Source organism: Marmota flaviventris, chromosome 10 (genome assembly GCF_047511675.1).
Source record: "Marmota flaviventris isolate mMarFla1 chromosome 10, mMarFla1.hap1, whole genome shotgun sequence".
Lineage (NCBI taxonomy): Eukaryota > Metazoa > Chordata > Mammalia > Rodentia > Sciuridae > Marmota > Marmota flaviventris.
Genome location: NC_092507.1, coordinates 12650381 through 12789329, shown reverse-complemented (window position 1 = coordinate 12789329; position 138949 = coordinate 12650381). Strand labels below are relative to the sequence as shown.

The window sequence follows — 138949 nt, the reverse complement described above, 5'->3', positions numbered from 1 at the left end:
CCTTCAACATTCATTACAAAATAACAGCAGTGACAAGAGCACTGGAAAAGGGGTACTTTCATCCCTGCCCTACAGATGAGGAAACTGAGGCACAACAACACTCTGTCCCAGCCTCCAAAGTGCATCGAAAACCCTCCCACAGAGCTCCCTCCACTTGGACTCACTGGGTGTATTTTTTTGGTGGGGAGGGGTACCGAGGATTGAACTCCGGGGCTCTCGAACACTGAGCCCCATCCCCAGCCCTATTTTGTACTTAATTTAGAGACAGGGTCTCGCTGAGTTGCTTAGTGCCTCACTGTTGCTGAGGCTGGCTTTGAACTTGAGATCCTCCTGCCTCGGCCTCCTGAGCTGCTGGGATTATAGGCGTGCACCACTGCGCCCTGCCTGGGTGTATTTTTGATCCTTGAAAGCAAAGTAGCCCAGGACAAAGGAGGGTTAACTTACAGGTGGGGCCACTGTCCCTGGCTACAGGTATCCCAGCATCCTGCTTTAACTTCCTGTGCCTCCTAAATGAAAAGCTGCAAGGGATCTAGGGGAGGCTCCGGGTAGGGGTACGCGCGGGGCAGGGGCACCAAAAGCAGCTGCAAACACACACAGCCCCTCTGCCCACCGCCCAGACCCACGGCCTCCAGCCTCCCCTGCAGCTGAGTATCTGCAGCCCTGGGGGTGCGCCAGCAAGGCGCCTGGGGCTGTCTACTGAGCAGATGGGGCTTGGATTTCTCAGCCTGGGTCCCAGCCAGGAGCCTGACAGGACAGCGAGAGAGGTCTTCTCCGGGCGTCAGGTTACTGGCCAGCCCAGGCCTCAGAGCGCAGAGCAACTCCCAGGCCTGAGCGTGGCTGGTCAGCTGACGGCAGGCAGCACCCAGGGCCTGTTCTAGAAGCTGCCACATGGATGAAAGGGAAGGAGGAGCAGGGCAGCAGCCCAGGGGACGCTGGGAGCCTCCAACCTCGCCCAGCAGACCAGGCAGGCCCTGGGGCTGGAGGGCGGGCAGGGCCTGGGCCTGGGGAGGGAGAGGCCCTACACCGCCAGCCCAGAGGCTGCAGTGCCCCATGGAGGGGTTCGGCCCCCACAGCCTGCAGGGGCTGTGGCAGGAGGGCCTGGTCATGCCTGTGACCTGGCACCCGCCCCAGAAACCTCCTCTTTCCTGGTTTCACCACCCAGGGCCGGGAGGCTCCCGAAGCCCCGGTTCCCCAGAGGAGAGCTGCTTTCCAAGAGCCATAAAACCGTCCCCACCCGGAACAATGGGCCCTTATCCGGCTGTGTCCTTCACATAAACTCCCATTAGCAATGCACCAGAAGCTGCAGGCAGGACTTTTATAGACTGGCTTTTTGGATCAACCCCAACACTCATTACCATCCACTCCCTCGGCCTCTGCTGAGGCTGCACCACAGCCCTCCCATTGACAGAGGCCTACTGTGCACCAAGCCCCCGGCAGCCCTGCAAGGAAGGTGGCTTTGTCTTGCTTTATGAATAAAGAAAGCGCAGCCCAGAGAGGTTCAGTGACTTTCTCAAGGTCACACAGCTGGATTGCTGGGGTTGAAATCCAGAGTCTGTGCTCCTGTCCCCACCGAGCATGTGGCCTCATTAGGTTAGGATGAATCAATTCCTTGCCTAGGGCTCTGGAAAAGGAGCCTTTTCTGAGACCCTTATAGGCCTCTACCAGAGTGTCCTGTTGACCTGCCCACAGGCCAGCAGAGGCATGGTGGGGTGGTCACTTCAGGCAGGGACCAGCCCATAGAGTGCCAGGGGTGGAAGCCCCACTGGTTCCAGAGCCACTGCTCCTTGCAGTAAGCGGCATGAGTCAGACTCCCCACTAGAAACTGGCATGCAGCCAACAAGTGCTCCCCAAGTGCACAGGAGCTGGGAGGGCCAGGGCAACAAGACTCCCAGAGCCTGCCCCCTCGGTCCCAAGGGGACCACCAGGAACCCTGGACTCTTTTTTTTTTTTTTGGTACCAGGGATTGAACCCAGGAGCACACATCTCCAGCCTTTTTAAATTTGAGAGAGGGTCTTGCTGAGTTGCTTAGGCCCTCGCTAAGTTGCTGAGGCTGGTTTTGAACTTGCGATCCTCCTGCCTCAGCCTCCCCAGCTCCCCGGCCCCTGATCATTTGTGTTTCGCCCTAGAGCTCCATCTAGAGCCGTGTCCCTGACCCTGCACCGCCAAGCCTCCTGAGCTGCTGGGAATTTTCCGGGCGCCTGCCCTGTGCCTGCAGAGAGTCCGCGCCTCATCTCACCCCGAGACGCTCCAGCTCCTAACTGGGCAAACCAGACAGACGGCAGCAGCGGCCCAGGCTCCCCTGCAGAACCCGGGACCCACACGCCCAGGGCCACTCGCAGGGCCCCTTTGTGCAAGATTGGCTCATGGCTGCCCCACCCAGAGAAGCTGGCGCTGGGGCCTGCCCTGCGTCACCATTCCCTGTTACCTTCTTTGCTTTCCTCCGCTCCCCCCCAAGCACTGGGAGTTGAACCCAGGGTGCTCACCCCTGAGCAATGTCCCAGGTCCTTTTATTTTTTCTTTTGAGACAGGGCCTTGCTAGATTGCCCAGGCTGGCCTCAAAGTTGCTATCCTCCTGCCTCAGCCTCCCGAGTTGCTGAATTGCAGGCATGAGCCACTGCGCTTGGCTCCCGTGTTGCCACAGCCTGCCCTGAGCAACTCATGGGTGTGACTGTTACACCCCATGTTGGGTGGTCTCCTCCTCCTCCTCCTTCCCACCATTCTCCTAGCTCACACCTAGAAAGCACTTGCTAGGTGCCAGGTGCTGGGCCAGCCCTTTACCTGTGTCATCTCATCAAATCACAATAACCCCACGCGCAGGCGCTACCTGTCATCCTCGCTGGGGTACCTGCCTAGTGCGTGGGAGGCTCTGGGTTCAGCCCTAGCACCACATAAAAGTAAATAAAATAAAGGTATTGTGTCCATCTACAACTGAAAAATAAATCTTAAAAAAAAGAAAAGAAAAAGAAAGGGGTGTGGGCCACGGCTCTGGGTGCTGGTGCTGGTGCTTATTAAATCACCTGCTTGGAGGAGAAAGTCTGGGGTAGCGGCCTCAGGCGCCATGTCTGGCCGCAAAGGTGGCAAGAAGCCCCTGACCCAGCCTAAGAAGCAGGCCAAGGAGACGGTGAGGAAGAGGAGGCCTTCGGACAGAGACGGACAGAGGAGCCGAGGCCCAGCCACAGGCGGGAGGAAGAGATCTGGCAAAAGTGAGCCTTCTCTTGTGCCTAAAATGACGCTGGCCAGTGACCCCGCTCCTAGTCAGACGTCAGGACCCGCGGCACATCTTCCGCCCCTACAGCTGCGGCGAAGTGCTGTGTGGCGTCTAATGTGAATTTAAGAATGAACTTTGGTAAAAATTAAAAATAAATAAATAAATAAATTGCCTGCTTGCTAATTGCCCGTCACCACTGATGGCAGGACCGTGCCTGCTTTCACAGAGTTTCATCTCCAGAATCCAGTGCTAGCCCAGGACGGCACCTGAGGAACAGTTTCCCCGGGTGGATGGAGGGCCTGGGGGGGCTGGGGGAGGGAGGGGAATAGAAGAGTAAATGGTGGGGGGTGGATGGATGGGTGGGTGGATGGATGGATGGATGATGGATGGATGATGGATGATGGATGATGGATGGACAGATGGATGGATGGGTGGATGGATGGATGGGTGGATGGATGGATGGACAGATGGATGGATGGACAGATGGATGGATGGACAGATGGATGGATGATGGATGATGGATGATGGATGGACAGATGGATGGATGGATGGATGGACGGATGATGGATGGGTGGATGGACAGATGGATGGATACATAGATGGATGGATGATGGATGGACGGATGGATGGATGATGGATGAATGGAACTGGGGGGTGGAAGTATGATAAATGAATGGATTTAAGTGAAAAAATAAGAGCAGGACTAGCAGGCAACAGCTCCTCTACCCCCAACCACCCCCTCAGCAAAGAGGAGGGAGCTGGAGGTAGTTTCTGTGTAACTGGGAAGTTCCCTGGCAAGGTCCCCAAGCCAACAGAGAGGAGTCTGTCAGTCTTTGGGGGCAGGGAGGGAAGGAGCGCGGGGGTCCCATGAGCTCTGCGGTAGTTTGACGAGAGCGGCGGTGTGAGCTGACATCTCTCTCCCGGAGCCACCACCTTCTAGGGGATTCCCTCTGCTGGGCCCTTGCTCTGTGTCTCCAAGTGAGGTGGGGGGGGCACATAACCGGTACCCCCCCCTTGCTGACGCTCCCTCCAGGGAGGGGCCTGGGAGCAGAGCGGAGCTTTGAATGGCGTGGACCCCTCCCCCACTCCCTGCAGGAGACTTCTGGAGCCCCCCCCCCCCCGGGGGGCTTTCAAGTTTGTTCCCCAGTATATTTTGGAGACCTCCGGCTGACCACAAGTCCTCCTCCCTTGTGAACTTTGAACAGTGGCTTCAGCCACGGGATTCTGGGGTGAGATCAATGGGAAGAGTGCTCCCCCGCTACTCCCTGGGCAGAGCTGGGCTTCCCAGTTTCCTGTGGGGGAGGCAAGACTCAGGGATGAAATAGCCCTGCAGTCCCAGGAGATAAGGCCTAGACGTGTGAGGCCCAGTTTCATAGTTTACAGAACAACTGTAAGAAGGAGAAGAGCAGCCAGGTGCGGTGGTGCACACCTGCAGTCCCAGCGACTCGGGAGGCTGAGGCAGGAGGATCACAAGTTCGAGGCCAGCCTCAGCAATTTAGTGAGACTCTGTTTCAGAAACAAAAAGTTGGGGGAGGCTGGGGATGTAGCTCAGGGGGTTCAACCCCAGTACCCCCCACACACACACACACAATTAGGGGCAGAGAGAGAGGAAGGACCAAAGACTGGGAAGAACCCTGTGGTCCCTGACCCTCTTAGAGACAGCCACCTGTCTGAATGGGACTGTCACTGTGTTCCAGGACAGCACACTGAGGCATCCTGCCATTCTGGAGCCTGTCCATTTGCCAGACACAGAGCACCAGGACGGCTCTGGTGCACGGCAACGCTCTTCCCTTTACTGAGCACTTACTATGCACCAGGTTTAGTGACCATCCCAGAAGAACTCCCTCAACCCTCGGTGACTCAGGACCGTCCCCCTTTGCAGGTGTGCAGATAAAGACAGTGACACCCAAGCTCTCCCCCCAGGGGGCACAGAGTATCTGACCCTGAAGTCCATCCTTGTCCAGGTAGGGGAGACCTGGAGGCCTCTGTCCCCACAGATGGCGAGCGCAGCCATCCTGGGTCTACTCCAAAGATGCCCCCCTCACACCCGGAGCAGAAGCAGGATCTGGAGGCGATCGCTCTAGTCTCTGCCAACCCCAACAGAAGCCAAATTCCCCTACTTCCTGGGCTTTGTGGCCAGGCAGGGAGGGAGAGAGAGGGGAGGGGAGCGGGCAGGAAGCCCACGGGGCCCGGGGTGGCAGGGGACCCGCAGGAGCAATCCAGAGATTTTCAGAGCTGAATGACTGAAGCCAGCCCTCTCCACTCCAGGAGGGGGGAGCAGGCCCAGAGAGGGCAAGGGTTTGCTCAAGGTTGCAAAGGGCATGATGGATGGAGTGGGGAGGAGGGGCCGCCTCCGGCTCCAGGCTCCAGGCCCAGGTCCCTCCCCCACGGGCGGGCGGCTGGGCCCCAACCAGCCCCGACTTTGGAACCTCTTTTATCAGATGGAAAAAGAATGCTTATCAGATTTACTTGCTCAGGGGGAAAGAGCAGGGGAGAGAGAAGGAGCCTGCTGCTCCCTCCCGCCGCTGGGGCATCACGTGTCCCCGCAGGGCTGTGGCCGAGCTGGGCTTGGCTGGGCCAGGAGGAGGGACCAGGGATCCCTGTGGAGCAGGTTGCAGTGTGGGCTGGAGAGCTGGTCCCTGTGCTCCTGGTCCCCTGGAACAAGGAATGCCTCTGTTCCCCAGACAAGGAAGGTCCGGGAGGGGGTTCTCCCGACTCTGCTGGGGGCAAGTTGGGAGGAGGCCTGGTTGGATCTGAGGACTCCTCTGGGCCGCACCTGGCCGCCTGCCACAGGTGCACCTGCCACACTCCCGGGGCTGTCCCCGGAGCCTGGCCCTCCTGCAATCCAGGGGTCTGGGCCTCTAGGCCCGCTCACCGCTGGCACCTGGGAACCCCGGGGAGCCCTGGGACACCCCCATTCCCGGGGGGAGTGCTGGCCGTGGTGGGGGTGCTCACTGTGCAGATGGCCTCAGACCCCTGCTCCCACCTGCTGCCCTGTGGCCTCGGGGGGCTCCGTCTCAGCCTCCCCGCCTCGGCCTGGCTGACTCTGCCTGTCAGGGTGACCTGAGGGGTAAAGTCAAGGCTCCCGCAGGCACAGAAGGACTTGGGGACACTGTCGGGCGATTCCTTCTCTCTGCATGTGTGGGGTTTAAATGGGGTTCCCAGCCATGACCGGGCGTGGGCCTGGGTGAGTCGCAGGGACTCAGTGAGCAGCCCCTGCACCCAGCAGGATGACCAGGCCCCGCGTGGCCCAGCGGCTTGCTGAGGTCCCAAGTTAGAGGCTGAAACAAGACCAGAAACCCACTGCAGCCCATTCCCACCCAGGGGCAAGAGACGAAATCAGAGGTCCACCAAGTGGCCCCGGCAGTGACCACACTGAGAACATAACGTGTAACCGTGGACGGTGACTCGGGTGAGACCTCAGGCCTACTGATGACTTCAGTGCCACTCACCAGCTGTGCAATCCTGGGGGAGAGACTTCACCTCTCTGAGCCTCAGCTGCTTCATCTGTGAGACGGGGCTTGTCAAGAGACTAGAGAAGCCATGGCCTGCAGGATGCCGGGCACCACGCTGGGCACTTGGTGGTGCCCAACAGGGGGAACTGTGGCTACAGTGGCAGTGCTGTAGCTGACATCATCGTTATTATAGCATTGTCACTAATAGAGGGGGACAACAGGGTCACCTCAGCAACCACCTGTCCTCATGACTGTTCTAGAGAGGAAGTCGTGGCAGGAGACAGAGCGGACCCTTCTCTCATCTTCCAGCTGAGAGGGATGAGAACAGGTCTAGACCTGTCCCATCCACAGGGCCCTGTCAGCCAGCTCTCCGTTACTATGACAAACTACCAGAGATCATCCATATAAAAAAATGAAAGGTTTATTTTGGCTCATAGTTTGAGGTTTTGGTCCATGGTTGGTTGGGCCCAGCTGGAAGGACCCCACTCAGAGGAACATAGCCCTCAGGGGACAGAGAGAACTGGTGGCCCGCAGTAGAGCCTCAGGAGACCCTGATTTAGGGGCTGAATGCTGGGCCCCTCTCTCTTTCCTCCAGTATCTCTGTTCCAGAATTCTCTGGAGGAAAAAAGCACAGAAAGGAGGTGCCAACCTGGGTGTGGACACACTCTGGAGGGAGGGTCTGATGCTGCCACCTCTCCACTGTGTGACCTCAGGCAGGTCACCTGACCTCTCTGAGCCTCTGCCACTCAACAGTGGGGACAGGCATTATGGGGATGGCCATTCGTGGTGCTCTGCCCGGCTCCCTGGGCTGTGGTGAGCACCCTCAGGACAAGGGACGTGGGCTGGCTTTGTAAACTGTGACATGCCTTAGGACAAGGCTCGCCCTTGTTGATCACCAAGATGAGCCAGGCAGGTGGAGATGAAGGGCATCAGAGGTCACTCCAGATGTGACAGAAGAGGCTCAGGCCCCAGGTCCCCCTGTGTCCCTCTGCCACGCTCACCCTCACCCGCCACCTCCTTTGCCCGGGGACTCAGTGGAAACCACTGTCAGTGTGTGTGAGACCCTGGGCCAGCTGCTCTCACCCTCCCTGGCTCTCGACACCCCCGACCTGGGAGTCGCTGGCCATCTGCCCTGGACTCTGGCAGCCGGGGCTCTGTGAGGGATGGGATGATCTGCCGAGGAGGAATGAAGCAGGGGAAGGGACAAAGACAGTCACATGGTCACCTAAGTGTCGACCCTGCGGACAGCCTCACCATGCTCAGCAGGACCCTGTCCCCGTCCCTGTGGAGCCTCATCCCCTCGCGGCCTCAGCCAGCTCCGTTGGACCCAGATTTGCCTGGGTTCAAATCCTAGCTCCCCTCTTTTCGATCTGTGTGATCTTGAGTAAGTTACCCAACCTCTCTGTGCCTGGTTTCTCAACCATAAAATAAGAGTGACAAGAATAATACTCATCTGAAGAGGGTGTCAAAGGGTTACCCGAGTTCATAAACACACCAAGCTTGATAACAAAATACCTGGCACAAAGCAAAACGCAGCAAGTTCTGGATCATGGGTCCCTGGACCTTGACCACCAAGCAGAAGAGGCTGCCCTCAGAGCAGCGAGCTCTCCATCCCTGGGGATAGTCAAGCTGTGGCTGATCAACCACCTGTCAGGGATCTGTGGCCAGGACAGCCTGGTGACCTTTAGCATGGCTCCCAACTGTGAGCCGTAACCTCTGCCTGGGAAATCACTCAGGCCGCCAGGAGGGGAGGGGGCTGCAGGGGGAGAGTGGGGAACAGCCGGCATGGAGGGGGGCCAGGCGCCGCTGGCTTCCACCACCAGCTCAGCCCGTGACCCTGACCTCCTCCCAGGGCTCAGAGCCTCGTCCTGCGGTGCACCCTGTTGACCTGGTGTGCTGTCCTGAGCTGTCACCCGCAGCTCAGTGGCCCTAAGCAGGGAGTGAGCGGGGATTTTCCCAGCAGGCTCCCTGGGCATCCCTCCCCCCAGGCCGCCACCATCTGCCCGCTAGCCACAGAGTCAGGGTCATGGCCACCGAGGCCACCAGCGCGGTTTTCTCCAAGCCCATCCCAAGGCGACCCCAAACCCCACTGCCACCTGGCAGGGAGCACGGTGTCCCTGGGCCCGGAGCACACGGATGTCAATGCGGCAGAGACCCCAGTACCCCACCACGAAGTGGTCCTCTTCCCACTTGGCAACCGTGGGGGAAGCTGACCTGGTCCTAGTCGTCCAGATGCGGACCTCGGAGAAGGCAGGCCGTGAGCGGGAGGACGCAGCTCAGGGAAGGGACCCGCGGGGCGAAGCAGCAGCTGGCACAGCGGGCAAGGCCCAGGGTGGCTGCACTGACTCGCGGCCTCGGCGGGCGCAGACCAGGTGTGTGAGTCACTCACCGGCTAGACCTGCCGGGCGGGCGGGCGGAGAGGGAGGGAGAGCCCAAGCCAGGTGGTGGCCTGGCCCACGAGGACGGGCCAGACTGAGTCAGGCCGAGCCCGGCTGGGCTGGGCCAGGTGGGGCGTCCATCGGCCTGACCTGGGAGGCCCAGGAAGTTGGCCGGATGAGGCGGAGCTCGGAAGGGGGGGGGCCTTCAGGGGGTGCTGAGCAGCAGGACTGAGCTCTGCCTGCTGTCCCAGGAAAGGGCGTAGGACACAGGCTCAGGGGAGAGTCTGAGGTCCACCGTGGGCCCGGACACGTTTAACCAGAGAACGTGGAAGGGGACACACATGGGTTGAACTTGGAAAGACCCAGGTTTGCATCCCAGCCCTTGCTGTGTGACCTCGAGTAAGTGGTCTTGTCTCTCTGAGCCTCAGTTACCTCTGGGATAGTAATAATGACGGTTCTCAGCTGAACGGTTGTCGTGGGAGTGGAGTAAGACTGTGTAAAGAAAGGGTTCCTAGCTCCCCGGGAACCGGCAGTAATGGTGGCTCTGGTGACAAGGCTCCTCTTCAGGACAGCAGGGTCAGCCCCCCAGGGGTCCGGCCGGGTCTACATTCCTGTGGTCCATCGACCCTAAAATTTTACCAACATCTGAGCTGCTTAACAGCAATGGTGTCTGGACATCAGGAAAAATGTCATTTAATAGAAATACACAGCCCATCCCAAGCCAGGACAGGGACACAAATATAGAGCAGACCAGGCACTCAAAATACCTCAGGCCTGGCACAGGGCACTGTGACTCCAGCTACTTGGGAAGCGGAGGCAGGAGGATGAAGTCAAGTTGGAGGCCAGCCTCGGCAACTTCGCAAAACCCGTCTCAAAAACTAAGGGGGGCATGGGAGGCAGGTCAGGGTAGAGCCCCTTCCTAGCAGGCGGGCAGGCACGGGGCCTGGGCGCCATCCCCAGCACGGCCACACAACACAATAAATAAAAAGCACCCACCGCCCAGCCGTTGGGGCCAGGCTTCACACTCCGCTAGGGCACCCACAGTCAAAGCCTCAGGAACTTGGGTCAAGGTCAAGGTCAGAGAGCACCAAGCCTGGGGCCAACCCTGGCCGGTCCCTGTTTTCATAAGCAGGTTCACATTTGATAGTTTCTTCCCACAGCGGCTGCTTTGGGGATACACAGTGCAGCCAGCAGTGATGGTGACCTCGGGGCCTGCCAGGCCTCTGGATTTAGATGACGGTGACGGTGATCCTGGTCACTGTCTACACAAGGAGCCTCTCCCTGGGCGACTCCATCGAGACGGCACAACAAAGGCTCCTGAGACAACAGCTTGCCCAAGTTCCCACAGAGTGTCTGTGATGACAGGTGCTTTCTTTATTTCATTATTGATTGATTGATTGATTGATTTGTACTACGGATTGAACCCAGGGGTGCTCTACCGCTGAGCTACATCTCCGGCCCTTCTGATGTTTGATTTTGAGACAGGGTCTCCCTAAGTGTCTCAGGCTGACCTTGAGCTGTGATCCTCCTGCCTTGGCCTCCAAGTCCCTGCGGTGCAGGTATGTGTCACCACTAGTCACCCCAGTGAGCAAGTCCTTGCTGGACTGAAAAGGTCCAAAGCCTGGAAGAGGAAGTGTCAGCCTGACTGACCGGCTGTCCTCCCGGGAGGCCGCGCACCTGCAGACGGAGTCACGTTGCCTGGGTTTGGGTCCGGCTCCATCTGTGGCATGGGAACCCCAGAGAAGGTGCAGGAGGTTAAGGACTTGGTCAGCGTAAGGCATCGGGAATTTCACTGGGCAGCCAACCCTCCGCTGTCACCAGGGTGTACTGTGATTGTCATTGTTATTATTGCCGGGAGTGTGACCAAGCGGGCAGGAAGGAGGAAATGTGGCCACTCTACCTGAAGAAGCCACAGGGAGGGCTCTCCTCTTGAGAGGTCCTGGACAGAGGGGAGGCATGGCCCTTGGTTCCCCGGTTCTGGGCCTTGCAAGGAGGGAGCCCCCCTCACCCCTGCTGCTCCTGCCCTTAACCCCAGGGAGGGCGGCCCTGCCCGGTCACTCTTATTTCCAGCCACGCCCTGGGGCCACCGCTCTTCCCATCTCGGCCAACCTGCAGGGCAGCTGGGCTTCTGCCCCAGCAGCAGCAGCACCAATGGTCAGGGTCCGGAGCAGCGAGCAGGAGGGCCCAGGGTCGCCCTTTGTGTCTTCCTTTGGAAACCTGGACCAGACCCCGTCGTGTGAAGGCTGGAAAGACCTCTGGACTCTCCTCTACTGCCCTCTGGGGACAGGGGTCTTCTCTTGTCCCTCTTTCCTCCACCCCAACCCCAAGGCCAGGCGGCCAGGCGGCCAGGAGGGGCTGAATATAGCAGAACCAGTAAATCCACCTCCACACCTTGACTTTTTTTCTTTTTAAGAAAGGGGGTCTCCGTACATTGCCTAAGCTGGCCTCAAACGCTATCCTCCTGCCTCAGCCTCCCGAGTAGCTGGGATCACAGGTGTGGACCACGGCGTCTGCCCACCTCCCCTTCTTTCTCTTCCCTGTGGGTCACTCCGAGAGCTGTGGGGAGACTCGCTTTCTCAGCTGTGGCGCTTCTAAGCAACGCTGCGCCTGGCGAGGTGGCTAGAGAACGCTTTGGGGTGCAGGTTCACCAACAGAAGCCACGTGCACCCCCAGCTGCTCCTTCATGCATCGAGACAGCACCCAGAGCCCCACTCACCCAGCCCGCACCGGCCAGGTCTTCTGGGCCATCTGGACAGGGCCTCAGAGCTGGAGGCCACACTTGATGTACAGCAATAGTGTCCAAGTGCCCGTGGTGTGCCAGACCCTCTGCGCCTCCCCAGGACAAGGAGAGGCTGAGTCCCTCCCACCCTGTGTCCTTACCATCCCCCTCCCCCACAGCCAGCACCAAGCGAGGCTCAGTAAGTGCCAGCTAAGAGTGTGGTGTCTGTCCTGTCCCCCTGTCCCCCATCGGTCGAACTTGCACCGCAGATAAGCTGCAGCAGAAAAGTCTGTGCCGACAGAGTTGTCCTGTGTCCTGGAAGATGCTCAACAGCACCCCGGGCCTCTGTCAGGTCGGTGGCGGTGTCTTAGGAACAAAGCACCAAGCAGCTCTCCCGCGCAAAGAAACACCCATCAGGCACCGGGGGAACCGCCTGTCAAGCAGCAGGGTCTCGGCCAGCCCTGGATCTCAGCCAGCTCCCCCCAACTCCACTGGGACAAGGGACTCTAAATATCCCTTTTCCTGTCCCAAGCCCTTCCCTTCCTGCTGAGAGCCCCATAAAATCCCAGGCCGGTGGTCAGCCCCCACGGTCTCTCCTTGACCCTCCTCCTGTCCCCTCCGTGGGTCTGAGTGAGTCTCAACACAGCCTCCTTCAGCGGCCTTTTAAAATCTGCCTCCTCTTGGTTGCCGCCTTGCCTGACCTTACAGCCTCGGCCCCCAGATGCCAGGAGGATCCCCTGAATGTCTAGAGACACTAGCTCCGGGGACAGAGGGGTGGGGTGAGCTGCCCACCGCGGAGACCCCTGCTCACCACGGTCCCTTCCGCACAATTCCTGCCTCCTCTTCCTGAGAAGCGCCATGGGGGTCATTAGCTGTTTTGTGAATGAGAAAACCAGGGCTTGGTGATATCAAGAGGCGCGTCCCCTCCCCTGTGTTGAACAGTCAGTGGCTCATGTCACCAACTTCAAGTCGCTCTGCCGAGGGAGGGTGCTGGGCAGCGGTGGGCTGGACAGGGCCACTGCTCCCAGGAGGGGGCTCAGGAGCAGCTGGCAGGACTCCCTCCTCCCACCCCAGCCAGCCCCATGCTGGGCAGGTCTCCAGGCCAAGTCCAGAGGTGACCCAAGAGGCCGAGGAAGGAGGATTACAAACTGAAGGCCAGCCTCAGCAATTTAGAGAGACCCTGTCTCAAAACGATATAAAAAGGGCTGGGGATGTAGCTCTGGGGTAGAGGGTCCCTGGGATCCATCCTCTGTGCAAAAATAAAAAGAGGGGGAGGGGCTAACCAGAGCCTCCCCCAATATGACCTCAAAAATCAGCCAGAAACACAAAACCTGCAGGAACGATAACATTAAAATAGCATCTTTCTGAATCTTCAGGCTGAAAATGTTAAACAGCTTCATCAAAGCAGAAATGTCTCCATATGGGGGTGTCCCCCACCCTACTTTCTTTTTCCTTTTTTAATACCTGAAATGGAACCCAAGTGCATGTCACTGAGCCACATCTCTAGCCCTTACTTTTTCTTTTTTTTTAATTTTTTTAGTTGTAGATGGACACAAGACCTTTATTTATTTATTTTTATGTGGTGCTGAGGATCCAACCCAGTGCCTTGCGGGTGCGAAGCAATCACTCTGCCACTGAGCCACCACTCCAGCCCCCACCCCACCCCCGCCTTTTTTTCTCATTAAGTTGCTTAGGGCAGAGGCTGGCCTTGAACTTGCAATCCTCCTGCCTCAGCCTCCCCCGCTGCTGGGATGACAGGTGTACGTCCCTGTGCCCGGCCCCACCTTATTTCTTATTGTTGGGGCGTTGCCCGATTCTATTTCCTCCCCCAAAATAAAATCCTCTTTCACCCCCACTATCAAGGATGGATCCCAGGTCCCATGTTGACACCGTATGGCCACCCGTGCCGCACACGTGACAGTCACCTTCCCGCCTCAGAAACCTAGAACTGGGCCTCTGCTCCTCATGGGACCTGAGCACTTGAAACCTAGAAGCAGCAAGGTGACCACCCTCTGCCACGGGCTCGAGAGGCGGGAAGTCCAGCTCCCGGCCAAGAGCGGAGGTGAGCTAGTGCCGCGTGCCCGTCCCTGAGGGCCTAAAGCTGGACGGAACACAGCACCCACCCGTGGACAGTTAACAGAACCCCTGCAGCCATCCTGACGTGTGTGGCAACGTGGGCGGGCCTTGAAAACATACATGGACTAAGCCAGACCCAGAGGGTCACACGTACAGGATTCCACCCCTGAGAAGGACCCAGAGGTCAAAATCCCAGAGGCAGAAGCCGGGTGTGGTGCAGCCTGTTGTTCTGCTCGAGTTTGGGACCCCCAAAAGACCCCCAGAGACCAAGATCGATGTAAGCAGCAAAGAGGTGTTTATTGCGAGCTAGCTCGGTCCTCCGCGTGCACACAGCAACTGGTGTCGCTGAGAGGCCCCGAGCCCAGGGTTTGCAGCAGTTTTATACACTCTTTGGGGAAGGCAGGGACCCCACATACATCATAGCATCTCTTAGCAAATCATCACACACCGTGGGAAAATCAAACAACAACTCTAAAACATGATTAGCACATTCACTGGCGGGAACTAGTTGGGTAGGGGTGATTGGTTACTACAAGAGGGGGATTCATTTGAACTGATTGGTTTAAGCCAAGAGGGGTGTTCATGCTGAACTACATGGTTTCCCAACACCATAAACTACTGGGAGGGTCATCTGGCATCCCAGGTATTTCCCTGTCTCATGCTGATTGCTGGCTGCTAGAGGGTTGCTATGGGTCCCCACCTAGCCTGACTGAGTCAGGGACACCTGGCACAGCAGATCTCTCCTGTTATTTGTAGATAAACAACTTAGCAGGGTGGGTATGTGCCTAGGAGTGCTCTGTGGGTCTTTCCAAGGACAAAGGTCATGTCCCTTCCTTGGACAGGCTTTGCTCTGAGGTAGAGGCTGGTTTTTCACTGTAATCCCAGCACCTCGGGAGGCTGAGGCAGGAGGATGCAAGTTTGAAGCCAGCCTGGGCACCTTAGCAAAACCCTATCTCAAAATTTAAAAAATAAAAAAAAACTTGAGGGGGCTATAGTGGATTGAACCCAGGGGCGCTTAACCACAGAGTCACACCCCCAGCCCTCTTTTGAGTATATTTTATTTAAAGACAGGATCCTGCTGAGTTGCTTTGGCCTCACTAAGTTGCTGAGGCTGGCTATCCTCCTGCTTCAGCCTCCCTACCAAGGGGGCTTCTAGGCATGAACTAATGTGTCCAGCTCAAAATAAAAATTTAAAAAGGGGTTGGGGTGTGGCTCACAAATAAAATGCTCCTGGGTTCAATTACCTGTACAAAGCAAAACAACAACAACAACACCAAACAACCTTGATGTGACCTCTGGGGACAATTGTTTCTGGGAACACATCACCTTCTGCCCAGGTCAGCCCCCTAAGGGCCAGGTACTTTGATACCCCAAGTGTCTCTTCCCAACCCTGAACAGCACCATCCTCTACACATTTATTTTAAAAATGCTTAAAGCACAGGGCTGGGGATGTGGCTCAAGCGGTAGCACGCTCGCCTGGCATGCACAGGGTGCTAGGTTCGATCCTCAACACCACATAAAATAAAATAAAATAAAGATGTTGTGTCCACCGAAAACTAAAAAATAAATATTAAAAAATTTTCTCTCTCTCTCTCTCAAAAAAAAAAATGCTTAAAGCACAGCCGGGACCTTTCGTGGGAGGGAACGTCTGTCCACCCTCACCGCGTGTTTCATTCCCTTTTTTCCTTATCAGTATTTCTCAGCGTGAACCCACAATCCGCAGTCTGGGGTCCAGACCCAGCCTTAGAGAATGGATGTCCTCCGGGCTTTGGAGATACTTCCAAGATCAACGTTCCCAGAAGTGTCAGGGTCCAGGGTGTCTCTGGGTGGGGCAGAGCTTCCCGAGGTGACTCTCTGAAGGGGACGATAGTCCCTTGCATGGATAAGCACCATGCGGTTAGGCAGAGTCACAGACCAGTTATGGGTCACACCCTGTTTTGAAGCCCGTCCACATCAGGAGGGAGATGCTGCCAAAACTCCAAGTTCCTGGAAGAATCCCATCGACTTTACAGTCATCGGCTGGGGCTGTACCATCATCCAGGAACCGGGCAGAGCACCACACAGAAATCATTTTATATAAATCTCCCAACAAGCTGGGCACCATGCTGCAAGCCTGTGACCCCAGCTTCCCGGAGGGTAAGGCAGGAGCATCACAAGCTGGAGGCCAGCCTCCACACCCTAATGAGATCCGATCTCAAAAATAAAAAAGGCTGGTGATGTAGCCCAATGGTAGAGCAGCCCTGGGTTCAGTCTCCAGATGAGGAAACAGAGACTCAGAAAGGTCAAGTAACTTGCCCAAAACCACACAGCTAATAAATGGGAGGGCTGTATTTGAACCTAGGTCCTCGGAGCTAGGCCTCCACTTGGGGAACAGGATTGAGGCTGCTAATGGCGGGTGGACTAGAGGTGGGGTGTCCAGCTTCTGGGCTTGGGGTTCTTTTGATTTTGTACTGGTAACTGAACCCAGGAGCATTTTATTTGTGAGCCACACCCCAACCCCTTTTTAAATTTTTATTTTGAGCTGGACACATGACTTCACGCCTGGGAGCCCCCTTGGTAGGGAGGCTGAGACAGGAGGATAGCCAGCCTCAGCAACTTAGTGAGGCCAAAGCAACTCCAACCTTCTGGGTCACCTTGCAGCCTTGAGAGCAGAGACAGCCTAGGCTGTGAGACACGCTGGGCGGAGCGGGGGTGTGGGGGGGGTGGGGCGTGGACATAGGGACTCCCACCCCCCATCACCCCCTTCTGCTTTTGCAAACAAGGTTGAGGCCAGAGGCCCCCTTGCAAATGACATGGACCCCATTTGCTCCCATTTGCCCTGTGACAAGCCACTGGGCGGGGCCAGCCCAGGGCTGATGGCCCTTGGTGCCCTCTTGCTGCTCAGACGGGGCACAGGGCCACTCTGTCTCCAGGCCTCCAGCCACGCAGCTCTGAGAGCACCCAGCCCAGGGTGAGGCTCAACCATCATGCTGCACCAGGCGCCTGAGGGACAAGGTCTGTAATTAGGGGACAGATCAAACAAAGCCAAGTTTGAATCCAGCTTCAGAGCCAGCCTGTGACCTCAGGCAAGCCACTTGACCCCGGGACCTCTGCAGCTCACCTGCAAGAGAATAGGCTCCTTCCTGGGAAGCACTGGGTGCGGCCTCATCACACGGGCTTCTAGGGGTTATTATGATTGTGTTGTTGTTTTATTATCCTAGGAAAAGCTTCAGATGTCGTGGATAGACTCAGACTCACTTTTGTGTCAAGTCTCCATAAGCAATTAATTGGTCTCCTCCAAAGCCTTCATTGCAGTTTCACACAACGCAGTGGACCTGTGTGCTGCTTGGATCTCCATCTGGGCCCTCACCTGTTGGCGCTCCCTGCAGGGCTCACCTGGGTCCCCACCGTCTGACCCAGGGCCCCCCACACAGCAGGAGGTTACTGAAGATTCACTGAACAAAGGAGTGTCATAAATTGAAGAAAGAAAAGGTGAGCCCCACCTGAAGGCCCAGGTACACAAAAAATGGCGAGGCTAATGGCAAAAGATTCCTATCTGTCATTTAGAGGGACCCACTGAAACCCTCTGCGGGGCCAAGTCAATTCAAAGTGAGTGGGAGAGCCAGGTGCGGTGGCGCACCCCGTAATCCCAGCAGTTGGGGAGGCTGAGGCAGGAGGATGGCAGGTTCAAAACCAGCCTCAGCAACTTAGTGAGGCTCTAAGCAACTGAGCAAGACCCTGTGTGAAAATAAAAAATAAAAAGGGCTGGGGGTGTGGTTCAGTGGTCAAGCACCCCTGGGTTCAATCCCTGGCACCAAAAGAAAAAAAAAGAAGAAAGGGTTGTCATGTGGGGCCCCTTGAGAGTCTGCCCTTCACTCTCCAGATGGATGTCACCAGCCAAAGATGCCCACAGAAGCTTTGGCTCCCTGGGGCTGGGGCCAGGCAGGGCTGGAGGGGGAGTCTGAGGTGGCCACGGCGTTGGCCCTGCAGAGGAAGGAAGGAGGCAGGTGTCGTGGGGCCTGGAGGGGACACGAGGCCTGGGGTCTCAGAGCACATGTGTGCAGAGCCGTGGGAAGGGCACAGGGGGCCAGGAGAGTGGTGCCACCTTGGCTTGCTCACCCCAAGGGGTTGCAGGGTCACTGGGACGATTCCGTGGCCCTGAGGTGTGGGCACACCTGGGCCAGGAGGGGCTGCTGTCCTTGTTCCTGTGCTGAGTAGCTGACCTGTCCCTGGGCTCACAGCGCCCCTTTGCCCCTGGGCCAGGGGAGGAGGGAACAGCCACTCTTGAAGCTGCCTCCAGGGGCTCCTGGGAGTGTCCCCTGCAAAACAAAAGCAAGAGGCTGTCCTTGACCACCTACTAAGCCCAGCCCAGCAGCTTCCCAGAGGAGGAAGGGGGCACTCCCGACCCTCCTGGCGGCTGAGGCAGGAGGATGGCAGGTTCAAGGCCAGCCTCAGCAACTTAGTGGGATTGGAGCCGTGGACTTCCAAGTGGACCTTTCAGTTGCCAGTGCCTGCCCTGCCCAGTCTCTCCTCCCTGGCACAGTGACCAGGCAAAGTGCCAAGGTGGGGACTTCTCCAGCAAGGGAGGCTACATGGCCACAGTGACCACAGCTCCTGGCCATCTGCTGTGGACAAGCAGAAAGAGCAAGATATAAGGGCTAGGGACAAAATGAATCAATCAAGAATTAGAACTTGGTGGCTTCAATATGTCATTAAGATTTTTTTGTGCATGTGATGCTGGGGATTTGAACCCAGGTCCTCTCACATGCTAAGCAGGCGCTCTGCCACTGACTCGAACCCCGTCACTGAGACCTTAAGATTTGGCGGTACAATGACACAGGCACATGTCAGGCACAGTGCTCAGTACTTCACATGCTCAGTACTTCATTGCTCAGTACTTCAATGCTCAGTACTTCACGTGCTCAGTACTTCACATGCTCAGTACTTCACATGCTCAGTACTTCACGTGTATTTCATTTACAACTTGAGTGACTTCTCAGAGACAGATCATTATCGTGCCTGTCGGATAGAAAGACACTGAGCCAGGCGTGGTGGCACATGCCTGAAATCCCAGTGACTCAGGAGGCTGAGGCAGGAGGATCGCAAGTTCAAAGCCAGCCTCAACAACTTAGCAAAAGCAACTTCATGAGATCCTGTTTCAAAATAAAAAATAAAACAGGCGCCCCTGGGTTTTATCCCCAGTACCAGAGAGAGAGAGAGAGAGAGAGAGAGATTGAGGTTGAGAGAGGGTGGGCAATTGCACCATGATCCTAACTGTGAGTGCCCTCCTCTGTGAACTATGGCTGCATAATGAACCAACCCAGACTCACCAGCTGGCAGGACATGCGCATCTGCTGTGCTCAGGGACCTGCAGGTCAGCGGAGTGACTTCCTTTCCCGGCTGCTGCGAGGCAGTGAGGCTGACCTCCAGGGAACCTGCCTGCATGGTTCTGCTGCCAGCTGGCTGGCCTGGTGGCCTTGCTGGGGACACTCTCTCAGGCAAGCTCTCTGGTGCCCCAGCTCTCCAACCCAGGATCGTGCCCCTCAGTGGTCGCAAAGTCCAGCAGAGAGAACAGGAAGTGGGCAGGGCCTCCAGAGACCCTGCCTGCAAGTCACATGTCCTCACCACCTTCAGCTGGTCACAGTGAGGAGTAGAGAGCCGCCTCCACAGCACTGCGAGAAAGGAAACGTGGTGGCCACTTTGGATCACAAGGTGACCAGGCCAGGACTGCAGCGCAGACCCGTCACTTTGCTCCGATGCCGTCCTCTCTCTGGTCACCGCTAAGGCACCAACAGGCTCTGGGCTGGGCACACAGCTCTTGACCCCTTCCAGCTGGGCACAGGCCTGCAAGCGTTCTTCAGAGAGCGGGTCCCCCCCACCCCCAGCTGGGAGGCTCCGCCCACCCATAGCTCTGCTTGGCCACCCGTGCATTTATTAGATTCCTACTGTGTCTGCTGTGTCAAGCTCAGGGCCACCCTGGGAACTCAAGTCACGGCACAAACAGCTGGGACACCCACACGACATCGGAGGGGGCACTGGGGCCAGTGGCTTGGCCACACCCAAGAGGCCAGAGATGAGTCTCATGATCATCACCAGCTGATCACCCTGCAGGGTGCGAACTATCTTCATAGAAGTCAGTGTCATGGCTCAGAGGGACAGTCCTGGGGGCCAGGACCACAAAGAGGACCATGCCGTGCATGGGGCAGCCTGGAGCTGTGCACTGAGCAGCACTGTCCCGGCCGCGGGCACTGTGTGGACAGCGGCACTGGCCACAGTCTCGTGTGCCCCTCCAGCACCCAGAAGTAGCTGCTGGGCCATTGGCCTTGCAGGTGTGGCTTTTTCCCAGGACCACACAGAGCAGGCGAGTCCCCTGCCACTGAGCCGCACCCCCAGCCCTTTACATTTTTTATTCTAAGACAGGGTCTTGCTAAGTTGCTGAGGCTGGCCTCGAACTTGCGATCCTCCTTCCTCAGCCTCTCGAGTGTCTGGGATTGCAGGCGTGAGCCACTGTGACCAGCTTGTACATGACATTTTCAACCCTCCCAGCATCCCTGCAAGGAAACTGAGCTCCAGAGAAGCCTTTACGCCACTTGCTCCATGTCACGTAGCCAGTAGGAAGGCAAGTCAGGATCCCAAGCAAACTGACCCGCACACCCGCTACTGCAGGCAGCGGCTTCTCTACTGGCCCAGGGGAAAGAAAGCAGCTCAGGCCACCCCCATGCCGGTGCCCAGAGGCGAACCCAGGCCTTGGTCTGCCAGGCTGGGGCTCTGCCACTGAACTCAATCCCAGCCCCACGAGACCAGGCTTATCGTCCCTGTAATGTGGATGGAGAAAGTAAGGCAGCTGTCCTCCATCCCCCACCCGGCCCCCTCCCCTCCCCTCCCCTCCCCCTCCCCCTGGCCCCTTCCCCTCCCCTCCCCCTCCCCTCCCCTCCCCTCCCCCTCCCCCTCCCCCTGGCCCCTTCCCCTCCCCTCCCACTCCCCCTCCCCTCCCCCTCCCCTCCTCTTCCCCTCCCCCTCCCCCTCCTCTCCCCCTCCCCCTCCTGGTTGGGCTGTAGGGCGGGCCCACCACCAGCCTCCCTGCCACCTCCCCTCCCCTCCCACGCCCGAGAGGAAACTCCCCAGAGGGCAGGCTGCTCAGAGAGGCACGAGAAGCCTCAGGGGAGCCAATTTCCAGTGTCCCCCAGCTCAGGCCGAGAGCCTCCACCAGTGTGTCCAAGGAGAAGCTGGCCGCTGCTGACCCTGCCCTACCAGTAGCAGGAGACCCAAGAGCCAAGCTGGACCCACCCTACCCTGGACCTGCCATCCGCTGTGATAGGACAGGTGGAAATGGGAGCTTGGTCGTGAGCATCGGTCACCAACCAGAAAGATAATGACAAAGGGCAAAAGCAACAGCCCGGCCCCGTGCCCAGCGCCGACCTCGGTGTTTGTCTGAGAACGCGTTTTCACTACTGCCCACGACGAGGTGGAACTTATCCTCACTTTACAGATGAGGAAACTGAGACCCCGAGAAGTGCAATCATTAGTCCACGGTTACCTGGCCGGCGGTAGGCACTTCACACGATCATTTTATTAAAACCTTGTCTCCCAGAGGTGACATAGGCAATTGATAGAAGATAAAAGGGAGGGTCAGATGGAAAGGGACAAAACCCGAGGTCACAGAACTAGGAATGTCTGACCTCAAGTCCTGGGCACTCAACCAGCAGGTGCCTGATTCTCAAAAGAGCCACCTTTGTCCAGAGCCTCCTGGGGACCAGGTTGGCCTCCAGGGGGGAAGCATGGTGCTCTAGCTCCCTCTGCTGGTGGGAGTGAGACTAACCAAGAGGGCTCCACTTTCTTCTAGCCGGCCATCTCCTGAGGGCTTCACCAGACAAGGGGGACACTGAAATCAATAAGGCATCCATTCCTGAAGGGCTCACCTTCCCCTTGGAGGAAATGGAGTGTTTATAAAAGGGTCCCAGGCCTGGGCAAGCCTGAGTAATCCCAGAAGACTTCCTGGAGGCGGTGATGCATTGGGTGATGGGCAGCCCAGCTCAGGAGCTCAATTCTCGGAGGTCAAAATGACCTAGGTCTAACTGACCAGAGCAACTGGCACAGGTCACCTTCAGTGATGCTAAGAAAGGCCAAGCTAGGCACTGGCAGAGTATTTGCCTACATCCACGAGGATTTCTCCCCAGTACCAGTGCTGCAAAAAAAAGAAAAGAAAAACCAAGAACGTTGTCTGAGCTGCACCTTAAAGGACATGGACCAGAAGGGAGAGAAGAGGCACAGGTGTGAAGGTCGACTCAGCCGAGGCCCTGGGTGTGATCCCCAGCACAACCAAAAACCAACAGCAGCAACAGTCAGTGCTGAATGGCATTTAAAACCAGGAATCAATAAATGGGATGGAATCATACTAAAAAGCTTCTTCTCAGCCAAAGAAACAATCAGTGAGGTGAAGAGAGAGCCTACAGATGGGAGCAAATCTTTACCACACGCACATCAGATAGAGCACTGATCTTGTAAGGGTAAAAGAAATTGAAGTTAAAGGGTAAAAGACCGGGTGTTGTAAAAGTTTCTAAGCTGCAAGGTCTGAGTTAAATTTCTGTAGCTGTTAAGACAATGCTTAGAACCGCCCAGTAAACATTTCCCCTGATTGTCTGGTTGTTTAATAACTGAAGGGCTCTGTGTGGTCGAACGTAGGCATTTCAGGGCCTGGACCAATCAGTTTAAATGTAACCCCCTCCTTAGGAATGACCTATCACTCCAGCCTGACCTGTTCCCGCCAATGAATGAACTAATCATGTTTAGGAGTTGTTATTCAATTTTCCCGCGCCTAATGATGATTTGTTCTGATGTATACAAAGCTCTCCGCCCTCCCCAAAAAGTGTACTTAAGCAGTGCTCAGCCCCTGCTCGGGGCTCTGGGCTGCTTTCCCTTCTTGAGTGGGCATGGAGCCCCAGCATGCTGGTTCAATAAATCCCCCTTCTGCCAATTGCATGAGTGGTCACTTGGTGGTCTCTTTCTCCGACATTCCGCGGGATCCTTACAATCTCTAGGATATATAAAGCACTCCAAAACCTTAACACCCCCCCCAAAAAAAAACCCCAAATAATCCAATAATCCAATCAATAAATGGGCCAAGGAACTGAACAGACACTGCTCAGAAGAGGATATACAATCAATCAACAAACATATAAAAAAAAAAAAGTTCAACATCTCTAGCAATTAGAGAAATGCAAATCAAAACTACTCTAAGATTTCATCTCACTCCAGACAGAATGGCAGCTATGATGAAGACAAACAACAATAAGTGTTGGTGAAGATGTGGGGAAAAGGCATACTCATACGCTGCTGGTGGGACTCAAGATGGTGCAGCCAATCTGGAAAGCAGTATGGAGATTCCTTGGAAAACTGGGGATAGAACCACCCTTTGACCCAGCTGTCCCACTCCTCAGTCTATACCCAAAGGACTTTAAAACAGCATCCTACAGGGACACAGCCACATCAATGTTTATCGCAGCACAGTTCACAATGGCTAAACTGTGGAGCCATCCCAGATGCCCTTCAGTAGATGAATGGATAGGGAAACTGTGGCATATCTACACAATGGAACATTACTCAGCATTGAAAGAGAAGAAAACCATGGCATTTGCAGGTGAATGGATGGAGTTGGAGAAGAAAATGCTAAGCAAAATTAGACAATCCCAAAAAACCACAGGCTGATTGTTTTCTTTGACATGAGGATGTTAACTCATAATGGCTATGGGGGGGGGGGCTGGGAGGCCAGAGCTAGTTCCTCAGTTTTCTTTCTCTGCCCGAGAGCACCTCCTCCGAAGAGCATTTACATCTGAAAGGGGCTCTGTTTCAAGAAGAGGAAATCCCAGGTCAGACCCTGGTGGTGGCGGAGGGAGTGGCTGGGCTGAGCAGGTGGGAGGGTAGCCAGATCCCAGAGACTAAACCAAGGTGGAGAGGGAGTAAAGCGGTACAGCCCCAGGCCAGGAGCCCGGGGCCACCCTCATCAGCTGGGAACCTGGTAGAAATGCAGGCGGTGAAGCAAGGCCCACGGAAGCTAACATCCATCACTGCTGTTCCAAGCAATTGTCCAGGGTCCCGTTCTCTCCTTCAGAATCCTTCAGTAATCCCAGTGGCTGGGGAGACTGAGGCAGGAGGATCTCGAGTTCAAAGCCAGCCTCAGCCACTTAGAAAGGCCCTATGCAACTTAGGGAGACCTTGTCTCTGAGCAAAAACATAAAAAAGGGCTGGGGATGTGGGTAAGAGGTTAAGCACCGTGGGTTCAGTCCCCAGTACCAAGAAGAAAAAAGTCAATTTCCCGCCGGAGGCTCTCATCCCCTTCCAAGCCCACTAGAGAGCGCAGAATTCTGAAGGTCCTGAACAGACTTTCAGAATGGACGAGGCCCAAGGTCATGCTTTTCTTTTATGGGTTCCTAATGACCAGGTGGGCGGGCGTCGGCCGTGTGGTGCCGCTGTGTGGGGCAATGAGCTCCGTCCTTGACCCCACCCTAAAGATGGGGAGACTGGGGCTCAGAAGGGGAAGAAACTTCCTCGAAGGCTCCAGAACACCTCCCTTTTTCTGCTGTCAGTTTTCTGGCCTTTAAGCAAAGCAAAAAGATCTTGAGCCCACTTCAATGGTCATGTGCACTGGGGGCAGACAGGGGCCCAGGGCCCAAAGGAATGTGGAGATAATGGAAAGTGAGTCAGGAGGAAGACGCCTGCCCCGCGTGGGCTGGGGATCAAGGAACCCAGAGGCTCACACACTAGGGCAGCGCCCGGCCCCTGAGCCGCACCCCTGCCCCCTGCCTCTGTGTCTCCAGGAAGCTGGCAGCTCTGTTCACGGAGGAACTCGGATAGCAGTGCAAGTCTTTTTTACATAAAATGTAGCTCGGTCCGGGATTGCAACTGATTTGAAGGTCTGTCTGCATACAAAAGGCTCATCGGCACTCAGCGAGACTCTGTTTCAAAAGTAAAAAAATAAGGGGCTGGGGCTCAGCGGCAGAGCGCCTGCCTAGCATGGGTGAGGCACTGGGTTCGATCCTCAGCATCACATACAAATAAACAAAATAAATGCATTCTGTCATTCACAACTACAAAAAAAAAAAGTTTAAATAAAAAGGGCTGGTGGCTCTGCAGTAGAGCACTTACACCATGCCGGAGGCCTGGGTTTAATCTCAGCACCAAAAATACACTAATAAATAAATACATAAATCTGTCCTGAGTGGCCACGTAGTCCTTAAACCCGGCTTCCTCCTCTCAGTCAATATCAGTCCCCGCTGGAGATACAGGCTGGGCGGCCGCTCAGGGGGTGAGTGCTCTGGGTTCCAGAGGATCTAACCTCTCACTCTCTGTTCAGTGTTCAGAGCAATGTCCACCATCCACCGTCCAGCCTAGCCTCGGGGTCTCTGGGTTTCAGGAGTCCTAGGCCAGAGGCCTGACTCCAGGGTCCCAACGAACTCCGCCACTCTCCCCCGCAAAAAAAAAAAAAAAAAAAAAACAAGCAGGAAAGGAGACTTTCACTGGTATTTGGAAGACAAAGTGAGAGTCAGCATCTCAGCCCTTTCTCTGGGGGACCGGTTGCCCAAAGCTTGGTCCTTGTCCTCGATGTCAATCCAATAATGAGGACCTGGTTTTGAGATAAGGGAAAAAGGCTTATCATTTTGCTAGCAAAGGAGAAAGGGGGGGGGGCAGCCAGGGGTGGGGGTGGCTCCTGTCCCAAAGGCTGTGATTCTGCCCATCAGCAGGAACCAGAGTGTTTAAAGAGGTGACTCAGAGAAAGTGAGATTAGGGAGGAGAAACCTGGAAGGAGATCAGGGAGGAGAAGGTCAGGGAGGAGAAGGTCAGGGAGGAGATTTGGGGAAAAGAAAAAAAAAATGTGTAAATTTCAAAGAGACCAGGGATGTAGTTACAGACTGACCAAGGACTTTTTGTTCATTTTTGGTTGGGGGACTGGGGATTGAACCCGGGGGTGCTCTACCACTGAGCTGACCCCAGCCCTTTCTATTTTTTTTTTCTTTAATTTGAGAAATGATCTCAGTGGCCTTGAACTTGCAATCCTCCTGCCTCAGCCTCCTGAGTCGCTGGGACGAAGGTGTGCACACGGAGTGGCTGGACTTTCCAGCTTTATAGAAACGGGACAGAGGGTGAGGGCTGAGGACCTGAATGGCTGGACGTTTTGCACAGCTGCCAGAGCAGGTGACCTTGGTTGGCCAGTGGTCTGGTTGGGCAGTAGCCCAGGATTGGTCAGGTGGGGCCTCATCACCTTGAGAAAGTTGCTGCCTGAGGGGAAAATCCATTCCTTCCTTCCTTCCTTCTGCCAATACTGGGGATGGACCCTCCCCTATGCTAGGAAGAGCTCTGTCATGGCTACCCTAAGTTGTCCCTGAACTTGCCATCCTCCTGCCTCGGCCTCCCAAGTGGCTGGGGTCACAGGCTGTGCCACCGTGCCCAGTGGCCAGGGAAGCAGTTGAGACTGATCCCAAGATGTTTATCCACCAGAACTTGTGTTCCTAGAATCCAAGGTGACCCAGAGCACAAGGGGCCCATGCCAACTTTCCAACCCCTTGGTGACCTCGGAGGTTTACAGGCCTGCTGGGAGGTCTTGAGGGTAGGTACAACGGCACCATGTGCAAGTCGGGGGCGGGTGCTCCCTGTTCCCCGTTCCAACACGCGTAGGTGAGATTGGAAGGGTCAGGTAGGAGTTTGGGGTCACCAAGATGTTGGGGGCAGGGTAGAAGAAAAGTGCCCCTGGAGGACAAGCTGTGGAGGGGTCACCCAGTCCCCCGTTATGATAAGTCCCGTTGCCATGACAACTCCCGCCATGGAGGACCTAGGGCCCATGACAGATAACTCCTGCCATAGGCTAAAATGACCAGTGGGACAGTGTTCTCATTGAGCATCATTAGGTACCCAGTGGGAGCAGATGGGACAAGGTCTTCACTCAGGTCCATGTAGGGAGGGGACCGCCTCCCAGCCAGCACAGGACACTGATTTCCAGACCTTGGGGCCTTGAGCCTCTCTTGCACCACTCTGCCTTCACCTTCACAGATCCGGACTTTGCCTGTTATGTCTGTGTCTTGCTCCATTCTTTGTTCTGGACCCCAAGGGCCTGGACCCCAACTGGACACCCCAACAATAACACAAGGGGTTCGCTTGTCCTGAGCCACGGTGCATCTCTGTAAACCCAGTGACTCAGGAGGCCGAGGCAGGAGGATCACAAGCTCCAGAGCCTCAGCAGTTCAGTGAGACCCTATCTCAAAATAAAAACACAAGAAGGGCTGGGGATGGCAGTGGGTCCCCGGGACAGGGTGGTGCCTGGCAGACTCCCAGCACCTCAAAAAATATAGAATGGGCTGGGGATGGAGCTCAGGGGTGGAGCACCCCTGGGTTCAATCCCCAGTACTGAGAGGGGGGGGGGGAGATGGCCAGACGGGGAAATTCAGTTATTGCTCTAAAGCGGATTTCTCAGAAGTCCAGAGAGATGGCTTAGTTTCAGTGACATGACGTTGATGTCGCCGGTTACCAGTCACCTTGAAGGCTGACCAGAGAGTGACCAGGTGAGCACAGAGTAGAAAGTAAGAAGCTTTATTTAAAGGCTGGGACAGACTTCTCCGGGAGGAAGACGGGACCGAGGTGGGATGGTGGGATGAGGACGACCCTTCCCTTTATACCTCGGCAACTGTCTTTCACATTCTCCCCTCATCCCGTCTGCGTGTGTGGCTGGGAGATGCCCTGGGAAAGCCAAGAGGTGAGAGGCAGATGGCCAGGGGCCAAGGTGGCAGAAGGGGGCCTAATTAACAGCCCTCTGTAGGAGGGACGACCTGGGGCAGTTACCTTAGCAGGGCAGGTCATCTTGATAGGGTGGAGGGAGGGCTCTGGAGGCATTCGCCTTTCAACCCTCTCCGACTTCCTGGACTCAACTCACTTAAACGTCCCCCTTGATCCAACCTGAAGTCTATACTGCCTGCCTGTCTGATTCTGGCTTCTGACTCTATTTTGATTCCCCGCGTGGTCTGTTGGGGCCCTGGGCGGGAGCTCAGACCAAGACAATGAACTGTAATTTTTTCTTGTTGTTGTTCTTTTTTCTTTTCTTTTTTGGGACTGGGGATTGAACCCAGGGGCTCTTGGCCACTGAGCCCCAGCCCCAGCCCTATTTTGTGTTTTATTTAGAGGCAGGGTCTCGCTGAGTCGCTTAGCGCCTCTCCATTGCTGAGGCTGGCTTTGAACTCCGGATCCTACCGCCTCAGCCTCCCAAGCCTCTGGGGTGACAGGCGTGCGCCACGGCGCCAGGCTGTAATTTTTATTTGAGGGCAGTTCAGCCTCCTTTCTGTAAAAGCCACCATGAGAGCGTGCGCACGCGCATCCCTCCACTCTCCCAGACGTTGTTAAGAAAACATCAAACTTTCTGAGGACATTTGCACAGTTCAGAGCACACAGCCATCCAGGGACCTCCCAGGCTCCCTTCCAACATCTGATTCTGTCCTTTCTATAAGGAGGCACCATGGCCCTGGGTGCTGTGGCAAAGTGTCGTCACCTGGGGTGAACTCAGGGTGTCTCCCCGGGTGGGCCGTCCCCCCATGGGCTTGGTTTTCTAGAAAGCTCCACCTCACGAGGCTGTTGGGGAACTGAGCAGCCGTCCAGCCCAGCGTCCTCACGGTGGGGGGGGGTGGAGAACCCGCCTTCCCTGGGAGCCCCCATCCCCGCGGGCATCTGATCTCCCAACCCAGGAGTCACGTGGCCATCTGAGCTGGCCGGATCCCGTCCCACGGTCACCTTTCTTTGTCTCCCCTTCGTAGAATCAGATCTTCCTTCATTAACCAAGATATCACCGGCCTGCGGTCACCTCCGCTGTACCTGAAGGAGCCAGGTAATTCCCTCCTCAGCTCCTCCCCGTCCCCAGGACCGCGGTGACTTCATGACCGTGGGAAAGAGAAGGGCACACCTGAGGCCCCTCTGGTCGCCCAGGCTGCAGGACCTCGGGGATCCCAGCTCCCCACTGGCTCCTGCCGCCTCCCTGGCTCAGGCCCGCTGCATCCCCGCTCCTGCCGCCGCAGCCGGAAACAACTTTCTCCAGGAACTCCGTGGTTCTCTGCTGGGAAGGGTCGGGCGAGTTTGCTCCCCGGGAACATCTGTCAATGCCAGATTTTTTTGGTGGCCTCAATTGGAGAAAGGGGCGCTGCCGGCCTCTGGCATGGAAAGGTCGGGGTGCTGCAGACCACCCTGCCTACACAGGACAGCCGCCACCGGGACCAATGGACCCTAGGCCCGTGGCATCTGAGCAGTCCCGCGTTGGCCCAGGAACAGCAGCAGAGGCCGCCTGCAGACCTGGGGAGGAGCAAGAGGCCTCTACCATCCTCCATGACAGGCAAAATCCCTGGTCCTCACCCTGACGCGGCCTTAGGGATGGGGAAGGTCACAGACTCCCTGACCCGTTGACCTGGATGTGTTGTTGACACAGGGGACAGAGCCACCGGCCCTCACCTTCTGAATCTTCACTGGAAGGTTCTAGGCTAGACCTGGTGCAGCCTGCACTCCTGCAAAGCCCCAGGGAGGTGACTCCGGAGGTGAGGTCACAGACACCCACGCCCCTCCTACAGGGCGGCTCCTCGGGAGTTCTGGGCTGTGGGACCCAAGGCAGCAGAGACCCAGGCACAGGGTTCCCAGAGCCCAAGTTCGATGAGAGGGCGCAGAGGACAGAGGAGGCCCAGGGAGGGTCCAGGCACGAGAGCCCGGAAGGCTTCCTGGAGGAGGCAGCACAGATGGGGGCTGGAGGGCGAGAGCACCAGCCCAAGAGTCAGAACTCCTGAGCCCCAAGCCCTCAGCGACCCTGTGACTGCAGGGTGTCCTCTCACTGGTGACCTCGTGGACCTGCCCTGCTGGTCAAATGACAGAGTTCACCTGCAGGAGCCTTATTGGTTATTAAAATAGCATTCCAGGTGTAGCTCAGCTGCAGGGCACTGGCCTGGCAGGCGTGAGGCCCGGGTCCCCTCCCCGCAGCACGACAATAAATAAATAAATAAACAAATGGGCGCCGCGTGGAGAGTGCCGATCTTGGAAACTGGGGAATTGGGTCGCACCCTGACTTTGCCATCAGCTGGCTCTGTGACGTTAGACCAGCGACCTAGCCAGCCAGGGCAACTGTAACACAACGCCACAAACAACAGAAATGTCTCACTCCCTCACTGTCTGGGTGTTGGGAAGTCCAAGATGGAGATAAATTTTTAAAAGATAAAAATGGCTGGAATGTGGCTTTTTAGGTGGTGCTGAGGATTGAACCCAGGAATACTTTACCACTGAGCTACATCTCCAGCCCTTTTTATTTTTGAGACAGTGTCTTGCTAAGTTACTGAGGCTGGCCTCAAACTTGTGATCCTCCTGCCTCAGCCTCCCGAATAGCTGGGATTACAGGTGTGCACCATCGTGTCTTTTTTTTTTTTTAATATTTATTTTTTAGTTCTTGGCGGACACAACATCTTTGTTTGTATGTGGTGCTGAGGATCGAACCCGGGCCGCACTCATGCCAGGCGAGCGCGCTACCGCTTGAGCCACATCCCCAGCCCCAGCCATTGTGTCTTGCATGGGGTCTCAACTTTTGTCTGTGCAGTGAGAGTCTGGGTCCAAGGGCCACCAGGGACTTTCCGGTGCTGTGGCCCTTCTGTTCCCTTGAAGACCCTGGGCAGCTTTGACTCTTCAAATAGTTTCTCTTCACTCTTCACAAGGAGATGACTCACACATTTGCCTCTCCAGGCCAGCTCTCCTGCCTTGGGCGGCCATCTGCCTGCTGGACACCTCCACCTGCATGTCCCACGGCAGCTCAGGTCCGCCAGTCCCAGGCTGCGGGCCCAGGTGCCTCATTCCCCCATCACACCTGTTCTTCCTAGCCTTGGTCAGATTTCCTGTGTCCACTGATGGCCCAGACTCCAGGCTCTCAGTTACTGTGGCTAAAAACTATAAGTCACCCTTTTGCTTTTTCCCTGCACCCCACACCCCGAGAATCCCAATGGCTCCGCCTTCAAGAGACCCGACACCCCCCCACCCGCCCCCAGCCTCCCCTGCAGGCGTCCTGACCGTGCTCACTTCTGACTTGGACTCTCACTGGTTTCCTAATGTGATCCTCCTGCTCCCCCCTGCCCCCCCCTTGCCCCCTTCTCCCCAAAGGAAACACAATTTTCTTTTAAAAACTGAGGACAGGGGCTGGGTTGTGGCTCAGTGGTAGAGCGCTCGCCTAGCATGTGCAAGGCCCTGGGTTGGATCCTCAGCACCACATAAATAAAATAAAGACATTGTGTCCAACTACAACTAAAAAAAAATAAATTAATTAAAAAAAAAAAAAACTGAGGACAGGGAGGGACACAGTGGTACACATCCGTAATCCCAGCAGCTTGGGAGGCTCAGGCAGGAGGATGGCAAGTTCAAGGCCAGCCTTAGCAACTTAGCAGGACCCTGTGTCAAAATAAAAGATAAAAATGGCTGGAATGTGGCTCAGTGAGGAGCAGCCCCGTATGGAGAAGGAGAAGGAGCAAAAAAAAAAAAAAAAAAAAAAGAAAGGAAAGAGAGAGAGAGGGAGGGAGGAGGATAGGAAACCAAAAAAGACTTCACAGTTACCCGAAGGAACTAGAAGGAAGGAAAACTATTTCCAAAAGGAGTTAAAACCTCCCTTAATGAGAGCGCAGGCAGAAAATCCACATATGGGGGCCTGTTTTCCGCCAGTCCGTAGAGAGATTGTGTCCAAACTTGCAAGGACTTGTGAACGGGACGCGCTCAGGCGCAAACTCTCCCAGGCGCTGCCGGCAGCTGACGCAGGCCCAGGCCTGGCTGCTGGGGGGAGGGGGCAGGCCTGGGGGGTCCTGGGCTCCCTGGGTCTGCATCGGGGTCCTGCGAGCTTGGATGTCTTCAGGGATGGAAGCAAAACCCCGAAGTGCCCTTCTCTGCCGCTGCCCGTGGGTCCATCTCACAATTCAGACCCCAAGTTCACATGTAATAAAAAGGCCACCGACGGCCAGGGACAGAGCGGCCGAGAAGAGGGGGAACCAGTCAGCCAGAGGACAGGGTCAGGCTGGGCCTGAAAGCTACCCCTGTGTGACAGGAGCACCTGGGATCACATCCCAGCCCCCACCCCCCCACCCCCACTACCTGGGCCACTGAAGGAGGCACTCGGCCTCCCTGGCTCCGTCTAGTCATCTCTAGACGGGGACCACGATGACGGAGTATTGCCCATCTCGCAGCATCCTGAGGAGCATGGGGCAAAGTTGATAGAGCTTTCTAATTTTTTATATTTATTTTTTAGTTGTGGTTAGACACGATACCTTTTTTTCATTTATTTGTGTTTACGTGGTGCTGAGGATCGAACCCAGGGCCTCACGCATGCTAGGCAAGCGCGCTACAACTTGAGCCACATCCCCAGCCCCTTTAATTTTATTTTTGAGACAAGGTCTCGCTAAGTTATTTAGGGTCACACTAAATTACTGAGGCTGGCCTCAAACTTGTGATCCTCCTGCCTCAGCCTCCCAAATCACTGGGATTACAGGGCTGCACCACCACACCTCCATTTGGAGTGTAAGTGCTGAGACAGATGACTCTATACCTTGTTTATACAAATAAACAATGACCATCTGCCAAGCACAACCACGAGGCATAAACTGATAAATTAATTGTGCTAATAAAAATGACCACCTGTGAACTTACTGAATTAATTAGAGGCACATGGATGCAGTCCCCATATCAGAAAAACCAGACCCAGGAGCTTATGGAACGCACCAGACCATCCAGTGAAGGGACCCCCGAAACCTATAAAAAGAGGAGCTGGACATCGCAACTCCTGACCCTGTCACCTGGCCACTCGCCACCACAGCAGCTCTGTCCCCAGGCTTCCACACAGTGCGGTTTCTCCCGCCCTGACAACCACGCCCCGCCCACTCTAAACTGAAGTCTCAGGCTGGGGCTCTTGTCTCAATCTCCATCCCTCCCCACCCAGGCCTTGAGTAAATTCTGCTCAGACAGCTCCATAGTTCTGAGCCCAGAACAAGTTCTTCCTCTTATCTGACCACCTACAGTGACTCTTTGCATTCTGTCTGCTCTTAGCTTTTGCTCCCAGTTCAGCCTCCCGCCCCATGGCCCACTTTAACCCTTTCTTAGCTTCTCTGTAATTTATACACACGCACACACACAGACACACACACACACACGTATAATTTGCAAGGTGTAGCGTAGGACTTACGTGTAACAGGTATTAGGAGTTAAGACTGAAATAAAACACCCTGTGAGGGCCCGGCTTATTACTGTCAGGTGACCCTCGAGTAGTTGAGGGGTTGCAGCTGCTGAACGTGGTGTCGTGGTGAATTCATTGCCTTGTGACCAATTCTGACAGTGTGTGGAGTGGTCTATGCTAATGGCACAGCTTGTCACGACACGGACAAACTGGGGTGTACTGTACCCAGGAGGCAGGTGCTGTAGGAGGGTAGAACATACCACCCCAAAACACATGTCGTTGGCATAAAGGTTATTTTAAGCTGTTTTTTGGGGGGGAGGCGCTGAGCCCTCAATCTAGAATTTTCCTCACTCTATCACTGAGCAAAGCCCCGCCATGATTTTTTTTTTTTTTTTTGAGATGGAGGCTTGCCGAGTTGACCAGGCCAGCCTTTAACTCAAGTCCCTTCTGCTCAGCCTTGGGGCAGCTGGGCCACAGGTACACGTGCCCCGTGGCCCATGTAAACTGATTATTTTGGAAAAACTGCAGACATAGGAGAAGTTTTGGAAACAGAGTAGAAGTGACCGTGTTGGAAGGGAAATTCACGTCTACCAAGGAATTCTGGGACTAGGCGTGGAGTTCCATGGTAGACGCTGGCCCAATCCCTTCATCCCAGGGAATCTCCACTTGTAAGGGCGACAGGCCAAGGGGGTCTCTAAATCACTAGGGGCTTGTCAGTGGAGAAAGGACCCACTGAATTCCGCACGACAAGCCCGGCCTTTGCTACTGTTTCCTGGTCTCCCTATCGGCCGCCATATACCTTGCTTTCTTTTCTTTTTCTTTATTTTATTTTGAGACAAGGTCTCCATGAATTTCGGAGGCTGGCCTTGAACTTGAAATCCTCCTGCCTCAGCCTCCCCAGTAGCTGGGATTGCAGGTGTGCGCCTCTGCACCTCTGTGCCAGTGGAGGATGGTGAAGCCAGAATTCAAAGCCACCTCTAAGGATTCATCCATCTCTCTGGGCATCCCCCACATATGTGTGAGGCAGAGAGACCTGGGGTAGTCAGCGCTGTCCATTTTCCTTTTGTTAATCTGCCTTTTTGTTCTGGGAGGGGGGGGGCAGCTTCCTCCTCTACACTCAGTACAGTGAGAAACTGCTCAGCAATAAAAAGGAATAAAAGCCTGGAGCGGGGGCACAGGCCTGTAACCCCAGCAGCTTGGGAGGCCGAGACAGGAGGACCGCGAGTTCAAAGCCAGCCTCAGAAAAAGCAGGGGCCTAAGCCACTCAGCGAGACCCTGTCTCTAAATAAAATACAAAATAGGGGCTGGGGATGGGGCTCAGTGGTTGAGGGCCCCTGAGTTCAATCCCCGGTACCCCCCACCCCCCAAAAAAAGAAATGAACTGCAAACACCCAGAACTTCACCTTTGAGACCTAAAAACTTCTCACCAAGGAAAAGAAGCCAGATGCAGAAGAACGTGCCGTGCAGGATCTTAGATGCGTGTGTAGGTGCGTGTTTTAGACCAGGCAAAACTGGGCTGAGGGATGGGACCCAGACTGGAGGCCACCTGGTTTGGAGGAGGGTGGAGATGAGTGACAGACGGGATTGATTGAAGGGACCATCTTTTTTTTTTTTTTAATTCTTAATTTTTTGGTTTTGTGGTTTATGGACCTTTGTTTTACTTAGTTAAATTTGGTGCTGAGGATCAAACCCAGTGCCTCACCTGCTAGGCAAGTGCTCCGCCACTGAGCTACAGCCTCCCACGAAGGGGACCATCTCGAGGTCCGAATATTGGTTGAGTTGTCTTGTCTGTGAGGTCACATTTCTTTTTCTTTCTTTTTCTTTTTTTTTTTTTTGGTACCAGGGATTGAACTCAGGGGCCCTCGACCACTGAGCCCCACCCCCAGCCCTATTTTGTATTTTATTAGAGACAGGGTCTCACTGAGAACCTTAGCACCTTTCTTTTGCTGAGGCTGGCTTGCGATCCTCCTGTCTCAGCCTCCTGAGCCGCTGGGATTATAGGCACGGGCCACTGTGCCTGGCACACATTTCTTTAAAGTCATGGACCCCACTCTTGAAACGCGTGCATTTTACTATGCGTAAATCAGACCTCAATAAAGTTTAAAAGAACGGAGCCCTGTGACAGCTGCATGCTCCAAGGCAGAGGCACTGTATCCACGTTTTACACAACAGAGGGCCATCAGAAGTGCAGGGAACTGGACATCGGCTTCTGGGGGCCAGCTTGGCCATTCCCACGGGTTCGCAGAGCTACTCCTGGACCTGATGTTGGCTGACTGAAAGGCCCTCGTGTGTGGGCACGCGGCAGGTGAGTGCTTTACAGATAGCATCTCATTTAATACTTACAAGACGCCTTTAAGGTCGGGAATTTATGATCCTCATTTGACAGAAGAGGGAAGGGAGGCGTCACAGATGTGTCCTTCTTTGTTAGAGGCTTGCCTCTGCCTGAGCGCTGGCCGTCCACCCTTGGAGTTGCTCATGTGCAAACCTGGACTTGATCTGTCTTTCCTTGGTCTATTTTTTCAGGGTCCCAGCCAATGAGTCTGAGCTGGGCATGAGGGTTCCTTCGCCCATCTCTGCGGCCTAAATCCTCACAGGAACCTGACCACGGGTCCCCGGAGCCCACTCTGAGACCCCCTTCCTTGGGGGAGCCTTCCACCCCTGTACTATGGGCCCTCACTTGGGGGCGGGAGGGTTTCAAGAGAATCCACTTCCTGGAATCACCACGAGGCGCGTGTGCATCAGCTGTGCCAAGGGAGGAGATCTTCACAGGGAACATGCCACACATCTCCCCTTTGTGAGCTCAGTACAGACCCTTGAGTGCAGCGTTACGTGGGTGTGTGGCGTGAGGGATTTTAACCACAATGGCCGATGCTAGCAACCTGGGGAGCGTCCTTTAAGGCAGGGCACCCACTCCCTGTTCTTTGGTGTGCAATTCGCATCAAGAGCCTTAAAGAGCCAGGCTTGGAGGCACAAGCCTGCAATTCAGAGACTTGGGGAGGCTGAGGCAGGAGGATCACAAATTCAAGGCCAGCCTCAGCAACTTAGTGAGGACCTAAACAACTTAGGGAGACTCTGTCTCAAAATAAAAAATAATCAGCTGGTGCGGGGGCACACACCTCTAATCCCAGTGACTTGGGAGGGAGGCACGAGGATCTCAAGCTCAAAGCTGGCCTCAGCAATTTAGCAAGGCCCTGGGCAAGGGTTTCAAGATAATAAATAAAAAGGGCTGGGGATGTGGCTCAGTGGGTAGGCACCCCTGGGTTGAATCCCTGGGACACACACACAAAAAAAAAATTAAAGCAATAAAAAGGCTTAAAGAGCCAGGCACAACGGTACACACCCATCATCTCAGCTACTCAGGAGCCTGAGGCCGGAAGATGGAAGCTATGAGGCCGGCCTGGACAATTTAGCAAGACCCTGTCTCAAAATAAATAGGAAGGGCTGGGACTGCAGCCCAGTGCCCCTGGGTTCAACTCCCAGGACTGCAAAGCAGCCACATGGTCAAGTCCCGTATCCCAGAAATCCAACTTTTGAGAAGAAGCCTGAATACAGAGCAGGGCCAGGAGCTGTTTCCGGCACATTCCTGGATGCGCCCAGGCAAGGTGTGGTGGCCACGGTGGCCAGGCTGGCCAGGTCGGGGCCTGAGGTCGAGGCGTGTGTTTTGGGGTGGTCCCAGGGGCAGAGGGGCTGGCTTGAGGAGCTCCCAGGTCCACAGACCTCGGTGGGCACCTGGCACCTGCCACCCTGGCGGAACCCCGAGATGCTATCTTTTGCATGTGGGTGTTTTGCCTGAAAGGTCCTCTTGGGCCCCTGAGGATCTGAGGGCAGAAGACTGTAGGGAGCAAATCACACCCAGAATCGCACTCAGAGCTTTTAAAATTTTTTTATTTTTGCAGTATTGGGGTTCGAACCCAGGACCATGCTAGTAGGAAGGAACTCCACCGCTAGCCACATCCCTGGTCCATTTTATACTGTATTTTACTCTGAAACGGTCTCCCTGAGTTGCTGAGGCTGGCCTCCAACTTCCCATCCTCCTGCCTCAGCCACTGGGGTTGCAGGTGTGCGCCACCAGGACAGGGCACTTCGCAGCCTCTTACTGACTGAGCTAGGACCTTCCATGTGTATTATTTTTAGCTGCCCCTTTTTTTGTTTTAAACAAGAGACGTCGACAAGCGACCTCTGGGACTCCCCACAGTTGGTAGGGGCGGCGGAGGGTGGAGAGGAGAGTCAGCCAGTGGAGGCACCCGGGCGGCTTCTGACAAGAGCTTACCCAGGTGCGTTCTGCGGCCCTCGGGGGCTCCGTCAGCCCTCCACGGCTTCTGCATCAACTGGGCTTCCAGAGAAAGAACTCTGTCTTGGCATCAAGACAGCCCAAGGAGCCCACTGGGCGGAGGCGACTATGTAAATTCCCATTTGGAAGCTGCATTTCCAACCCCCAGGGCCTTCTCCCTGCGGGTGCCCTTGATCTTCGGCCCCTCATCCTAGTCCAAGCTGCGGGCTAGTAATCGCTTCTCACCAGGGGGCTGCCCGCTCTCCACAGGCCCGTGGCCTTGGCCAGGGGTGTCATTTGTAGCACTAATGAGCCCCCTTCAGAGGACCCTGCCTCAGCCAGAGGTCTAATCTGGGGTGGAGGCTCCAGAGGAGAGGGCCAGGGCGTCTGGAGGGGCCTGGCTGGCGCTGGCTCTGCGGGGATGCCCTCCCTGCGTGCTGGGGGTGGGGGCAAGCTGTGGTTGAACTTCGTGCATGGCCCGAGGCCTTAGAAAGAAGGCCCGTGGAAAGCTGCCCCCTTCCTAGAGTGCAAGTTTCCCACTGTCTTAGCAGTTGAAGGCATTTTCTTGGAACACCTGGAACACAGAGGTGGCGGGAGGAAGGGACGACACCCAAACGGGGAACTTGACCTCGGCATGGACCAGGGGCTTGAAGGTGCAACACAAAGGGTGACACTGTTGGATGAAACCCGAGGAGAGGGTCTCTGGGATCTGGGGCTTTAGACACCAACTCAAAAGCATGATCCATAAGAGAGAAAAAGTTTGACAGCTTGGATGCATCAAAATGTAAAGGTTTTGTTCTATGAAAATCCCCCGTAAGAGGACGGAGACACAAACGCCACACTGGGAGACAATGCTGCAAAGCGACACCTGGGGCGCCGTAGTGCAGGCCTACGATCCCGGCTACTGGGGAGGCTGAGGCAGGAGGATCACAATTCTAGGTCATCCTGGGTGACTTAAAAATAAGAAGGGTCGGGGGGCTGGGGATGTGGCTCAGCAGTGGAGCGCTTCCTTGAAGGATGTCAACCTCAGCACTGAAAAAAAAATTAAGGAAGGGTTAAAGCAGCCGTGGCATGTCCACATCATGGAACGCCAATCAGTGAAATAAAGGAACAAGCTACTGATGTACACAACCATCTGCTGGTTGCACTGAGAAAGCCAGTCCTAGGGGGTCACCTGCTGTAAGATTCCATTTACATCAGATTCTTTTTTATTTTTGTCTTTTTTTGAGGCTGAGTCGTGTTGCTCAGGCTGGCTTTGAACTCCTGGCCTCAAAGAGCCTCCTGCCTTGGCCTCCTGAGTTGCAGGATGGTAGGTGTGCACCTCTGTGCCCTGCCCAGCCTTGTTTATAAAAGATTCTTGAGATGATAAAATTGTAGAGATGAAGGACACAGGGATGGTTGCCAGGGCTTAGGGACAATGGGTGGAGCCTCGGGTGTGCTCTTGGAGGGGGCACAGAGGGTGACTACAATGACCAGTCACTACTGTGGTGCTTGCACGGATCCACCTGTGGGTTTTTTTTTTGTTGTTTGTTTTTTGTGTGTGTGTTTGTTTTGGTTTTTGCTTTGACAGCGCTGGGGATCAAATCCAGGGCCTTGCACAACCTAAGCCTGTACCTCTGAGCTATATCCTTGTCCTTATATGTGATATAAAATTGCGCAGAACTGGGACCTGAGGGTGTAGCTCAGTGGTAGAGCCTGTGCTAGGCTGGTTTCAATCCCCATCACCACAAAATAAATGAATAGGTAAATAAAGCTGTAATTTCCATCATTTGCACTTACAGAGGAAGGAGGAGAGTCACAGAGAGGCAATTGAACTTGCCTGAGCTCACACAGCAAAAGGCAGTCTGAATCTGGGCTCTCCGCATCCCAGGCACACCGTCTAGCTCAAGGCCTTGCGGAAGGGCCCGGCTATGGTCTTGGGGTCACCTGTGCTCAGGCTGGTGGTTTCGAGTCCTCTGGAAACCCCTCCCTGTTGAGCCAGTGGCAGGGCTGTCCCGGCACCCTGTGGAGGACACAGCGCTGGGTGGTGATGTGTGGGAGGGGAGCGCCCTGCACCCGGCCCAAACCCTTCCTGCCTCCAAGGCAGGGAGGGGAAGGAGCCCAGGTTTCCAGCAGTTTAATGAGGTTTGGTAATGAACACACTGTCCTGAAAAATGTGTGCATAATGACAGTGATTTAAACTACCCAGAAGATAAAAGGCCATGAGGGGTTTAGATGTCAGAATGGCTCCTGGCCGGCGGTGGGACCAAGCCACAGGCTCAAGGGAGTTGCCCCAATGTCCTTCATTCAGTTCAGGCTTGGAGACAGCCCCGCGTCCCTGAAGAGACTTTCTTATTCCTTAGAGGGGGGATTGGATTCCAGGGAAGAAAAGATACTTCCCAGGGCAGCCCGGTGGTCGGGGACTGTCCATGACCACCGGGGTTTCCTGCAACATGCTGCAGGCCAAGGTCAGGTTCATCTGCCGACTGCTGGCTTCCTACTTCCGGGGCCTGCGTCACGCTGCAGAGGGATGGGTGCTGCAGGTCACGCACTCAAAGCCAACAGGGTGCTGCAACACGCACTCAAAGCACTCTGTGGCTCAGGCCCAGATCCGCTGGGACATTCCAGTGTCCATTCAAAGATGCTTGCTTTCCTGCCTCCTCCCCCACCTCGCCTCAAGGTCGGGTTTTCTAGACAGTCTACAGCAGGCGGGGGAACATCAGAGCTGGGGAACCCTTGAGAAGGCGTCAGGTCCCTGATCCTCAAGCCGAGGCTGTTGGTTTTGAGACAGGGTCTCCCTAAGTTGCTGAGGCTGGCTTTGAACTTGCCATCCTCCTGCCTCAGCCTCCTGAGTAGCTGGAATTACAGGCGGGCACCACTCAAATATCTTTCTTTAATTCAAATGAACACTTTTTTTTTTTTTGGTGTCATTGATCCTTAAACAACACAGTATAACAACAATTGCATGGACATTGTATTGAGTGCATGAATATCTGGGGCTGGTTTAAGGCATCTGGGGTGTAAGGGTAAAAGAAATTGAAGTTAAAGCGTAAAAGTTAAAGGGTAAAAGACCGGGTGTTGTAAAGTTTCTAAGCTGCAAGGTCTGAGTTAAAATGTAAAGGATTAGGTATTGTTAGGTTTCTATGCTACCTGCGAAACCTGAAATTTCTGTAGCTGTTAAGACAATGCTTGGAACTGCCCAGTAAATATTTCCCCTGACTATTTGGTTGTTTAATAAGGGCTCTGTGTGGTCGCACGTAGGCATTGCAGGGCCTGGACCAATCAGTTTAAATGTAACCCCCTCCTTAGGAATGACCTATCACTCCAGCCTGACCTGTTCCCGCCAATGAATGAACCAATCATGTTTCGGAGTTGTTGTTCAATTTTCCCGTGCTTCATGATGATTTGTTCTGATGTATACAAAGCCCTCCGCCCTCCCCAAAAAGTATACTTAAGCAGTGCTCAGCCCCTGCTCGGGGCTCTGGGCTGCTTTCCCTTCTTGAGTGGGCACGGAGCCCCAGCATGCTGGTTCAATAAATCCCCCCTTCTGCCAATTGCATGAGTGGTCACTTGGTGGTCTCTTTCTCCGACGTTTCGCGGGACCCTTACAGGGGGACAGGGCAGGTTATATGAATGCATTATGCCATTTTATATAAGGCACTTGAGCACCTGTGGGTTTTGGTATCCATGGGGGTCCTGGAACCAAATGCTGAGAGACATCTGCGTTTGGAAATAGTCTTTCAAGAGGTAATTAAGTTAAAATGAGGTCACATGTGCGTGTCCTGATCCAGTCTACCCAGCGCTCTCATAAGGAGAGATTAGGACACAGAGGTACAGCGTGGGAAGACCAGGGAGGACAGGGGGAGGCAGCCGCGAGAGGAGCCAGCCCTGCCCACTCCCTGGACCTCTAACCTCCAGAACAGGGAGAAAGGGAATTTCTGTTCTTTCAGCTGCACCATCCACGGCATCTTCCATTTGTGTGCGTGGGGCTGGGGGTGGAGCCGGGGCTTGGAGCGGGCAGAGTCTGGGCTATTACTTCTGAGATACACCCTCAGCCCAGGTGGGCTTCCTAGGTCTGGCACCTGGTTAGAGCTCAATAAAGGGCGACACATCTTGGTTCTGTCTAAGAAACCCAGGGCTGGGCTGTAGCTCAGGGGTGGAGCGCTTGCCTCGCAGGCATGAGGCACTGGGTTCAATCCTCAGCACTTGTGTACCACCACATAAAAAATAAATAAAGATACTGTGTCTATCTACAATTAAAAAGAAATTACAACAACAACAAACACTGACAGTCCAGGCATTCCCCACTGCGGGGAGTCCCCATGGGACTGATTTTGTTTTTGTTTTTGTTTTAAAGGAGAAGAGTTTTGCATGGCATGACGTGGCCTGATTGCAATGGTTCCCAGTCACGGGGCCACCTGCTGCACTGAACAGTCTGTACTCCTTGCCTTGACTCGAAGCTTCCAGGCAAATGACACAATTCTGTGCTAGACCCAAAGCCGTGCGCGCGCATGTGTGTGTGTGTGTGTGTGTGTGTGTGTGTGTGTGTGTGTGTGGTTTTTGTCGATGCTTTCTTGGTTTTTTGTTTGTTTTTGGTACCAGAAATTGAACTCAGGGGCACTTCACCACCGAGCACATCCCCAGCCCTTTTTATTTTTTTATCTTGAGTTAGGATCTCACTGAGTTGCTTTGGGCCTTGCTAAATTGCAAAAAGCTGGTCTTGAACTTGTGATCCTCTTGCCCCAGCTTCCTGAGTACCCAGGATTACAGGCCACTGTCACTGCCCTGATGTTGTCTGTCTGTCTGTCTGTCTGTTTGGTTTTGGCTTTTAAATTCTCAAGGATCTCGACTTCTCCAGAAAGTCACCTGGCAGCTTGGGCTCCTTTCACAGTCAAGGCTGGGTGAAACGGGTCACACCTGGAACTTGTTCGTGCCCCTCTGGTCTCCAGCTCTAGTCTCCCAACTGCCCATCCATCCCTCCCACTGCCAGGGAAAAATGGGATCTCTGCAGAAGGTGGCCTGCTTGTACTTGCAGGCCCCGATGAGGACAGTCTTAGAACATGACTGGCCAGCGAGTGATCAGAGACCCATTCTACAAACTGAGCTTCTGTCCTAAGTCAGGAGAGGCCAACACGAGTGCAGAGTTGGAAGTGACAGGTGGTTACAAAGAACACACAGATGTTGATGAAATTGATTTTCATCTTGTTTTTCCTGGGTCTGAAAAATTACACTGAACTCCCAAGTCCTGCCTGTTTTCATTTTGGATTTCTTCTGGCCTCTCATGTGTAAGGAGGAACCATGGGACCAACGGAGGACCAAATCGTGCATTTGGTTGCTTGCTCCCTGAGGAGCAGGTGACAAGATCTGCAGAATCCCAGGCTCTCAGGAGAGGAGCGCATTGGCTGCAGGCACGTGTGGGGCAGAGCTCAGCCAATGCTTCCTGAATTCCCTTAAATCTTAGTCTCCACTGGGCCAGCTTCAAATGGTGCACCCTGCACCGCTTCACCGAGGAGGAGGCGGTGAGCAGCCCCCACAGGGAGTGGACAGCAAGGCCGTCCTTGAGGAAAGTGGTCTGACCAAGTAGCACTTCTCATACTTTCAGTTTTGGAGCTGCGGCTCAGTGGTAGAGTGTGCGCTTAGCATGCACGCGAGGCCCAGAGTTCAATCCCCAGCATCACAAAAAATAAATTTAAAAAATGCAGTTACTGATTCAGAGGTCTGGACCCAGCCTGAGAGCCTCTGTTTTTCTTTTTCTAAATTTCTGTAGTATTGGGGATTGAACCCGGGAGTGTTCTACCACTGAACTACATCCCCAGCCCTTTCTAAATTTTATTTATTTATTTTTTGGTGCTGGGGATTGAACCCAGGGTCTTGTGCCAAGTGAGCTATATCCCGCTTTTTATTTTATTTTGAGACAGAGTTTTGCTAAGTTGCTGAGATCGGTCTTAAACTTGGGATCCTCCTGCCTCGGCCTCCTGAGTAGTTGACATGAAAGGCATGTGGCACCACCCCAGCTCTTGTTTATTTGTTTTGTACAATTTGTGTTTTTAATTCAGGCCTGCCTCAAACTTCTGGGCTTAAGTGATTGTTCTATCTCACTTTCCTGAGTAACTGGGACTATACTTGTGTGCCACTATGCTGGGCTTAATATAATACAATTATTAATGAGGGGGTACTGGGGATTGAACTCAGGGGCACTCCCCCATTGAGCCACACCCCCAGCTCTATTTATTTTATTTAGAGACAGGGTCTCACTGAATTGCTTAGCGCCTCACTGTTGCTGAGGCTGGCTTTGAACTCCCGATGATCCTCCTGTCTCAGCCTCCCGAGCCACCGTGATGACAGCCATTGGCCCTTGCATCCTGTTTTGGTTGTGCTTAGTTTTTGAAATGGAGCATGTGCCCTCAGCCACCTTTCAAGTGCTCCATAGCTACACACGGCAGTGTCCACCAGGAAGGTACACACAGGTCTAAGGTGTGTTACCCTATCCCAACCCAAATTGCATACAGATCATAAGAATCAAGTTTCCATTCATCAGTGTCATTCCTATGTCCAAGAACTTCAATTTTTTTTTTTTTTAAATCTCAGGACTGTCTTTTTTTTAATTTTTTATTTGTCAGCAGACACGACGTCTTTGTATGTGGTGCTGAGGATTGAACCCAGGTCGCATGCATGCCAAGTAAGCACGCTACCGCTTGAGCCACATCCCCAGCCCCAAGAACTTCAATTTTATTTTTATTTTTTACAGTACTTGGGTGCTGGGGACTGAACCCAGGCAAGTGCTCTTCCACCGAGCTGCACCCCCAGCCCTCTTTATTTTCTTGGAGACAGGGTCTCACTATATTGACTAGACTGCTCTGGAACTTTCCATCCTCCTGCCTCTGCCTCCAGAGCTCTGGGATCATAGGTGTGCGCCACCACACCCGGCCCTTTTCATACACACAGGGCAGAAAATTAATCTTCTGAGGACAAGTGTGGCTTTCTGTGGCTACTCTTCTTAGACGGACAGAGCGTAGCTGACCCTAACCGGACACATGCCCTTGCTGAAGACAGAAGGCAAACAGCAGCAGGTTGGCCCGTGGGACCCCACATTTCCACAGCTGTGCGCGGGAAACCCTGAGCCCATAGCCTGGAAATCTCAGTCCCCTGCTTTAGCTTCTTTCCAGATTTTGCACCAAACCATACTGTCCCTGGAGAAGTTGCTCAATTAATGTGAAGTAAGATTCCAAGCACATTTTGGAGGAGGAGATGTCACTCCCAGCTTCTCGGGTAGGTGCGCTTGGCTTGGTACCATTTGTTACATAAGCAGCGGCGGCAGGACACGCCTCACCGATGTCTGTCTGCAGCACACCCTCGGCCCCAGCGGGAGTCACACGGGCTTTCCCTGGGAGGGCACCGTGTGGAATTGAGGCTTGGACTCGGGAAATTACTTTTGTCCTCTGACAAGTAGGGCCAGTTCGCGGGTGTTATACTCCTCCTGCTCCACCTCAAGAAAAACCAGTTTTGGGAGCACCACACCTAGGGTCAGATGACGCAACGTGATATTAGCGTCCCATTGCATCAGTGTTCCTGACGCATGCGGGGCTTTTATGCTGGAAAAAAAAAAAAAGCATTATAATGGGGCAGGAGGAAAAAAAGAAAAAGTCTCTCCAAAGGCACCCTCGGTAGTGTTCCTAATTGGCCACACAGGGTGTTTGGAGAATAAACACTCCACCAACCACCTCGGCCTGACAAGCATCAGCGTGCCATTTCCTGAAGGAGCAGGATGGCATATTTAGGCGAAATTCTTCTCTGGCTGGTTCTATTTATGTTTTATATCAAAGCAGAAGGTTTACACTCTCAAATCCTTTTTTTAATGCAAGGTCTATTACGAAGAGGCTTTCAAAGGGTGCTTCTATTCTGTCTTGACCTTTCTGAAAATCTCTGAAATGTACCAGTTGATTGCTCATTTCCAAAGTTCTTCTACATAAGGCATAAGTGCTCTTGGCTCCCTGGACTTATGGACTGTTGACTTTGATCAAATACTTTAGATCAGAGTCTCTTAAAGTCTCTGTCTTCCTTTAGACATTTGCTGTCGGCCCCCCCATGCCCCCCCCCCCCCCCCCCCCCCCCCGCCCAATCCTGTTTCTTGTTAGAACGATTAATGAAGGAATTACAAACATCCCAGCACTCTCTTCATCTGCAGGAAGTCGCTTAAAGAAGGAACTTCCTGGTGCAGTATGCCCAAAGAAGAGGGGAGTCAGGGAAAACCTCTGGCAGGAGAGAAACTGATATGGTTGATTTTATTGTGGGGCAGGGGGAGACAAATAGGAAGAAAAAAAGCTTTTTTTTTTTTTCTTTCTCCCAGACCCCTAGGATGAGGCAAGATCTTCCAGCAATAATCAACCTTTGGTGGCTTACCAGGCTCTGGCTAAGCTAGCCCCTACTCGTTTCTCCAGTCCTGGCTTTACTCTTCTCCCCCAGGCCCATGGGACATTTCCCCTACCAGATCCATGGACTCTGTGTGCCCTGCTCTTTCCACTTGTCTAGGAATGATCTTATCCCCACTCTGGGGTCTGATTCTTCCTTTAAGTTGCTTAGCTTAATTTTCCACTAGAATGCCTTTCCCAACCCTGGAAGAAGGCTAATTCCCTCACCATAATGCTCCTACACAAGTTGCAATTACTAGCTCAACTACTGTTTTTCCTTACTGTGCATTCCACTAGGGCAGAAATCTTGCAAACCAGGTCTTTTGGGGTGGGCAGCATCTAGTACGTCGAGTCTTGCATGTACGAGGGACTCAAAATATGTCAAAAACTGAAAAATTCCCATCAAAACGAGTTTAAAGTGCACCTATGGCTCTCAAATTAATTACTAATTTATTCACTAATATATCACACCTTTATGTAACTTGACCACGTAACAGTGTAACAGCTTCTTGATACATAGTGGGGACAGTTCCGTACGAAAATAAAAATCCAGCCTCTCTACATAGGAAAGTTATTCAAATTGAATTCATCTTTCATTCCAATCACTCAATTAGGGCACGTCCCTTGTTGGCTGCTGCGTGAGCAAAGTAACTATTTTACAGCGAGTGTCCTCAGGTGACCTGTCTAGACGTACAGGGGAAAAACAATCCAACACTCTCCTAAGCCCCAAAGACGTCTCTGATGCGCAGGACGCGTTGCGTGGAAGGCCCCAGGCGCGCTCGCAGGCTTGCGAACCGCGCAGGAGCGGGGAGGGCCAGGTTTGCAGCGTGGCGCCCGGCGCCGGCTCTGGTGGGCGGACGCGCGGGTGGGGGCTCAGGTCCGCCGGCCCGCAGGGGGCGCGCGCGCCCCAAGCCCCGCGCCGCCCGCCCCTCCGCGCGCTCGCTTGCCGCCCGGCCGCACATGTGTTTCTGTTTTGTGTTGTAGCATTTGTTCTGGAAGCTCGTATTTACATTTTAAGTGTATCTGGTGAGTGGGCTGGAGCCCTCGTCTGGGCCGGAAAAAAAAAAAAAAAAAGAAGCCCTCCGGTCCGTCTTTTAGTTGGTCTTCTTCCTTTTTCTCTTCGGTTTCACATCACTCCAACCAGGTAGGGGCTGAAAATCGACAGCTATCAGTTTGCGGGGTCTGGGAAAGTTTTTTTTTTCCCCCTTCTGATTTTTTTCTTTTTCTTTCTTTTTTTTTTTGAACAGAGAAAAGGTAAAAAAAAAAAAAAAAAAAAGCAAAAAAAAAAAAAAAAAACGGGGGAAGGGGGGTGGGGGGATTGAATGAATAAGAAGGGGAAGGAAGGCGGATCCACGTGGTTTAATCGGAGACAGACAGAGATCCCATTGTTCAAAATCAATAAAAAAAAAAAAAAAAAAAAAAAGCAGCAGCAAAAGCAGACCGGGCGAGCGCGCAGGGCGCCGGGGGCCGGCGGCGAGCGGGCCGGGGAGCCCGGCGGCCACACGGCCGGCAAAGTTGGCCCCATTAAAGTTTTATTTTCTGTCTGTGTGAGCAGGTGTTTGGGACTGGGGGCCAGTTAATTCCGAATACTCCCTTCGCGGGGCAGCCCACCCCAAGGAACCCGGTTAATCGAGAGCCCAAGGTCCGGACGCCCGAGCTGGGGCGGATTTGGGGTCTCGGGCCGGCGGGAAGGGGAAAGCTTTGCATTACACCGAGTGGGTTTGGGGAGGGGGCACGGGGACAAAAGCAGCAGGTTAGGTGGCCGGGGAAGAGGGGGCTTCTTCGCCGCCGGGGGTGCCAGGGCATCTTTAAAGTGTCCCGAAGCCTTGCGCAATGAAAATCCAGCGGATGGGGGACCCTTTCCCCTCCCCTGTACTTTTCTGGGTCGGGGTGCAATTGCGATGCTTCGTGGACAAGCCTGCCTGGGGTGGGCCGGGGTCGCCCGGCTTCCCCGGAGCCCACCACATGCGGGATTCCCCAGAGGAGCCGGCCTGGCCGGGAGGGGCGCGATTTCCTCTCGCGGCGCACCCCTCCGCCCACCCCGCGGCCGCCACTTTGGGGAGGGCAGGGGAGGAAGTGGAGGCCGGGTGGCTCGTCTCCTCCCCTCCCCCCGCGCAGTTTATAACCCGTCCATTGTGCGCCGCTGCCCCGTGTCTCCCTCCAGCCGCGACCATGCCCAGGAAGAAGGCGGCGGCGGCCTGGGAGGAGCCGAGCTCGGGCAACGGCACGGCCCGCGCGGCGCCCAGGAAGCGCGGCGGCCCGGCGGGCAGGAAGCGCGAGCGGCCCGAGCGCTGCAGCAGCAGCAGTGGCGGCGGCAGCAGCGGCGACGAAGACGGCCTGGAGCTCGACGGGGCCCCCGGCGGTGGCAAGCGCGCGGCGCGGCCGGCGGCGGGCAAGGCGGGCGGCGCAGCGGTCGTCATCACCGAGCCCGAGCACACCAAGGAGCGCGTCGTGAGTGGGCCCGCGGGCGGGCGGGGGCGCGGGCCAGGCGTCGCGGCGCTGGCGGGGCGCGGGCGGGCGCAGGCCGTGGGCTGAATCATCGCCGCCGCCGCGCAACAAAAGGGCAGGCGGGCGGGCTGCGGCCTACGGACCCCACGGCCGCGCGGGCCGTTGGCCGTTGGGGCGCGCGCCCGGGCCGCGGGGAGGGGCGGCCGAGCCCGCGCCCGCCGCCCGCGCGGGGGTCACGCCCCGCCCCCGGCGCCGCGCGGGCTCTCTCTCCCGCCCCTCCCCCGCCCAGAGCCGGGACTTGGGCAACTTCGTTGGGACCGGGACGGCGGCATGGGACCCCGTGCTCCCGAGTCCAGCCCCCGTCCCCGCGCCCGCTTGTGGACCCGGGCGCGGCGGGGAGGGCGGCCGGCGCCCTGCGGGGAGCGGTGGTTCGCGCCGGGGCTTTGAGGTTCCCGCCGCCTCGGCTCCGGCGCCCCGGGGGGGCGGGGCCTGCCGGCCACCGCGCATGCCCATTGCGGCCTTGCGCGGTCCACGCGCGGAGAAGGCGGGGCGGCTGGCGCCGGCGGGTGTGAAGACGCATGCGCAGAGTCCCTCCCGGGCAGTGCGCGCCCCCCACCCCCCACCCCGGGGGGAGAGGGGCTTGAGCTTTGTTTGCGGCTGGTGGTCCCTGCTGCTGGCCCCGGGCTCCGTGGTCGCCCCCAGTCAAGAAGCACCTCTCATGGGGTGAGTGGGCTTCGCTTCTCCCAGTGGCAGCCATGGCCTACCCACCTTAGGTCCCTGCATGGCTGCAGAGCCGAACCGGCGCGCTATCCCCAGTAGAACTTTTGCAAGTTTGCTGCAAGGTTTCTTTTTGGGGAGGGGATCTGCACCCTCTCAGATGACCACAGGAAAGAGTACGAACTTCCCTTTTGGACTGGGAGTCTGAATACTCTTCAGAGGACCCTTACTCTCACAGGTGCTTTTTGCATAGGTCAGGTGAGGGCTAAGGAGAGGATGGAGTGCTTCCCCAGCTCAGGCAGGGTAGGCAGTAGTGCACTTTCTACACCCATCTCAGGTAAGATGAAAGGGCAGGACAGTAGGTGTCCAAAGGAAGGCACCTTTAACAACCCTGCAACTTGAATGTGTGAAAGCGCTTTGTTACTGCTCTCCCAGTGGAAGGGTTAAGGCTGGGTTGTGTTTGAGATCCTGGGCCTGGCTCACACCAGGGTGGTATAGTGTATCAAGAAAGGGACCCAGGAACTGCTTTCCTTTGACAGATCTAATACAGACACTGCCCCCATCACAGTGTGTTAGGACAAACTCAGAAGCAAGGCCCAGCAGTTATTCCAGTTTGGATTCCTGTTTATGTACGTAGATAAGTCATATGTAAGTATGCATAGAAACAGGAATTCAAAAGATACATTTCTCTTTAGTCCATTCCCTTAAAATAAAAGGGGGACTGTTGAGCAGATTCTTTTGGTTGGTCAGCATTGCCTAGGCTCAGAGAATCCAGGAAGACTGAGACTTCAACAAAGGATGCTCTTTTACACCTTATGGAAAATACACCTCGAGTCTCCATTTCCGTTTCCGATGGCATCTGTTGAGTTCTGCTCAGGATCAGCGCTGGGCTCCTATGGCTCCATTCTGTTCCCACAGGCCTAGGCTGGCACCCTGCTTCTTGTTCTTCTGCCCAGTGTCCCTGGCCTTTCTGTTAGGCAGTTTTGGGGACCTGGCTGCTGCCATGACCACAGCAGTCCCTGCCTCACTTCCCTGCTCTGCTGCTTGGAGGGGCTGTGAGAACACGACTCAGACCTGGCGGGACCTGCTGTGTCTGCCTCACCTCCGGGCGCAGAGGGCGGCTTGGGAAAGATGGGTTCCGAGTTCAGACTGCTCAGGTGCAGAGTTGCCTTCCGTGAAGGATGGGTAGTTTTACAAACATTCTTATGATTTCAGTCCTGGAAAATGCCCTGTAGGGCCAGGGGCTTTAGTGTAGTTTGTCACATGAGCATTTTGTTCCCCGAGGGTCGTTTCAGCCCTGATTATCATGAACCATGTAGACGGCTGAGTACTGTGGAACAGATGAGTGGAGAAGGTGTCCACGTCTTCATACTTTTTCCAGTTTCTGGTTGCTAAGGTTTTGTGGACCCTGAGACAAATCTGTCTGGTCTGGAAGGTCTGAATAAATACCTGAAAGCTGAACTTGAAGTGTTTTAGTTGATATTCATTGTTGGTGGCCTTCCTCCTTCAAGAACGCCAGCCTTCTAGGTGGATGAGTGTGATTAAAACATAGAATTCAGCCTTGCCAACGGGCCTCCTGCATGTGGGCAATGACTCAGAAATTGCTTTGGATCAGAAATCCCATTCTGTTGATTGAAGAGGCTCTGTGCCTGACCAGTCGTCAGGAAGTAGCTCATCCTGGGGGGACACCAGCAGAGTCCACCAAGTTTATCTGAGCTGCCAGGTGTGGCCCGTCAGAGTGGCCTGGGTATAACCCAGGGGAACAACCTTTCTGACTGACCTGCTCTCTTCCCTTCTGACCCTTCCTTCCTTCTCTCCTTCACGAGGCTCCCACTTGCTAAGCATGTGCTGTACTGCTGAGCCCCCCACCCCAGCCCTCCTGATTTGGCATCTGCCTGCTCCTCTGGTAGAGCCAGCAGGCACCCGGGGTCTTTATCCCACATGGTAGGCTCTTTTGAGTCCAGAACCAGGAGTGACCTTGACTGTGATTTAAGGCTGTTTTGATTAACGTTTCTTATTTAAAATGTTTTTGTTTTTTTTTCATACAAGGTGGAGGGAAGAATTAACTTAGAGAAGGTGAGGGGCTTGTAACAAGTAATAGTGTAGCCCATAGGGAAGGCAGTCCCTGTACCTGGGCTGTGAGGACCTAGGCCTGGGAGCCTGGCTGGCAGTTCCCACCCTCCACAGGAAGCTACCACTGTCACCAGGATAGACTTGCTTTCCCACAAACACCTTTTATCAGAAAGGCTGGGGTTTTGCGTAAGTGCTGAGCTGGCTTCAAGGGCTTCACTAGCCCTTGACCAAGTGTCCAGGTCACTTGGGAAGTCCCCTTCTGCCCCGAGCAATGGCAGCAGGTTCTGGCCACCTGCTCACAGCTTAAGCCCTCTGGTTGGACAGAGCAGAGTGTGCTGGGGTGGCCACAGCACTGAAGTCTGGCCCTGGTGACTGCGTCTCAGTGTTGGGTGGTTCAACCTCTGGTGCATGCTGAGCGTGGTGCCCGTGAACCTCTGCCTGCCTGCAGTGGGGGGCATCCTGGCACCCTCCTCCCGGCCGTCTCCAGGGCCTCAGCCCCTCCTGTGTCCTGCCCGCTGCCTTGAAGAGTAGTAGAGAAAGAATCAGTGACTTAGGCAGAGAACCCAGGGCCTCTCCTACGGCACCTTGACAGAACCAGACAGAACCACGGACTGCAGGCCTGAAGAACCTCCAGCCGCCAGCTGCACCTGTCTTTAGACAAAGGAGGGAGGTTCTAGGGGAAACTAGGCTTCCACTCAGGTAACCTGAGACTGGTGACTGGCGGGTGACCAGCCTCTGCCTCTGCCACAGGGCGATTTCTGAATAATTGAGAGGACTGGCTGCCCCATTCCTGGGCTCAGCCCCGCTGCTGTGCTGGCTGGGGATGGTCTATAGATGGCGCTTTTCTCCTGTCACAATTGTGACTGAGCACGTGGGGCCCATCCTGTGGGGATGGTTACCTGTGACACCAGGTTCCTTAAGAAATAGAATTCAGCCTGTAATCCCAGCGGCTCAGGAGGCTGAGGCAGGAGGATCAAAGCCAGCCTCAGCAACAGTGAGGCTAAGCAACTCAGTGAGACCCTGTCTCTAAATAAATACAAAAAATAGGGCTGGGATGTGGCTCAGTGGCCAAGTGCCCCTGAGTCACTCCCCAGTCCCCCGCCCAAAAAAAAAAAAAAAAAGGAGTGAACTCCACCTGGAGACGTAACCTTTGAAGACATGTGGGGTGCACTGCCGGGACCTCCATCCTGGAGGTCTCTGAGTTGAGCTGGATGACTGGGCTCTGGAGTGCCTGTGCTGCCCCCGGCCTTCCCGTGTCAGTTGTGAAAACCGAGGGCTCTCCTCCTGGTGTGCGGGACAGCTGGTGTGCAGAGTGAGGGGCTGCGTGGACTGAGCACGCTGTGCAGGGCTGAGTCTTTGACTACAGTCTCTTTCTCCTGTGCTGGGAGTGGAACCCGGGGCATGTGCGTGCTGGGCAAGTGCTCTGCCACTGAGCGAACCCGGCTTCACCCTGAGTCCCTTCCTCAGCCCTTTTTATTTTTTGAGACAAGAGTCTCACTAAGTTGCTGAGGCTGGCTTTGAACTTGCGATCCTCCCGTCTCAGCCTCCTGAGTTGCTGGGATTATAGTGTCCGGTTCAATCCCCTCCAATTTTATTCAGTAAAAGGTACCATAACCCTGCTTTTTTTTTTTTTTTGGTACCAGGAGTTAAACCCAGGGCCTTTACCACTGCGCCACATCCCCAGCCCTTTTTATTTTTCATTTTGAGAAAGGGTCTCACTAAGTAGCTTAGGGCCTTGTTAAGTTGCTGAGGCTGGCTTTGAACTTGGCGATCCTCGTGCCTCAACCTCCTGCGTTGCTGGGATCATGGGTGTGCGCCATCGCGTCCAACTCGAATCACTTTTAAGGGTGCATTTTGACATTTAAGAGAGAAAAGTGCTGGGGGTGTTACGAGTGTGGCCCAGAATTGGGCCGTGACCTTTGGGCACCTTTTCTCTTTGGTGCTGGGGTTGAACCCAGGACCTTGCCACCTTTCTTTGCTGAAGCTCGTGGAGGTGAGAATTGAGGTGACGAGCAGGAGGTGACTGTCTCTCCAAGACCCCCTGAGCAGGGCCCTGCCTCATGCAGCAGAGAGGGAGCCTGTAAAAGCCACCTGTGTCAGACCCTGCTGCCAGTACTAACACTGTGTCTTCCCTGGCCTTACTCTCCTGGAGAAGTTGAAGGCTTATCCCCAACGTCCCCAGCTCAACGTCCCCACGAAAAAGCTCCTGGCATGGAGGACAGCAGACGGGGATGATGATGTGATGAACATGTGGAAGTGGCGTGGGAACAGTGCCTCAGGCCCTGAGGACCACAGTGCTTTTGTGGGAAGATGCAGACGTGGTCCCCAGGATGTGCCAGTTGTGATTCCCTTGGGTGACCTGTGGCCCTCCTGGTGCACATCTCTCTCTGTACACCATTTTGCAGAGTGGAGGTGGGGAACACCATCTGGCTGAGTGTTTTGCAAAAGTTATTTAAAAACCAGGCCAGGCAGAGCCAGCGAGTGGCCATGGTGGGTCTGGGGTGACGCACCTTGGAGCGTAGGGGTGCGGGGTGACAGGTGGAGCTGGGACCTCGAGCCCCTGTGTGAAAGGGCCGACACAGAAATGCTGCTTTGTTTCCTGCTGTGGCGGGGCAGCCTTGGGGAGCTGGAAGCATCCGTAACCGGCTAATTTTTCCTTCTTTCTGTCTCTAGAAACTTGAAGGGTCTAAGTGCAAAGGGCAGCTTCTGATTTTTGGGGCAACCAACTGGGACTTGATTGGTCGAAAAGAAGTGCCTAAACAACAAGGTATGAGAAGCGGTGCCTCAGATGGCTTGTGCCTCCTGGCTGTAGATGTCCAGCGGTCCACTGCGGGGCAGTTCTGGGGACTGTGAAAGGCTGGATGGGGCCGGGACGACCAGGTGTTTGTTGAGTGTCAGGTGCTGAGACGTCGGACGCTCAGTCCCCAGCGCTCTGCCAGCTGCCAGCCTGTTGCGAGAACTGGGTTGACAGAAACAACAGTCGCTGGAGAGGGGAACAGAGAAGTCACAAGAAGTAAATATTTGGTCCCCAGTTGACTTTAGAAAATTGGCGTCCAGCCGGGCCCGGTGATGCATACCTGTGATCCCAGCGACTTGGGAGGCGGAGGCAAGAGGATCACAAGTTTGAGGCCAGCTTGGGCCATTTAGCCAGATTCTGTTGGGGACGTGGCCCTGTGGTAGAGTGCTCCTGGGTTCCATGTGCAGTGCCAAAAAATAGAGAAGAAAAGACGGTGTCTTTCTCCAGAAGAAACAGCCCCAGGAGCAGGCTGGCAGGGTGCCGCGCTTTATGGCTTCTTGGTCTCATTTGGAAAGGTGCCCACTGTGCTTCCCAACGTTGCTTTGCCCATAAACAAATATTTGCACATTGACACACCCAAGTGCCAAAAAACTGGGGCGTTGGAGGCTGTCTTGTCCCATGAGGGTGGCAGGAATCCCAGCAGCGCTCGCAGGTAGTGGCGCACCTCTCGGGGAAATGCCTGACTCTCAGCCCCACAGCCTGTGTCCCCAGAACCCCCCCGGTCTGTGACACCTAGCCCGGTGCTGGCAGCTCCTTTGCCGGTCTTGCTTTTTGCTGAGTGGCCCCTGTTAGGACCTTGGAGGACAGAGAAGAGCCTGACCCTGACCCAGCAGTGTCCTCTGAAGTGCTCTCAGGGGCTCCGGACAACACGGCCACGTCCCATCCTTAACGGGGTGGTGGGATCTTGAGGGCGACGCTGCCTCCTCCCCATCTCCTGCTAGTGACGTGCCTGGCACCCAGAGGCCTCGGGCTGCTACCGCAGCAGGGCCAGGCGAGGGGCGCAGCAGGAGTGGAGGGCTGGCTGCGCTGGGTGCTGGGGTGCAGCCTGGGGGCAGTTTCTGAGCCAGTTGTGGGGTCGGGGTGGGAAAGGGCATTGTGGGGGAGTTAGTGCGTGGGCAGAGGCCGGGGTCCTGAATGGGTTTAGGTGCTGAGGTGCCTGAGACATGATGAAGCGCGGTTTGGCGGCGTGGGGACATGTGGGGCCACGACTCTGAAGGGGAGAGTGTGAGGACTAGGCTGCCTCGGCAGGGAGGCGGCCCCTGGTGCTCCCCCCTGGCAGGCAGGCTGCGGACAGGCCAGCCCGGCCCTGGGAGGGCAGGAACCAGCTCCCGGGCACCAGCCCGAGGTGGGCTCAGTCACAGTGGCCTGTGGTCTGCCTTTGCAGATGTCAGGGTCAGTGGGGGCAGGTGGGGTTGACAGGAGGGCCACACCGGCTCCCAGGCAGTTTGATTCTGGGGCCCTTGGCTACTACAGAGACTCCAGGTGCCCACATTGTCCTCACGTGGCCTCCTTTGCCAGGCCAGTGCAGTGCCCTTGGAGCGCCTGGTGGCTCCTGCTGTGTGCAGGGCTCTCTCCCGGCCGCCGGCCTGTGACCAGCCTTCTCCCTCTCTTTGCAGCTGCTTACCGCAATCTTGGTCAGAATTTGTGGGGACCCCACAGGTATGGGTGCCTGTCGGGGGTACGGGTACGAACCGTGGTTTCGGGGTCGTGTGCCGCCCACAGCCTCCTCATCACCACGGAAGGGAAGCTGTGGAGCTGGGGTGAGTACCGTGCGTGGCGGGGCGCGGGCCACTTGCTCCTGGTCACGTGCCTGTCCCTTCCCGAGGCCCACTCCTCTCTGCAGCCACCCTTCCTCTTCCTGATTCCCAGCCGGCCTCCCTGAACCCCACGACCCCTCGCCCCAGTGGCCGTCTGGTGGCCCCGTTCCTGGAGCCCTGAACTCTGCACTGAAGCCAGCCGAGGCCTGTGTCAGGCGTGCTGTCCCTCCAGCACGCCGAGTGGCACAGGGCCTGTGTCCTCACGCTTGGAGGGCCACTGGTGCTTGTCACCAGACACTGCGTCTGGCTCTGGCTTGTGCACATCTTGGGCTGGGGCTCGTCGCCTCTTCTGAAGATGTCCTCGTGGTTGTCCCTGTGTGGTGCTCTGGGCCCTCGGGCTGCCCTGTCTGCCCTCCTCCCACTGCCTGTCCCCCGGGGCTGCCTCTCCTTCTTCCAGATCCTTAGTGAAGTGGTCACCAAGGCTACTTTGGCCCCCAAGCCCTTCCAGCTCCTGGGCTCTGCTTCCAGCTGGCTGTGTTGGCGTTTGTCCCCACCCTTTGCTCTGGCCTCGTGGCCACTCGTAGTCCGTGTGATGCGTTTTTATTTTGGTGTTTGAACCGGTATTGTGTTTTTTTTTTTTTTTGATTTCATGAGCTGCTGAACCAAAGTCCAAATATATTAACATCTGTCGTCTCCCTGCTCTGGGCTAATTTTGTAATTCTGTTGGAAAAAAACTAACAAGTGTCTAGCCCAGATTTATCCTTCACAGGCTCTTGATGACATGCCGACATTTGCCCCGATTTTGGTTTCTCCCTGGCACTGGGGCGTGTCCCCTGCTTCCTGCTTCATGCTCTGACACTGAGCACGGGCTTTCATGTCAGTGTTCCCAACTTAAAATAGCCCCTCCCGATCTCCTTGCTGAGCGTCACTTACGCTGTGGTTCCAGAAGCGTCTCTGTGCTGACCCTGTGGGCAGGAGCACCACGTCAGCATCACCTCATTGATGAGTCCCAGCTCAAGGGCGAGTGGCCTGGGTCGGGCAGTAGTGCCAGGGGACGTGCTGGGGGTGCCCCGTGTCTACTCGCTGGTGGTCACTTAGAACTGGAGGGCTGCAGTACAGTGGCCATAAGCACTGGCCCCCAGGGGAGGGGTCATCCCCGCCACCCTTGGGCCTTGTGTGTGCGCGGCAGAGCCCACCGCACGGGTGCTGTGCCGCTCCCGCCAGGGCGCTGGTCCTTAAGCCACCTCTCTTCTGCTGGGGCGTGTGGGGAGGGTCTCCTTCCTGAATCCACCCCTCCTGCCCCTCGGTAGTCCTCGACTTTTCAGCCCTTCCAAACCTCCCGTCTCCCCAGGGTGAGGCGAGGCAGGCGAGGCTTGTGGTTCTTTGGAGGCCACTGGGCAGAGCCGACTTGCTTCTAGCTGTCCCTGAGGTCCACCTGTGTCCATCTCTGGGTGCAAGTGGTTTTCCCAGAGGCCTGTGCACTGCCGTGGTCCCCTCAGGCCTGTGTGAGTGCAGGGGCAGTGCCGTGGCCAAGGCCGCGGGAGCAGTGCGGGGTGGCTTCGCTGGCAGGAGGGCACGTGTGTGGAGCAGACCTTTCCCTTGGCACCAGGGCTCATCCACGGACTTGGGGTCCTGTGAGGGGTGGTCTGGGGGGCTGCTGGGAAAAGTGGAGGAACGATGGGCCAAAACCAGATGATCCAAGGTCGATCCCCAGACGCTGGGGCGGTGCCCCTTGGAGCCGGGTGACAGCGTGGTCACTGTTGAACTCTGCCCTAAAAAGAATGACAGGGCATCAGTGCCTCGCAGACCAGGGCTCGTGTGGCCAGAGTGTGTCTGTGGGTGGCACTGGGCTGCATGGAGCCCTTCTCGCATTTTCTGGGGTACCAGAGAATTGGCGGTGTGCACTGAGTGGGTCCTTGTCACCGTGGCAGAAAGGGGGACCCGAGGGCTGGGGACGGTGCAGCAGGTGCCTGCAGCTGGCCACCACTAGAGGACGGCTTCAGGGGTGCACCAGGTCTCACCCTGGACTCAGAAGCTGCCGCTTTCTCTCCTGGCTGTTGGCTGTGGGTCGGAGGCTCCTTCTGGGGTGCATGGTGGGTCCCAGGGTCATGTGGGGCACCCCTGCTGTGCTGCCTGCCACCCCGCTCCCCCCCAACCAGCTGTGATCTGCAGGTCGAAATGAGAAGGGGCAGCTGGGCCATGGCGACACCAAGAGAGTTGAGGCCCCCAGACTCATCGAGTCCCTCAGCCACGAGGCCATCGTATCGGCTGCGTGTGGGCGCAACCACACCCTGGCCTTGACGGGTAAGGGGCGGCCCTTCTCACTGTGGCAGAAGGCCCAGTGGGTCACCTTGGGGGTTGGGTGGAGTTGCTGCTGTGACTTGGCCTCTGGGTGCCGAGAGCCCCGGTGCTGGGTGGGTTTTGGGGCAGGGAGCCCATCTGAGACTGGGACAGGTGGCATGGCCTTTCTAAACTGCACCCACAGCTTTTGATGCCAAGTGGGGTTCACGCTGGCCTCCTGCTCCAAGCTCTTTTGGACACTGTTTCACATTCCGCCTGGAAATGAGCTGTTTGTATTATTTTGATGCCTTTGATTCCAAATCTAGTTTAAAACATTCAGCGTTACTTTCCCTTTTGTGATGTCTTTCTCTCTTTGCAGAAACGGGCTCTGTGTTTGCTTTTGGAGAGAACAAAATGGGGCAGCTGGGGCTGGGCAACCAGACAGACGCTGTCCCCAGCCCCGCGCAGGTATGTGGGGCGGGTTCACAGGCGGGAGTGTTTTAAACGGGTTCAGCTTGTGGTCTTGAAAGCCCTTTTCCTTCCAAAGGAAACGAGTGTCAAGACCTTGCGTTGAGTCTGTTCTGTGCTAAAGAAAGTGAGATGTCATATGGAGGAAGTTTGTCTTCATCTGCAAATGCTTTTATTTTGACCTTGAGTGCAGTCACCTGCCAGCTGCTCAGAACGCAGTTTCTCTTTGCTAAGACACCTAAGATCAAGTTCGAGGGGTGGGATTCCTACCTGAGAAATGAAGCAGGATGCCGGCCACTAGTCCACCCACCCTCAGTGGTGGAGGTGGGACCCGGCTTTCCTGATCTTGGACAGGTGCAAGCTCGCTGCAGCCTGGGAGTTCAAGTGCTCCTGTTTTGCTCGCCACAGCTCTGAAGCACAGTCGCATGGTGGCAGAGTGGGTCAGGGCTGTCGTGACAAGGTCTGAGGTCTGGTTCCCGCTCGGCCTCTGTCTCCTGTGCGGGGTGGCAGGTCTGCGGCTTCCTGCCCTCTGTTCCCTTCCTGTCCCTGTCCTTCCAGCCTGACTGGCTGCAGCAGCCACTGTTTCGATGTCCTCATTGGTTTTCAAATCCCAGGTTAGGTGACAGCCATCGCTACCGTTTTCTGAACCATCTTAACCTCTATTTATGCCTCTAGTGAAGACTCGGTGGCTTGAGGAGCAAATGAGAATATTTTTAAGTGGTTCTTTTTATTAAAGAGTTTCTTTGTTATTTTTAAAGTTGGAGCTGCTCCTGGAGTTGGTGGCTCCAGTGAGGCTTGGAGGTGACAGGGCAAGGTGTGCTCTCTGACCTTGTTCTCGTGCTTGTTGATTTTGGGATTCGTCAAGCAGCAGGATGTGTGAGGCACACTGCTGGGCGCTTTTGGGGTGCAGATTCCCAGAATTTGAGTCCCACGTCTGTGGCTACTCTCTTGGTGGGGTGGGGGGTCGTGAGGGTGTTTCTTACCCAGATTACAGTCTTTGCATTTTCCCTGTGCTCTGGGCTTTGGCCTTCAGAATGGGGGCGTCATTAACTCTCTTTGAAGCCTGGTAATCTTGTGTCACAGCGTCATGCAGAGAGGGAGAGACTTTTTATCAGTCTTTCGAAAAATGCCTGAAAGTCTACTGTCTTTTCTTTTCAGATAATGTACAACGGCCAGCCAATTACCAAAATGGCCTGTGGGGCCGAATTCAGCATGATAATGGACTGCAAAGGAAACCTCTATTCCTTTGGGTGCCCTGAGTACGGCCAGCTGGGTATGGAAGTGTGTTTTTAAAAGCTCTGTAATCTAACTGTATATTTAGAACCAGAAGCCAGTGGGGGCCGCACACATGTGTTAGGAACGTGGTGATTGATCTCAGGATAATAGCTTCTCCCACTAAGTGGGCCTGGCGGAGCGGGGAGCCGCCGCTCGCAGGGTTCCAGCGGGTTAGCGGTTTGCCTCCGTGAAGTCGGGGTGCAGTCTGACGAAAGATGCTGTTTTCTGATTTGAAGATCCATTTATGCAAGAATCTCAAAGTTATAGAAAAAGGAAAAGAAATAGATACTTTTCTCTGGTTTTTCACATGAGGGGCTCCCGCAGTGTGAGATGGTGCTGAGCCCAGGCCGGGCCGTGCTCCCGGTGTGTGCCATGGAGCAGGGAGCCTCCCGCTCCACCCTTGGCAGGATGTGCTTGTTCAAAAGCCGGTCACTGCGCTCCTGCATGTCTCATAGCCTGCAAGTCTCAGGAGGCGTGGGAACCCTCCCTCCTTATGTGGCCAGCTCTCCATTCTCTCTTCCCTGCCTCCTGCCTGCGGCTCCAGCCCCCTCCCAGGAGCTGGAGCAGGCGGTGAGGCGCGGGCGCCCCCTGCTGGCCCCACGGGCTGCCTGCACCCGGTGCAGCACCCTCCGAAGCAGAGGGCAGGTGGAGAGGCGTGAAATGGAAGGCAGAGCGCTGTGTTGGCCTTAGACTTCAGGGGATGGTGACTCTGAAACTAAATATAGCTCCAGTCAGAAGTGCGTGAGAAGGAACAGCCCCCCCGTGCCCAGCCGTGCAGGTTGAGGCTCTGTTGGGGGAGCGTTGCCATGGCCACCGCCTCGTGCTGCACCCAGCCCCGGGCTCCACGCGGAAGTGCGCATCTGTGCTTCCTGCTACGTGGGCCGCTCCCCTGCTGCCTTGGTTTTGCGGGGTGGCGAAGGCAGAGCAGTTGCTGTGTGCGGGCCCCACTTAGGACGGTGCTGCTTGGTTTGCACCCAGAGCATCTTCTCAGCCGAGCAGCTTGCTTCACGGCATCCCCCATCTCGCCTAATCCGGACGGGTCCCTTTAGAGAGTCACGTGGCAGCCTGGGGTCTGTCACCAGCAGGCGCTTCCTGGGTCGCGCTATAGGCGCTGCATTTCCCCACCACAGGCCATCACCTCTCTGGAGGTCTGCGTGGCCTGGAGGGGTTGCTGGCCTGTCCCTGGGAAAGGCAGGGTGTGCTGCTCCTTCAAAGGAGGTGGGGGAAGAGCAATTCAAAGGTGCTTCCCCGCCCTCTGGGACCGCCCGGCTCAGCACCAGCGCTGTGAGGGCAGGTGGCGTGGCCCTGGCTCCTGGACGGAGACCCCTCAGCAGGGTGCAGGCGGGGTGGGGGCTGCTGCGCAGTGTCCGGACTGGGCCCAGGGGCGCTTTGCCACTGGATGTTGCCACTGAGCAACATCCCCAGCTTTTTTTTTTTTTTTTCCTTTCTAATATTTTAAAGTTCTTGGTTTGGGTTGTAGATGGACATTTTTATTTTTGATGTGGTGCTGAGGATCGAACCCAGGGCCTCACAAGTGCTAGGCAAGCACTGAGCCACAACCCCATCCCCCTGGCATATTTCGTGTTATTTTGAGACAGGGTCTTGCTGATTTGCCCAGGCTGGCCTTGAACTTGGGATCCTCCTGCCTCAGCCTCGTGTCACTGGATTACAGGTGTGCGCCACTGCGCCTGGCAGTAGTGTTTAGGATGCCGTTCCTTTTGGTGAGAGGCAGTGGCCATGGCAATGCTCCTCCAACATCGGGACCCGGACACCACCTACCGCCCCCATGTCCCGCAGGAAGTGTCTGAGCAGTTGTCTAAGAGCTGCACGTCCTGAAGTGTCCACCCTGCACCATAATGGCTTCACAAATGTCTGAGCCACAAAACGGGCAGAATTCTCAGTGGACAGGCACGTGGCAGCGGCAAGAGATTGGCAGTGTGTCAGGGACCCGCTCCTGTCGCACTACCTGCTCACCAGAAGCTGGTCTTAGAACAGTGCACTGTCACCCACCTGGACACTGTGGTGCTCATTTGACTGTGTGTCAAGGTACTTCAGACAGCGGCGAAGGCTGCATGTGCAACAAGCGTGTCACACGGCCATCACCGTGGGTTGACACAGAGCGCTGTAGCCGATAGGCCGACAGCCGAGTGTGGGCTCAGGGTCACTTTAAGAGCCTGGGGCTCCGGGCGCTGGCCTCCTCCCCTCAGGACTGCGTGGCAGCCAGGCTCCTGCTAGTGGCGAGTCCTCTCTGAGTGTAGAAGCACGTGACAGGTGTCGTAGCAGTTGTGCTGCTGTCAGTTCGTCCCTGTGGTCACTCCCTCTGTTCTAGTACCCACCCACCAGCTCAGTTTCGTGGGCCCCAGGGGGGTTGTGGCTCCCGCTGGAGGACCTGCTGGGCCGGGGCTGGGGACAAGGGGACCCGTGGTAGTGAATGAGCTCAGCACCGGGTCCCCTGCCTCCTGTGCTGCTCCTGACAACAGGCTCTGGTCACCACAGGACACAACTCGGACGGGAAGTTCATTGCCCGGGCTCAGCGGATAGAGTACGACTGTGAGCTGGTGCCCCGGAGGGTGGCCATCTTCATCGAGAAGACGAAAGACGGGCAGATCTTGCCTGTCCCAAACGTGGTGGTGCGTGACGTGGCCTGTGGCGCCAACCACACGGTGAGTGGGGCTGGTTTTCCTGTGTCCTGAGCTTTGCGCTGGTGCAGAGGGGTAACGATGCTCTGGCCAGGACCGGGTCCAGGTGGACGCCCTGCCTTCCCTGAGGGGCCTGGCCAAGCTCCTGTCCCTGCCTCCATTAGCCTCTGCAGGCTGCCGCCTGAAGGGGCCCGACACAGGTGGACAGGGACACCGCCCTCCCGCAGGACGTGTTTCTGAGCTGCTGATGGAGAGCCTCAGTCGGGGCAGCTGTTTCCTGGAGGTCCGCTCACAGACTGACGCAGGGTGGCGCTCTGCATCGCTCTCCTGTTTGTGGCACTAGGCGGGGTGGCATCTCGAGGGCTCCCCCACTGAGCCACCTCTCCAGCACCCCCCCCCTTTTTTTTTTTTTAAGGATTTAGATCTTTTTTTTTCCAATGTCTGTATTTTGTTTGTTTATTTTTATGTGGTGTTGAGGATTGAACCCAGGGCCTCACATGTGCAAGGCAAGTGCCCTGCCACTGAGCCACAGCCCCAGTCCCTCTAGCCCTTTTTATTTAATTTTTAGTTTTTTATTTTGGTTACTGGGAATTGAACCCAGGGGTGCTATACCATTGGGCAACATCTACAGCAAACACCGCCCCCCTTTTTATTGAAACAGGGTCTTAGTAAGTTGCTTAGGGCTTCACTAAATTGCTGAGGCTGGCCTGGAACTTGCGTTCCTCCTGCCTCAGCCTCCTGAGTTGCTGGGGCTGCAGGTGTGCCCTGGCCTGTGAGTGTGTGTTAGTGTCTGGAGGCCACTTCCTTCCCTCTGGATGCTCTTCCCCATGGTAGGACATGGATTAGGTTAGGATCTGACAAGGAGTGGGTTTAGTTCTTGCAAATCCAGAAACTGAGGTTCTATTTTGTATAGTGTAGTCTGGGAAATGAGGTTAGATTTTGTTATTTTTTTTGTCATTGTTGTTACTGAGGATTGGAACCCAGGGGTGCTTAACTACTGGGCCACATCCTCAGGGCTCGCCCCATTTTTTATATTAGAGACAGGGTCTCGCTGAGTGCTGCTTAGGGCCTTGCTGAGTTGCTGAGGCTGTCTTTGAACTCATGATCCTCTTGCTTCAGCCTCCCAAGCTGCCGGGAATATAGGCATGCGCCACCGCACCGTCTGTTAAACTTGACCTAAAAGGCTCTTATCTGTTGTTTACTTAGAGTTTATCGTGCTGGGCTGGGCAGTGGACCAGGCCTTGGCACCCTGGGCAGGTGCCGCTCCCCGAGCACACCCTAGCCCTGTGCTGCTGAGCCGGAAAGGAGAGATCGCACTCAGTGGTGATTGCTCCCGTCACCAGGGCCCAGGTGCGGGGAGCGCAAGGACGGTCCAGGACAGGCAGCCTTCCCTCCTGCTCTTCCTGCAGCGTAGCTGTTGTTTTAAAAGGAAATGGGATGTGCTGGCCTATGGTCTGCAGATGGAGCCCTCTTGCTTCTGATGAGGGGAGATCTGCAATAAAAATAGGGTCCCTGGCAGAGCAGGCTGGCCTGAGCCCGCGTGCCGCCCCTGGCCTGCTCCAGGCGCCACCTCCCTGTGGCTGCAGGCAGGTGTGGACGGTCCCTCTGCCCTTTGCTGTAACTGCTGCTGCAGGCTCTCCTACAGACACGGCGACCCCATCACCTCCTGGGAAGGCCTGGTGGCTCAGCCCGTGTCCCTCTCCTTGCAGCTGGTTTTGGACTCCCAGAAGCGTGTCTTCTCCTGGGGCTTCGGTGGCTATGGCCGGTTGGGCCACGCGGAGCAGAAGGACGAGATGGTGCCGCGCCTGGTGAAGCTCTTCGACTTCCCTGGGCGAGGGGCCTCCCAGATCTATGCTGGCTACACCTGCTCCTTTGCTGTCAGCGAAGTGGGTTAGTGGTGTCCTCCGCTGCCTGTCCCTAGGGTGGCGGTGTCCAGAGCCGGGGTTTGGTTTTCCCCTCCTTGTAGATCACTGCTCCTGTGGGCACCATGTAGCCACTGTCCTGTGCCAAGACCCGCACTTCACTCTGTCCCCGGTGTGGTCTGGTGGGCTGTGTCGGCTCCTGAGACACTTGCTCACGGTGACATCTTTTGTCTGCCTCCAGGTGGCCTGTTTTTCTGGGGGGCCACCAACACCTCCCGTGAGTCCACCATGTACCCGAAAGCAGTGCAGGATCTCTGTGGCTGGAGGATCCGGAGCCTGGCGTGTGGGTAGGTGGCAGTGTCTCCCGCACGTGTCACATGTTCCTTCCCTCCCCAGGGTATCTGACACAGCCTGTGGGTGCTGTTGACCATCGGTCACCCTGTCTAGGCATGAGGTACAGCCGGGGTGATGATGAGTGAGGGCTTGGGGTGCCAGGACAGATGCCCCCTTTATTGTCTTCACGGGAAGAAAAGTCATTTTAAAGGTTTTCGTTCTCAGAAAAAGCACGAGAGGTTGTTGCGCTCTCAGTGAGAAAGGGCAGTTGAGTTCTCAACACGTGGAAAGGGGACTCACCCTTAGGTGTGGTTCTCGTGCTCCCAGACCCTGCCGTCCTCTTCCTGGCTGGACTGTTAGTGGGCGGGTGGTGTGTGGATAGGGGTCCGTGTGGACTGGTCTGTGGAGGTGCAGACCCCCCCCCCCATGGGTTCCCGTGGGTGGAGGTCTGTCCCTTGGGAGTGGGCCACCACCTCATCCCACTGTGGCCTCCTCTGCCCAGGGTGTGCTTCCCACAGTGACCTTCCTCTGAGCCCCCACACCCAGTCAGAGTGGGCCACAAGGCCCCCCGACTTTGGCTCCTGGCCCTGTGAGGGGCTCTGGGGCCTTGCTGAGGCACAGGTGTCCTGTGCAGGGTGATCTCTGGGCTCAGGAGGAGCCCTCTGCTCCCTGGCGTGCAGTGCGGGGTGGGCATGCCGCGGGGGCACCGGGCGAGGCCCCGACGTTGATGCTGGCCCTCTGCCCGGTTGGGACTCGGCTGAGGGTGGGTGGTGATGGCCTCTGCCTTTTTTCAGGAAGAGTAGCATCATCGTGGCGGCGGACGAGAGCACCATCAGCTGGGGCCCATCGCCGACCTTTGGGGAACTGGTGAGTCAGCGCCCCTGGGGAGAGGTGGCCCCCAGGCTGGGCGAGCACCTCCTGCACGGGGGCAGAGAAAGTGGGTGCTGTGGTCTTCCGAGACCTCTGGGTCCCGTTAAGCTTCAGAGACGGTTCCATGCCGATGAGGGCTGTGAGTGGCTGTGGTCCCCGGGCGCGGCCTGGAGGCAGCGGGTCAGGGCACCTCCCTGCGGCGGAAGGTTCACGTCCACAGGAGGATGAGCCTCTGGGTCTGGTCTAGCTTGGCCGTGTGCATGGTCCAGAGGGCAGTGTGCCCTCAGCCTGCCGTGGAGGTGATTTAGGTCACTTTCTTATTGTGTTCCTGCTAGTTAATCTCAGTGGCTGGAAGAGGTCAGAACAAGTGGCCCTCAGTTTCCCATGCCCTCGGCCTTTCCCGTCCCCTGGCCTTGGTCTGAGGCCCTGGTGCTTGGCGAACTCTCTGCTGCAGGTTTCTGGTTGAGCTCCCGCTGCGGGCGGTGGCCTGATGGCTGGGCTGCTACAGGCGGGTCTTGCCGCGCTCGCTGGGCCTTCGCGGTTCGTCTTGGTTCATCTCCCCATTTCCTGCTGTCGTGGGGGTGGAGACAGTCAGGAGGGCTGGCCCTGGTCCCTTGCACAGCCTCTGGAATGGCTGACCTTGCTGCTCCTGCGCTTCGGGGGTTCACGTGGGGTGGGCGGAACACGGGGAGCAAGCCACCGAGAGCTGCCTGCTTTCTTGTGACCGGTCTGAGGCGGCGGAAGGGTTTCTTGAGGCCCATCAGGAATAGACGTTTTCCCTGTAAATATGAGTTTTAAAGCGGGGGAGCAAGGAGGGGGCTTTTGGGGGAAACCTCTAGGGTTGAGAAGGCGCGAGGCTCCTGGAGCCCTGCATGTGGGGAGGTGTGAGCCAGGGCCTGGGGGCCGGAGGTCCTGCCTCACCCTGCAGCCCTGTCCCAGCTGCACCCAGGGCTCTGCCTGTGGCCCGGCTCCAGCATGGCCCTCCACAGGCTCTTCCACGCCTGGCCGGGGCCCTGGGGCGCTGGAGTCCTCCCTGGCAACGGCGTCTGTCTTTACCCCATCTGTTCCATGCTGGTCCTCGGCCGTCTGGCACAGGCCACCAGCTGTGGTCCTGACAGCTGCGGTTCCCATTTCCCCCCCCTCGGGTTTCATCTGCTGTTGCCACGTGAGGCTCCCGGAAGGTTCCCTCCTCCCGTGGGCCCAGGTCAGGATCTAGCATCCTGGGCTTCCTCCAGGGCTAGTCTCTGGCCCCGTGGACCTGAGGGGCCCTCCTCGCCCGTGCTGAGAGTGGCCGGGGTGCTGGCTCCGGGCTGCTGGGGTGCAGATGGCCGTGGCACTCCCCTTTCTGGAGTGTGCCGCGTGGGTCCCTGTGGTGAGCGTCTCCTCTACTTGCGTCTCCAGGGCTACGGGGACCATAAGCCCAAGTCTTCCACTGCGGCCCAAGAGGTGAGGACTCTGGACGGCATCTTCTCAGAACAGGTGAGCTCAGGAGGACGGTGCCGGTGGGCCTGCTGTGGCCCTGGGTCTGCGGCGTGCTGAGCCACGGCTCCCTGGCCAGGTGTCCTGCCCTCACCCTGGCACGGCTGACGGCCCGTGGCCGTTGGCAGGAGAGAAGTGCAGAAGAGTGCTGGTCAGAAGGCCGGCGGCTGTCCTTTTCCTTGTGATACGCATACCTGCAGCCACGTGACTCTGTCCCCAGGATGGGTGTGTGGCTCAGGCGACAGGCGCTGCTAGGCCAGGGTGGTGGGCAGATGGCAGCGCCAGGCCCGGCCTGTGGAGAGACATGGTGGGCGTGTGCCTCGCTCATGGTGGCATCGTGATCCAGGGAGGCGGGTGGAACAGGGAGCTGGGTCTCCGTGTCCCTGCCAGTCCCTGCCAGCAGGGCTCAGCGGGCCTCCTTCCATCTGGGCCTCCCCTGGCAGCCTGGAGGCTCTGGCTGGGAGGGCACAGCGGCCCACCCTGCAGGGACGCTGTCTTCAGGGTAGGAGGGGTCCTCCCCCATGCTGACCTCCTGGGCAGCCCACAGACCAGCGTGCTGCTGTCCCTCGCCCCGCGCGTGTCTGCCCTGGCACGGCCAACCCGGCTTTGTCCCTGCAGGTGGCCATGGGCTACTCACACTCCCTGGTGATCGCACGGGACGAGAGCGAGACCGAGAAGGAGAAGCTGAAGCGGCTCCCGGAGTACAACCCGCGCACGCTCTGAGGCCCCGCGGCCCGTGGCAGCCGTCACTCCACCTGCACTGGGACGGGAAGTCGGACGAGGAATCAAAAGCAAAGTTGACCGAAGGTGCATTTTTGTTAGACTCCCCGAGGTTCCGTTTTCTACGTGATTCAACGTTAACTACCTTTGTTTGCTTTCCAAAGTGTTTTTTTCTCCCTTCGATGTTTAATTAAAATATTTGCTCATAGTTGACCTACCATTCCTACAAGAGAGGCAGAAACTTGAGCAATCTAGGTTTTTTAAGTTGTATTTCTTGTCCCTCCTAAACACAGCCCAGGCCCCCACTCCAACTGTCCTTAGCCTTGTGATCCGCGGGGGCGCTGCCTGTCCAGGCAGCGCCACTTATTTACTCAGACAAAAAAACGTCCCTCCTGGGAACCAGCAGCATCTAGACCAAGCCGTCCCGGAGACGGGCCACCTCCCTCCAAACCATGCTCTCGTGCTTTGGATGCATCCGGGTCACTTGCCTGCTTTTTTTGCGCAGACTGGCCCAGGCCGGTGTGTGTTCCCCTCTGCTGCTTGTAGCCACAGCCTCACTGCAGAATTTGCCACCCCCCACCCTCCCAGCGGGGGCCTGGGGTCTGTGTTTAGGCATTTATACCTACTCTAGCTGTTAAAAAAAAAAAAAAAAAAAAAAAAAAGTCCAAATGCAAGTCAGGTGATCGTGGAACCGCGGGGATGTGGGGGGCAGAGGTGGGGACCGGCTGTGTTTGTTGAAGGGTCCAGCCTCATGGCTCCCGGGGGAGCCCAGGCCTGGTGTCACTAGCGCTCACCAATCAGAGGTCCTCAGCCGGCAGGGGAAGAGCAGTCTCCGGTCCCTGCAGAGGAAGAGTGGCCGCGCTGCGCCGCCCGTGGCCTGGCACTCCGGCCCTGTCCTGGCTGCGCCCTGCCCAGGACGGGCCGGCTGGTTCCCAGACGCGGTTCTTCGGTTCCCCGTGCTCTTCAGTCACAGTTGCTTGGCTCTGGTACCAAATAGTCGGATTCCTGAAGAAGCCCCTGCCCCGAGGGTCAGCCCGGGTGCCGGGACTGCCGCCCGCCTCCCCGTCAAGTGCCCTCTGCCGAGCCCGTCCCTGGTGGTGACTGCCGCGGGAGTTCCAAGGTGCCTTCCTGGACCCCTCCTCTCACTGGGACCCAAGCGAGGCGACAGCTCTGGCTGGCTCTTGGTTTCCAGAGGGTCTGGACTGGTTTGGGTGCTTTAAATAGATTTTTAGTCAGTGGTGCTCATGGGGTGAGGGGATGGGGGGCCCGGAGCTGGTCGCAGCCTTTGTTTTTGCTTCTTCTGTTGTCACCACTTGTCATCGTCTCGATGTTAAAATGCCAAAAATGATCTAGTTGTCGTTGATCTTCTTCCTGTCCTCCTACCCCAGTCGCTCCAGAAGTGACTTCTGCTCTTGTTGGGCATGTAAAATGTCTGTCCCAGCCAGTCCTGTGGCCTCGTGGGACATAAGCTTGTGTCGAAGACACGGGTCTGAGTTCACGCTCGTCCCTGCTGATCTGTGCTGGCCTGAGGTCCAGGGGACGGGCTCTGCTGACTGGCCTGATGTGTCCAAGTCACCCCCAGACGCCTTCCACTTGAGCCCTCTGTGCGTGGACCTAATCATTTCCCTGGACAGGTCTCTTTCCTGGTGTGTGGCTTGGGTATCTGTGCTCCTTGTACCCTGGAGGTCTTCCCCAAGTTGTGTGGTCACCAAGAGGGACAAGGACACAGTAGGCTGGGACCTGCCCTGTGCTGAGCTGGGCTCAGATCTTCAGGAACAAATCCAAAATCAGCAGCCCACCACCCTGTCCAGGGCCCCTTGCTGGGAGCCGGGCAGGAAAGGGGCCTTGCCGGGGAGGATGGTCCTGTGCCCTCTTGCACCCCTTCTCCTGATGTAGAATTGTCACATGAATTTCCTGGAGGGGGACACCCCTTAGAGCAGGAGTTGGGGGCATCCTGCATGTCCAGAAGAGGGTGTAGAGTGGCCTGGGTGGGGACGCGCTTTGTGCTCAGTGGTCCTGAGAGCTTCCAGTGTCTCCTGTCGGGAAGGAGGGTTCTCGAGAAGAGGCGCAGGGTGAAGGGGACCAGAGGACCGTGTGGTTTGGTCGAAGGTGCCTGGTTTAGTGCTGTAACTGTCTTATTTTTTTTTATATATATATTTCTTGGAGTAAGCATTTTAAATAAACGGCGTCGTGTTGACTCCGGCTTGGCGTTGGCGTTTCTTTTTCGGGCAGAGGTGCTGCCCGTCCCTCCTCCCTCAGCTCCGTGTCTGCGGAACCCACCAGAGGCCGGGTCGGGAGGGGATGGGACGGTCCCTTGGGAGAGGTCGTTTATCTTGCTGGGATTGGGTATGTGCTGCAGGTCGCGTGGCTGGCGTGTCCCTCGCACCAGGAGACGCGCAGACGGCCGCAGCTTGGTCTGCCGCTCCTTCACTGTGGGCACAGTTCTCGCAGTTGCAGAATGGGTCCCTTACTGTGACATGGGCTTTCCAGCCATCTCGCCCAGCTGTGGGGTGACGAGTGTCTGGGCAAGGTGGAGGGGGCAGGCTGGGCGTGCGAGGTGGGCTAATGGGCAGGTGTGGGAGTGCCAGGGGCTCGTCAGGAGCACGGCCTCACTGGACACCAAGGAGCAGACTCTAGCCCGCAGCGACAGTGGCCATTGCCCCCTGGGGGGACCCAGGGTCAGCCCTGTGTTCCTCACCTCTGCTCTTCCCAGCTGCTCGGGGCCACGTGGGAAGGGACGCAGGCCACCCCTCGGCCGCGCTGGAACCAGTGAGCAGGGGCTGCCAGACACTGGCCGTGTCAGGCACCGTGACGCTTCCTGTGACCCACACTAAGAGTCCCGAGGTCCAGCCGTTACCTTCCCCCCTTTCATAGAGGAAGGGGAGGTATGGAGTCTGCACAGCCTTGGCCCCCCGGGGGACCCTGCCAGCAGGCCCAGTGACACCCCTCCCCACCAGGGAGGCTGGCCCAGCTGACGTGGGGGTGGAGGACAGGGCCTGGGGCTCCTGGCCACAGAGCTGGTGTCTTGCCACCCGCCAGGCCGGCAGCCTCACACCCGTGCCCTCGCTGCTCCTTAGGGCCCTGGGGGGGACATGCAGTTGGGGGGACTTCCTGGCCCTGTCCAGTACTGCCCTTGGCCTGGGGCCTTTGAGTACATTGGGAGGGTGGGGACCTAAGAGAGGGTCACTCAGGACCCTTGTCACCATAGAGTGACAGTGCTGGACCAACCTCAGGAGCTGCCTCATGCGTTCACTTGGCGCTCGAGCCCAGGGGGCTGGGGTGGGGGTAACAGCCCCACGGCACTGGGGACGGAACCCAGGGCCTCAGGCATGCCGGGCAGCTGCACCCCAGTTTTTCTTTAAATGTTTTAAAGGCAAAATGGAGGGCCAGGTGAGGCTCAGCGGTACAGCGCTTGCGCAGTGCTTGCCCCACGTGCTCGAGGCCCTGGGTTTCGCCCCCAGCCCTGCAGCAACAACAAAGTGGGGGTGCTGTGGAGTCCCTGAGAGGGACAGCTTGGGACACAAAAACTAGAAGATGCCCGTCTTGGGGGGATGTGTGCTGGAGGTTTGGGACCTCCAACCCTCACCCTGCTGGGCCCCAGGGACCTCCATCAGCGCGCACTGGTGGAGCCCAGAGATGGCAGCTCCCTGGGGCCAGGGGGGCAGGAGTGCAGCTGGCGCTGGGGAGGTCTTCCTGCTCCAAGTTCAAGACTGAGCAGCGAGGGACGTGTGCACCAGGCTCCGCCCTTGGGCTTCTACAGGTGACCAGTCCTCACGATAGTCCTGGGACAGCTGCTGCCCTGGCCCCTGGCCCCTCACACGAGCGGAACGGCCTGAGCTTGTCCTGCCTACCCTCTCGGATGGCTGAGGGCCTCTTCCCTGGGACAGAAGTGGAGGCCTGGCACCAGGCTGCTGTGGCTTGGCAGGTAGGACACTGGAGGCAAGGACTGGGCCAGAGCCTGTGGGGCCCATCCCCCTGAGGCCTGCGCCTGGTGGACCAGGCTGAGGAGCCGGGAAGCTGGACTTTGGGTTAATGGTTGGTGCCTAGGTTAGAGCTTGAGTGTCACCTAGGCCCCATGAGGTCAGCCCTTTCCTCCGTGGGCAGGTGCCCTGGGGCCATGGTGTCTGGGGCCATGGTGTCTGGGACCTGGGAGCAGTGGGTGAGAAGGGTTAGGCCTGCTGGGGTCTCCCAGGGGACTCTTGCCAGGGGCAGGAGGGGGCTCAGGGCTGGCCTGAAAAGGATCTCGTCAGGTCCTGGGGACACACACTCTGCACTCGGGTGGACCTCCGTGGAAGTGAGTGGGCAGGTTCCTCAGGAAAAGAGCCTCACAGGGGTGTCCTATTCCGCTCTGGCCCCTGGGCTCCGCTCTCCCCAGATGGACCAGAGTCCTTCACTTTTCCAGACCACCTGGAGCTGTAGATTTGCCCCCGTGCACCCATAACCCCTATTGCTGATCTGTTCCTAGTCGGCCGCGTCACAGCCCCAGGCCAGTGCGGGGGCCACAGCCATGAATAAAACAAAGTTCTTGGTAGACCATAAGCCCTGGTGTCCGCCACAGGGCCAAGGCCAGAGAGCAGCGCCCCGCCCGTCCTCTGCTGCCTCCGCAGGCTTCAGACCTCAGATGCTATGAGCACTGTGGCAGGCCAAGCCATCCCTGTCACACACTGATGCAGGTGGCAGCTGTCCCTCACCCAGGGTTGCACATGCCCACTCACATGAGCCCCATGGAGCTGAATTTCTGTTGCACAGGCTGGGCACTGAGGCAGCGGGTGGCTGGCCCTCCGTGGGCGTTGATGCTCAAGGGAACTCTGCAGGGGCTTCTGCAGAGATGGCTGCTGTGTAGGGGGACAGCCCAGGACCTGGGCCCGTTCCCATCACCCCAGCAGATGGCAACTAAGGGACCTGCCTGATGCCCACGGCCCCAGGGTCTAAGATCAGGGCTGGTTCTAGGCCCAGCCCTGCCTCTTGCTCAGCAGGACACGGTCCAGTTGGCTGCTTTCTAGGGACTGCTGAGGGTGTCCTGGAGAAACCACGGGAGGGGCAGGGTGGGAGCCACTGTGGTTTGTCCTCAGCAAGTCCCTTGCTTTGACAGTGGTCACTGCAGGTTTAGTGAGAGCCATTCCAGCCCTGCCCAGGTGTACTGTGTGCCCTGTGTACAGGCCACACCTACAGACCAAGGAGACTAGAGAGCCCAACTGCCCAGCAGGCAGTGCCACCACCCAGGGGACCCTTTCCTTCCTCCAGCCACTATCCAGGGGACCCTTTCTTTCCTCCAGCCTGGAATCTAGACCCAACGTGGCGGGGGGCAGGGGCTGGAAGGGGGAAATCAGCCCAACCTCTTCCCAAAGATTAGAGAGCAGCAGGGCTTGGCCTTAGCCACATCCTGCCCCCCAGGAGTGGTCTTCGGTGGGGGGGGGGCTCCCCCCACCTGCCCTTCCCCACAGCATCAGGGCCGCCAGTGCACTCGACAGCTAGGGCTTTATTGGCGCGGTCAACACTTGGCTGAGGTGGTTTTCCACCTTCCTCTCCAAGGGGTTTGGGGCTGGTGGCATTTGCCACCCTAGTGGGTCTGAGGGACAAGGGGAAGGGGCAGGGAAGGGGCATCGCTGGACCCTCCAGCCAGCCCCACGCTGGGCCAGGCCTGGGGCTAAGGCACCATCTTCCACCACTTGAAGTCAAAAGGCACCCGGCGGACGTTGGCGCACGGGCAGAAGTCCCCGACCTCGGTGAGGTAACAGTCGAAGTCGTCGATGAAGGTGCACGCGAGGCCCAGGGGCTCCAGCAGCTGGCGCACCTTCTCCTGCAGGCAGCAGATGCCCTTGATTTGGGGCCCAAAGGGCTTGGGGATCCCCAGGTTCATGTCCATCACGATCATGCACAGCTGTTGGAAAGGCGGGTCAGCAGGATGAGCGCCTCGGAGAAGGGCCCCGCCCCCAGGCAGGGATGGGGCAGGACTATGCCCTGCTCCCAGGCCTGTGCCCACGGAGCCTTCGCCTGTCAACCTCAGGGACACCTCCCCCTTTCCACTTGGGCTTCCAGGGGCCCCGCCGTGTTTCTCAGCAGCAAGACCCGAGTTCTGCCTGGCCAGCATCAGCCGGGCCAGCTCCCCGCTCTCCTGCATTCCGACTCCAACCTTTTATTTAGTCTGGGCTGTGCCCGGTTCCTGCTGCCCCTGCTAGAACTCTCCCCACGCCCAGCCTGTCCACATCTGTCCACATCTGTCCACCTCTCCCACCTCAGCCCGCTCCTAGGGTTACATCAGACCCCGTTTCAGACGCTACCAAGTGTGGGGACTGCATCCCCGTGGCACAGGCTGGATGGAGCAGGAGCCTCCAGTGACCGTCCCCACCCCTGACGCCTCACCGCAGTTGGACTCCAGGAACAGAACGTTCCGATACCTCCAGGTGGCTACTGCTCTGGACCCTGGGGACCCAGGACAGGAAGACCCTGCCCTAGCGCATCTTGCCCTAGGGCTGACTGTCAAGGGGCCTTCTAGGGTTTGTCACTTCAGGTTGGGGAGGAAGCAGCTGAGGCCCAGGCAGCTCGTAGCCCAGAGCGTGACTGCTCACACATGCCACAGCCTTCAGGCCCAGGTCACCGTCCTGGGACCGGGTTTCTGCCCCATCTCGCCTCATGGACACCACTGTCCGCTGTGCCCCGACCCCTGCAGCCCCTGCAGCCCAGCACCGTGTCTGGTAAGGCACCACAACACGGGCCAGACAGGCCCTCGGTGACAGGATGCCCAGGTGCCCCCGTGGCCCTCACCATGTTGGGGAAATAAGCCCTGGCAAGGAGTTTCGGGGTCTGCTGGTCAGAGGGGATGTTTGTCAGCCGCTCCAGGCAGAAGAGCTGGGGGACGTCGATGATGTCCTTCTCCCCCAGGCCCAGCTCCCTCTTCAGGATGGCTCTGTTCAGGTTGATGCACCTCTGGGGGGAGGGCCGAGACGTGAGCACCCCAGGACCCGGATGCCCACCTCCTCCTGTGCCAGAGCAGGAGCACGGCCTGAGGCACTGCTGTCTTCTGTCCCTTACTGTGCCAGCCTTCTGATCAAGGAGGGGCAGGGCTCAGAAAAGGCCTGGGCTCAAGAGGCCAGGCTTGCAGAGCTGGGACAGCTACTTGTGCTCCACCATGTCACACGGCACCCTTGTCACTCAGCCCTGCCCAGAGGGGGGGACTTGGGCAATGCAGAGGGCAAGCAGGGGGACCCCAGGAGCTCTGCTCTTCCTGCTTCAGGAAGGGCCCTGAGCAGCCGTCCCCACCTGGGCACTTCCCTGCTTGAACCAGCTGAAGCCTGGGCATGGCCCAGGTCACCGTCCTGGGATGGTGACATAGGGCTCAGCTTCCCTCCTAGAAATGGGATAACCTCCTCAGGGACTGGGTATCTGGTAGCCAGTAGTTCATACTCCTGACAGCCGAGGCCACGCAGAGGAGTGGGCGCAACCTCCGCCTGCTCCCTGGGAAACAGCAGCGGCTTGGGAGGTCCCTGGGGTCAGACCTGGGTGCAGCTTGTCTCTGGCTAGTGCCCTTACTGAGCCCCGTCCTCATGGAGGATGGGTTCTGCTTTCTACGCCCACCCCCAGGATCTTAGGCTCCGCCCACAATGCTTGGGCCACCCAAGGTGCTCAGTGGGAGCCGTCTGGATTGTCAGGGCCTACCCAGCCCAGAGCCCTGACACTGCTGCAGAGTAAGCAGACTGTCACCTGTCCCCACCCGCCATCTTCCCATCCCATCCACCTCCATCCCATCCCTGGGGTCTGAATCTGGGCCATAGCAGGACCTGGAGAGGAGAGGGGCTGGCCACTGGCCCCAGCAGGAGTTGGTCAGGGCCAGTCCCTCTTCGGGAGGGCCCCGCACCTACCTCCACATAGTCATTCTGCCTCCTCAGGCTCTTGTCTGCCAGGAGCTGATTGATGGTCCTGGCCTTCCTTCCTGTGGGAGAGGAGACAGGAAGGCCGGGAGGTGGGCACAGCCAAGGGGGACATTCTCAGAACAGACTTTGGTGAGTGGCCTGGGTCCTCCCCAGGGACCACCTGAGGGCTGGCCAGAGTCCATGGGCAGGAAGACCCAGGCAGGACTTCATTGCAACAGAAGCCATCCCTGGCTCGAGGGAGGGAGCCCAGCACACACAAGTGGCTAGCTTCCAGGGGACACCTGTGTGCTCCGAGGCCAGTACAGCCGGCTGCCCTCCACCTGTGACCTTGACCAGGTCTAACTTCAGTCCTCAGTTGTCTAAACTGATGCCCACCCAACCCAGGCATCAGCTCTGAGGTGACAAGGCTTTTGTCATGTGATATGTGGTCATGTGCTATAAATGCCACCTCCTATGTGACTGCGGCCAGGGAAGCCAGTGTTTCTGGTCTTCCCGTGTGGGCCCCATGCCAGCAGCATGCCCATGGTGCGAGGTGTCCTAACGGCAATCCCACCAGCTTGGGCTTCCCTGCGTCCTTTCTATCTGAGATGACCAGGTAAAGGCTGATCACCTCAAAAGGGCACCTGGTGAGGCTCAGCATGGCTCTCTTACCATTGGCGAGAAGCTGGTCTGCTCTGATGTCCTCAAACAGGGTCGCTTCCCCGTAACCCTCCTCCTGTTTCTCCTGGAACAGCTTGTAGCAGGAGCTGGGGCTGGCTATGAGCAACCGGAAGCCCTGGGACCAAGAACGGGGTCAGAAGCTAGCGCTGGCCTCCAGAAGGTGTGGGACCTGGGCTCAGGTGCACATTCTGAGCCCCCCAACACTTTGGGTACTAGAGATCTAACCCAGGGGTGCTCAACCACTGAGCCACAATCCCAGTCCGTTTAATTTTTTTTTTTTTTTTTTTTTTGGTACTGGGGAAACTCGGGGGGCACTCGACCACTAGCCACATCCCCAGCCCTGTTTTGTATTTTATTTAGAGATAGGCACTAAGCAAATTGGACCCTCGCTTTTGCTGAGGCTGGCTTTGAACTCATGATCCTCCCCCGTCTCAGCCTCCCAGCCACCGGAATCATCGGTGTGCGCCACCACGTCTGGCTCCGTTTTTTATTTTGAGACGGGGTTTCACTAAGTTGATTAGGGCCTTGCTAGGTTGCCGAGACTGGCCTCAGACTTGCGATCCTCCTGCCTCAGCCTCTTGAGGGGCTGGGGTTATGGTGTGTGCCACCGTGCCTGGACCAACACACCTTTTTGTCACTCTTGGTATCTATGGGGACGAAGCCCATGAACTCATCCACGTGGCCAGTCATGAGCCAGTCGGAGAAGAGCTCTACCGGTGCCTGGACCTGCTGGGCACAGAGGAAGTCTTGGAGAGTCTTACTCATGGCCCGGCCCTGTGCGCTAGAAGAGAAATGAGACAACAGTCCTTAAGTGGCATGGCCCAGGGTGGCCGACCCCTGCTCGCCGACAATCGGGCTGCTTTGACCATCTGGTGGTGGTGGCCTGTCCGTAGGGGACGGGCTGGTTAAGAACCCTCTGGTTTGACCACCTCAGTACTGAGCCAGCCGATTCTACATGGGGACCTCCCAAGTTTAGACTAGTGGCCACCAAGAAGCCCAACCACGTTCTGTGGAAGAACTTCCTGCCGAGCCGATGGGCTGAGCGAACTTGATTTGCTCCAACTTAAACCCTGGAATTGTAGAACGAACAGTTGCTTTTCTAGTCTTCTCCATGAACCAGCTACCCTGACACCCCGACACCCTCACCGCAGGTTAGGAGACAGGCCAGAGCAGTCAGCCTGCCCAGCGTGTGAATAGTGGGGGGGCCCAGTGAACCCCAGGGCCTCCCCTGGTTTTGAGGCATCTGGCCACCTTCCTGCCTCTTGGCTCACCTGGGGTAAAAGCTGCTGCCAATGAGGACCCTGCCTAAGGGGTACTCCTTCCCGTGGGCTTTGACTGGTGGGGACACCATCAGGTTCCCAATGGAATCCAGGCTGGCTACCCTGTGGTCCTCAGTGCGTCGGATCATATAGCCAATACCAGGGCTCTAGGAGGGGACCGAGCAGGGGACATCAGGAGGGACTGGCCACAAGCCCTCGCCTTAACCTAGACCAACAGGTAGACTCCCACGTACCCTCCCCCAGAGGCCACCTGCACCCCCCCTTGGCGCCCCATTACGCCAGGACAGGGGCCAGGCCTGAGAGGTGGGACTGTGATCAGCTGAACCAAGCCCCTCACCAGCGAGTATTTCATGGGGAAGTCTTCGAGATTGATGGCCCGGGGGGTGTCAAGGATGAAGGAGACCGTCCTGTGGGGACCCTGGGTGTAGCAGAAGGCCATCTCATCCTGGAAGAGACAAAGAGGTCCGGGAATCATTTCATCCTATCAGTCTCTCTCCTGCCCGTGTCCAGCTGGACGGCCACAGCCCCCTGGGTATGGGCCACCTCCGGAGGCGCACAGGAGAACCCCCTTCCTCCCGCTAACTTCTGCTCGACACCAGCTCAGTGCCTTCTGGAGGCTTTCCCTGCCACGTTCTGCTCTTCCAGTTCAGAGCGCAGCCGTCGGATTCCTCATCTCTGCCCCCAGTGTCTCCTCCCAGCCCTCGGCAGTGCCTTCCAGCCCCCTCCTCCCGAAACCCGTCCTACACCTCAGCCAGCGTGCTTCCCCCCACCCCAAAGTTCTGGGGACTGAACCCAGCGGTGCTCTGCACTGAGCCACACCCCCAGCCCTTACTCATATTGAGATGGGGGCCTCGCCTTGGACTTGACCCTGCTACCTCAGCCTCCCAAGTCACTGGGAGCACGGGTACGTGCTCCTGCGCCTGGCTTGACTGGGGTCTGAGACACAATCAGCCTTTCACCCCATTCAGACCTTCCAACGCCCCCGTCTTACTCTGCATTTGGTTCTGTTCTCTACCCAAGTCCCTGGTGCAGAGCAGAGCCAGAGGTCAGCAAGAGCTCCGCCAGGTGGTGACCACCCAGCCCCACAAGTACACCCCCAGTCAGGCTGCACCTCAGCCCCTCCTCTGCCCGCAGGGCCAGCTCCTTGACTCTGAGCTTCATTGGAGGGTCTCCCGACTACCTAAGCTGGCCGATTTGAGCTAGGAACTGACTCGTTCCCAGCTTTAGTGTTCAAGCCTTGCTGGAGCAGGGTGGTGGCGGGGTCGGTCCCCTCACGTCCCATCTCTGGACTTGGGGTGGTTCACCCAGCACGTGGCGGTTCCTGGAGTGTGTGGAGCGGAATGATGTCCAGAACCAAAGCCAAGCCGGCCCTGGCCCTGCTGCTGTGCCAGGTCGGGTCCACCTGGACCCAGGCCCTGAGCGGAGGGCACCAGAACCCTCAGGCACCTGGGGGTCGGGTGGCCTGTGCTCCGCAGTGAGAGAGGAGGCGGGATGCCAGCTCCACCCCTTAGCAGCTCTGGCTTGGGCACAGTGGGCACAGCCCTCCCCCCCAGCGCTGCTGAGGCACTACCCGCTTCCCCAGGCGGGGCGTACCTGGAGCCATCTGCCTAGGCGGTTGGGGTCCTCGTAGACAGGGGCCACCTGGCTGTCACTCTTCTCACTCAGCTCCGTCACGGTGTTCACAAAGCCCTGCAGCTGCAGCTCTCTGCCACAGGAGAGAAGCTGGTTCTGGAAGTCCTTTGAGGCTCTGACCCAGGGAGGGGGAGAGGGCCTCCTGCCCATGAAGCCAACAGGACCAGCAACACAGGCTGCTAAGCTCAGGGCCACCCCTGCCCAGGACACGCCAGTGGCAGCTGCTGCCCCATGTCTGCCCCGAGGTCATACTCCACACGTGCCCTCCCGTCCCCGCCTGGGGCTTCCCAGCTCAGTCCACACAAAGTATCGGCCCACGCCGCTTTCCCTACGGCGGCTGCACGTTTCCCCAAGAAGCTGGGTGGTGGCCTTGATGGCCAGTGAGGTCGTCCTGTGTGTGGGAATTCAACCCTGGGATCTCGGCGCCATCGAGCCCAGCACCAGGCTCATGGGTCCACGGCAGACACCCTTCCTTGGGGGACAGTGACGGCCGAGGTTGGCATCAAGACCGTCTTATACACAACAGTTAGAGCATCTGCAAAGTCACAAATTCCAGTGACAAGAGGCAAGCAGGCCACCCCCCTTCATGGCGTCCAGTGAGAGAAAGCCGGTTTTCAGCAGCTGTGTTGGGGTCTGGTGCACCCCAAGGCTCTGCCGGCTGTCCCCGTCCTTCCCCTTACCTGTTCTCTCCTGGCTCCTGGGACCACTTCACTGTCCCTAGAACATGTTTGTCCCTACCTGTCCTTTCCTTGACAGCATTCAACAGCACCTGAAATCACGTTGCCTGGCCCGTCCCCCAAATCAGGGGGGCGGACTCCCTTGTACACTGCTGTGCCCTAACCTTGGGGACGGATACCCACGGTGACCATCTGTAGGACGAGCGCTCACGTACAAGGGGTCACTCCAGCAGAGCCGTCTTGCCATCTTTACCCTGCGTACACAGGGGCTCTGGTTATAAGGGTGCCAGCCAGGCAGCCCTGGGCCCTTACCTGCACAGGTAGACCTCCAGGGGCATCTGGGTGCTGGGGGTGAAGATGCAGGGAGCCACCCGGAACACGACGGTGTCTTTGTATATCGGGATCTCAGGAATCAACTGCAACACAAGATGGGGGTCCAGGTGCCCGCCAGGTTCCAGGTCTCGGCCTTCCCCTCCCAGTCTGACCCCTAGCTTGTCACAGGGCCCCCGCCTCCCACTTTCCCCAGGGGCCCCAGCTCTACTGCCACGCCACGGCGCCTCCTGGGTCTTCTGTCTCCACGTGGCCCAGCCCAGGGGCTCCTGTCTACCGGCAGCGTACCAGGTCTTGGGACTCTTCCACCAGGGAGACAGAGAAGGAAATGAGGCCCGAGAAGCTGGCAGACGGGAACTCTGTGGCTTCTACGTAGAAGGTCTCCTTCTGGAAATTCTCCAGGGGGCCCAGGGCATGGCAGTGCCAGCCAAGCCCCAGCACCAGCTGATAGGCACAGGAGTCTTCTGAGAGAGACAAGGGGTGGCCATCATTGGAGTAGCCTGGCGCTGTCACATCTGAGAGCCTAGGGTACCTGCTCACTCCAGGAGGGCGGTGGCGGGGGGGCAGCAGGCTTGTCCATCCCCTCTTTAGGGCTTCAGGTCAGGGACAGCCCGTGTTCTTAGACAGGACGGTTATCCATGCCCTTGGGAGACCTCGGATGTGGCAGGAACTGGGGACTCGGGTGAAGATACCTGCCCTCAAGATATTCAGTTCAGGGGCAAAGACTCAGCAGGTGCACCCACACTTGGACCCAGGGATCCAACTTCAGCTAGAACATCACCCAAAGTCCCCGGGGCCTGCTGTCACGTGCACCGATAACGCAGTAGTAAGGATCTTATTCGCAGGAGACTGGGTGCAAGTGTAGGTGGCAGCCGCACGGAGGGTCAGACGGCAACGTGGGAGGGTCAGCGAGCAGCACCTCTGGGTGGGGTGGACTGCATCTCCAGGTTCTGGCGGCCACCCACGCAAAGCCCGCTTCCTTCTAGTTTAAGGTCGTTAAGAGTGAAACCACAGCGGAGACCCAAAGGCAGGGGACAACACGCTGGGGTTGCTTCGAGTCAGCTGGATGCCAACGTCTTTGTCCTCTAGCAGATGACCCCGAGCCAAGGCCCCTTTGCTCCCCCACCTGACTCCTCTCGGGCTCACTGTAACCCACTGTCATGTGGCAGATGTGGTCCCGTTGATGACCGTTCCCGGGTCAAGCCCCTGGGTGTATCTCTCTAGGGGATCCCACCTGGACTTACCTTGGCCATGGTGCCCTCCTGGGGTCTCCTGCACCCCCATACCAGCTGCCCTGGTCTCTGGCTCCTTCAGAGCGTGTGTTAGCGGCCGCTGCTAGGCCTGGCATCCCAGGTCAGGTGCTGCCCTGGTTCCCTGGCCTCCTGTCTGGTAGCGGCCACCGTGCCTTTCAACAGGCCCTGTAGGTCTGCGGCAGGACCCTCCCAGCAGCCAGGTGCCATCGGGAGGCCCAGCCTCAAGCCTCCTGCTGCTGGCCTCGAGGGCGCTGGGCAGCCCTCCTGTGCAGATTCCTGCTTCTAGTCTGTCCGGCTTGACCAGCACTGGGCAAGCTGGACAAGGGAGCCATCCCCCAGGAGCCCCACAACCCCCCGACATAGCCTCAGCCCTCATGGCTGCCACAGAGCCTGCTGCAGAGTCCCCAATGCCACCACTCAGCCAACTACTGCTGCAGGGCCGAGGCCTTCTCCTGCCAAGGACCCGGGTTCCCTGTGGCTGTGCCTCCGGGGGTGCAATTTGCTACAAGATAGGGAGATGAGGGGGCCACCCCTTGCCACACAGCCCCTACGGGAGGCGTCAGTCCTGTGCCTGGCTCACCCGGGGCCTTCTGTCACCTCCAGCCGTTTAAGCAGAGTTAACATTCCAAGCAGGCTGGGGGGGCAACTCAACATTAGAGGGTTTGCTTAACATGCAGGGGGCCTGGGGTCCAGCCCCAGCATCACAAAACACTGCCCACATGCCAAGAGTGTGACCAGTTGCTGGCCGACAGGCTCCTTGGTGGCCTCACCGTCCTTTGGGGCAGGTGTTCATCATCCCTCTTTAGCAGGCCCAGCAGAGCCACACTCCTTGTGGGCCAGACACCTGTCATCTCATCTAGAAGCCCTTCCTGCCCTCAGCTCTTGCAGCATGGTGCTCAGCTCCCCGTCTCCCTGTCACCCTAGATCCCAGCTGGCTTCATTCCGGCCCTTCCCCCATCCCTGGCTGTCCCTCTGCCCAACCGGCTTTCGGAGCTGGATCTCAGGGCACAGGTGGTCTCAGCTCCCCAGCACCCATGCAGCACTGGTGATTGGACCGTGGGTGCTCTTCCCACTGAGCCACACCACCAGCCTTCCCCCACCTGAGATAGGGGGTCACTAAGTTGCTGAGGCTGGACTCGGACTTGCAATCCTCCTGCCTCAGCCTGAATTGCTGGGATCACAGGTGTGCGCTATGGGGCCTGTTCTGTTGACCGGCCACGGACTGCCAGGCCTGGAGCTGGGTGGGTAGCCTCTTCCCTTGGGCACGTCTAGCCATTTCTCGTTCAAGGTTTCAGTACCTTGAAGCACAGCTAGCAGGCGATGCCACCCACCCACTACAGTTTACCACCTTGGTACTGGACACCATAGACTGGGCCATCCAGACATCTTGGTCTCTTTTTGACCTAATTTCAATGGTCTTGACCTCTACCACCTGAGGTGCCCATGTCAGTGGGCATAGCCCAGGCTGCATGCCACCTGCAAGACGATGTGACACCTCGTCTTTTCAGTCAGTCCACTCTCCCCGCCCAGCTCCACACCTTCTCCTGCTGATGCCCACCTTCCACCCTGGCTCCCCCAGAGCCCAGGCGCCCCCCTTCTCTCCTCTCACTGCCAACTCCCACGCTTTTAGGGGACTTTTCTGGAAAGGGAAGTAGTGGCCCTGGCTGAGCTCACTCTAGTATCTGTGCAGCTGGAGAAGTCACTACACCGAGAAGTCTCATTTTAGGAGGGGACCAAGCCTCAGGAGCAGCCTTGACGCTACCAGGCCACACCCCCCCACTCCTGCCGTTGCCTCTCCTGCTCCCGAGGCCCGAGCATCACGGCTCCCGGAGTCCTCTGCTCCCAGGGGACTCCCACCCGCCCACTGTGCCGACCTCAGGGCTTCAGACGACCCTCTCTGAACGAGCCCCTCCCCAGTTACTCCACGACATCGCTCTCCAAGGAAAGCCCCTCCAGGGGCCATAGTCACCGCCTGCCTGCTCCCACCTGGCTTGCACCCCACCATTTTTATGTTTTGCAGTGTTGGGGACGGAACCCAGGGCCTCCCACGTGCCAGGCACGGGCTCTGCCCGAGAGCTACATCCTCAGTCCTCAGGGTCCCTCGAGGCCACTAATGCTCTACGATTGGCTCTGGCCTCTTAGTCCAGTTGATCATTACCTTCCTCAAAGTCTGGAAGCTGGATCCTCAGCCCTTTTTATCTTGAGATGGGGTCTCACGGAGTTACCAAGGCTAACCTTCTGCAGAGCCAAGGCCCCTTTGCTCCCCCAAAGCAAAGTCGAGGACAGACTAAACCGACCCAGTGAGGACAGTCAGAACTGGTACTTCTCCCACTAAGCCTCGGAGTCACGGGGGTTACAGGCAGGCACCTCCACAGCCGCTCCCTGTCTAGATTCTCCAATTAGCATTTTGAGCAAGAAGAAATAGGCGGCTCCGACCCATGGGATAAGCAGGCTACACGAGTCAGGGTCCCCCGAGTGGCCTCTACTTGGCATGGCCTAGTCATCTCCCAGCTGTGCATAGTTGGTGGCCTCACAGGGCCTGTGTAGCCCCCGTGGCTGGAACCAGACCCACACTTTCAGGTTTCTGAGGCTCACTGTAGCCAAGGCGCAGAGGGGCCCCCCCAGCCCGGGCTGCTTTTCTAGCGGGTCCCAGGTCACCGAGTCCAGCTGTGCACTCCGGCCTGCGGAGGCACTGGAGCCCAGGCCCCAGGGAAGAGGTGAGGCTGCTCTCCAACGCCAGCCAGAGCTGGTCCCCTCCGAGGATGACCAGGTCACATACCACAGGGACCCACCTGCCTGCTGAAGCTAACCGTGGCTTTAAAGGAAGGTGCATGTGGCCTGCACCTCCAGAGCCACAGCTCCATCTCCATTGGAGAACAGACCAACCAACCCAGTAAGCAGAGTCAGACCCAGTCGAGGGTCTCTTGCTGGAGCTGGACGTGTCCAGCAGCTAAGCCAGCAGCCCCCAGCCCCTTCTCCACAGGATGGGGCATGCTACCCGCCTCCCAGGGAGGGGACAGCGGACGGCATGTTGGTTGGGATGTGGGTGCCTTGTAACTACCACTCTGGCTTCTTGGCCTCTGAATTCTGCAACTGTGATACAGTGGGGTCTGGGTTAAGGATTCTGGCAGGAGTCACGGGGGGAGATGTTCTCCAGCCCGTGTAAGGCGATGGCCCTCCCACCAGCTGAGCCGCATTTCTTCTCTCCTGGCTATGAGGATCCTGCACAATAGGTGGCGTCACCCCATTTTACAGGTGGGACAAGTAGCTCGGGGCTGCCTAACTCATCCAGGTGAGTCAACTTGTTCTGTTGTGAACATGGCACCCGGAGAATCCCAGGGACACCAGCTAGACCAAGCAGCCCCAGTCTGCCACTCTAGGTCTCCGTCCGGCAGGGCTCTCCAGGGACCGGGCTGGAGGCGTGTGCACGGCTCACCCCAGCACGCACAGAGAGTGGCAGAGTAAGATCCCATGCAAGACACTCACTCTGGGGCCTGTAGACCCTCGTCTTCTCCGCCTCTTCCTTGGAGGTGTGGAGGACCAGCTTGTAGTTCTTCAAGATGCAGCTGGGGCCTTGGACGGTCAGACTCATCTGTGACAGCTTCCTTATTTCTGGACAAGAGACAAGACGAAGGTTCAGGCCAGCACTACAGGGATGGAGAAGCAGGGATGGGGGCTTGTGTGGAGGAGCCCTGGGGACCCGCTGCCTCCTGCCGGGCAGCAGGCCACCCGAGCCGGTACCCTGACTATGCTGCTTGCTTCCTCTGCCTGGCCATCAGCAGGTAACCAACCCCTGGCACACTATTAAGAATTGCGTTTACCCCACATGGTCCCCAAACCTGGGGAATGGGGCCCGGCATGGTCAGTCGGGCAAGGACTCGTGTCCAGCTTCCGTGTGAACCACGGTGTCCGTTTCCACCTCTGATCTGGAAGCCTGGTCCCAACAAGGCAGGATGAGACCCGAGTCTGCCTTTGCCTCCGACGGGCGGTGCTCCGGGCCCAGGCTCTAGGAGGCCTGTGAGCAAGAAGCTTCCGCACCCCTTTTACGCCTTAAATCTTCCTGGCCACCTTGTGAGGCCAGCTGGACATCCCCACGCCACAGATGGCTAAACAAGATCAAGGAAGTGGCATCGACACCTGTGTCCTCCCCAGGGGATCCCAAGGCCTCCTCCTGCTCAACCCAGATTCTAGGTTCTCTGCGTTTGGTGCTGGGATGGAGCAGGCCAGACGACGCTCCCCCAGAGCCGCGCCCCAGCCATGGCAAAGACCACCCAGAGCGGGGACATCAGCACAGAATCTCCATTTGTTAAGGGACAGCAGGGCCAGAGGATGATGATGGTGGCGGTGGCAGTCATACCATCTGAGAACACCTTGGACTTGTCCGTGATCTGGCTCACGTCGGCGGGGCCGCAGTTCACGAGCAGGATGGCTCCCCATCCGTTGGGGCCCCAGACCCATTTTTTCTGGGAACACAGAAATGCCAGCTCAGGAGGCCGCCTCGTAAGACCCTCTGCTTCTCAGAGGCCCCCGGCCATCAGTGGGCAGAGCCAGGCCTTCCTCCAGGGTCCTGGGGACCTCTGGGGCAGTGCGAGGAAGAGCACCTGCCGGAGCAGAGAGGCAACAGGACAAGTGGACCCAGAGGGAGGGACAAGTGGACCCAGAGGGAGGCGCTAGCTAGTGACAGGTATTGGTCACAAGTCCCCTCTTTTCAGTTTCAGGGGAAGGAGGCACAGAGGCAAATTGATGGTGGCAGCTAGCCCTGGTCTAGTTGACCACGCAACCTGGCTGGGCAGCAAGCCTCAGGGTGGAGGACATTTTTTTGGGGGCAGGTACCAGGGATTTAACTTGGGGGCACTAACCACGGAGCCCCAGCCCCAGCCCCAGCCCTTGGTTTTGAATAGACTAGAAACTATCAGTTCTGACTTTAGTGGGGCCATCTGACTCTTTGTGCATGTTCAAGGTCACATAAAGTGGCCCTGGAGGCCAGACCTGGCTCAGGGGCCCTTGTCCCAACCAGCCTCACCTTAGCCTGCTTGTCACTCGGCACTTCGAGCTGTCCGTCACGATAGATGTCCGCCTCCAGGTTCACCTCTGCAAGGCAAGGGAGGGGTCTCGGCTCAGGGCTGGTTCTGGGGCTGTCCAGCCCCCCCACAGCATGCAGGAGCAGAAAGGTCCTCCGTGGAGGGCCGCTTCTCAGGAGCCCAAGCCCTCACGCGTCTCCCCTGCTCCTGGGAACTCTCAAAGCCAGCCCACCAGTCAAGGTACCTTGTCGTCCCTCTCGGCTCCTACCCAGGGGATTCCCACTTGGAAGGCACATGGAACCTCCCTCCCCTTCTGGAAAGATCTCTGCACTCTAACAGAGCTCAGTGCACAATCCTAAGCCCCTTGAGAACTTCAGATCTGCCTCTCACCCCTTCCCACACTGCTGGCCACCCTGTGGTTTTACCAGCTCTGTCCCTATATTTTGTACTCCGAAATGCTGTTTCTCAGCTGGAGCGTCAGGGCCACAGGCAGGGGGCTTGCTGCGGCTCCGTCCTCTGCCCACACGTGCTAGAGGACTAAATGCCTGCGCCAAACTCGACTGTCCTGGGGACACAGCATGCAGGACAGAGGCCTGTCTTCTTGGAACTTGGTGTACAGCTGGCGCAGAGCACAGACACCTCCTAAATCCAATGGTGACACGTGCCATGGGAACAGCAGGGGGCAGGGACAAGAGAAGCTCAGTTTGGGGTGTCAGGGGACACTTCTGACTTTAGGAGACCAGAAGGAGGCGAGAAAAGGATCCTGTTATCTGGGGTAAAGCCATTAGAGGGAATAGGAAGTAAGTTCAAGGTGGCAAGTGCAAGGGTCAAGGACGCCAATGTGCCTACCACAGGTTGGGCAGGGGAAGAGTGAGAAGCCACAGGGTCAGAGGTGGCGTCGGGCCACCCACGGAGGTTTTTGGGCCCTAACAGCCTTTGATCCGAGTAGCACGGAACCATCTTGAAGCCTGGAACTGAGAGGACATCGTCCGACATCCCCTTAAAGATGTGCCGCTCTGTCTAGATTAAGACTAGACCCAAAGAAGGGCAAGAGTGAAAGCAGGAAGCCCACTGGAGACCCGGGCAGGGGGCCGGGTCAGAGAGGAGGGTGGCCTGGGCCAGCGTGAGAACTCGGGAAGGGGCGAGTTGCTGGCTTCCAGCCACACTTAGGGGACACCACCGAGACTCAGATTGACTCAGGCGAGGAAGGGTAAGGGTTACCGGCCTGAACAGCCGGAAGGGGCAGCTACCACCCACTGCGGGGTGCACTAGGAACAGATTTGGGGAATAGAGGAAGGAAGAAAAATCCGTTTAGTTCGGGCTCCATTAAGTTAGACACCCAAGAAGCTGTTGGGTAGATCACCTCCAAGCGGAGTTTGGGAGAAGCCAGGCTCGAGCCAGTGTTGACAGTGGTCTACGCGTTGGAGCCCAGGGCTCTCCAGTGGGCAGCTGGAGGGGTGAGGGGCTGAGCCAAGGGGCCCAAGAAGGAACCGGTAGGGGGAGACCAGGGGTGGGGTCGCCGAGAGGGGTCAGGAGGAGGATAAGCTGCTGTATTGACTGCGGCCACCAGGTCAGGGCAGAGGAAGGTGGACCTGACCAGATGGAGCGAAGTTGTTAGTCTCACTTGGGCAGCGGTAGAGGCCTGGTTTTGAACAGATTCAAGAAAAAGGGAGGAGAAATTAAGGACCCGTTGACGGTTCCCAAGGAGCCCAATGCTGGCGGGGTGGAGTGGCAAGTTACCAGAACCCAATCTGAGAGCATAGAGGGAGAGTTTGCCCCTGGGCTGATGGGGACGAACACCCCGGAGGGAGAGGCACCCTCCAGTTCAGTGAGGATTGCTGATGGAATGTTCTGGAATGGAGGAAGGGACCCAGTGAGACAAGATAGATCAACTCTGGGCCAGACACGTCAATGGTAGCAGGGGAAGAAAGCAGGAGCCAGACGCGAGTAGGTGGGCAGACGACAGTAGCACGTAGCAATTCTGGTTGCTTCTATTCTCGGAAGACTTGGTCATCAGTGAGGGAAGACGGGGAGAGCTGAATCCCTTCCCGACCGACCCCAGGGCATCTCCCTGCGGGAGGCCCCTCTCGGCTCTGCCCACACCTGCTTTCTGGGGGTGGGCTGGGCCCGGGGCTCCCGTGGGAGGAACTCACCGATGCCAGTGAGGTACAACAGAGCTGTGGCCATGGGGACCTCTTCGTTGGGATGACAGTAAGAGACCAGCACCTGGGGAGACAGCACCCAGGAGCCATGGGAGCACTGGGGACAGGAGCCGAGCCCTCGCCACGGACCAGACCCAGTCAAGGATTCGACCTTGGCCCCAGGGCTGGGATTCTCAGCCTCCAGCACCTGGCTGTGAGCTGGCCCAGGGCCAGAGCCCCTCCAGCCGTTTCTGCACCCAGGCTCACGTCCACCCCCCAGGTGGGCCCCAAACCCACGGACAGCGGGATGAGACCTACTGTAGTGCTGGGCAGAGGGAACAGCGGAGGTCCAGGCTGCCCGGCACAGAGCCCAACACTAGGCCCCGCCCCCAGGGTCCCTCCCGTTATGCCATGAGGTGGGCAGCAGCCAGCATTGACTGCAGTGGCTCAGCTGACCACTCGAGAGGCCGCGGAGACCCCGGGCCACGGTGGGAATCAGAACTCCATGTGTCCCGTGTCTCGTAGCCTCTGCTTCCAGAGGGACATTTACACTTTAGACACCAGCCCTCTAACCCCAGAAGTGAGCCAACCATCAGAGCCACGTGACCCACTCCTGTCCCCCAACGGCAGGGCCAGTCCCAAGGCCAAGCATTTCTCTGCTGCCCACTCCTGATGGGGCTAGAGGCCGAGCTCTGGGCAGAGAGTGGCTTTCAGGTGGGGTGGGCCCAGCTGGGACGCATGAGGCCTCCGGTGCTAGCCAGGAGGTGCTCGGACATTCTCCTAGGGCATGGCCTGCCGGGCGGGGGGCATAGGTGGGCATCTGCAGCAGGGTCTGGGCTGCGTGACCCCAGGCCTGGGCCACTTCAAGGGCCTCTTCCTAGCTCCACACTGGGATCAGCTGGGCCCTGGGTCTCGAGGCCGTCTCCACCCAACTGAACTGGGGGGTGTGGCCTGGTGTGGGGTGCTCCCTGCAGAGGGGCTGAGACCCCTGCCACGGGGCACCACGCCCTCCCGGTGCCCATGCGTGTTTTATGAGGCAGGGGTGGACCTCCCCAGCAGGGAGATGGCTTGTGGGGGACAATACATGAACTTGAGCTCAAATCCGGATCTACCCCACCCTAGTCGTGCTATTGACATCAGGTGCGCCCCCTCCGCCGGCTTCAGTTTCCTCACCTGGAGGGCTCCCGCAGCAGCCCCCTCCGGTTCTTTGCCAGCGTTAAGATCAGGTGTGCGCGGCGCGGGCGCCACCAACTTCAGGCATCCGGGTGCTCAGCTCCCAGGGGGAGAGCCCAGGGGTTTTGTAGGCCCACCCCCGGGCGCTGCCCCAGGCTCACCTTGTCCTCGTCCACGGACACGCTGGGCGATACCATCCTCACCAGCACGTGCGAGGTATCCAACAGCGACCGGCAGATCACAGCGTCCTCCTTCCCCGAAATCACTGTGCCCGCCACGTCCACCAAGACCCTCGGAGAGGCGCGGACGGTGAAGCTCTCGCAGTTCTTGGGGGCACACCTGGTGGGCCCAACAGGGCGACAGACGTTAGGACGAGAGACCCCGTCTCAGCCAAAAGGCAGCAGGCGCGGTGGGGCAGCCCCCGGGCCCTCCGTCCTGGAGGTATTGGGCCAGGCCCTGCGCGTCAGGGCAGCGTCAGGGTCTTCTGACCCGCCCTGTTACCCCCCTTTCTCTGACGAGCAGCAGCCCAGACCCCACCGGCCCACTGACGCCCACTGATGCCCTGGAGCTATCAAACTAGGTTTTATTTATAAGTCCCAAGGGGGAAGGACGTTTGTTTGAACCCAAGGGATCCCCAGAGGGGAAGGGACAGGGCGTGGGAAGACCACGGGCTGGGCTGCAAGGAGCCACCTCCCCACGGAGGCTCCCTCGCCTACGGCTCAGGCCACCTTAAGGGACACCCAGCCACTAGCAGCCAGAGGCTGACGGGGAGGGCCTCTAGAGACCCTGAGTCCGACCTCGAGGTGAGGCAGGACTAGACAGGGAATCCCCCCCTGACCCCTGCCCAGGCCACCTCAGCCCCTGCGGAGGCCTGGCCGCCTCACCTACTGATGTCCAGGCTGATCTCCGTGCCCAGCACACAAATGGCATGGGCAGGGATGTCCAGGGACAGGTGGACAGTGCTCTGGAAGGCAATGGCACGGCACTCCATGCTGACCACCCTCAGGCCCACACGGCGACCACCCCTCAGCCCAGTGGTCGCAGGTGCCCGGGTGCTCGCCCGGCCCTCCCCTGTTATGGGCTCTGGCCTCTCCAGCCCGCCCCCTTGTTAAGGGGTGGGGAGGCCTCCGAGGCAGGCCAGGTGTGACCGGTTTCTCTCCTGAGGCTTCCCGGAGGCTGAGGGCTGCCGAGGGGCAGGTGGTGAAGGCCCTTCATCACTCCTACATGAGCAACCCGTGCCTGTGGGCGCTGCGGGCCCCGGGAGGAGGCGGCTGGGTGCTTAGCAATCTGGCCTTCAGCTGGGAAAAAGGGGGCTGGGGGGGCTGGAGCCTGCAGGACCCAGCTGGACCCTCTGGGGCAAGGACCCAGAGGGCAGTTAGGATGGCCGCATGCTCTGGGAACTGGCTCTAGTGGGCGTCTTTCCTGGAAATTGATGAGGGGAGCTTGGTGACTTCCTGTATTGGTGTAGCTCAAGGTCATGGTGGCTGCAGACCCGACCTATCATCTAAGCTGTTTCAACTCCTGCCTGGCAGGGGTTGGGTGTGGTCGATCCCTGATTAAGGTGAGCTACCGGCCACTGGGGTGGGGCACGTGTTGTGGACCAAGCGAGTGTCAGGGCAGGGCGGGGTGGGGTGGCGGTGGCCAGCCGCTGTTCATCAGCCACAGTGAAACACTAGAGTGATTCTTATGATGCATATTTCAACATTGGTAAAATAGATTCTTAATGTTCTCATCAGGAAAAATGACAAATTTGTGAGGTGCAAGCAGTGTAGTCAGTTTGACTGACATTCTGTAACGTATACGTAGGTGAAGCATCCAGTTTGCTCCAATCAAGATGATCTGTCCCTTAAAGGAAGGGTACCCAGCTGATTTCAAAACGAGGTTCACTTTATGTCTTAAGTTTGGGATATGCTTGTGCTTGTGCTTGTGCGTGTGTGTGTGTGTGTGTGAGCAAGCGTGTGCTGGGGATTGAACCGGGCGGCTGGGCTCTACCGCTGAGCCACGCCCCCAACCCCGGCCTCAGCTTGATCCAGCTAAACCCTCCCCATTTCCCAGGAGGGTCTTAGCCTCCTCCCGGCCACGTCTGGCTTCTTCCTTTTCTCACTATCTGCTGGATAAGGTGAAATGATGGCCACAAAGACACCCCATTGTCAAGGGCCGGGGCGTAGCTCAGGGGTGGGGCGCTCGCCCAGTGTGCACGAGGCTCCGGGTTCCATGCCCAGCGCCGAGAAAACAAAGGGATCAGGTTGGTATGTCCACGGCCCCGCTGTGCCCGGGCACTCGGGTGGGTTGCCACAGGCCAAAGAAGGAGCCCTGAGACAGAATGGGGGACGTGACTTGTTAGGAAAAGTGTGACAAGAGGTCAGTAGCTGTCCAGGAAGCGCTCGGTGGTGACAGGCTGACGAGGCCTCTGTCCCCCAAGGTGCTTCTCTAAGCAGCACTTCCTGCCCTTCCTTCATGGTGTTTTCTTTCTTTTGGGGCCCCAGGGAGTGAACTCAGGGCACTCGCCCACTGAGCCACATCCCCAGCCCTATTGTATTTTATTCAGAGAAGAGGTCTCTAAATATAATGAGTTGCTTAGGGCCTCGCCATTGCTGAGGCTGGCTTTGAACTCCCGATCCTCCTGCCTCAGCCTCGAAAGCTACTGCGACTACAGGCCTGTGCCCTGGCGCCCGGCTGGCTCATGGTGGTTTGCTCAGTGGTGTCCGGCTAAATGAGGGACCCAGCTGCTGGCCTGCTCTCACCAGAGAGGGTCTGTACCTTAGGCTGCAGAAGCAGTGATGTCGTCAGCATGATCTTGGGTGACCAGCACCCCAAGGAGCGACTGTCCTGATAGTTCTGCACAGACAACAGACGGCCCCTGGCTCCCCGTGCGCCTACGAGGAAGCCACGGCCTTCAGGATAATCCGTGTCTGGACGGTCCAGCCCAGGCTTCCCTCAATATTCCCTTAACTTGGATTTGGGGGAACAGATAGGAGGCCTTCGGGGACATGGCGTTTTGCTGCCCCCCCTTTCTTTAGGGAAGCTACAGGCCCTCATCCTCAAATCGAGTCCACCTACAAAAATGTCCGGTCTGACTGCCTGGAAACTACGATTAGGCAAAGTCTTTGCAAAGGTTACATTGAGGCTCCTGAGATGACCTGGAACCCTCGGGATAGACCCAGATGTCACCACAAATGTCCTCGTAAGGGAGAGGCGAAGGCAACTCCGACACAGCAAATGTCCCCACCGAGGCAGAGACAGGAGTGAAGCAGCCCCAGAAACTGGAAGAGGCAGGGGACAGACCCCCCGGAGCCTTTGAGGAAGGCTCTGCTCTGCTGCCACCTGGGTTTCGGCCCAGGGAAGCTGACTTGGGCCCCTGGGCTCTAGATCTCTGAGGGAGTCCATCTGGGCCGTTCTAAGTCCCCTCCTCGGTGGTAATGAGTCACAGCTGCCCCAGGCACGTCCACGTGGTCTCTGGGGAGGGCGTTGGGGAGTGAGGCCCAGTCAGCAGGGAGGTCTCCCTTGAGGGGGTAAAGGGAAAATCAGAGGCGACAGAGTAAGAGTGTCCCGGAGAAGCCCCAGAGAGGCCCCGCGTCCCAGCCGTGGGCAGCAGAGGAGAGAGCTGGTCGGGACAATGCAGAAGCAAAAGGAAGACATTATTCGATGGTTTGCAGTGAGCAAATCGCCCTTTTGAGGTCCCTGCTTGGAAAGCCCCGCGTCACCCAGTCATCGGTTGGCTGCTTGTGATTGGCTGGGGTCAGATTTCAGTTTTGTCTAACAGAAGCATTTATCAGAAGTGACCCAAGTTCCATTCACTTATATCTGCAGATCAAGCGAGACCGAGGTCTGGGGGGGCCTTTTTAGTATTTTATTTAGAGACAGGGTCTCACTGAGTTGCTTAGCACCTCACTAAGTCGCTGAGGTTGGCTTTGAACTCGCAATCCTCCGGCCTCAGCCTCCTGAGCCTCCTGTGCCACTGCATCCGACCTAATTCGGGTTTTATTGATCCCCTTTTCTTGGTGGACGATGGAGGTCTTTGAAGAAAACACTCATTTTTAAAATGGTGTTCAAACAGCCCATATAACAGGATTCACCATTTTTAAGTGTACAGCTCAGTGTGTCAAGTATATTCACATTATTGTGAAATAGATCTCCAGAATTTTTTCATATGGAAAGTCTAAGACTCTATACCCATCCAACAAGGTCTCTCTTCTCCCTCCCCTTCTGCTTTCTGTTTCTGTGAATTTGACAACTACAGATACCTCATCTAAGTGGAATTAAACAGCACTGGTCTTCTTGGGCTGACTTATTTTGCTGAGCATAATATCCTCAAGTTCAATCATGTTGTAGCATGAAACAAGATTTTCTTCTTTTTTAAGGCTGCATAATATTTCAGAGTACTATGTATATGTCACATTTGGCTTATCTGTTCATCCAATGATGGGCACCGGGGCTGCTTCCACTCTTGGCCATGTGCATAGTGCTGCTATGAATATAAGTGTGCAAATCTCTCTCTGAGAACTTGCTTTCAATTTTTTTTGGATATATCCAGAAACAGGATTGCTGCATGTTGGGTTAAAACCAACCAGTGCCTGGGAGAGCTTGCAGCGTTATTCTCTGGAAGAACAAGGCACTGAAGGAAATGGATGGGGGAGCTGGCCAGGCCCTTATCGCCAGTCGGTGAGAAGAATCTGCAGAGTGGCCTTGGATGTCACGGCTGAGGAAAGCCAACTTGGCAGGGGCCTGCGAGCTATCCGACGTGTTCCCAGCATAAAACGTCCAGACCTCTCTGCCGAGCCCTCCAAGATCTTTCTTTAGGATTGGAAAACGGCACACGGACCCTTGCAGCAGGGGCTGGATGCAGCCCATGTGGCAGTTCACTTTCTTCCTATTTTTTTTTTTTTTAATGGTGCTGGGGATTGAACCCAGGGCCTTGTGCATTCGAGGCATGTGCTCTACCCACGGAGCTCTATCCCCAGCCTGTTTGCCTTTCTTTGGGTGCTGAAGATCAAGCCCAGGGACGCACGACCACTGAGCCACATCCCCAGCCCTTTTTATTTTTTTATTTTGAGACAGGGTCTTGCTAAGTTGCTTAGGTCCCTGTGAAGTTGAGAGGCTGGCCTTGAATTTACAATCCTCCTGTCTCAGCCTCCTGAGTCGCTGGGATTGATTACAGGTGGGGACCCTGTGCCTGGCTATTTCTGATTTTTTGAGGAAGCTCCACACTGTTCTTTATAGCAGGTGTGATTGTTTATAGCGTGTGATTGTTGGCTATTTGTATGTTACATTTAGAGAAATATCTATTTAAGTCCTTGGCCCATTTAAACATATTTTTTTTTAGTTGTAGATGGACACATTAGTACCTTTATTTATTATTATGTGGTGCTGAGGATGGAACCCAGGGCCTCACAATGCAAGGCACGTGCTAAAAAATCTCATGCCTGGCGTGAAGTAGGGCTCATTCTTTTGCATGAGGGTGTCCGATTTCCCCAGCTCTGTTGATGAAGCAGGGGTCCTTTTCCCCTGGGTGGGGGTGACACCCTCGCTGAAGACCATCTGATCCCACACTTGAGCGTTCATTTCTGGGCTCTCTATTCTGGTCGTGGGTCTATTTGTCTTTGCACCAGAACCTCACTGTTTTGAAACTGAAGTGGAAGAGAATTTTTTTTTTTTTTAATCAAATGCAGGTTCCTGGGCACCCAGGGCAGGAGCTTTACCAGGAGCCACGCCCCAGCCCCAGCCAGGGCTCTTGAAGTCTGTCCTTTCCATCTCATGTTCACCATGGAAACACGGCGTCTGGGTGTTTTCTGGGTTTCTCAGACTCTAGGGAGCCACACGCTGCTCTCAATTTTCAGGTTTTTATTTTCAACAGAAGAATAGAAATCCTGATGTCAAAGCAATAAAAAAAAACAATACACAAGACAGACCACGGAGATGGGTTACAAGTTGGGCGTCCCCCACCCAGAGTGTCTGGGGCCAGAAGCGTTTCAGATTTCAGGGTCGATTTTAGAGGTCAGGATATTTACATGGACGTAACCAGTGAGGTGTCCCTCATCCCCAAACCTGAGACTCTCTGAGCACCGTGTTGGCACTTATACTCCATTCCACAGAAATCCGTCGCTCCTGGTGTGTACCTGCCCGGGTCCAGGTGGCCAGTGGGACATCATAAACCCAGAAGAGTGGATGGAACACACGCCCTGATACTGGAGCGCCTGTGACCCAACGGTGACATTCCACGCCCTCAGGTTCTTGTGGGATCTGCCACCTTTTCCCCAAAGGACATTCCGACGTGAAGGGAAATGACATTCTCAGGCCCACCTGGGCTCTCAGAGTGGACCCCACCCTGCGGCGGCTCCTGAGAAACCGGAGGCCACATACTTGGCCTCCTGCCTCTGGACCTGCTCCCCCTGCCCTTAATCCTATTTTATTTTAAATTCCACGTTTTGTAATGAGACTCACATCCAGAGAGATGTATTTACAGACACATTCCTCAAATGACCAAAGGAACACCCGCCTGCCCAGGGGCTGCCCGTGACTGCCGGGCTCTGGGTTCCGGGTGCCCTTCGGCCCTCTCCCCTCCCCCTCCTGGTTCTGCGGGAAGCTCAGGGCGACCGTGAGGTTCTACAGGCTGGAACAGGCCTGGGAGCGAGGACACACGGTGACCTCGGCCTTGGCTCCTCCTGGTGGCACTTTTGAATCTGTAGCAGTCAGTTCCACCTGACAGAGGAACGAATGGGCGAGCGATGGGAGAGCTTCGGTGGTGGCAAAGCGTGGCCGTCAAAGGGGTCCCACTTGTGGCTTCTCAGAGCTGAGCTGGGGTGCTGGAACCATCTTGGAACACGGAGAGGGGCCCAGGACGAGGCCACGAGGCACTGCTGGGGAGACTGGCCACCCCTGGGGAACCTGGCCGTCCCCAACAACACGGGGTGCAACACACGGGGTGGGGGAGGGGACCAGCAACCCCTGGCTGAGAGGTTCTTCCAGGGGAGGCCACCAGGGGAGGCTGGCGGGTGGGGAGGCTCAGGGCACCATGTGCCACCACTTGAAGGAGAAGGGCTTCCGGCGCACGTTGGTGCCGCAGTGGACCTCGCCGTGGCGCACGTGGTAGGTGTAGAAGTCGTCGATGAAGGTGCAGTGCAGCCCCAGCGGCTCCAGCAGGGCGCGCACCTGCTCCTCCAGGCAGCAGCGGCCGTTGATGAGGGGCCCGAAGGGCTTGGGGATGCCCAGGTGCTGGTCCAGGACCAGCATGTTCACCTGGGGGGGAGTCCAGGTGAGGGCCACGCAAGTGTCCCCTCCCTCCACACTTTACAGGCGAGGAACCGAGATCCAGACAGGGACACTAGGTGGTCTAAGGCCACCGGCCAGGCCAGGGCTTGCGCAGGGGCCTGCAGGACTCCAGGGCCGAGCGCCTCACACTGTGCGGTCCTCCCTCGGCCACCGTCTGCAAACTCTGTCATCAAGGCCCAGCGCTGACACCACCCCTGGGCCCCACACCCCTGGGCTCCTGCAGTTCGTCACTCCCATCCGTGTCGGTGCCTGGCGCACCGTGGGGATGCCGAGGCCTGGGAGCCCTTTCTAGTAGCATGACATCTGTCAATGGCACCGGGAGGTGGCCTGCCGAGGTGGAAGGCGGGGACTTGGGGCCAACGTGAGTGTGGGTTCCAGCTCCACTCCTCAATAGCTGTGTCACCTTGCGTCAGTCACTTCACCTTTCTGAGCCACATCAAGCAAAGGAGCCCAAATGTGCACTGGGCCCGCGGCGGGCGCACGGTCAGCCTCCTGGGCCGCGAGCCCTCTCTGTCGGCCACGCCAGGGCCTCGCGGCTGTCTCTCGGCCTGTTGTGCCCCCCACCCCTGCCTCTCTCCAGGGGCTCCTGGGAGCCGGTGCCGGCTCATTCCTGCTCCCCCCAGGGGCCTCGCACAGGGAAACCCAGCCTGCCCCCCGCCGCCGATCCCTTCCCTGAGACGCCTGTCCCCAGGGGCTGCTGCGCTCCTTCCCGCACCAGGACGCGGGCTCCGCCATGTGGGAGAGGAATCCAAGGACCTGGGCGGAGGAGTTTCATTCGGGGCTCGGGGAAGAGGGGCTCCCCCAGCCCCAGCCCCCTCTAGGCCTGGGAACGCTTCCTTCCCAACAGAACCTTCTGCAGAGCCACCAGGACCGTCAGACTTCAGCCCCTGCCTGGGCACCCAGGGCCCTGGGGAACCCAGTTTGCAAACCTCCATGAGGGACGCTGGCTCCTCCTGGCCCCCGGCGCCAGGAGACCTGGGTGCAGCCTCCATCTGGCCCTTGGGTACCCTTTGATGAGGGGGACCACAGGCCCGGGGACTGGTGCCAGGATGTGCTGGGGGTCACGGCCAGAGGTTCTTGCCCGCCCTTCAGAAACGGGGTCCAGCCTCGCCCCCGGCGGCAGCCCAGAGCCCACTCAAAGGTGCTGCTCCACCTGGGTCCCCTCCGTGGGTGGCACTTAATGAAACTGGGAGCTTGACCCTGCCCCTCCCCTGACCCCGGCAGGGGACCTAGGGACAGTGGCCCAGCAGGGCTGCTAGAGCTTGGGTTCTGCAGCCAGACTGGCTCCACCTCCCTCTCCCGTCTCCTGCCAGCTGTGTGTGCTTGTGCCAGAGACCTCACCTCTCTGTGCCTCATCTGCAAAGCGGAGGTGACGGCAGGTCGCAGCACTGTCCTGAGCGGCCACGCAACCCCCGAGCCTAGGGACCCGCCAAGCCCGGCTGGCCCTCCAGCCCCTGCGCTGACCTGGGTTCAAGGCCACCTGCCAAGGTGTGCGTGGGGTCCGCCCCCTCCTCACCATGTTCGGGAAGAAGGCTTCAGCCTTGGGGATCCCTCTGGAGTTCTTCACCAGCCTGAAGAGCTGCGGCATGTCCACGATGTCCCCCTCGGCCAGCCCCAGCTCCCGCTTCAGCACCTGGCGGTTCCAGTCGATGCAGCTCTGGGGGGAGGGGAGGTGGCAGTCGGTGGGGGGAGGGGAGCGTGGGGCGGAGGCCCCCAGACCCAAGGCAGGGCCCGGGGCGGGGGGTGGGGAGGTGACTGAGTGGTGGCCCTGGGGCTCCCTGGCATGGAGAGTCGCCAGGCAGCGCCCTCAGGGACCCGAGGGCCGCGCTGCCTGTGGGGGCCCCTGCCTTCCGCCTGGGGGCAGCTCGGGGGCCGCTCGGGGACTCCGCACCTCCACGTAGGAGTTGTGTTCTCTCAACTTCTTGTTGGACAGAATGTCCTTTATCTTCTGCTGCTTTTTTTCTGTCACAGAGAATAAAAGGGGAAAAACTGAATTCCGAGGTCGACGCCCCTTCCGTCACGGGCAGCGGGGACTCAGTGTTCCCATCTGCGAAACGGGGACAGCCTCAGCCCCCCGCAGGCAGGTTTGCTCTGAGCCTGTGAGGGACGGTCTGTCACAGACACGGGGACAGCGCGGGACGGATCCTTGAGACTGTGCCTCCCACTCCCTGAGACTCCCCGGTCTCCAGAGATCCCACTTAGAGAGGAGGAAGCAGGCCAGGGGTGGTCAGTGACAGAGCCTGGACCCCCAGGACAAGGCCCTGGGTTCCAAACACAGGGGGAAAAAGAGCCAGTTCTGCCGAGTTTTCTCAACCTCCGACCCGCCCCACGCTGGTAGGATTCATTGAAGAAATCCAGGCTCGTCCTGTGCTCAGAGGTGCTGAACGTCTCAGGTCCTTGGATGCATCTTGCTCTCTCCTGCCTCTGGGCCTTTGCACGTTCTGTTCCCGGTGGCGCATCTCCCTCCACCTCGTCCCCCTGCCAGCTCTCGCCTCCTCCAGGGAGCCCTCCCGGGGCCCCACCCAGACAGCCCGGGGGCCCTCTGCTCTGTCCCCGGGCGTCCCCAGCACTCGGCACAGTGCCTGGTGGCACAGTCAGTGCTCAGAACAGGTCGGGGCCTGGGTGGTCCCTCCCGGCAGTAGAAGGCCATGTGACGGCAGCAGGGGACGGCCACTTACTCTTGACCCCTTGGAACAGCAGCAGCTCCCCGTGACCCTCCTCCTGCTTCTCCTGGAACAGCCGGTAGCAGGACCTGGGGCTGGCCAGCAGCAGCCGGAAGCCCTGGGCAGAGACACGGTGGAGGGCCGCTTGTCCCCGGCCGGCAGGAAGGGCCTGCTGGGGGCTGTGGACTTGGCCAGGTTCAGTCCCTGGGCCCTACCTTCCTGTCTGGCGCTGGGACGAAGCTCAGGAACTCGTCTATGTGCCCCACGGACAGCCAGTCGGAGTAGAGTGTCACGGGGGCCTGCACCCGCTGGGCGCCCAGGAAGTCCTGCAGGGTCTGGTGCACCTCCCGGCTGTCACCGCTGCAGCCAGGGATGGAGGGTGTTAGGGGAGGGGAGCGGGGGTCCCCGAGGGACCGGGGCCTTTCAGGATCCCAGAAAGCCCTTATCATGTCCCTTCACATCTGAGGGACTTAGGAATTGTCGTTCCACTTTCACTGAGGGGAAACTGAGGCACAGGGTCACTAACACAGAGCCCAGCACTGCCTGTTGGACCAGCCCAGCTGCTGGTGTTATGGGGAAGCACAGGATTCGAACCCAGTGCAGCCAAAGTTGGTGATCCCTATTAGCTGTGCAGCACTGGGGACGTTGCTTCACCTCTCTGAGCCTCTATCTTCTCCTGCAAGCCCTGTGTGAGTCAGCCCCTTGCTCTTTCGCAGTCTGTTCAGCTGCCCTGGCCTTCATGAACACACCAAGCTCATTCCTGCCACAGGGCCTTTGCACGCACTCTATCAGCCACCAGGACATTCTACCCCAGGTGTCCCCACAGCCGTGTCCTTCTTGTCATCAGGACTCAGCTCAAAAGAGCCTCCTCCAGCGAGGCCTCCCTGCCACCCTCACCCAGGCCCATTCCTCTCTGCCCTTTCTGTTTTCTCACTTTTTGAGATTACCTATTATCTGTCTCCCCACAAGCACAGTGGCCGAGACCTGTCTTGTCATTCACGGCTGCGCCCCCAGCTCCTGGCACATGACAGGACGTAAGCCGCAGAGCTGGACCGTTGTTTGGGGCTCCAAAGCCGGTGTTCCTCGCCCACCCTCCCCTCCTCTCTCGCTCCCTAAGGTTTCTCGAGCCTCCTGGGCTGGGAGTGGGCAGGGGACACTTCTGCTCTGCCCTTTGCTTTTCCGTGGCACCGGGTCCTGGCCACCGCGGTGTCCCTGCCCTTCTTACCTGGGGTAGCCGCTGTTCCCGATGAGAATCCTGCCCAGCGGGTACTGCTTCTCCCCGACGGTGACCGGGGGGCTCACTTCCAGATTCCCAAAGGAGTCCAGCCCAGTGATCTCCTCCGGTTGGGGCCCGCGGGTCACGTAGCCAAAGTTTGGACCCTGAGGGGGAGAAGCGCCAAGAGTTAGAGGCCGTGGGGAGCGAATCTAGGGAGGAGCCTCGTCACAGGAAGGGATCCAGACACCACCAGCCCCAGGTACAGAGCAGGCGCCGCTCTTCCTGGTGGGATGTGGCAGGAATTTTGAATCATTGGGGGGGGGTGGGGGCAAGGAAGGGAACTGGCGTTTGCTGCATCCTTAGCTCATGGCAGCTGCTTTGTGAGCCATCACCTGGGAGTAGTGACGAATCTGCAAACTTTCCTTTTTATCTCTATTTTGCAGAAGAAGAGACTGAGGTCAGAGTGGTGATGGGCTTCCTCTGGTCCTGTATCCAGCTGGTGAAGGAGTGGAACTTGAACTATCCTGATGGGTGCCCTGGGTCCACACCAAGTGCATCCTGCTCTTGGGCTGGAACGAACTCCTCAGAATGGCTTCAGTGTCTCCACGAGGGTCCTCGTGAGAGAGGGAGGGACACATCGCCCACCCCTTGCATGAGCTTCCTGACTGCTGTAGCAACTTGCCATCAAGTTAGAGGCTGCTCTCTTGGGGTTTTGGAGGTGGGACTCTGCCGTCAGGAGGGCTACAGTCAAGGCACCGCAGGGCTGTCCCCCGCGGGGCTCTGCAGGAAGGGGCTGTTTTCTCGTCCCTTGCCGTTCCTAGTGGCCGGCTGGGCTGTGGCTCCTCCATCTTCCAAGCCAGACCCTCCGGTCTCTGCCTCCCCCGTCCACCCCTCCTCTCGCCCTCTCATGAGGAGTGCTGAGTTTACATGGACCCCCCCACCCCATTATCCAGGATTGCAGGCTCCTAACTTCCTAACGTCACACGGGTGACGTCCCTCCTGCCACCAAAAGGCTCTGCAGATGGGGGAACAGACATATGGGAGGGGCCATGAGCAGTCTGTCCCACCCCCAAAGAGGCTGCAGCCCTAGCCCCACCCCGCCACAAATCAACTGTCCTTCGGCAAAATTCCATGGGGCCACCGCAGGACACACCCGGGGGTCTTTTGGGGGAGACGCGCCATCTCCTGGGGTCTTTGATTTCATGAGTTTTAAAGCCATCATTTGCAGTTGGAGTGAAACTGCTCTGGTCAAAGTCCCCGTGAGCACCAGGCCACAGCCACCAGCAGCAGCCGGGTCACTTGGTCTTGCCCATGTTTTCAGCTCCTGGCTTCCAGGACACCATGAGCTCAGGTCACCTCCTACCTCCCGGTGGCTCCTTCTCGGCCTCCTGGGCACAGGGCCAGGGCCAGGCCTGTCCTTGGTCTCCTGTGTTCTCCACTTTCACTGGCTCTTGGCTGGGTCCTGGCTCATCCCGTGAAATTCCATCCGCGAGCTGATAACGCCCATGTTTTTATCCCCAGCACCCCCTGCTCTCAAACGCCTGCCACTCCCTCCTGCCCCAGGGAGGCTGAGAAGAGAGGGCTGGAGTCCAAGTGCTAGGGGTTGGGAGGGGGTCTCCTTCAGATGGGGAGGGAGTAGGGCTTGAGGCTGAGAGGTGAACTCCAGCCCCGGAGCAGGGAAGAACCTTTCAGGCAGAGAGACTGGCACGTGCAAAGGTCCTGAGATGAGGGAGGGGTGGCCCAGGTGAAGAACGGGAAGAGCCTGGGGAGCTGCAGCAGGCGAGGGACAGAGAGAGGCCAGCCACGATGCTGGAGGAACGGCCGCTGGGAAGCCGGTGGAGCTGGACTTGGACTCTGGATCTTCTAAGTGATTCAGGTCGGGATGCTGCTTAGCCAGGGGCCGCTGCAGCCCCTTCCTCCAGGCTGTCTGCAGGGGAGGCGAGAGGCCGTGCGAGGTTCAGTTCATGACATGGAAGAACTGGCCTTGGTCACTCTCGGGGTGTCCAAGTAGGAGACAGGGCCACTGAGGGCCACTCAGCAGGGTGGACTGAGGAAGGTTCTCTGGCACAGTGGAGCCGGCTGGTGGGCGCTGATGCTCCTGAGATGGGATCCACTTGACTGGGTGCCCAAGCAGACGCGGCCTCCACTGGTCAGCGCAGGCGCGGCCAGGAGGTGAGGGCAGGCGCGGCCAGGGAGGGGAGGCAGGCGCTGACTAGACCCAGGCTCCGTTCCAAAGCCTCGGGTGTGGGAGGGGCCGCCTCCCCTGCCCTTGGGGAGTAGGATGCTCCGCTCACCCTGGCCAACCTCGTGCCCACTCCCCTTCCTCATTTTCTCTGGGTGCTGGGGCCCAGAGTGCAGGCCTGGGGTCCTCCTGGGGAAGCTGGAGGTGGGGTGGGGAAGGGCAAGCTCTCTGAGCCGGACGGGCCTGGTTTGAGTCCTGACTTCTCCACTCTGAGCCTCAGTTTCTTCATCTGTAAAATGGGCCTACCGATAACATCTCCAGAAAACGTGGACAAGTTAAATGAGTCAGTGCATGTCAGAGCTCAGCACCGCGTCTGACCCAGCCTCGTGCTCAATAAATGCAATCAGCATCATTATTTTTTAATTATTATTCTGTGCTGAGTTTGCACCAACCTGCCAGCTCAGTCAAGCAACAAATGACATACTGACTCATCAACACTGTCACTCCCCACTCCCACGTGTGGCAGCGTTGGCTGTTAACGTCACATCTAGGAAATGGCTCTCGATCCTAAAACTTCCTCAGTGGGGCCCCGGGAAGTCAGACCCCACCCAATGGATGGGTCCTGCCCCACCCACACTGTGCAGCCAGAGCAGGTGGGTGGCCGGACTGGGCCTGCCTCCAGACAGGGTTGTCCTGAGGACGAGCTGACCTCATGGGTGGCAAGGGCCACCAGATCGTATCATGGTAATGACAAAATAACAGGCCCCACCTGCCGGAGCGGGCCTCTGCGTGGGCAGCTGGGCTCCCCGGGCGGGGTCGGGCCTGGCGGGAAAGAGGCGGGGGGCAGGGGCCTCATGGCGAGGGGCTTGGGCAGCTGTGCCCCCTGCCCACCCCACGCAGGTACCATGACGCGTTGGATGGGGAAGTCCTTCAGGCCTCTGTCCCTCGGGGAGTCGAAGACCACGGGCAGCGTCTGGTGCGGGGCCTGGGTGTAGCCGATCTCCATTTCATCCTGGGGGGGGGAGACAGGAGCCGTGGCGCGGGGCCGGGGTCCACTCCCAGGGCCCGGGGTCCACTCCCAGGGCCCGGATGGCCACCCAGCCTTCCTCATGCCCTCGCCCTTGGCCTCAAGGGCAAATTCCCCTGAAGATTCTGACCCCAGAGAAGGGGCCGTGAGAAGCAGAGCTGGTGTCCTGTGATGGCCCCTCACAGTGCGGAGCCCCCAGAGCTCAGTGGGCTGGGGACACGGTGAAGGAGAGGCTCTGGAGTCCTCGAGGACACTGTCGTCAGGGCGTAGAGCCCGGGAGCCCGGCAGCGAGCACCCAGGGTCGGGAAGTGCTGAGGGGCCCGGGGGTCACTGGGGGGCACCAGGGTGGCTGGAGGGGCCACGGAGACCCCCGGGGGGGCTGGAGCGGAGGCTCCAGGGGAGCAGCAGGCAGCGCCTGTCCCTCCACAGAGGAGGCCGCAGACCCTCTGGGGGAGGAGGTGCAGGAGGATTTCAGAAACGCGTCTTGAGCACATCTGCCTCCAGGGCCAGTGCCCACGGGCAGGGTGCCAAGGACACATGGCTGCTGGAAATCACGGTGGACCTGCCGTTGCCATTATGGGGGGAGGGGCGCATGAAAAGTGGTGGCCAGTGGCGAGAGAGGATGCGACTTAGGGGACTACAAGGAAGAGAGGGAATCCTCACCCGGGGGCAGCATCTGAACTGGGATTTGGTGGGCAGGCCCGGGACGTGGGGGACGGGAGGGGGCGGCCTACAGAAGGCAGAGTGGCCAAGGCCAGAGGTGGGCCAGGGGCGGGTGGTGCCCAAGGCCCGGCAGGGGGCAGAGAGGGGTCTGGTGCCAGGCTCAGTGCTGAGCTGACGGAACACCCCGGAGTGTCCCCTGGCAGCGGGGGGGGGGGCACTACCACAGAGGCCCCGAGTGGCCACCGCCTGCAGGGGGCGGGATGGCACCAGCTAAGGGAGGCAGCGGGTTGGGTGGGTCTGGAAGCAGGTTAGAGATGGGAGCCATGGAACGTGCTGGAGCGAGTGTGGCCTGGCTGGTGGCCGAGCCCAGGAAGGCCACTCGAACTGACCGAGGGCCACCTCCTGGGCTTTGCACTTTCCAGCAGGAAGGTGGCTTTTGCCTTGGTGACCCGCGGTGGCGGTCCCAGGGTGGCCCACAACCAACGTCAGATGAGCCACTGGCCTGAGCCCCCCGGACCTGTGCAAGGACTTTCTGAGGCTCCGCCCTCGCCACCCACGGGTGCAGAGAGGTGCTAGGGTGAGCGCCAGGAGTCCCTGGACACTTGGCCGCTCCCCTGCCCCCCGGGCAGGGCCACTCACCTGCATCCACTGGTCATCCATGTTCTCTTCCTCGGGACAGACGGTCAGTTTGCACTTGGCTTTCTTGGCCAGGGCAGCCACTGCCTCCAGGAAGTCTTCATTGTCAAAGATCCTAGGAAGGTTCCAGAAGCAGCTCGTCAGGCTCCGGATTCTGGAGTTCAGGCCTGGCGGGAGCCGGGAGGCGGCACAGGGGCTCTGGAGACGCTTGTGACCTGAACAGGGACTCCCCTCTAAGAATCCATGAAGCAGGAACTAACAGGGACCCCTTCCACAAAGGCGCAGGACGCGGGGAGGCCACTGCCCCAGGCCAGGCCACCTGGGGCCAGCTTACTTTGAAGCCCGCCTCGCTGGCCGCCTGCCCACGGGCTTCCCCTGTCACTCTTTCTGCCTCCAAAGCAGCTGGAAGAGGAGAGCAGAGGGGACCTCTGGGGCCCCAGCACTGTCACCAGGGCGGGGCCTGCAGGAAGGATGCTCAGGCCTGCCCAGCACACCGGGGGACCCCATCCCAGAGACGGGGTGCGGCTCAGGGCTCAGCCAGGAAGGAGCCTGCAAGCCAGCTCCCGGAAACCCGGCTCAGGGACGGAGGGGCTCGTCCTCGAGGTCTAGCAACCTCTACGGGAGTGGGGCCTCTCAAACAGGACCACGTCCCTGCCTCCTCACGGTCCCAGCCAGGCTGAAAGGTGGCCCAGAGCTTGGGTCACTCACAGGGAAGGCTGCAGCCGGACCTTGGGCCCCTCCTGGCCACCCGGGCCCCAGCGCTCAGGGCCCCTCACCTGCTCACGTACACCTCCTGGGGGGGCTGGGTGTTGGGGGTCATGATCCAGGGGGCCACGCGGAAGGCCACGCTGTCTTGGAAAACCAGGGCCTCGGGGAGCTCCTGCCGGGGAGGGGACAGGAGAGGCCGTCACGGCAGCCGGGCCCCCACCTGCCGGCTCTGCCCCCGGCCCCAGCCAGGCCGCGGCCCGGGCTCCGCCTACCGGGTTGGACATGTCCAGCAGCGAGACGCCGAGGGAGAGGAGCCCCGGGAAGCTGGCGTCCGGGAAGGTGAGGCCCTCCAGGTAGAAGTCCCTGCTGTGCTGGCCGCCCGGGAGCTCCACCAGGTGACAGGGCTGCTCCGGCCCCAGGACCACCTTGAACCTGGAAGGCAGCTTGCACCCTGGCCAGGGCAGGAGGCTCAGGTCTGCGTCCTCCCTCCGCAGACCCTGCTCTCCCCTGCCCCCGTCCCGGGTGCCTCCCCAGGCCCCACACCACATCCCCACATCTGCCTGGAGCCCCAAACCCCCGGGACAGTGCTCCTGGGCGGGGGTCCCGAGGGGCACCACAGGGGCCTGGGCCACCCTGACTTTGCCCGAAGCCCACGGCACACCAGCCCTCACTCATTTCCTGAGCAACTGCTCCAGCCAGTCCCAGCTGACACTGGCGGTGGGAGCAGGCGGTTGGTTGCTGAGGAGACAGGGTCACCGTGTCCCCCACCCCCCAGGGAGCACGTGGGGGAGGGGACAGCAAAGGCCATTAAGATAGGTGCTGCCTTAGCCGCTGTGACGGAGGGGCCCAGGGCTTCCCAGAGGGGTGAGGCCTGGGCAGGGGCAGGAAGCTGGTGTCACCAAGCCAGTGACAGCTGGATCACTTGGGACTGGAAGTGAAGGAGCTGGATCAAGGGGTGCCCCTGCAAGACCCCTCCCTGGCCCTCCCCCAGGAGAAGCCAATGCCAGCACGTGCCACCCAGACCGCCCCTTTGCCCCCTGCCCCCCCAGCAGCCCCTTACCCCTGTCACAATCTCACCTCAGGGTCTTCATTTGCCTGGCCCACCCTCCCCCAGGTTCCACATGGCTGTCCCCAACTGTCCTGCTCAAATGACAGCCCTCGGGGTCGGGGGAGGCCTGACCCCACGCCCAGCTCCACCCCCCGCCCTGTGGACTCGGACCCGCCCTGTCATCTCTCGCAGCCCACTAAGATGAAAGGGACCCGGGCCGAGGACTTTGTTGTGTTCATAGCTCTGTGCCCTGTGCCCAGAACTGAGCCTGTCACTCCCCGGTGGCAGGAACTGGGAGGAGTTAGCGGGATGCGCTGATGGGGAGTCGGCTTGCAGCTGACTCTGTACACAAGGGGGTGTCTGTCTGAGAGGGAGGGAGGCCGGTCAGAGGGACCACCGTAGGGACAGAGGACAGACACCTCTAGGTCTTGGCGCGTGGCCTGGCAGCCATGAGGAGACAGTGTCAGTTTCCCTCTGCCCTCCCACCCCCATTCCCAGCTTGTGGGGTGTCAGGAGCGTGGTGTGTGTCTCACCCATCCCCCATCAACCAGACCAGCCTGGGGCCAGGTGCTCATGTGAAGCCACCAAAGGTGCAGAGCCATCAAATGGCAAATGCCCAGGGGCCCTAACTTGTCACCTGCCATGATTTGTGTTCAGTTCCATTTCCCACCGCTGTGTGCTCTTAATAGCCACAGCACCCGGGAAGGCACAGGGGTGAGCGCCTGCAATCCCAGCAGCTCTGGAGGCTGAGGCAGGAGGATCGCAAGTTTGAGGCCAGCCTCAGCAACTTAGAGAGGCCCTAAGCAACTCAGCGAGAACTTGTCACTAAATAAAAAATAAAAAGGGCTGGGGCTGTGGCTTCGTGGTAGAGCACTTGCCTAGCATGTGTGAGGCACTGGGTTGGATCCTCAGCACCACATAAAAAGTAAATAAAATAAAGTTTAAAAATTAAAAAGAAGGGGGCTGAGGATGTGACTCAGTGGTTAAGTGACCTTGGGGTCGATCCTCAGTACCAAAAAAAAAAACCCACAAACATAAAACCCCCCAAACACTACAGCAACTCATCCTTATCCCAAGACAGAGATGTTCATATGGGATACAGCATCAATAAAAAAAAACAAACAAACTAGCCATAGCTCCAGGGTGACCCCTGTGTCCCTCGGGGCCGAGTGCCCTCAGAGCAGCACACACCATGAACCATGCTAAACCCCAGGCCCAGAAACAGCGCTTTGCCCCTGGGTAGGGCTGCGGCCCTTGCTCTTAGGAGGAGCCAACAAACACCTGCCCTGCCCGGCTCCTGCCCAGCTACGCCCCTCCTGCCCACCTCTCCCACGGTCCCAGCACGAGACACGACACTTGTCTCTCGCACGCGCCCCTCATCTGGGAGGTAGTGACAGAGAGTCTGTCTTGCGGGGGGCTGTGTCCCTGGTTCTTGGAACCTGGCACCTAGTAGCTGCTCAGGAATCATCTGACAGATCTCTGCGCTCCGCTGGCGGGGGCAGGAGCGAAGCCACGACGGGAGGACGAGTCAGAGGGTCAGTGCGGGCGGGAGACTCACCCGTGGCCTGAAACACCCGCACTTTGTCCATCTCGGATTTGGCCACGTGCAGCACCAGCCGGTGCTGGCTGGAGAAGTCCTTGGGGGTCTTGGTGATCAGGGTCACCAGGGACATGTCCTGCAGGTCTGGAAGGAGGATGAGGCCTGAGACCACTGTCCCAGAGGCTGATCACCTACAAGCCACCTCCTGGTGGCACCTGGCTGCACCTCTTTCCAGCATTTAAATGACATTTTATTTTTTTGGCTTGGGGTTGAGCTCTGGGTCTGGTGAGCGCGGAGGGTTCCTCCAGCTTCGGTGCCTGCGCCCCATCAGCCCGGGAGCAGGGGAGTCTCACCTCACCGTGAGCCGGTGGAGATGAGGGGAACACGTCAGGTGCTTGTCACCGTGCCTGCTGCCCCAGAACTGCCCTGGTGGCAGCTGCTTTGATTATTACTATGTGCCGGACACTGAGCAGAGGCTGTCCCCCAGCCTCAGGCTACCTGCAGACAACTTGAAATGCGTCCATCTCTAGGAATCCCAGTAGCTCCCCCAGCAAGGGCACAACACTGCCCCGGGCTGCCACCCTCTGTCCCTTAGTGCCATTTTTCAGGGCAGGTGGGGAATGTGTCCCCCCATAAGGACACCCCTGAGGAGTGCCTGCAGAGACCCTGTGCCCGTCCCTGTCCTTGTGTCCCTCAATCTACCCTGGTGTCTGGATGCTCGGACTTCAAATCCTGAGTCTGCTACTTATTAGCTGTGTGATCTGCGGCAAGTTGCTTAACTTCTCTGTGCCTTGGTTTCTCCTTCCATTAAGTTCTGGGTTGAGCACTGAATGAGCGACTCAGAGCAGTGTGCGGCTGACAGGAGGGACCTCAGGAGCTACTCTGATACGATTTGGGGGCAATTTCATTGTGGTTGATTGAGGGTCCCAGGAGGGTAGACGTCTGTGTTGGGTGGGGGCTGGCATGGAACCTGGAGCGTCTGGGAGGCATCAGGGACTTGGGATTGGTCCAGGTCTTCTCGGACTGCTTTGTGACCTTGGGCAGGTCACCTGCCCTCCCAGGACCTTGGTCCTCTAGCAACCGCCTCTATCTCAGAGGCTGTTCTGAGGCTCAGGTCACGCGGACAGAGGGCTTATTAAGGACACCAGGACACTAACTAAGGACACCCAGTGCCGCCGGCCGCAGGGCCTTACCTTTGCTGTCAAGCACCTCCTCGTCCTCGCAGTCCATGCCTGAAGATCTGGGGTTGTCCCTGTCACAGTTCACCAGCAGGATGGCCCCTTGTCCACGGGGGCCCCAGGTCCAGGTCCTCTGCGGACACCAGAAGAGAGGGAGCAGGCTGAGGACGCCCAGCAGACCCCGGCCCTGGAGAAGCCCCTTCCTCTCTCCTCTCCTGCAGCTCCCATCTCGCTCCCACACGGGGCAGTTCTCGGGTCCCCAGAGGGGATTTCTGCTACCGTCAGAACCGAACCCCCCTAAAATACAGGCATCGACTTTTAAAAAGGACCCCCAAAGGGGCAGAGCCTCAGTGGCAGGAGCCCCTTCACCCTTCACCCGAGAGTGACTGCGGGACCTAAGGGGCTCCCTCTTCTCCACACTCAACCAACAAACCAACCACCTATTTTTAAGGCTCTGGGGATGGACCTGGGGCCTCAACGCTGCCCGGCCAGAGCTCCACCGCTGACCACGCCGGCCCTTCCTATGCTTTTCTCTGAGCCCACCAGGGGGCTCTGTCCCCCACCCCCAGGGCACACATGCACACCAGCAGGGACTGTGTGGCAGCGTCCCCGCCCACCCCAGGTTACAGATCTTCGGGGCCCGCCACACACCTGCGCCCCATCTTCCTGCAACATTCCAGGCCCGCCGCCGGCTGCCGCCCTCCGCCCCCCTGCCCTTCCTCCCTTTCCTATTAATCACCCCAGGTGGGCAGCACTGTGGGGATCTCTCCTGTCAGTCATTAAGGCCTGGGGCGGGGCTTCTGACCTACCTACACATCTTTCCTCTGCTCCGTAAAAGCTGGGTGGCTGTAGGTTCCAGACAATACATTATTTGAACCCCCAACCAGGAAGAATATGGTCTCATAAAAGATATGGGATTCATGCAAGCCAAAATATCGCTGGTGATTTTAATTTTCTCCTTTTCTGTCTTCCTGAATCATGTTTCTCTTTTTTCCCAGTTAACATAGGACACGGGACACAGACTGCCATTGCACCCTATCGCCACAAGGAGGCGCCAGAGCCCAGTGGGGCCAAAGCAGCCTTGGGGTTGCGTACCTGGTTTTTCACGGCTCTGCTCGGCTTGGCCTTGCCCGTGCGGGTGATGTCTGCCTGCAGGGAGATTTCTAAAACCACAGGACAGAGGAGAGGGCTGGTGAGGTGCACAGTCGGGGCTCTCAGCCTGGCCTCGGTGCATGGCCCTTTCCCCAGGAGACGTCTGCTCTGAGGTGGGGAGCCTCTCCTTCAGAGGGGACAGCCCCCGATGTCCTCAGAGCAGAGCTGAGGCTTCTGACTCTCCTGTTGTCCTTCAGGGGCTGTGACAATGACACCAATAGGGAACTGAAACCCGGGATTTCAGAGACAACTCCCAGGCGCCCCGTAAGTGTTCCACACGGAGCCCTGCAAGGTCACCCAGCCTCGCTCTCAAGGACTCCGGCCAGGTCCTCAGTGACCTTGGGTGACAGACACGGGCTACACCCGTTCCATCTGCTCTTTATGACACGTGCTGCACCAGGGACAAATCGCAGCCCCAGTCTCCTACTGTGACCCATGGCATGGCTGAGACAGCTTGATTCTAAATCCTCCCTCCCTGTCAGAATAGAGGACCACACTGTCCTTCCAGCAGGGTAGACCCGTGTGCCCACAGCATGATCTGTGACCGTGTCCCACCTGAGGTTGTCCTAGTGACCAGTTAAACATATCCACACCACGGCATTAGTGCAGCGACAGGACAATATAGTCCTGAGTGGTCTGGGCCTCATCACCCCTTCACTACCCGGCTGCATGGGTGACCTTGGACAAGTCTGTTTACCTCCTGTGCCTCGGCTTCCTCACCTGTAAAATGGGATGATGATTGTACTGACTTCACTAGATTGTTGTAAGTTTTAAATGTCCAGTCTTAGACATGGGCTGGCACGGGAAGTGCTCTCTTGTTTAAATGTGGATTCGAGAACAAGATTCGCTGATGAGATGAAACCGGAAGGTTTCACATGCTCTTTGCATACTTAATATACACTGTTTAAGATGAAGCCAAACTAAGGAAAAATGGATCTTCTTTTTCTTTAGACACAGGGTCTCTCTTTGTTGCCCGAGTTGTCCTTGAACTCCTGGGCTCAAGCCATCCCGAAAATGGATTTTATTCCACAAAGAATATTGAATAAATAGGAGTAGAGATGGATCGCTGATATGACCAAAAATGTCCAATGTGGATTGTAAGTAATGACACTTGGGGAACATGGAGACACAGCATCATCGTCTACTTTTGTTATAAATATCCGAGGAGTCAAAAAGGTGCAGAGACTGTGCACTGAAAATCCCTGCACCCTCTTCCTAACTTGAGAAATAAGTCATTCCGATGTCATTCCAGCGCCCGCCTCCCCCTCCCAGGCCCGCCCCTCTGTGGCTCCTCTGTGCCAGGCGGGAGGTGGCCCTTTTTCTGGCCTATGTTTAAAATAGGCGGAGGGGTGACCTCCCAGGTGAGGTGTCCTGCAGAGGCTGTGGAGGAGCCTGGGGCCACTTACCCACCCCGGTGAGGTACAGCAGGGCCTGGACAGGTGGCGTCTCAGGGCTGTAGTATGAAATCCGAACCTGCGGGGCAGCAGCGGACGTTAGGAACTTCCCTGTCCTTCCCCAGACGGGTCTGGACCCCTGCGTGGGCCAGCTCAGCTCAGCTCCAGTGCCCTTGGTGCTAAAGAGGGTCCCACGGGAGGCCAGAACTGGAGGGGCTGGGCCTGCGGGGAAGGCCACGGGGGGCTGCAGGAGCAGGTGCGCCCGGAGCAGATCTTGAGGGGGAGTGGGGCGCGGCCGCTGGGGATGGGGCTGAAGAGGCGCTCGAAGGGGACTGTCGGCCACGAGCCCCAGAAAAGGACTCTGGCAAGCAGAAGGGAACGACAGACTTCAGGCCCCGGGGGACTGGGGAGCAGGAGCTGTGGGGGTGCTGGTCTCCAGAGGGCAGGTGCTGTGGAGCTGGAGGACCACGGACTCCCTTTATGGAGGCTCAAAACCCAGGGAGGGCTGCAGCCCGCGGTGCAGCGTGCGCCTAGCAGGTGCGGAGACCCTGGGTTCAGCACCCCGCCCCCCCAAAAAAAATCTGGGGAGAACACGTCTGATTGGCCCAGCTGCCAGAGGAGGGCGGGGCATCTGTGGCCGGGGAATGCCCAAGACGAAACCCAAGGAAACCCAGGACCTAGGCAGAGAGGCTCCTGCCGGGATGCCCAGGGGACAGTGGGCGTCCAGAGCAGTGCCTGGGCCGCTGTGGCCTCACATGGGGACCTTGGCATTGACCTTGCCTCTCAGCTTCGGGCTTTGCATGCTGACCGCTGCTCCGCTGTGGCCTATTGACCGCTCCCAGGGCTTTCCCTCTCTCCCTCCCTGGCCATGGGCAGGTTGGCCTACTGTCCCGGCTGTTGGGGTGCAGATGCCCGCGGCCCCTGAATCCCCAGGGTGGTCGCTCCTGTGTGCTCTCCTTTGCTCAGGAAGCAAGGAGACCTCTTTTCCCTTTTTCGCGAAGCCTTGTCCTCGGTATTGAATGGTTAGTGGACGGGCATCGGGGCAAGAACCCAGCTTTCCCCTCTGCGGCTGCCGACCCGTGATGTAAGACACAAACGCAGGCCTGGCTGGAAACGGCCCTTCGGCTTCCTGTTGCTCCCCGAAACTGGGGTTCCTGATGCCAAACCCTGTGCTGACTCCCTGTCCCTCTGCACCTGGTCATAAGAACTTCCTTGGCCTCCCCAACGCCTGTCTCTCTTCTCATTCAGTTTGCACACAGGTCACCCCTCCAGGTAGGGCTCGCTGCTTTTTCCCCTCTCTCAGGCTGGTATTATTATTATTTTTTTTTTTTTCAGGGATTGAACCAGGTGCACTTTACCACGGAGCCATATCCCTGGCCCTTTTTATTTTTTGAGACAGGTTCTTGCTAGATTGCCTAGGTTCTTGCTGAGTTGCTAAGGCTGGCCTCAGATTTGTGATCCTCCTGCCTCAGCCTCCCGAGTTGCTGGGATTACAGTTGTGTGCCACCACACCCAGCTCCCCGGCTGGTCTTTTATATCATCCTCAGCTTGACACTTCTTCCAGAAATATTTTCCCTGAGCACACCTTCCTGGACAGATCTGTGTTCCTACAGCAGGTGGCAATGCTTTGACCCCAGGGAAGAGCCTGGTTGGCTGGTTCCCCCAGGAGCCAATGACTGTTGATACAGATCTCGGTGGGAACCCCAGAGGTTCTTGCCGAGACCATCTGAAGTCAGAGGGGTGGCATAGGTTGAATGGCAGCCTCCCAAAAGATAGGTCCACATTCCAAATCCTGGAACCCCTGAATAGGGCCTTGTTTGGGGGAGAAGTCTTTGTAGGTTTGAGGAGGATAAAGATCTTGATGAAGATAGAGGTCTTGAGGAGTCAGGCTGGATCATCTAGGGAGACCTCGATCCCAACAGTGTTTGGTTGTTGTCTGGTGCTGGGGATTGAAACCCTCGGGAGCACTCTATCCCGAGCCACACCCTCAGCCCTTTTTACTTTTATTTGGGGGCAGGGCCTCAGTAAGTTGCTGAGTCTAGTCTTGAACTTGAGATCCTCTTGCCCCAGCCTCCTGAGTCGCTGGGATTACAGGCAGGTGCTGCTGCCCCCCAGCTGGTGGGTGCTTCTTCAGCTTTGGCTGAAGGGATGAATCTGATCCTGACCCTGAAGCCTGACATTGCTGTGTGCGAGGACAATGGTGGGACACCCCCCAGGAGAGGAGGCTCAGCTCAGCTGTGTGAGCTGTCCCACCCCCGTCCTTCCACACCTGCACCCCCGCTGTCACCCACCTTCTGGTCACCCGTGACAGCACTGGCCGCTTTCACCCTCAGGGTGACCTCCAGCTCAGGGTCCAGGGGCCACTTGGAGGAACCCGTGCGGTTCTTCTTGGTCGGAGGGCCACGGGCAACCTCCACCACTACTCCTGGGGAGGCGCTGATGCTGAAAGAGGTGCAGTCCCCTGGGGCAGAGCTGTGGAAGGGACAGGGGGACAGGGGACAGTGAGGAGGGGCCTGGCCCAGCAGGCCAGTAGGCGTAAGCTGCAGCAGCACCTAGCGCTTACTCTGAACCCAGGAGAAAGCATGGAGAAGCGGTCAGGGGTTGACGAGAGGAAGAGAGTCCCTTGGCCTGGCCAGCTTACACTGGAACTAGAAAAACAGCGAAGACTCTCACACCCAGATGTGTGCACGGAGCGACTGCACAGCCAGAGGCTTCCTCCACATCCGCTGCACACGGCATGCGCGTCTCCTTCTGGAACTGTGGCAGACCAGATGTTCCCGAGCGTCTTACCCTTACAAAGCCACCATCAGGGGTGAAATATACTTTTTAAAGCGTTGCTGAGTACACCCCCCCCCCCAATGAGCACCCATGTGCACGCACCACGGTTCAATTGAACCAAAAGGCAGCCAAGGGAGCGGGGGTAGGTCTGCTAATACCAGACAAAATCAGTGAGCAGACAAAATCCACGCTATTGTCGACACAGAAGATCCCCGCTTAATGATGTTGGCCTCAACCCACTTAAAAGATGTTCTCAACTCATAGGCAACCAGCCACATAACCTCAGTACATATAGAGACAGTCTCGAAGGCATTCAGACAGAAAAGTCAGAAAAGAGTAATAATTAGACTGAAAGTGAACTTGTAAACGATAACAATGAAATCTAGGAGATAGCCGAATAATATCTTCACCGAATTTTGAAAAAATAACTGTTAACCTAGAATTTGCTTTCCCCAAAAATCTTTTTTTTGGAGGGTACCAGGAATTGAACTCGGGGGCACTCAACCACTGAGTCACGCCCCCAGCCCTATTTTGTATTTTATTTAGAGACGGGGTCTCACTGAGTTACTTAGCACTTAGCCAGCTGAGGCTGGCTTTGAACTTTGGATCCTCCTGCCTCAGCCTCCCAAGTCACTGGGATGACAGGCATGAGCCACTGTGCCCAGCTCAAAAATCTTTAAATAAGACCATTTTCAGCTGAACAAAACCTGATATTTTAAGATCAACAGAGTTTCATGAAAGCGACTTCTAAAGGTATAGTTTTCAAAGAAGGTAGCAGAGGCTGGAGTCCTGATCTGAGATGCAAGAAAGAATGGTGAACAAATAAAATGAAAAATATTCTGGTAAATTTAAACAAACATCATCTATAAAGTCATAAAAATATTCAATTTTTTTTTTTGTGGTATGGAGATTGAATCCAGGGGCACTCAACCACTGAGCCACATCCCCAGCCTTTTTCTGTATTTTATTTGGCGAAAGGCTCTCACTGAGTCGCTTACGACCTCACAGTGGCCGAGGCTGCCTTTGAACTTGCGATCCTCCTGCCTCAGCCTCCCCGGCCCCTGGGATGACAGGTGGGCGCCACCATGCTTGGCGGAAAATATCAAACTTGTGGGATAAAAGGTGGCAGGATTTAAATTGGCAGGAGATAATGAGAGCTGAGGTACTCTGAGGTCTCTGAATTCTCACCAAATGGATTTGTAAATTTGTGTAATTCCGGGGTTTCTCCTTGAACTTGGCCAGCTGAATTGAAAATACACCTGGGAAACCAAGAGCCAAGCTACTCTTAAAAGTGAAAAGGTAAACGCGAGGGCTTGCTGTACCTTGCGTAGGAATTCCTGGACACCATGGAAATCAGGATGGGGTCGGAGCGACCCAGCCTGGGACAAAGGGGGGTGCGACTTAGAGGTCCTACCTGGTGCAAGACAGAGTGGCTCTGCAGAGAACTGGGGATAGTGGACTGTGTCACAGATGGTGCAGGACATTTGCTCAATCATGTGACAAACAATTAAATTGGACAAATAGTAAAAGAAAGGAATCGATCCCAGCTTCACACCATTCAAAAAACGTCAGCCCCAGGCAGACTACAGTGTCCGTGGCAGGACTTTAAATCATTTTTTTTTTTTTCAGTACTGGGGGTTGAACTCTACCACTGAGCCATATCCCCAGCCCACTTTATTTTTGAGGCAGGGCCTCTCTAATTGCTGAGGCTGAACTTGTGCCAAACCTCCTGCCTCAGCCTCCCCAGTGGCTGGAACTACAGGTGTGCCCTACTGGCTCCTGCTGAATCCTTTGAAAGACGAGGCAGGAGCACATCTATACGTTCTTCTGAAACAAGACATAAAACCAGTTAACACAAAGCAAAAGATGAGTAAATTCAGCTCGATGAAAATCAGTAATTTCTGTTTGTCGAAAGTCACCATAAAGTGAAAAGACAAACGCGGTCTATGGAGAATGCGCTCCTAGCACGGAACCCACCCAGGCTCAGCGTCCAGAATCCGTAAAGCCCTTCGGCCAATCAACACGGCGGAGACAACCTGGTGGGAAAAGAAACGGCCCCAGACACAGCAGGAATCGGAGGGGCTGGAACACAAGTGGGCGACAGGCACACAGAGCCTCCCCTTCCCAGAGGGAAGTAAGGGACAGGATTTATGCCACTCAGTTGGTGACAAGTATGTTATAGACCACGTGGCTCAACAGAAGCGCCCACCCCCTGCTCACAGGACCGTGGCGTTGACCTCTCTGCCCCACTTGGGGTTACAGACATTAGCCAACCCGACCCCCCACGCCACACCTGGGCAGACACCGGAGCAGCTCTTCCACACATACTCCGGGAGACATGTTCTGGAAGGTTCTGAACAGCCCTTTCTGTCGTAGTGAGCAGCACAACACAATGCAAATACCCACGGGCAGAAGAATGGCTCAGGACTTGCAGTTGACTTCCAGCGTGTGGGAGACTCGCCAAAGGGGCACAACTCACGCCAGGATGCCCCACGGTCACTTGGGATTATGTTTTCTATTTTCAGTTTTGTAAAAGTTTTCATCTCTATCTTAAAAGCTGTATGCCTTCATGATAGAGAATTAGGAAAATGCTGGAAAAGTGTGTGGCGGATGGACTTCTAAGATGGGCCCTGTGTCAGCCAGTTCTGCGTTACTATAGTAAAACACCTGAGGAAATCACTGAAAAGGAAGAAAGGTTTGTTTTAGCTCTTGGTTGCAGAGAGTCCAGCCCATCGTTGCTTGGCCCGTTGCTTTGGGCCTGTGGCAATGGGGAACATCATGGCAGGACTGTGTGCACAGGAGGGCTGTGCTCCTTGTGGCACCAGGAAGCAGAGAGATGGTGGAGCCACAGGTTCCTACAGCCCTTCAAGGACACACCCTGATGATCGGGAACCCACTGGCCCTGCCTCCTGAGGGTCCTTCCACCCCAATAGCGCCATGAGCTGAGGACCACACTTCAACCCAGGACCACACTTCAATCCAGGAGCCCCCAGCACGGCCCACCTCTGGCTGTCCCAGTCCCTGGCACCTGGGGCTGCCACCTTACATGGGAGAGGAGACTTGCAACCTTGAGATGGCAGATTGTCCTGATTACCCAGGTGGCCCTACATAGCCACCAGGGCTCTGTAAGAGGAGGCAGGAGGGTCACAGCATGAGGCAACGTGGTGGAGGAAGCAGAGGCCTAGGGATGTCACTCTGGAAGTGGCCACAAGCCCCAGATAGCGGGATGTGGAAGGTGAGGCGTGGGTTCTCCCCCACGGTCGTAGGCAGAGCGTGGCCCCGACGCCCCAAAGTCAGCCCTGGGACCCAGGCTTGGACTTGTGACTCCCAGAACTGTCAGGTAATGAAGGAAGGCTGTTTGAAGTCACTAGGAGTGTGGCCCTTGGTGACAGTGGCCTTGGGAACCTAACGCAGCCGCCATCTTGGTGGGCCTCCCCCTCCCCCTCCCCCTAACCCCGCTGGCTCGGGCACCTGGAATTGGTGTCACCCGCAGTTATCTTCCAGGTGGCACCCTCTCTTGTTCTGATGGTGTCACCGAGATTCCTTCACGAGGGCAAACCTGCAGCGTGTGACCTCCCTCCACGTGGCCACTAACCCCACTTCACGCTCAGCCCGTGGCCTGGTTTGCTGTCCTCATTTTACAGATGAGGAAACCGAGGTTCAGAGAGGCCAGGCCAAGCGACGGGTCCAGGCAACCTGCTGACAGTGACAGACCGGGGTCTGCTCGCGGCCTGCAGATGCCCCTGCCGCCACCTGCAGCTGTTCCTCCTCTGTGCCTGCCCCTCCTTGTCCCCTCCCTGCCCCCCTTCACCAGGCTCCTCCTCAAGACCAGGGGTCTCCAGCGTGGTCCTCGCCGACAGCACCGGCTGCCTCGGCTGGGAGCTTGTTAGGGTGCAGATTCCAGGGCCCCACGCCCGCGGGACTGCAGGTGCCAGGCTCTTGGTCACATGGTGATCTGTGGCTCCACGTGCCCTCCTGGTCCTCTGATGCATGCTCGGGCCCAGGGGCTGTGATACGTGGCTGCTGAGTTCCCTGGACCCCGAGTGCCACCTGGAGGACAGGATGTAATGCAGGGACCAGGGGGACGTTCCCCAGGTGGGTGCCCTGATGCTGCTTTCTTATGAGGAGGTGGAATCATTCAGAGTCGGCAGACGTGCTGCGCTGGGGACGAGGAATGCCCAGGTCTCTCACTCAGGAGATTGAGAGGTGATGAACCTGGAAGTTGGGGAGCAGGGAGAGGTACAGAGGCTGGGAGGGTTCAGGTCAGCAGTCAATACATGGGTAATGGGGAGCCAGAGTGGGTTCTGGAGGAAGGGAGCAGCACAGTCAAAATGGTACCCGTGGAGGCTCAGAACGGCCTCCTCTTGGAAGAGACTTGGAATTGGAGAGATGGGACGTGAAGGGACGGTCTTGGAAGTCCCTTGAGTAACTCAGGGCTGGGTGAGGAAGCTCCGGGAGTGAAAGGAAAGAGGGAGGTTGAGGCCTTGACTGGAGAGCTGTGGAGGCTGAGGCGCAGGGACAGACAGATGCGGATTCCAACCTGGTTCCACCATTAGACCTCCCTGAGAGGAAGCAGGTTCCCGTGGCAGAGGGTGTGGAGATGGACGTGAACTTTGACCTTCACTGCTCCCTCGGAGCCCAGCCCTGCGTTGACCGCCCCGTGTGCACATCGTGTCTCCGTGACGACGCTGAAGCAGGTCCTTCTGTCTTTCGTCCTTTGCAGGAGAAGCTGAGGCTGACCCGGGTTTGCTGGGTGCTCCTGGGGCCTGGAGCATGAAGCCCAGTGTCCCCTTGAACGTTCCTGCAGCGCTGGGGGCAGGTGCTCCGGGCTGTGCTCTGGGTCACATGGTCCCCGGGATCCCAGGGAGATGCTGCAGTGCCCCCACCCAGCCCAGGGACAGGGACGGGCAGGGGTCAGCGAGGCTAGCGGACCGTGTGGAAGGCAGGTGGCTGTGGCCCAGGCGCCTGGCTGGGTGGTTGGGTTGGGGTGGGCCACCAGGTGTCAGAGCTGTGGGCAGGGAGTCACCCAGGCCCAGGGGACAGGTGCAGCCCTGGAGGAGCCTGAGGTCACCAGGGTAGGGGAGGAGCCCTGAGTGGGCACCGGGCACAGCTGCTGGATTTTCAGCTGAGAGGATGGAGGGGCTTCTCGCTCCCAGGGTGACAGGGGACAGGGACAGTGTGGCCCACAGGTCTCCCCCTGGTCTCGCTTCTTCTTTTTGCTCCTCTGCTCCTCCCGCCCCTGTTGAGTTCCCACCACACTCGGGGTCAGGGCTGTCTGGACAAAGCAGGACCGTGGGGACAGGCTGGACGGTGCCCCAGGGGCCTGAGACCTGAGGCCCCGCCCTGGTGAGCGGCGGCAGTGACTCACATATTTTGAGTAGCTGTGGCCACCACACACCTGCCTCCCGCCCTCTCGTTGCACAAAGATTTTGCAACAAGACTTTGCAACTGTGTGCCAGAGTGCACCGGACACTGTGGCAGGACACTGTGGTCAGTTCTTGCATTCACTCAACAAACACTTCAGAGCACCTACTATGTGCCAGGCACAGTCTTCCCCTAAAACACAGTTAACATGGCACATTCAGCACCTCCTGCCACCTGCCGGACCTTGTGCTGGACCCGAAGGTGGTGGGGCAGGCTGGAGGATCTGGGGTCCCACGGTGGGCTCCCCAAGTCCTCCTTGACAAGGACACCAGTCTACATCTGTGGATCTCAAATAGCAGGTGTCCCCTGGACACAGGTGGCAGCCTTCCACCTGCTCCCAGCCTGGTCCCCAGGCCCATATGGGCCAGGGAGTGGGATGACCAGGCTGTCACCTGAGCCTGGCTGAGCTGACTCATGGGTCAGGGAGAGAGCCAGGTGGGCGTGGACAGAGTGTGCCGGCCCCTCCGCCCCACAGCACCGAGGCCAGTCTGTCCCCCGCAGCCGGCCAGGCCTGAACTTGCACGTGTGGCTTTGTGTGCGGGCGTGTGGCCAGGCCGGTCAGTGTGGCTGGGCCTCAGAGTCCGGGAAGCCTCCCAGGCCAGCTGGGGAGCGGCAGGGGACACCCGATGCTTCCAACGGCCGCGAGCTGGGCCTGGCCACGGACCCTCCTGGTCTGGGCTCCACCTCTGGAGTGGGCATGGGGCTGTGAGCTCCTGTGGGTGGGGCTGGGGGCACCCGGTGCAGGACAGTGACAGCAGAGGAAGGTACAGCTCAGCCTGTCCCCAAAGACGTCACTCAGTGTCACCCACCTGACCAAAGGCCACAAAGCCTGGGCTCCCTCTCCCGGGCTTGGTGTCCCCAGGCCTCCCAGCTGCAGGGCACCCGGAGGGTGGGCCCCGAGGGGACTGCCGAGAGTGGAGTGGGGACTCAGAGGACAATGAGAAGCCACGTCGTTGGGCCAGGGCTCCCTCTCCCTCCACGGCGTCCTCCAGGGGGCACGGGGGAGGCAGGACATGAGGGTCGGCCACCTGCCAGGTGGGAACTGGAGGATGGGACAGCGAGGCCAGCTCCGGTGGCCCCGCTGGGACTCCTGGGGGGCTGTGTCCTCTCTGGTGGCTGCTCCCCCTGTTCTCAGCTCCCAAACAAGACAGCCCCGCACACATCTGGGGGCCGTCCTCTGTGTGACCTTGAGAAGATCCATGGCTGAAGCTTCCTGAAGCTCCCGGAACCCTCTGCAGAGCCAGCGCCGGGGACAAGAGCCCACACAGCGATGTCCCCTGCAGCTGTGGCACCATCTCCTCACTGATGACCAGAGGTAGGACAGTGTGCTGTCACTCAGAGGCTCCCGAGGTCCCCAGGAAAGGCCCCCTGCGGACGCTGGATGCGTTCATGGTCGCGTCTCTGCCTCCGCCCACCGGCGGGGATTCCTGTCCCCATTTGCAGCTCAGTCAATGCTTAGGGACAGTCCCAGACTTGCCCACGCTCCTGGGAGATGCTGGGGAAGAGGAGAGCACCATCCGCGGTGGCTTCACAGTGACGACCGTCCCCTGTGATCAGCACCACCTGGCCACGCGATCACCAGGCGTCCTCGAGTCCTCTGGAGGCGGACGGGCTCTGCCCACCGGGAGCAGTCCCAGCGCCAGGTGCCAGCCCGGAGACACGCGGAAGGGGTGAGTGCGAGCTGGGGGGCAGGGGTTAGAGTCCACTTCGCGTGGCCTTGGGTAGGTGTTTTTGCTTCCCGCAGCCTTGGTTTACTCATCTGTAAAATGGGCACGTGGTCTTGTCTTGCTAGTGATCACTGAGGTCAGAAATCAAGGGCTGGGCACGTGCTCAGCTGGTCGGGTGCGTGCCTCTGTGCTAAGGCCCTGGTTCAGTCCCCGCCACCACGGGCACAGAGACCAGGAGAGAAGGCCCAGCGCAGGGCAGCGGGTCCTGATGCTGCCCTGGCTCTGACAGGGGTTGGCGTTCAGCCCAGCTGAGCAGGGCTTGGATCGTGACCGGGCACCTCCTGGGGCAGGGACAGTGGCTTCCGAACGCCGAGTGAGCGCCAAGGCTCTGCCTCCCCGCGGCTCTGAAGAGGCGCCCGCAGCCCTGCACTGCTCCTGCCCCGGCACCTAGATGTTGACGCCTGGGGTCTCTGAGCCTGGGGACAGAGGGCACAGCTCCCGGGGAGGGGTCGAGGACGCAGAGCTGGTGAGGAGGGGGTGGCTCCACCTGCAGAAGTGGGGGAAGCCTGGCGGGGCTGTTGGCCAGGTGGGAGGTGACAGGGAGGCTTGGCAGGTGCAGGGACTGACGGGCAGGGAGGGTCTGGAGCCGGGTGGCTTGGGTTTGAGTCCTGGTTCCCCAACTTAGTAGCCGGGGCTTCGGGTGGGTCACTTGGCCACTCAGAGCCTCAGGACCCGCCTCTGGTGGCGTTGGGGCTGGAACCCAGGGCCTCGCACACACCCTGAGCTGCATCCCAGCCCTCACTGTCCCCTTCTGTTAAGGGAAAGACAGCGCTGTCTGCCTCTGGGGGCTGCTGAGTGAGCTTCCTCTTGACCAGCCCAGCCAGCTCCCCACGGCTCCTCGGCACTGGGCAGAGGGCTGGCCTGGGCATGTGGGGGCTGGCCCGGCCCTCCACTCCCTCCACCCGCCACCACAGCTCATCCTCGGGGGTCTCCAGGGACACCGGCCGCACTTTTCCCTTTATTCCAGGACGTCTCCGTTTCTTGCCACCCCCATGGCCCTAGGAGGTCACCTGGGCCTTGGCTGCTGTTCCTGGGCCAGGCAGTGGGTGACACACCCCAGGGTGACACACAGGTGCTCCCGTGGCCCCAACCCAAGACCACAGGTGCCCACCGGGTGGAGGAAGCCGAGGGCCACCACAACCACAACGACGGCATGCGCTATCCTGAGAGGGCACCCTCCACCATCCTGGGTGACCCACAGTGGACAGGCCCCCACACAGTAGGTACTCAACAGGCGTTTGTTGAACGAATGAATGACCACCAGGGCTGCGCCCAGCACCATGCTGGGTACTGACAAGCATTTTCACACCTTTCCACAGTAAATCCCAATGGCCTGTCCAGGGTGGGTGTTGACCCATTTCACAGATGAGGACACTGAGGCTTAGTTGCCCGAGGCCACCCGATAGCTCACAGCAGGCCAGTTCCTAGAGTGGTCTTCTCATGCCAGAGCCCATGTCACGGCCCAGCTGTCACCCCCCCCACTCACCAGGGAGGCTCGGAGACTAGAGTGGACAACAGACCGCACTGTGAGCCAGGTGTGGGTCAGGAGGCTGTGTGACCTCAGGCAAGTCCAGACCCTCTCTGACACCTCTGTTTGCCCCATAATGACTCATCTGTGGTGAGGTCCTGGGAACGTACACCCACACACCCGCACACCCCACACCCCACACCCGCACACCCCACACCCCACACCCGCACAGGCCAAGGAGCCGCTGCTGAGCCCGGCCCCTCCTGTCTGCCCGGGGTATCTCTCCAGCTGTGCCCGGGGCTTATCTCTTCAGAGGGCTGAAGCCTGGGCCACGGCTGTCAGCAGGACCAGCCCCTGGCGCCGGATCCCCGCTGCCCCCCATGCCCAGAAGGTCCCGCTCACCCGCAGACGTCCAGCTGGGTCGCGGTGCCCAGCACGCACACCGCGTGGGTGGGCTGCCCTGGGGCCACATGGATCACTGTCCCCTGCGCCATCCTCTGCCAGCTGTGGGATCCCCTGGGCTGGCTGCCTTATACCGTCCAGCGGAGGCCGTGAGTCAGCACCTGCGGTCTGAGGCCCAGGGCTCAGCCCCTCCCCTCTGCCCTCCTCGGCCCTGGGGCCAGCCCTCGGCTCCCCAGAGGGGGCCACGCTGGTATGGGTGCAGGGGGGCTCTGCCAGGAAGGAGGGTGGGAGGAAGGGGGCAGGACCGAGTCCCGGGGCCTTCGCCCCCTGCCTGCCCCAGGGGCCAGGAACATCTGCTTGGCTCGCCCAGCGAGGTCCATGGGGAGGCCAGAGAAGGAGGAAATGCAAGGGGATTCTAAGGCAGAGGTCACAGCCAGGCTACGCGAGGACCCACCAGGTCTGGGACAAACTCCCCACATGACCTGTCACCCTCCTGGTGCCGGGGGCCCCTCTCCCTGCTGTTCACGGAGGAGCTCGGGAGCCTGTGAGGCCCGTGCTATTATCGTCCCCTCGTTCTACCCTCGAAGCAGCTGAGGTCAGCACAATTATAGGCCCATTTTATAGAGGAAGAAACTGAGGCCCAGAGAGGTTCCCCAGCTAGAAAGTGACAGAGCCGGGATTTGAACAGGAAGGTGTCTGTCTCCAGAGTATGCGGCTCATTAGCTGCCCGTCCATGTGGCACCTGCCCGTGAGACTTCGTCACAGCTGTTTCTTACTGTGACACAAGTTACATGTGGACTCACCGCAGCCCATTTCACAGAAGGGAAGGTGGAGGCACAGAGAGGGAAAGTGACTTGCCCAAGGAGCCCCAGCTAGTGCCGGGCAGAGCTGGGAGGGCAGAGCCGGAGCTGGTGCTCCCTGCAGGCTCCAGGAGGCCGGGCCCTGCAGGGCCTCACTGTCAGACGAGGCGTGCGGCTGCGGCCTGCCCTGCTGTGGGGACGTGCACTCGGGTGGTCACAGCTGGGCCAGGCTCTGGGATGCGGTGGGGGGTGCACGGTCTTCAAGCTGGGGGGGGGCGCTGCAGCTTCTGCACATTTTATTTGTTTGCTTTGACTTTGAAGCAAAGACTTTGCCTCATTAATTAGGAGTCTGGCTGAGGACCAGGCAGGCTGAGTGCCAATCCTCCTAGTGCCACCGTCCCCGGAGGTGGCTCCTAGCCCTGGAGCCTCAGAGCACACACTCCCAGCTCTGGCAGCCCAAGACGCAGGCTCCAAAGCAGCCTCTCCAGCTGGTCACAGGATTAGAGCTAGGTCGAGTTTCTCATGGAAAGTGGCAGGAGGGAGCCCTCGATTGTCAGAGTTGGGGGGCCCTCAGAGAACACCAAATCCAGTCCTCAGGCTGTAGACTGAGGCACAGAGAGGGGGTGTGACCGGCCCAGAGTAACACAGCAAGTCAGGGGGAGCACTGGGCCCCACCCACAGTCTCAGATCTCATGGGACAGTTTCCCTCCCTCCTCCCTCCTCCCTCCTCCCTCCTCCCTCCCTCCCTCCTCCCTCCTCCCTCCCCCTCCCTCCCTCCCTCCTCCCTCCTCCCTCCTCCCTCCCTTCTCCTTGGGCAGTTGAAGGGTTAAATCTGCTGTGAATAAGCAACAAAGGGGACAAACACCAAAGCAGTTTTCCTAATTCAACAAACACTGAGGCCAGCACCTTCCTAGGCCCTGGGCACAGTGAAGGAGAGACACGCTCCTGGCTTCACGGAGCCTTCTTTCTGCTGGAGAGAAACAACCAGAAAACAATAAATAGAATAAGATATGTGTCATCTAGTGGATAAGGGCCACCTGCGGTTTTAAATGGGGCGGTCAGAGAAGGTGACATTGAGAAAGAAGGTTCTGGTTGAGGAAACAGTCAGTGCAGCTGGTGCAAAGGCCCTGAGGCTGGGACGTGCCTGGAGGGTTCAAGGAGCAAGGAGCCAGTGGGGCGGGCCTGCCAGACACCGGGAGGTCTTCCGACTTCTACTCCAAGTGACTGGGGCGCCTCGGGGCCTGTTGAGCAGAGGAGGGCCTTGCAGGGACTTGTTTGAGCACAGTGATGTGGCTGCTGTGGGAATGGAATGCAGGAGGAGGAGGAGGAGCGGAGCCAGAGCCCAGTGCAGGGAGCTGCTGCCTCGGGCAGGAGAGAGGTCTCAGCCCCGGGTGGGGCCGCGCAGGGCGAGCAGAGGTCGGGTTCTGCACATTTTGGTCCAGTTTCCTCCAGGGGGATAAGCAGGTGGACTGATCAGGAGTGTAAAGATGGTCCCAAGGTTTGGGACCTGAGCACCCGGAAGGACAGAGCTGCCCGCACTGAGCAGGGCATCCGGGGCCAAAGACGGCGAATGAGGGCAGATAGGACCAGGGCTGGCGTGGTACAGTTTGCCCCTGAACCTCTCCCTGCCTCGTGGCACACGGGGGCTGCGTGTTGATCATGAGCCTCGCTGCCATGCGCTAACGGTGGCCACTCCTACGGTGTGTGCGGGACTTTGTGGATTCACCTTTGCCCCTCTGCAGCCTCTTGAGGAGTCTTTTGTTCTCTCGAGACTGGCCGCGCCTTGTGTTGAAATGTCTGTCCCCCCACTAGCCAAGAGAGCGGGGCCCTTGTCTGTCTTGGCTGCACCCCCAGCGCCCAGACTTATAGTAGCTGCTCATTAAAAACATGGTTTGTGTCCCCGCATCCAGCCCAGTACTTGACCCCCGGGGACTGGGGCTGATTCCCGGGCAGGGCCTGGCACCCGTCAGAGCCACCCCAGTGCACAGCCTCTTGGCAAAGCTGGCCCCAGTCCTCGGGCAAGGCCTAACACCGGGTTTTACTCTCCTCATTTCCAGACGAGGAAGCCGGGTCTGCAGGGTCAGGTGATCGCCCAAGGAAGGAAGAAGGGAGTGGCAATCCTTGGGTTAGCCTGACCTCTGAGCCGGTGCGTTCTGTTCCACTCTCTGGTCACACAGGTCCTTTGGCTGACGAGCTCTTGAGTCCATGACAGCACAAAACCCTCAGCCTCTCAGCCTCTCTGAGGCACGTCTAGACCACCCAGACGGAAGGAATGAGGCAGAGTCCACCCCACCCTGCCCCCTGAAGCCTGCGTCCAGGGGGCCCCTGCCTGCACTGTGCAGGGCCGTGGGGGGTCTTTCCTCCCCCTGCCCCCTGCCCGCAGCACCCATCTCTGCCCTCCTCTGCAGAATCCTTCCAGCCTCAGGAAAGATTTATGGGCACACGAAGCCCCAACCGCCCAGCAGGCCCTGCCCTGCGACTCTGCACAATAAGGGTTCTGCCCACGCAGGCGAACCCAGTCACATCCTGGTGAACGTCAGTCACTGACGATGAGCGAGCCTCGGGCAGAGATGGGAGACAAATCAGACTGTCGGCCTTGACAGCCTGCGACCTTCCACTCCACCGTCTTTGAGAACAGAAGAGTAGATGGGGCCAGTGGTCCCGTGCTCCTGTCTGCCTCTGGCTCTAACCCATCCTGGTCCCCAGGCCCCCCCTTGTCCCTTCTCCAGCAGCCTGGGTTTCTCCAGGGGACCATGGCCACGAGAATGTCACCCCACGGAAGCAGGGATTTTGTGCACTCACAACTGTCCCCACTGTGCTTAGAACAGTCCCTGGTACGGGGTAGGTGCACACACACAGTCCTTTGTTGAACTGAAAACATTGCTTATCTATGACCTGCACGTAACTCCTGCGCCGTCTGTTGGAGTCTCCCTCCACTGGATCAATTTAACATTTCTGTGAAAACTCAGTTGGCTGCTTGTGAGTTCTCTGCTCTGTCCCACTGATCCATGTCTGTACCTCCACCAATTCAACACAGTCTGATTACGGTAGCTACATAATAAGCCTTGAAATCGGGTAGGCCAGTTGCTCCCACCTTGTTCTTCTTTTTAAAAATTATTTTAACTCTTATAGTTTCTTGGCCATTCCATGTATTTTGAGGATAATTGCATATATCTATAAATTATTCTGATGGGGATTTTTATAGCAATCGAAATGCAATCTATATATCAGTTTGGGGAAGTCTGACATCTTTATATTGTTGTCTTGCAATCCATGAACATAGTATGTCTCTCTGTGTATTTAGATTTTTAAAATTTCTTTCTTCAGTCTTTTGTGACTCTCAGTATGAAAGTCTTGTACATGTTTTGTTAAATTCATATCAAAGTATCTCATTTTTTGTTGTGATTTTAAATTGTAAATTATACTTTCAATTTCAATTTCCAAAAGATTATTTCTAGTATACTAAAAAAAGGATTTTTGTGTGTGGATCTTGTATCCCGTGACCTTGCTGAACTTGTTTATTAGTTACAGGAGTTTGTTGGTAGATTTCTTGGGGTTTTCTGTATGGATCATCATGTCATCTACAAATAAGGACAATTTGCTTCTTCCTTTCTGATCTATATGCCTTTTATTTCTTTTCTTGCCTTATTGCACTAGCTAGAACTTCTAGTACCAGGTTGGATATTAGTGGTGAAAGCAGGGATCCTTGTGGTATTCCCATGTTTTAGGGGGGAAGTATTCAGACTTTTACCACCAAGTACATTGTCAACGTAGGCTTTGTGAAGCTGCCCTCTAAGGACGTCCCCTCTATTCCTGATTTGCCAAGATTTTCTTTTTATTTTGAATAACTATTGCAGGTTTTCAAATGATTTTCTACATCCGTGGATATGATTAAATGATTTTTCTTCTTTAACTGATAATATGGTAGACTACATTGGTTTTCAAATATTGTACCAATTTATGAATCAATTCTTCAAGAATTGCCAAATCTATGTTTGTGGGGTTTTTTATGATGTCTCCTTATTTTGATTTCTGTTGTCTGCATTGTCTGTGGTGATATTCTCTATTACATCTTTTATTTTGGTCATCAGTGTCTTTTCTCTTTTTTAGTTTTGCTTGATATTTGACGTGGCCAGAGCAGGGAGCTGGGCCCTGCAGGTGTGTGGGCCTGGCTCACTCCTCCTGGCCTCGTCTGGTGAGGGGCAGGACTGGATCTCGGCGGCAGCGACCACAAGGTCAAACCTGGAGCTGCGTTGGGATAACGCTGCCCCGTGACATTGTCACATGGACTTGAACCTGGGGCTGGTTTAAAATAACACTGACACCGCGCAGTCTTTGGGGTCGGGCTTGGGTGATCGTCTTGCTGGGTTTGTTGTCTGCGTGGTGGATTGACACCAGCAGGAAGTCCAGAGGCAGGCGGGGTCCCTGTTGCCCGGTGCGCGGTGGCCGCCTGGGAGGCTGGTTCTCTAGCGCTCCTCTTCCCAGCCCAGACCTCACCAGGCTTCCCTCCTTACTACGCAGGGCTGCCCGGGCATCGCTGTTATCACCAGGGCCCTGTGGGTTTAGAACGGACGCGCCTCCAGGCCCAGGAGCCAGGCGGAGGACCATCGGGCCTGGGGTTGCCATGCACCTCCCACGAGGGCACCGTCCTCCTTGGCTCTGGTCGGTTTCTGTGGGTGCACCCCAGGGCAGGCTCCCGGCCCTCTCCCGGGTCTTAGGGACATGCTGACTTCAGACAGGCGGCCCAGCGGGGTCTTTCCTCCGTGTCTTGGGCAGAGAATGTTGCAGTGCTGTTATCTGCATCCTGGTCAGGAGCGTTGGCTAAGGCTGGGCTCTGGGCAGGCTCCAGGCTATGAGGTAGGAATTTGGGAATAAAGGGGAGACACTGCGCTTCAAAGGAAGTTCAGAAACCATCCAGGAGGTTGCACCCGAGCCCAGGAGCGTGAGTACCATGTGCAAGTTCAGGGAAACTGGGTGAGATGGGTAGCTCTCCCCTGCCTTCGCCTCGGGGTGTGTGCTTATCTTGGGCACTGGGAACGGAACCCAGGGCACTTTACCCCTGAGCCAGGTCCCAGCCCCTTTTTAAGTCAGGGTCTCCCTAAGTGTTTAAAACCTCACTGAGTTGCACAGGCTGGCCTCAAACTTGTGATCCTCCTGCCATAGCCTCCGGAGCTGCCGCCACACCTGGCTCTGTTTTTGTTCTGTGGCGCTGGGGATCGACCCAGGGCCTTGTGGCTGCCAGGCAAGCACTCTCCCTCTGAGCCACATCCCCAGCCCCCTGCCTCCCTGCTAGTCCAGCCCCCAGCACTGGCCCTCCAAGGGCTGCCGTCTCTCCCTGTGGACGAGGGCACATTTGCTCTGTCCCCCGGGAGGCGCCCCATCCTCCTTCAAATATGTACCTACCTTCCCCACTAAACCTGTCCATGCCTTTGATGGACAGGTGCTGAAATTCCTTTTTGTCACGTCCTGAGTCATGTCCCTGGGAGCCGTGTCTTCTCCCACGACAGCCGGGGCCCGACCTGCGTCTCCTCTCAGAATCCTCACATTTGCCCCAGAGAAGGGGCTGTCCGTGTCGTTTTGCAGGCAAGGAAACTGTGGCTCAGAGAGGGTGAGAGACGGAACCACATCACCTAAGAGACCAGGATGACAGCCCAGACCTAGCCGTCTGCAGAGACAGGCGGCAGGCTTGCCTAGGTAATTGGGGGAGGGGGTAAAAGACCCCAGAGTCTTTGTTTTTTTATGCATTCAACAGACATCTGCAGAGGGACCCTCTGAGCCAGGCAGTGGGGACACAGAGAGACAGCGCCCAGAGTAAATATCTCTCTACTGTGTGCGGGTGGACAGATACGTGCACATGGACATGGGTGTGAGGACCTGTTGAGCTCTGTGTGTGTGTAGAGAGAGACAGAGGCCGTCTGCTCCCCACAGGCTGCAGACCCAGGTGGTGTTGCAGCGGGAGTCCAAGGCCGTCTTCCCCTTGGAGGATGTCAGTCCTTCTTCCCTTAAAGCCGTTGCCTGATTGGACAAGGCTCAGTACATATGGAGGGTCATCTGCTGGACTCAAAGTCTACGGATTTCAACGTTCATCTCATAAAAAATACCTTCACGGCAACACCCAGACTGGTGTTTGCCCAAATATCTGGGTACCGTGGCCCAGCCCCGTTGGCACTGAGGATCCACCAGCAGAGACACATCAGAGAGGGTTCACTTCCCACGTAGCACATTAGAGGGAGGCACAGAGATGCGCTTAGCTTCCCTTTGATGCCGCAGTCTGGCTGGGCACAATCAGGAGCCACTTGTCAAAAGAAACTAACTTTATTTTTAGAACCACACACGCCAAACAAAACAGCCTCTCAGGAAAAACCCTCAGAGCCTCAACTGCCACCACCGGCTTTCCACAAGCCTCTCTCTCCCACACAAGCTTCTCTCCACCTCCCACAATCCTCCTGCTCTTGAGGCCGATTGGCTGGGTCAAGTGGGCGGAGCCAAAAAAGTCCCCTAATGAGCAGCTCCGTGGTCTGAAAGGGCAGGGAAACAGCCCAATGAGCATCACCGCAGAGGAGCCAATCAGCTAGATGTTGCTGGGGCCGAGGAGCCAATCAGCTAGATGTTGCTGGGGCCGCTGTGAGCCAATCATCAGCCGGCAGCTGGAAGTTTGCTGGCAGCTGGAAGTTTGCTGGGGCCCCTTCGGCTGTGGCTCTCAACAGTTCACTTCCCATGTAGCACATTAGAGGGAGGCACAGAGATGCGCTTAGCTTCCCTTTCCTCGTAGACGGGGACACTGAGGCAGGGAGGAGCTGTCACTTACTAAGGTGACGGGCAAGTCGATGCAGAACAGGATGGCAGCCTTGTTTCCTGACCCCTGTTAATGTCCTTCATCTCCCTCGGGAGGAGTCTGGGACAGGAGTTGGAAGCCAGGGGGTTATTCGGGAGGCGCAGGCCACCCCACAGAGAGCGGAGGCCGTCCAGGAAGGGGAGAAGTGGATGCCCTGAGCTGTCGGGCTGGTTAGCACCTGGGACACCTGGAGCTCAACCCACTGGGCAGTGCTGGGAGGTGGGTGGAGCGCGGGAGCCAGGGAGCTGGGGTGTGGAAACACCCACTCCCGGCCATTGGTGGGAGCCGCTCCTGAAGGTCCTCATTCCCTGGTACCTTGGTCAGTGACTTTGGTGGCCCGAGAAAGCCCCAGGCACAGAATGCAGGAGCTGGAACTTGGAGGCTGGGTCTCTATGCGCTGAAGAAGGAGGGGATATGGGGAGCAAGGGCAGGCACCCATGCAACCTGCTGCAGAATGAGGGGGGGTCACCACCCCGTGAGAAGCAGACAGCCAGGAACGCCTACCTGTAAAAGCCACAGGGGCATCTGTATAGAGCTCAGGGGACTCAGGGACCCCTGGAGCCTGACGGGGAAGCCACTCTGACGCTCCTGGCTTCAGTCTCCCTTGGTGACTCATCCTTCCTCTTTCCCCTTGCCCGCCCACCTGCCCTGGCCAGGAGGCAGGTGAGGCTTCATTGACACAGCTGCCTTACACCCACATGCTCTCACGGACTCTTCCAGAAGGAGGTGGCTTGGCAGAGGCATCAGGGTCTGCTTATCAGTGTGCGGGTCTCCTGCCCTTCCCTGAGCTTCCAGCACCTGTCCCACCCGCCCGCCCCAACACCCCTCCTCCTGGGTCGCATAGTTCTCTGCCTGCAGGAGGCCAGGATCTCCTTGTGGACTGGCCAGTGTGAGTGGTATTGAGTACCTTGACCCACTCACGTGTGCATCCCGTGGTGCCTTTATATCAGTGTGCATCTCTTAAAATTGCCACGTGTATCAAACGTCCAGAGGAGCGTGTAAACATATGTGCACTTTCGGGAACAATATTAAAGTGAACACCACGTAAATGCCACCCAGCTAATGAAACCGAAAGCCTTCCGTGTCTTTGAAGATGTTGGGGCATGTCCCTGACCACTTCCCCCTGCCTTCAGAATGAACAATTATGCAAACCTTTGTGATCATCATTCCCTTGTTTGCTTTATGATTTTTACACTATTGTTTAGTTTCGCCTTTGTGTTTGTGGCCTTTAAGTAAAAGGAAGCACACTTTGTTCCTTGGCGTCTTGTTTCTTTTACTCAAACTGTGTTGGTGAAATTCATCGGTGTTGATGTTGTGGGCTATAAATTGTTCATCATCATTACTGTCTGACATCCCATCATATGAATATGAGACAATTTAGTTTTCTGTCCTACTAGAAATGAGCATTGTTTCCAGTTGTTAGATAATATGACCAGTGTTGCTAGGAATATTCCTGTGTCCTAGGGTACAACACGAGGAGTGATTTGATTCTCTGGGAGTTGAATTTATGACATAGGGTGGGCATTGTCAACTTTATTGGGTAGCAATACTGTATCAATTTATAAGGTTCCAGGGGCTCCATACCGTCGGCAACAGCTCTACTGTATGTATGTATGCATTTTTGCCTACCTGGTGAGCATGCTCTAGTATATCGTTATGGCTTCAACTTGGACTTCCTTGATGACTAACAAGGTTGACTACCTTTTCACTGGCTTATTGGAAAACGGTGTTTCCTACTTTGTGAAGGGACTAGTCAAAGATTTGTCTTTTTTTCCCCCCAATACTAGGCTGGTCATCAACTTGTGATCCTCCTGCCTCAGCCTCCTGAGTAGTTGAGGTCACTGGCCTGCTCCTGTACCAGGTCGGTCTTATTTTTCTATTTGATCGTTCCCTTTTCTTTTTCTTGTGCTTATCGAATGGTAGGAGTTGTTTATATATCCCAAATATTGGTTCACAAAGAGTAAAATAATAAAGGAAAAGAACAGGGGCTGGAGATGTGGCTCAAGTGGTAGAGTGCTCGCCTGGCATGCACGGGGCACTGGGTTCAAGCCTCAGCACTGCATAAAAATAAAATAAAGATATTTTTAAAAAAAAAATTTTTTTAAAGAATGGTAGACTACATTAAAACAAAGAGTGTCTTCGAATGAAAAGATAGATTAACAGAGTAAAAATATAAGCCACAGAGTGAGAAACAGTATATTTTTTAGACAAGTAAGTGAAGACAGACAAGTATTTAGGATTCATAGACAACTCCTATTATTCATAATAAGACGTCTGGCCCCCTGTTCTGTGTAATTGAATTATTTGTATATTTCTGTATAAGTTATGCATTATTTTTTTGGGGGGATATTGAGGATTGAATTCAGAGGACCTCAACCACTGAGCCACATCCCCAGCCGTATTTTGTATTTTATTTAGAGACAGGGCCTCACTGAGTTGCTTAGTGCCTCCCTTTTGCTGAGGCTGGCTTTGAACTTGAAATCCTCCTGTCTCAGTCTCCCGAGCCGCCGGGATTACAGGTGTGCACAACCACACCTGGCTAGTAACACATTATCTTAATCACATAAACTTTTACAATATGCCCTGTTACCTGGTAGAGCAAGCTTTCTCACCTTTTCTTCTTCAAGAGGGACCTAGCTATTCTCAGCTCTCCATATGTCTATGTAAATTTTAGAATCAGCTTGTAAATATTTCTCTCTCTCTCTCTCTCTCTCTCTCTCTCTCTCTCTCTCACACACACACACACACACACAAACACACACACACCCTTGCAGAGATTCTGATTGGGTTTACTTTACCTTGTGGATCTTGAGGAGAATTGCCATCTTTTCAATATCAAGTCTTCTCATCTATGAACATGGTATACCTCTGTTAATGAGATCTTCTCCATGAAGACTTTGCACATTTCTGTTAATATTTATTTGCTTTTTTATTATTCACTTTTTGATGCTATTGTGTTATATTTAAAGTTTGTCATTTTCCATTTCTTCTTGGTAGGTGGAAATAGGGTTGATTTTTGTATGTTGACTTTATAGTAAGGGTCTTGCTAAACTCTCCTGTTAATTCTTGTAGTTTGGAGATCCTTTGGAATTTTCTAACTATATAATAATTCCTTTCTAATATTAAAGTTCAGTGGCAAGAATCTTCTGTTCAATGCTGAATAAAAATAACGAGAGCATTCTTGTCCTGGAAGGAATTTGAACATTTTATCATTAGTGTGATATTTGGTGCCATAGCCACACTTCTGTTATCCTTTGCTAGAAAAAGCCGATGTCGCCCTGAGCAAACCGCTCCTGTGAATCATTTAAAGCAGCAGCACAAGACTGATTTACCTAAAATTTCCCTCATCTCTTTCTTCCCTTTTCCAGACTGAGGCAAATCAACAGATTACTGGCTACTGCGGTTTCCTGAATCATTTCTCCTAAAGATAAAAGGAGCTTAAAACTGTTTTGCCAATGCTTGTGTATGTGTGTGGGTGGGGGGGGATGGCTAGGGATTGAACCCAGGGCCTCAACCCCAAAACCTGTTTTCAGTTAAGATGGTCTTTAGGATATAAGCCCACCGTCTTCTCTGCCTTGCTCGGTCACGGAACACGTGGCTTCAACTTGTCCTGGAGTCACCGAGCACTTTTTGGACAGCGACTGAATGGCTTTGGGTTTGGTAACAATGTGGGTTTCTTGTAGATCTGTAGAATGACCTAGAGGGCTTTCCAAAACCCAAATCACTGCCCGGTCCCCCAGGTTTCTGACTCAGACGATCCAGGTGGAGCCTAAGGGGTTTCTCACCAGTTCCCGGGTGGTCCAGGGACCACACTTTGAGAACCGCTCTGGTAGATAGTCTTTACTGGGTTAAAGATGTTCCTTTCTAGGCTTATTTTAAAATCACAGGTGGCAATTTTATCTGCTGGGTTTTTTTTTTTTTTTTTTTACAATTTATTGAGGTGATCACGTATTTTTCTTCTCTCTATTACTCTGTTGAATTGATTTTTCTAAGGTAGAGCTGGGGGTCAATCTCATGAGGTCTGACAAGGTCAATCTCATGAGGTCACCCAATATCGTATCTTTTTTAAGAACTCAGTTTGCCATGGTTTTGCACAGGGACGGAGGCTGTGTCCCCAGGTCGCTGTCTTGCTGTCTTGCTGCTTTGCTGGGGGTGGGTCCTACCTCAGGTCAGCGGTGACATGTGGCAGTTGGAGCAGCTTCGGTTTGTCCCAGTTATTATCATGGCGTCCCCTCTTGCCGCTGACTCCTCCACCTGCCTGTGAGCTCCTCCACCCCGCGGGTTCCCCATCTGTTGCTTCTGAATTCCCAGAGTCTACGACCGAGCTGGACACACAGTAGGGCAAACTGTGTCCCTATTGGGTTTGAGGACCAAGTAGCTGCCTGCAGAGGACAAATGAACCACTAATCCCGCAGGGGTGGAGAATAGAGGAAGGAAGTGTGTGGGCCCTGCTTCTGCCTGGCGCACTCTGGTCCTGAAATAACCCCGAAGGTGTGCGCCCCATCCTTGTGCAGACGAGCAGCCCGAGGCTGAGCCACGGGAAGTCTCTCATGGAGTGTACACTGTAAGCTGCGTTAGGACCCTGCTGCTCTGCGGCCTCTTACAGAGGCCCACATAGGGCGAGGTCACCTTGCACACCAACCCCCTTTGAGAATGAGAATTGGAGGGCAACTCTGGTACCCTTTTTGCATTGGTTGCTGGGAAACTCAGGTCCAAATTCTGGGTTTGCCCACATGCCATAGGTCGGTCCTCACAGTCACATATGTGATGGCTTTTTTCCTGTGGACTTTATTTCCTGGAAATCTTCCCTGCCCGATGCCTTTATTGTTCTCTACTTTTTAATCATCCATTTTCTGAATACATTCAACTCCCTTGAGGACACATCCGGGAAATGGTTAAATAAGTGGAAAATACACAGATGTGATGCTGAGCTGCCGGCACCCTCTGGCTCAGTGGCACTCAGAGAACCACTTCTTTGTGCCGGGCCTGCCCAGCCTGCTCAGGCCCCTGCCTGCTGGAGCCCTGGGAGCTGCCCGGGGCAGCGGTGACTTCCCTGAGCGAGGTTTTTCAGATTAAGATAATTAAGGTCGAGGTGCAGTTTCTCAGGACACTGAGACTCGTTGAAAGACCCAAGAAAGTTCAAAGAGGACCGGGAGCTGGCTTCCATGTTGGCCTTCAGCTCTTCCAAGACAGAGCTGCTTCAGAGGCTGGCTCGGGGGCTTCTCCTCTGGTGCCCAGGGCCTCAGCCGGGCTTCTCCAAGGTGCCCGCCTTTCAGGGAACTCTGAGGGTGACTCTCGCCCCCCGACAGCCTATCAGAAACAGGTCACCTCACCAACACAGCAATGAGATGCAGGAAACCAGGGCCCCCAGACCTGGGCCCCAGGATTGGGGACACATTTGGGGGAACAGAGAGCCTACCTCCTGCCCCTGTCCCTGTGGAAACCCGTCCACCTTGTCTTCAGTCCAGGGGAGTGGCTGCTGGCACCCTTGGTGGAAACCAGGGGACACACAAACCTCCTTTGTTCATCAAGACTCGCTTGTAGCCAGTCCTCCTAAGTGTCTAGCTGTGACTTAAAAGTGTATCATCAAGAAAAAGTGAGTGAGAGGCTCCTTGGGTGGCGTGCAGAGCAGCTGAGACTTCGGAGCCAAAAACATTTGTGTTTTTAGTTTCCTGGGGCAAGTGACTTCATGGTGTGTCCTCCCCCATCTTGTAGTGGCGGTTCACGGGGTGCCAGGTACTGTGCCAAGCACTGCCCTGTGACCTCTTGCACTGCTCACAGCAATTCCCTGAGATCCGTGCTATTACTCTCCCCTTCTTACCAACAGAGGAGAGTAAAGTTCAGAGAGGTTAAGTAACTTGTCCAAGGTCATACAGCTGGCAAGTAGCAGAGCCAAGAAGCACATCCTGGCAGTCTCTGATCTGTGCTACAGCCTTTGCCACTAGTTGCCTGGGGCACTCGGAGTATGTGCTCAATGAGCATCTAATGAATTCAAGAAGAGTGTCCTTGACAGGTGGCTCCCAGTACCAACCCCCACCTGCAAGGCTCTCGCTCATGAGCAACGGGCAGGTACAGGTTGGCAATGCACTTGCTCCTGCTTCTGCAATGGGACACCAGTTGCACATTTGTTGCTTCATTGCCCGCAACACAGAGAAGCAGGAAAGACGGAGGGGCACTTCCCCAAATGGGGGCTGTGTGTGTGTGTGTGTGTGTGTGTGTGTGTGTGTCTGCTTGCACTGACGAAGCCCTTGACTCATTAGTCTCTCTCCAGGAAGCTACTTACTGTGGCTTTGGGCCGCGGCCACAGAGCAGAGCTGCAGCATTAATGGGCTGGGGTGGGGCTGGGCCGGGCTGGGGTGGGGCTGGGCCGGGCTGGGGCAGCAGCCTCAGCCCCTAGGACGGACTAACAGGAAGAGAAGGAGCAAGCCAGACCCACGACGCCTTCTCCTAAGAAAGAGGACTTGCCCTGTCCTCCTTCTTTCACCTGTGGATCTACAAAGAACAAACCCATCCCCGATGCAGAGTGTGTCTCTGACTGTGGGCGGCGGCTGCCCAGCCCCAGGCCTCACTTCCCAGAGCCCCTTGCGTCCTGCTGTGTCCCCTGAGCTACAGGCCCCTGCTGCCCGGGGCTGTCTCAGGGGGTGTGTCTTCTCCCTGCTGCGGGCTGAGGGGAAGCCACACTTGGGGGACTCCATTGCCTGGGTCCCAAGAGACGGGGGGGCACAGAGCCTCCCGCCCCACTCACCCGCCCCTGGGCCACCTCCCGCTGCTGGCCCGAGCCACGGGCCAACGTGGACTGTGGCGGAGCCTCTAGTGTCCTGCGTCCAGGTGCAGAGCAGCTGGGGCGATGCTCCCTCCCAAGCCGCCTGCTCCCCCTGCCCTCCCACAGCCTCGCTCTCCCGTGGTCCAAGGAGGACCTTCTAGACAAGTGTCCTGGAGCCGGGTGAATGTGTGCACCAGGAGCCTCCTCCGGGAGCCTCCCCCAGGGAAGGCGGCTTTAAAAAAAACTCAGGGCCGGGACGGAACCGGGCCTCACGTGTGCTGGCCACGGCTCTGTCCCTGAGCCCACCAGGGGCACGGCTTCTGGCTTTTTCTACAGTGAAACAGAAACATCCCAATATCCACGGACAGAAAATTACACACATCAGCTGTGCGTAGTAAGTTCCATTCATAAAGTGGAAGACCACGTGGCAGTGAGACAGAAGGCACCGCGGTGACATCCCTCGGGCACGACACTCACCAGGTGGGTCAGGGAACGGCCGCGGGTGGGCCTGCGGTGGGGACCCTCCAACGCCAGCTGACGGCGCGACATCCAGAGGCAGAGTGGGAACGAGGACAGACACGAGACACCCGAAATGCAGCAGAGTGGGGCCTGGAAGGGCCACCCACAGGACCCCGAGTCTGGAATGT

The 138949-nt window shown here is 57.3% G+C and overlaps 3 protein-coding genes across 4 annotated transcripts; 1 reads left to right on the top strand and 2 right to left on the bottom strand.

Moving 5' to 3' along the window:
• The first annotated feature begins 46659 nt into the window (after window positions 1–46659).
• On the top strand, window positions 46660–69588 carry Rcc2 (regulator of chromosome condensation 2). Its single transcript, XM_027951923.2, has 13 exons — window positions 46660–46817; window positions 47838–48124; window positions 53585–53678; window positions 55325–55468; window positions 57638–57769; window positions 58125–58213; window positions 59372–59486; window positions 61985–62151; window positions 63837–64017; window positions 64231–64336; window positions 65117–65189; window positions 66594–66671; window positions 67290–69588. Exons 2-13 carry the CDS (start codon window positions 47846–47848, stop codon window positions 67392–67394), a joined length of 1563 nt encoding a protein of 520 aa, XP_027807724.1. The 5' UTR covers window positions 46660–46817; window positions 47838–47845; the 3' UTR covers window positions 67395–69588.
• Window positions 69589–72850: 3262 nt separating this feature from the next.
• Padi6 (peptidyl arginine deiminase 6) lies at window positions 72851–90420 on the bottom strand. The gene is given in 16 exon segments (XM_071618581.1): window positions 72851–73272; window positions 74157–74318; window positions 75251–75321; window positions 75914–76037; window positions 76550–76703; window positions 77194–77348; window positions 77540–77647; window positions 78796–78907; window positions 79824–79927; window positions 80130–80305; window positions 84581–84706; window positions 85452–85557; window positions 86118–86185; window positions 88269–88341; window positions 89591–89768; window positions 90314–90420. Coding segments are annotated over 16 exon segments (2145 nt in total). The 3' UTR covers window positions 72851–72951.
• A 4835-nt stretch (window positions 90421–95255) lies between these two features.
• Window positions 95256–124032, bottom strand: Padi4 (peptidyl arginine deiminase 4). 2 transcript variants are annotated; one of them, XM_027951913.2, is made up of 16 exons: window positions 123905–124031; window positions 114397–114577; window positions 112118–112184; window positions 110655–110722; window positions 109575–109692; window positions 108400–108525; window positions 106066–106244; window positions 105862–105965; window positions 105089–105200; window positions 103664–103771; window positions 100587–100741; window positions 99577–99721; window positions 99377–99479; window positions 98590–98660; window positions 98215–98355; window positions 95256–96665 (listed from the first exon to the last, which is right to left on the bottom strand). In XM_027951913.2, the coding sequence occupies exons 1-16, from the start codon at window positions 123994–123996 to the stop codon at window positions 96432–96434; spliced, it is 2004 nt and encodes a 667-aa protein (XP_027807714.2). In that variant the 5' UTR covers window positions 123997–124031; the 3' UTR covers window positions 95256–96431. The 2 variants fall into 2 exon arrangements, with proteins under 2 accessions (XP_027807714.2, XP_027807712.2); XM_027951911.2 differs by having other exon boundaries at window positions 96576–98355; window positions 123905–124032.
• Between the last annotated feature and the right edge of the window lie 14917 nt (window positions 124033–138949).

Excerpts from the sequence above, each read along its gene's own strand:
- Padi4 (XM_027951911.2), bottom strand. The coding sequence starts at position 123,996 with ATGGCGCAGGGGACAGTGATCCATGTGGCCCCAGGGCAGCCCACCCAC. Across the intron at positions 100,742-103,663 it reads TCCCCATCCAACGCGTCATG|GGTCCAAACTTTGGCTACGT; the intron begins GTACCTGCGTGG and ends TCTCCCCCTCAG. Across the intron at positions 99,480-99,576 it reads TCCCAGCGCCAGACAGGAAG|GGCTTCCGGCTGCTGCTGGC; the intron begins GTAGGGCCCAGG and ends GTCTCTGCCCAG.
- Rcc2 (XM_027951923.2), top strand. The coding sequence starts at position 47,846 with ATGCCCAGGAAGAAGGCGGCGGCGGCCTGGGAGGAGCCGAGCTCGGGC. Across the intron at positions 58,214-59,371 it reads CTGTCCCCAGCCCCGCGCAG|ATAATGTACAACGGCCAGCC; the intron begins GTATGTGGGGCG and ends TTTTCTTTTCAG. Across the intron at positions 59,487-61,984 it reads CCCTGAGTACGGCCAGCTGG|GACACAACTCGGACGGGAAG; the intron begins GTATGGAAGTGT and ends TGGTCACCACAG.